The following is a 144179-nucleotide window of genomic DNA, read 5'->3' on the forward strand; positions in this document are numbered from 1 at the left end:
AAAAACTAATCCATTCATGAACTCATACTAAACAGAGTATTAGAATATAGGGTAAAGAGGGTCTAGTTAAAGAAAGAAGGTCACTGTCAGTGTTTCTCTGAAGGGTATGTCTTGCCTGTGATCCCTCTCCCAATTTTTCTCTTTCTCTATTGACTTTGATAATAGCTTAAAAATTAAGAAACATCAATTTTGCAATTTATTAACATTTTTACGTTTCAGTTAAATTCTTATCATTATTTATAGTAGTGAATTCTCATGAAAATGCTTCCCCAAATTAAAATTTGTCATACCAGTTTTAGGGATCTTAATGACTTTGACTGTTTATAGCATAGCACTATTCTTTCCAGTGTTATCTAAATCTCTGCATAAAGACATTTAGGTAAGCAGACTCACTGGCTGGCTTAGCAACAGTAATATTAATATAGAAGAACATCAATTATATTGTGAACTATTTTAACCTATGTTTAAGTTAGTTTCTAAAAAAATCCTTAGCAGTAAATTGGTTTAAAAAAGTGACATTGAAATTGCACAAAGGAAAATTATAATTTTGGTCCATCACTGGCTGTTGAATTTATTCCATCAAAGTAAAATTTATTTTAAACTGATAAAACCACATAAAATTGTATATATCAATGAGTTGCCATGTGAAGCTTTAATATATGCACACATATATTCACACACATACACATATCTACACATACATATATATATATATGTAGTACAATAAATCAAGTTGAGTATAGCTACCTCATCAAACATTTATTATTTTTTCATGGTGAAAACTTTCACAATCATTTCTTCTACTTTTAAAAATGTTCAGTACAAAAACATGTTCAGTACATAATCATTGTCTGCACTGTGCACATCAGAATCTCCAGCTAATTATAACTTAGCACTTAGGGACTAATCTCTTTCTATCCCTCCCTTTCCTTAGTGTAGACTCTGCAGTCCTCTGACTTTCTATGAAATTACATTCCACATAAGAATAAGATCATGTTGCACTTGATTTTGCTACCTGACTTATACCACTTAACACAATACATTCTAGCTCTATCCAGGTTGTCACAAGACAGAATTTTGCCACTTATGATGACTGCACCATATTTCATGGTGAATATGTAACACATTCGTTGGATTATAGATAACTGGGATGTTTCTATTTCTCAGCTATTGTGAATAGTGTCTCAATACACTGGAAGTACTTAAGTCTCTTTGCCATATTGATTTCTAGTCTGTTTTTTTTTTAAATAAAGTCATCTAGATTGTCATGGTAACACATATTCTCTGGAATTAAATTTGTCCTTCAATTGCTTGCTCAATAGAGCCAATAAAAATTGCCATTATAACTTATATACTCTAGAATTAAATTTGCTTCTAAATTGATTATTCAATAGAACCTTCCATTTACCAGTAAGAAGAGTAAAGGTATCAAGAGAAATGGAAAATGGACATTTCCAGAATAGTGTCCTAATCTATTACAATGGTGAGTCTCAAAATGATGGAAATAATAATCACAATAAACAAGCAAGCCTTAACTTATCAGTTCAGACTACTTGGCATAGAAGATGTATCCTGATGGACTATATAAAGTAGAACAGTGTACTTGAAGAGTAGAATAGAGTTAATAAGTAACGTAAGGTATAAACGGGTAAAAAAAAAAGGTGTTGAATTCTCACCAGAACATTGAAAGAAAGTGATTACAGGAGAATTGAGAAAGAAAATATCTTTTTCTCTGCCCCTTCATTAGGAAGTTACTAAACACACTGCTAAGGGGAGACAGGGATGTTAAACTGTCAAATTTAATGAGTTTGTTTCTCTCCTACCACTGGGAAATATTGTTTTCCCTAGTGGTAGTTCTTTGTTTACAAAATCTTAGTTTCTGTGAAACTGATGGTGTCACCAAACAGGTGAGTGATTAATTACCATGACCAAAAGAGATCTGCAGACTTCCTATCTCTCTGCAAATTTTCACTTTAAAAGTTTCTACCTAGAAAATACTCAATGAAAGCAGCCTTTTTGAAATTCCTTGTTTTATTCAAATGATAAAATAGGACAGTCTTTGAAGCAGTCTTTCTTTGATTAAGGTAATGTGGAAAAGCTCAGGTGCAGGGCCACAGGGGGGCTTGGAGTGCAGGAAATAAAGAGATGTCCTTACTTAAAGGAGAATACCACTGGCAGCTCCAGCTGATTGCCCTTAGTCTGAAATTAAGAGCCAAACTTGCCAGTTCTTCTCTTTGTTAAAAACAAAACCAAAGCAAAGCAGCAATCAGGAAAGCAACACCTTTTGCAATAGCCTTAAAGAAAATAAAGTACCTAGGAATTAAGTAAAAATGTAAAGGATAAAAATTCTAAAATGCAGAAAAAGGAAATTAAAGCAGGACTGAGGAAATGGAAAAACCTCCCATGCTCCTGGATTGGAATAATTAACATCATGAAAATGGCAATCTTGCCAAGGGCTATCCACAAATTCAATGCAATACCCAACAATATCCCAATGTCATTCTTTAAAGAAATAGAAGAAGCAATCCAAAATTTCTTATGGAATAATAAAAGACCCCATATAGCAAAAACAATTCTTAGCAGAAAGAACACCACAGGAGGAAATTCGATACCAAACTTTAGACTCTATTACAGAGCTATAGTGACCAAAACAGCTTGGTACTGGCACAAGAACAGGCCTGAGGACCAATGGAATAGAACTGAAGACCCAGAAATCAACCCACAGACCTATGATGTCCAAAAAATAGAATGGAAAAAGCCTCTTCAACAAGTGGTGCTAGCAGAACTGGTTAAGCACCTGCAGAAAACTAAAGTTGGAACCTTCTATGTCACCCTACACCAGGATCAAAGACCTGGAGGTAAAAGCAGATACCCTGAAAACTTTACAAGAAGGAATAGGAGATACACTAGGTCTCCAGAGATGGAAAATTACTTAATAAGGACTCAGAAGCACAACATATCAAAGAAAGTTTGGACAAATGGGACTTCATTAAACTGCAGAGTTTCTGTATTGCAAAGGACATAACTAGCTAACTAAATACAAAGTCCATAAAGTTGGAGAAGATCTACACTAAGCATACAACAGACAAATGCCTCCTATCTAAAATATATCAACAGCTAAAAAAGTTGAATCCCTCCAAAACTAATTTTCAAAGGAACAGCCATCCCATTAAAAGATGGGCCAAAGACTTAAAGAGAGTCTTCTCTGAAGAATGGCCTATAGACACATGAAGAAATGCTTGACATCTCTAATCATAAAAGAAATGCAAATCAAAACAACTCTGAGCTTTCACCTCACTTCTGTTAGAATGCCCATGATCAAGAAATCTAATAACAACAGATGTTGGCAGGGATGTGGCCAGGAGGAATGGCTACTACATTGTTGGTGGGAGTGTAAACTCCCAAACACTATGGAAAGCAGTATGGCAGTTCCCCAAAAGACTAAACATAGAGCTCCCCTATGACCCAGCAATTCCACTACTAGGCATTTACCCAATTGTCCAGAAACAAGGACATTCTAAATCCATTAGCACAATGATGTTCATTGCAGCACTATTTACCATAGCAAAGATATGGAACCAATCCAGATGCCCCTGAGTAGATGACTGGATCAACAAGATGTGGTATTTATACACAATTGAATTCTATGCTGCCATCAGAAAGAACAACATTGCCCCTTTTGTAAGGAAATGGAAAGACTTGGAAAAAATATTTAGTGAAGCAAGCCAGACCCAAAGGAGCATATGCTTCATTGTTTCCCTCATTTGTAATAATTAGTACAAACCCTGGACTCTCTAGCAGAGGAAAACAATAGCTACCCTAGATACATAAGGCCATGTAGGATGAGGCTAAATGAAAGGATCTCCAGGATATGGAAACAAGAGGTTTATCTTGTGTGATTGTTATTGTTAATGTACGATGTTATTTCTCATCTCTGCTATTGCCCTTTGATTAATCTCATATTGTTACAGTATCTCACCTTGTTATCTGTTATATAGTATATATGTTTGTTTATTTGCAATAGGAAAGTGACAGAGGACAAACAAGATGAGAGGAGGGGGTGGGGGGAAGGGAAATGGGGACAAAAACATGAGAAGGGTATCAATGTGTGAGAAGTAAAGCACCTACTATCTGGCGAATATAACTGTAACCACTCTATATGTTGCAAAAAAAATTGATTTTTGGAATCAACTTTTCCTAAAAGTTTAGAAGATAATAACACAGCCCTCAAAATCCTCCATGCACACCTGGCTTACACAGACAAGAGATTTCTAGCATCCATTCTAGAGACATTTTTTGTTTTCCCATTTTAAATGTACTTGGCAAAATGCATTCCTTATTTTACAGTTAGTTCATTATTAATTATTACTAATTGTGCAGCTTGGGCCTGTCCTGTCCCAGGTACTATTAAACATGCAAATAATAGGTGAGATATCATTATGAGATTGTAAGTAACTTGAGGGAAAGTAAACCCATCTGTATCGAGCTAAAAGCATAAATCAGTAATGTTTATAGTATCCACTTCATTGTAGATTTAAATAATATTTTTCTCTGTTGGCTTTGTGCCACGGTGACAAAGGAAATCAGCAGATTTATTTTGATATGTGGTTTTAGAGGTCGAAGTCTTGGGTCATGAGGATGTGTTTTTCTCAATCAAATGCTATGGAAATTAATTGCGTTGGGAACTAGGAGCATAGCCTAGTGCAGCATGCACAAAGCCCTGAGTTTGATTCCTTGGTACCACATACACAGAAAAAGCCAGAAGTGGCACTATGCCACAAGTGGCAGAGCTCTAGCCTTAAGCAAAATGTGTCCAAGGACAGTGCCAGGCCCTGAGTTCAAGTCCCAGACTGGCAAAAAAAAAATAAAGAAGGAAGGAAAGGGAAGAGAAGGGGAGGGAAGGGAAGAAAGGATAAAAGGGAAGGAAGGAAGGAAGGAAGGAAAGAAGGAAGGAAGGAAGGAAGGAAGGAAGGAAGGAAGGAAGGAAGGAAGGAAGACAGAAAAAAGTTGTGGTGGAAGGCATAGTGAAGGAAGACTGATTAACCCATGTGAGCTGTTAGGGATGGAGGCATGGCTTCATTTCAAGATCACAGGCACTGAGCAGAAGTGCCAGGTACCCACTTTGAGTTCCAGTCTTGGGTCAAGAAAGAAAGAAAAGAAAGAAAGAAAGAAAGAGAGAGAGAGAAAGAAAGAAAGAGAGAAAGGGAGGAGGGAGGGAGGGAGAGAAAGAAAACAAAGAAAAGAAAAGTGAAGGCAAGATTATAGCTCAAAATACTGGCCTTCTGAATTGTCAACTGCCTTCTAAACGGCTAACTTTGTGAGACATGGACCCAAAAAACTCATTTCCTGAATATGTTTATGAAACATTTATGAGAAATTGGCATTTCTATACATGAATGTAATGTACTGTTGTATAGGAATTTGTTCACAATGGAGAAATCTTTATTAATATTAATATACAATCTACTACAGGCAGACACATAGCCACAGAAAAGTTGCAGTTCTGAATACTCTTAACACTGCTAGAAGACTGATCCATGAGAGTAGTAACAAAGAAAGAGAGGAAAAACAATACCAATAAACCAGATCAACTCCAATGGAGAGCCATCGTGGAATGCTATAGTGTGGCCTGAGCAAAATCAGCAGACATAAGTCATGGTATAAAAATGGCACCTGAACTAGTTTGGGTCTAAATAGAGTCCTGGTCAGGGGACAGGGTCACAGGGAGCTGAGAGTGGTATGACTTCATAGCACAGGATTGACAGGTCCCTGCCCCTACATCAAGGAATTCAGGCACACCTATCAACTGGAGGAGGGACTTCTTCATACAAAGGACAAGACAATGTTAAACCCAATTCCCTATCATCCACCTCAGTACCTTGACCATACTTATCCTCTTCGTAGTATTTTTTGGTCTGTCCTTCTCTTTACTTTTTCCTACCGTATTCCCAATAATCTTTCACTTCTTTCCCCTTACCTTCCCTTTCCTTCCTTCCCCTTCGTTTCTCTCTCTCTCCTTTTCTCCTCCTTTTCTCTAATTTGTTTATATGCAAATATTATTATTCAGGATTGCATACATAAGCTACCACTCTGACTCAAATTTTCAGTTTGTCATATATTTCAATTAGGTAGGATTCAATCATGGAATAAATGAGAGAATTTAAAGTTTTATTCAGACTCATGTGGTTATATGATACTTATTGCTTTTTACTTCAAAATTTTCCCCAACTCATACATTTTTAACATATTTTTATTGTAATTAATAGAAGGGTTACATTATATTCACCAGATAGAAGGTGCATTGATTCACATACATTGATACCCTTTCTCACATCTTGGTCCCCATTTCCCTCTCCCTATCCCCACCCCTCATCTTGTTTTCCCCCGTTCCCTATCCAATTTCAGATAACCAAATACAAATATATCCAATAGATCAGACAACAAAGTGAGATACTGTAACAATATGAGATAAAAAAGGGACAGCAAAAGAGAGGAGAGATAACATAGTACATTAAGGACAATAATCACTCATTATATGGCTTTTGTTTCTATATCCTAGAGGTCCTTTCATTTAGCGTCATACTGTATGGCCTTAGGTATCTAGGATTTGCTTGATTGCAAATCTCTGCTAGGAGAGCCCAAGGTTTCTACTGATTATGACAAATAAGGGAAACTATTGAGCCTAGCTTACTTCACTAAATATGATTTTTTCTAAGTCTTTCCATTTCCTAACAAATGGGGCTATGTCATTCTTTCTGACAGCAGCATAGAATTCCATTGTGTACAAATACCACATCTTTATTCCAACCTCTCACTTTCAAAAAGTCTTTGTTTTTTTGGGTAAGATGTGTCTCTTGAAGACAGCAGAACGATGGATCTTGCTTTTTTATCCAACTAGATAGTCTATGTCGTAATTGGAGAGTTAAGTCCATTGATATCGAGAAATATTTATTAGTTCCTGCCATTTTTACAAGTTTATTAGGGCCTGTGACTTCACAGTTCTTGTGGTACTTAGATGGTATGAGTTTTAGGTACCATTTCTTTCTCTGTATTACATTTGTATTGGTTTTCTATGTGGAGAACATCTTTGAGAATTTTCTGTAGTGTTGGTTTTGTTGCTACATAATGTTGAAGCTTTTTCCTGGAATAGAACGTTTTTATTTTTTCTCAGTTATGAATGAGAGCATAGCTGGGTATAGTATTCTTGGTTGGTAGTTATTTGACTTCAGGGCATGACATATATCCTTCCAATCTCTTCTTGCTTGCATGGTCTCTGCTGAGATATCTGGGGTTATTCAGATTGGTTTGCCTTTATAGGTGATTGTTCTCTTCTCCCTGGCTGCTTTTAGGATCCTATCTTTGCCCTCTACTGATCCAGTTCAGATTATAATGTGGCGGTGGGATGTCCTTTTCTGGTCAGGTCTGTTTGGGGTTCTAAAAGCTTCTTCTATCTGGAGGGGCCTGCCCTTCTAGATATTTGGGACGTTCTCTTAGATGAATCCCTGAAGTATATTTCCAATACCATTGACCTCTTTCTCAAGACCCTCCTCAATGCCAAGTAGCCTTAACTTAGGCTTCCTAATTGTATCATGGACCTCTTGTAGCGTTTTCTCATATTTCCTAGATTTGAATTGACTCATTTTCTGTTCTTTCTCTATAACAACTAAATTATCTTCAACCCTGGAAATTCTCTCTTTTGCATTGTCTAACCTGCTAACAAAGTTATCTACTTTATTCTTCATCTCCCTTGCTTCTAATTGCTCATTTTTGATGCCTTACATCTCTTGTTTTAGATCATGTATGGATTTCTTTTTTCTTTTTTTTTTTTTGCCAGTCATGAGGCTTGAGTGCTCAGGGTCTGAGCACTGTCCTTGGACTTTCTCAAGACTACAGCTCTACCACTTGAGCCTCAGCACCAGTCCTGGCTTTTTTTTTTTTTTGCTATGTATGTGGTACCAAGGAATCAAACCTGGGTCTTCGTGCATGCTAGACAAGCACTCTACCACTAGGCCAAACTCCCAGCCCATGTATGGTTTTCTTTAACTCCTTTATTTCTATTTGAGTACTTATCTCAGCAGCTGTATTCTCTTTGGACATTTGTTGGAGTTTGGTCACCTTTTTGTTTGTGAATTCTATGAATTCATTCATTTTTCCTTGAAAAACCTTTATTATGGCCTCCTTTATGGCTTCCCCTTTTCCACATATCACCTTGTTTGTGGTTTCCTCTTGTTTAGCTATGGCTTCCTCCCTTATTTCTTTCTTTATGTTTTCACATTTTTCATTAATTATGTTTATCAATTGCATTTGTATAGCACTTGGAAGACTCTCCTCTAGATTTGCCACTGACTGATCCATTGCCAGTTGATGTTGGGTGGGAGATGCTATTCCTTGATTTGACATTTTTCTTGAGTTTTTTGTTCTGCCCATTTGGAAATAGGAGCAAGATTAATACTAAATAAGATCATAATTTTTCAGATATAACCAACCTAGACCTTTTTAGTTGGATGACAATAGATGTTCTCACTTTTAGATTGGTAATATCACTCTCTCTTTCTTTTTGTGCACTTACATACAAATCCAATACAACTACAGATGACCAATTTATGACCAAAACAATAAGCCCCTCAATCCAATCTCTATTGTATTTAAGTCCCTCTGGACCTAGAGTATAATTGAACACCTAGATGCACAGTATTGCTCAACAACCATCAAATGTAGATCCATGCATTATAAGAGTTGAAGGATGAACAGAGGACTAGAGATAGAAAAATAATATGGAAGACAACAAGGGAGGTAGGAAAAGAATAATGCAGGAATGTAAGATTATTATAGTAGCGAAGAAAAGGTGTCGTGTAAGGATAACTGACCTAAGGTGATGGACAGGTAGAATATTTGACTAGAAAGTTTAGATGAACTTAGATAAAACTTTTGAAAATAAGAATAGTAATAAGAAGAATATATAGAGAAAAGAGGGAGGTAGATATAGGAGTTTTCAATGATACAAATTTTAAAAAGAAAAAAGAAAACAACAACAAAAAATAAAAGAAAACAGAACACACACAAACATACACACACAAAGAAAAGGTGGGGGGGGAGATTCCTCACTATTGTGAGTTCTTACCCAAGAGATACTAGGGTTGAGAACCAGGAGTTTAAAAAGAAGGTGACTCTATCAATATAGATATGATTTTTATTCATACTGCACCCAGAGCTGTCACTGTGTTTCTAGGAACGACCACAGTGACAGAAGGAATGCGGGAAAAGAGAGGAGAAAAAAGAATTTTTTAAAAAAGGAATGAATCATAACATTAGAAAAAAGGTGTAGATAAAATGGGAAAGAGAAAATAAGAACACCTAAAAATGCAAATGAAAAGGGGTAGAAGAACAAAAAAAAGGGTATTCTTCAGGTTTTTTTTGGGGGGGGGGGAGGCAGGATAGGAAACTTGTGTCTCCACTAAATTTGGGATCCAAACACTTCACAAAGTCGTTTTCTCTTGTGATTTTGCTTTGTGGTTTTTCGGATCAGATTGCTTGATTGGTAAAAACAAAGCTGAAAGATCCCACGGGCGACTTTGTTTATCAGGTCTGTGGCCGGCACAGGGAAAGGACTTCAGCAGCGCTGGGGCCAGATTTCTGGCTAAGGGATCTCTGGGAAATCCTTTGGCAGTTAGAAAGATGGCACTGTCAGCAACACCTCTCAGGCTCCAATTGCTTTGGCCGGGTCTTTGCCAGCAGTGAAGATGGATCTGCTCTCAGCTGGAGGGGGAGGGCCTCCATCCCAATGCCGTTCTGGGAGCAGAAGTGGAAACTTCTCCTTAGAGATACTCACAAATTGCTGGATTCTCCAGTTCCGTGAAGCTGGCAGGTCCGTGCACGGCCGGGTGTAGGCTCTGGGCTCGGGCAGGGTCTGTGTGGCTCTGTCTGCAGCCGGTGTGTCTAAGCCGCCATGAAGTGCTGACTGCTCCAAGGCTGGCAGGGCTCCATGCTGTCTTCTCATGCCGGTATTCTGCCTTTTTCCTCTCTGAGATCTCTGTGGCGCTAAAGCTTACTTATGATCAATTTTTAGTAAAGAACTATCCCCTACGCTGCCAGAACTTGAATCTTGGTGGGAGCTCAGAACGACTCACACTGAACCGCTGCCATCTTACACCAATCTCCAACTCATACATTTTTATTTCAGATTAAGTATTATAATAATCATTCCAAAACCAGCAAAGAAAGAAGGAGGGAAGGAAGGAAGGGAGGGAGGGAGAGAGGGAGGGAGGGAGGAAGGAAGGGAGGAAGGAAGGTAAAAAGAAGGAAGGAAGGTAAAAAGAAAGAAGGAAGGAAGAAGGAAGGAAGGAAGGAAAGAAGGAAGGAAGGAAGAAAAACAGTTGCTGGGCACTGATGGCCCATGACTGCAATCAAAGCTCTTCAAAAGGCTTATATTTGAGATGATTTATGCTTGAAACTAACCCAGGCAGAAATGTCTACAGGACACTTATCTCCAAAAATAACCAGTAACCAAGGATGAAAGCACGCTGAAGTAGTTAACAATGCTCAAGTAAGTGAAGCTTACTAGGAATCTTTAAGTTCAGGGTCCAGTGTAAAGAGAGAAAGAAAGAAAGAAAGAAAGAAAGAAAGAAAGAAAGAAAGAAAGAAAGAAAGAAAGAAAGAAAGAAAGAAAGGAGGGAGGGAGGGAGGGAGGGAGGGAGGGAGGGAGGGAGGAAGGAAGGAAGGAAGGAAGGAAGGAAGGAAGGAAGGAAGGAAAGAAAGAAAGAAAGAAAGAAAGGAAGAAAGTTAGTTGAAGCAAATAAAAGCTGTGAATTATTTTCTGTCCTTGCTAAGTAAACTGTTTTGGTCCTTACACAGGTAGATAATGTGAAATAGGAGGAAATTGTTTAGATCAAGAAAATATCCTTCTCAGACCTACTTCCTTACTCAACAATTTGGATTGCTGCAGTGGGCACAGCAGCTGCTCAGTCCTGGGAATCGCCTATTCCTAGACAATCCGCTGAATTTCACTGAGTTTTTACATTTTTGCTTTTAAATACAGCATTATTTTTTTCTGCATACTTCAGGGGCACTGTGGGAAATTGATTAGAAAGTCTATTGTGGAATTCTAATCATTTGTGGAATTCTAATCATTTCTCTCAAGGAAAAAGACCACCAGATAACAGTTTAAATGCAAGATGATTGCCTGGTTCAATATTTAATTCCCATTTCAAAAGTGTTGTTTATAAAGTTGAGATGACTTGCAATGAAATGCTGGATTTTGAAAATTCACAGCTTCTTAGAGATTATCAAGGCTGACCAGACTCCCGTGCCCTTATTATCCATATTTTCTTTGTATCAGTTTTGAGTTTATTTCTCTCTTTCACCCCAGCAAAGAGGATCTGCACATCACTAATGTATTCAAATCCTGCATGTGTATAGGCAAATAACTGCTTTACATTCAGTGCCACTCAGCCCCAAGGCCCACGTTTTGAGATTTAGAATACATGTGAAGAAACCTGATTTCCTTAGGAAAGACATCCATAATTAATTTCCCTGTTTCTACCTCCTTCCCTTCTTCTTGCCTCTTCTTCCTGCATAATGAAATCATCATTAAATCTTTCTTTGTGATAAATATTAACAATGTCAGCCAATATTTCTTCTTTCTATCTGAGTACACAAGAGAATGCTACCTCTTTATTCCCTTAAAATTAGGCATGTTCACATAATCTAGTTGGGGGGGAATCTTTGTTTCAACTAAAATTTGTGGATTGATTGCTACCAAAATAAGCAAATCGTCAGGTGCTTTTGGATCACATTTACAATTTTAGCTGCTGATGAGGCTGAAGTCTTAGGATCAAGGGTTCAAAGCTTTGGCATGAAAGTCCTAATGACTTTTATCTCAAATTAATCAAGAAAAAACAAAAAGTAGAGCTAGTGCCTAATATAGCTCTGTGCTCAAGAGAGAAAGAAAAAAAAAAACCAATTCGAGTCCCAGTATTGGAAAACACACACACACACACACACACACACACACACACACAAACAAGTTGACTGATTCCTATGTAAGTTTTCACATATGAGACTTCATGTCACTAGTTAGCCATGATTACTTTGAATGAGCACAATGTAGAAACTTTAAAAACAAAGATCAGAAATATATTTTGACTTGATATCTGCAGCACATTCAAAGTGCCCAGAATTAAGCATTCCTGGACTGCAGAAGCGGCCATGCAATTATCAGGAACTGGCCCCTGCATGCCTATATCCTTGTTTCTGATGCAGAAGAGCATCTTAACAGCGTGTAGTTTCCATGTTATATTACCTTTTGAGGAAAATTTTTAAAATCCCATCCATAATTTTTCAAATTCAAGGGAAAATAGAGAAAGAAAACCCTTCTCTTTTCATGAGATTTTCCTCAATCTGCTCCTGCACCTCATAGGCCTTGAGTTCAATCATATGGCCCTCTCCAAATATAAGAACTATAAAATATACTCATTTAGTGGAGTGGCAATGTGACCAGTTAATGTTCTGTGCAATGTTGTTAATAAAGGAATAATCAATATTGAAATGATAACTGGTAGTCTCAGTGACAACTGTTTGACTTTAATATTTATCTACCATTTGCATCATCAAATTTTATTAATCCTACTTTCAAATAGCTCTCAAATTAGATACTTCCTTTATGTCTCAGTGACATTTACACTAATAGCCTTTACAAAGAATATGGCAACCACTTGAAAATGGTTTTTGCTCCAACCTTTCTTTCCTTAGAGGATTGCAACATCTCAACGTTTATTGAAAGTCACTGATCTACATGATGATTTTTTTTCTGTAAAATCATTTCTTGTTGCAAATTCTTCAATGATTCCCTACTGATCAAATAAAAGGGTTTATGTTTCTCAATATATAATTCAAGACCTTCTATTGTAAATTTCATTGCAATGCATCTTTACCTACCATTTCATATTTCACATTGGCATATCCCTCCACTGTGGCATGATTCACCTTTTCCTGGGGTGTGGAGTGTCCTGTCTCACATCTTCTAATCACTTTACTTTCTCTTTATCAGGCATCAATTGAGCTATCATTCTCTCTAGGAAGATTTTACTCATCTTCCAGGACATTTAAATTTTTCTTCTCCTATCAAAACTGTTTATATTTTCCAGTATTTATTAATATTCAGCTATATTTATATATCCATTGAACTGTTTTCTTAATTTTGGGCATTTCAAGTCTCATTAATAGACACAATGGACTTTCAATAAAATGTTGCTGAATGAATATACACATACATGTATGTATATATAATATATATGAATTTTTGTGTCCATGAATGAATATTAAGTATGGATATATAATACCTCAGTTATTTCATTGTGGCATTAACTACAGTTAAGACAATCCTGACTCTAAATAAGAATCCCATATTTATCTTAGACTTGTCATCTTATATCCTGATCTCCTTGATGTCCTGAGTGTCCTAATCAGTGTAAATGAAGCCATGTTATTCCATTAACTGCTTTATTGCAAAGACAAAGAAATCAGCCAGCTAATCAGTTAGAGTATCACCTAATAAAATATATTTCCCTAAAGGAGTCATGTAACTATTGATTTTTTTGTAACTATTGATTTTTAATTGTCTAAATCAACCAGTTATTTACTTAGGAAACTAGGCCACTTAGTCTCCTATCTCTTAAAACTGTGCATATGGTAATATAGTTTTACATAGATTTGCTTGATTATTACCCAATGTATTATATATGCACAGATGTATATTTTTTCTAAAAGGTGCTTATTTAGCTATTATTAGGAACAAATTCATGGATTAATGATGTCTCTCTCAATTAACTTTTCTTATTTTACTGAAAACCAAAGAGATTTTAAGTCATAATCATGCCTGAGAATAGAAAAAATCTTATAATGTCTCCTTTCATTGGGTAACTACTAGGAACTATTCACACTTTAGTGTCTAAGGTGGGATTTACTTTGCCTCAGTTCACTCCAGGAGAATTTGCTTGGTGCTTTTGACCTGCTAAGGGAATACACATGGCCAATAATTTAAAGGGGAAATAGTAAAAGAATACTAGATAGATGGGATCAAAGTCTAATTAAACTGTATCTCTGTTCTGCCAACACTCTGGACATTTTAGCATATGTACCAGAATATTCTTTTTTTATTACTTAAGCCAATTTGAGTTGGTTTCAAGAGTAATACATTACTGAAATTAGAGGTTTGGGGTCAGAAAGGCCAGTTCCATTTCTATAATTTAGTATCACCACTCTTATCCAAGCAGTTGAAGTGGGATCTTGATGGTGTTGAAAATATAATCTAAATGCTAATCATTAAAGAGTAAATCCACTAATGGGTAAAACATTGCTTTAAGTTTTGGCTCCTGAAAATATGCTCAATTTTTGTATACTCTAAAAAGGAAATAGTGATCAGAATTATAATACCTTGAATATAAGCTCCCTAAAGAAGGAGCTATTTCCTTGACTACTTGGATGTTATTGATCTACTTTCTTCAGCTTAAAAGTCCAAGTAAATTATGCTTGTCAAATATTTACTTTTTACTCCTTGGCTATTATTTTCATGTTGATAATGCAAATCTGTTTTTTCCAAACACAATGCAGTATGGGTTGATTTCCTAGAAGTGATTTGTTAAAATGTGAAGAACTGACATTTTTTTTAAAAAGGTTAACTCCATTATTTACTCTTACGAGAACATTGCCTTTTTAATATAATAAGAATGATGCTTCAAAGAAAATGGCTTTAAAATAAAAGGTCAACATACTAAAACATGTAATTTAATTACTCTATGTCACAGAGCACAAAACCTTCCATTTTCTATACATTATCTCTGGATGTGAATTATTCTGGAACTCTGAAAAATAATACAAAGTTGATTTGTCACCCAAAAAAATGGCAAAGGTAGATATGATTAAGCAGGCAAAAGATCTACTCATAGATTTTAGCCTTTGTCAAAAGCAATCTGATTTTTAATGTATCTTTTAAAAATCTGAATTTATAGAGGGGTTACAGTTATATTCACCAGATAGAAGGTACATTATTTCTCACAAATTGATACTCCTTTTCATTTTTTTGTCCCTATTTCCCTCTCCCACTCTCTCCCCTCTTTTTCCCCTCCTATTTCAAATAAACATATATATATATAATATACTATGTAACAAAGCCAGATACTGTAACAATGTGAGATTAACCAAAGGGCAACATGAGAGAAGAGAAAAAAACATAGTACATTAAGAACAACAGTCACTCATAACTAAGCTCTTATTTCCATGTCCTGGAGGTCCATTAATTTGGCCTCATCCTGTATGGTCTTATGTATCTAGGGTTTGAGATATTGTAATCCTCTGCTAAGAGAGTCCAAGGTTTGTACCAATTATTACAAATGTGGGAAACCATTGAGCCCATGTTCCTTTGGGTCTGGCTTGCTTCACTTAATATGATTTTTTCCAAGCCTTTCCATTTTCTTACAAATGGAGCGATGTCATTCTTTCTGACAGCAGTATAGAATTCCAATGTGTATAAATGCTACATCTTGTTGATCCAGTCATCTACTGATGGGCATATGGATTGGTTCCATATCTTTGCTATGGTAAATAGTGCTGCAATGAACATCATTATGCTAGTGGCTTTAGTATGTCCTTGTTTCTGGACGATTGGGTAAATGCCAAGGAGTAGAATTGCTGGGTCATAGGGGAGATCTATGCTTAGTTGTCTGAGGAATCGCCATACTAAAAGCAATCTGATTTTGCACTTAAATATTTAGTTGTTTTTTGTAAAGTGCTTGAGAAAACATATTTGCATGCATTAATTTTGGCTGGCTCTGGATCCCTCCTTGTCATTACTCATTTATTCACTATGAATGACATGCACATTTTGATTATAAGCTACTGTATGAGTTTGTTAGGGCTACTATAAAAATATGACAAGCTAGTAGGGCTAACTAATAGAAATTTATTTTTTTATGATTCTAGGAAAAGGTGCCAGATGATTGCGTTTCAAATTCTTGGTTTCTTCTTGGTTTTGCTCTCTTGCTGCCTCGCCACCTAGTCTTCTTTCTGTGTACCCCCAGTGTCTGCTCTTATCTAAGAGTGAAACATAATTCCACTCATGGCACTTACTTCTATTTTGGATGTAAAAGGGATTCATTAAAGGTATATATTTATATAAAAGTATATATTCATATGTACATACAAGTATATATATATTTATATTTAATTTAGGGATCATATATATGTATATATACATACATATATATATATATACTGCCTTGTTACAGTATCCTATCTTAATTATTGCACTAAGGATCAAGGTTACCACGTGTTCTTCCTTTGAAGAATTTTGTTGAATAAATATATAATCTAATCAAAGGAGATAATATTTGATAAATTAATGTTTATGCTGCACATGTTTCTCAAATTTCACTCCCACCTGACCTGAACTTATTTGTTTCTGTTCATTAATTTCTTGCTGTATCTACTACTGTCCAGGACCAAATCCTTAACTTCTTTGTCCTCTTCACTTCCTGCCAGTTTTCATCTCTTGCAGATTATACCTCCTGCCGTGCATTCTTTTTCCTTAATATAAACAAGTTTACTTCCTCTATTGTGTTACATATATTATTGTAATATATGTAGTGTAACACATATTACTATGATACCTGTAATTATAATATGTATTAATGCTCTCGAATGCTGAATCAGCTTTCAAATAGACACATTACTTCGTCCATCTACTATTTTATTTTTTTCTTGATCTGTTTTTCCTTTTGTTTGAACTTATAATTATTAACATCCTGGAGACTTAGCTAAAGGTCATTTCATCATTGGTTAAAGCTCTCATTGAATGCATTCTCAGTACTCCTTATGTTTCTGATCTAAAAGTATTAGATAATATAAAGCTAATACAAACACAAAGATAATTCAGCAAAGTAACTGATTTCAAAGTTAAAATACTAATTTTAAGAATAAGTAGGCTAATTTTGAATAAAAATTTTTATAAATTATAATAGGCAAGTCCCTCTATAATAAAAATTCTAATAAATTACTAAGGGTATTTTAATAAATTTTATTTATAGTTGGTATTTTGTTAAATACCAACTATAAAAGTTAGCTCAAAAGCTAATGAAAATACAAATGAATTTAATCTGCTAAGGAAGGCTATATTTGTATGTAAATTTGTATAGTTTTACTTATCAGTAAGTAATTCTAAAAAATTTAAATTTTGTGTAATAATGTTATTTATCTTCTCTTTTGTTGCCCTCTGGTTAATCTCATGTTACTGTATCTGACTTTGTCATCTGGTATATTGTATATACAGTTATTTGGTTTTTTTGAAATAGGAAAGGGAAGGGGGGACCAAGATGATTGGGAGGGGAGGGGAGAAAGAAATGGGGACAAAAACATGTGAAGTGGCATCAATGTGTGAGAAGTAATGCACCTACTATCTGGCAAATGTAGCTGTGATCTCTCTATACATTACCCCAACAATAAAAAATAAAAAATTACAGGGAATGGGTTTTATGACATTAGAATTGGCAGTGACTTCTTAGATATACTTGAAAAGTACAGGCAACAAATGAGAAAGACACATAAATTAAATTCATCCCAATATAAAACTCTTGTATAATACAAGATACTATCAACTGACCGAAAACTTGGAGTCAACATTTCAAAACATTCATATGATAAAGAATTACTAACCAAAAGATAGAAATCATGCCTATTCATTCAATAACAAGAAAACAACCATGTTTTAAGTTAAACGACTTGCATAGACATTCTGCAAAAGAGATACACATAAATAGATGATTAACACATTAAAAGCATTATTTACAAAACCTAAAAGGAGTAATGTTCACTGAAGGATAAATACCTGAACAAAATGTGGTACATTCATAACATGGAATATTATTTAACTTGAAAGGAAGAAATTCTGACACATGATACCTTATGGACAACTCTTGTAAGCACAGTGCTAAGTAGCATAAACTAGTCACAACATGTAAAATAATGTATCATCCCACTTATATGGACTTCTAGATTAGTCAAATTCATAAAGCCAGAAAAAAGACTCATCACTGTGGAGAAAATCCTGTGTTTCTGAATGAATTTACAGTTTATTTGAGGTGAATAAAAATAGTTATGGCTAATGATATGATTGCCCAACAGTGGGAGTACACTTAATTCCCTGGATTGCAAATATAAAATAGTTAAAGTGGTAGTTCTTTGAAAAATTCTCCACAAATTAGTATATGGGTTCAGTAAAGTGTGATTCAAAATTATGTGTAGGATGCGTGGTCAAATGCAAGTAAATGATGGGGGCCCCATAGATAGATGGGACTGAAAACAGCTGTCTGTGCACCACAGCTTGATTAGGTATTTTTTTAAAAAAAAGCTCAGCTTTCTCATTTACAATTCTTAACACTGTATATAAATTACAGTAGGAGCTATAGGTTCTTAATTATTAAATAGATTTCTCATAAGTATTTTTTCTTTCCTTGCTCTAATGTAAGGGTATAATTATATGACTGGTTCTCTTTCTTTCTTTCTTTCTTTCTTTCTTTCTTTCTTCTGTCTTATCTTTCAGGAAATAAAGATTATCTAACAACACACCTACCCACCATAGTAAAATGGGTAAAGTCAACAGCCTAAACTCAGAACAGAAAATGAAAATTCACTGTAATCATATGAAAACACAATATATTATATTCATAAACTTTGCTAATGGCAACTGCTTAAAGATAATTTTTTAAAAAAGGAAAATTTTACCAACATCAGTATACAATCAAATAGCCTGAAATAAGGTGTTCATTTATCCACACTTCTCTGGGTGATTGCAGTAAAAATGTTAGCAAACAGATAACAGCAGAAAAAAAGGTGACAAAGAATGATTCTCATAAATATCTGCAAGATAGAAAAGGAACAAGGCTTTACCACTGACATAAAAGATAAAACAGTTTCAGCATCAATATCACCACAGAGACTGCCAATAAAAGGCACGTGAATGTGTCAAGCCCTTGTACATGTACCGCTCAGGACTGAGGTGCAAGTTCTGAAGCAGATGAAGAATGCGATGAAAAGCAGAAGTTTCAATGGAAGTGAGCATGAGCTGGAAGTTACACCTAGGTTGCCTCTGCTTCTCTGTCAACCACTTGCTTATTCCAACCTGTGGAAAGAAGACTAGGAGGAGGTTGGTTTGTTTTTCCATGTTAAAGAATCTCTTCCTTTGAGAAGTGCCTTTTCAGGTCATTTTCCTATTATTTAATTGGATTGTTTCTGTTGCTAGGTTTCTGAGTTTCTTATCCTTTGGTAAATGAGTAGTTGAGAGATATTTTCCCCATTCTGTAGATTGTTTCTTTGCTTTACTTATTATTTCCTTATTTTGAATTTTTTCTGAAGTGCGCACAAGGTTGTACCAGGGGATTACAATGCTACATGTGCATGGAAGTGTCTAATGCCTTTGATCATCACTCTTTCCATCACTGGGTTTCCTGTGGTCTACTGCTTTTTCCCCCAGGCTCATTTCACATTTCCCCAATCCCTTATCTCACATGTACATTGAAAGTTCTGACTGTATTTGTCTCCTGTTCTTCTTTTCATCCAGGTATTCATTTCCTAATAGACCTCTCCTACCTTTCAATCTCATTTCAGCTTCCTTCCCAATATTCGTTTTTATTAAACTATCAATTGTTTAAAAGTTTATTCTATAGTTTCACTACTTCAAACCCTGTCAACTAAGTCACATATGTAAGCATCTGCCTCTGTGTATATTTAAATGTGTGCATCTAAGGTACACTTATGAGGGGAAGCAGGTATTTTTGTTGCTACTTACTGCACACTTTAAAAATCCACTCATCCATTGTAGGTCACCGGGGTTATTTGAATAACTTTCCAAACTGTGCTGCAATGAATATACTGTGTCCTGACTGCATCCAGTCTTTCAGATGATAATCAAAAGTGGTATCCCTGGGGTCAGAGGATAGATAACTCTATCTTTAGATTTTATGGATTACTTTGGTATTGTTTTGTTTTGTGCAGGTCCGGGAGCTTGAACTCAGGGCTTAAATGCTGTTTATGTGGGGTTTTTTTTGTTTTGTTTTTTACTCATGACAATGACCTGTTTTTTTTTGTTTCTTGTTTTTGTGTATGTGTGTGTGTTTTTTGTTGGTTGGTTGGTTGGTAGGTAATTGGATACAGTCTAATGGATTTTCCTGCCTGGGTTAGCTTTAAACCATGATTCTCAGAGTTTAGTCTTCTAACTACCTGGGATTACAGGCATGTGCCACTGGCACTTGACTCTTTAGTAGTATTGGAGGAATCTTCATTCTGATTCAGCAGTGGATGTACTAGTTTACGTTCTTAACAATAGTGTATTAGAAACTATTCTTTGTTAGCATTATGTGTTATAGTTTGTAGTCTCTTCTTTTTTTGCCAGTCCTGAGGCTTGAACTCAAGACCTGGGCACTGTCCTGGAGCTTCTTTTGCTCAAAGATAGCACTCTATTACTTGAGCCACAGCACCACTTGCAGTTTCTTCTGTTTATGTAGTAATGAGGAATAGAACCCATGGCTTCATCTATGGCAGGCAATTATTCTATAACTAAGCCACTTTCCCAGTAATATTGTTTGGATTCTTGAAGACTGCTATTCTTATTGGAGTAAGATACAATATCAATGTCATTTTTATTTGCATTTCCTCCATGGCTGGAGATGTTGAGCTTTCCTTCATGTATTTATTTGCCATATATCTTTCTAATTCTGGGAAATATATGATTAGTAACTTGGTTCCCTTTACTAACTGGGTTATTCCTTAGGGTTTTAGTGTTTGAGTTTCTTGTAAATTCTGGTTATTAGCCCCTTGTCAGACATTCAGACATTTTGCCTTCAGTGATTTTTCTTCTCCCATTCGGTAGGATTTTAGCTTAGAAACTATATGCTTTGAAGTGCAGAAGTATTTAAACTTGATATAATTTTATTTATCAATTCTCTCTTCCATTTGCAGAGCTCTGCCTCCTGTGTGGTGATGTAAGCACTTACTACCACACACCCTCCCACACCCTTTTTATTGGCTATGATGTGACACAAGCAAGAGGACCCTAAGCAAACTACATACCAATTCCCTACCCTTGCATCTCTGAAAATGTTAAGTCAAGTAAATATCTTTTTCAAATGTAATTAGTCTACCTCAGATATTATTTTTATAACAATAAAAATCTGGGTAATGCAGGACATATTTCATATTAATTAAGAAACTAATATAAAAAGTTTCCTAATATTACTAAGTTTTAAGAAATATGAATTGAAACAATTATTCCATAACCACCACTTCCACACAAGTTAAAAACTGTTGACCACTATATAAACTAATTAAAAGCCCTTATTCACTGAAAACAAGGATAAAGTTTTGTACAATCTCAATGGCTCTTGGCCACATTCATTAAAGTTGCAGAAGTATACAAATTTTGATCCTTCAGTGTTAGTTCTAGACAAATTAAGGTGCACAATGAAACATGTGTCATGTTAGCATTTAGCATTTGTAAAAATCTTCTTAAATGACAGAAAAATTATTGGTATGTCTTCCAACAAGAAAATACCGAAATCAATAGTATATGTGGCTTACTACTGTAATCCTAGCCACTCAGGAGGCTGAAATCTGAGGATCAAGGTTCAAAGCAAGCCAGGGCACAAAAGGACCTGAGACCCTTATCTCTAATTAATCACTAGCAAATGGAAATGGGGCTTGGCTCAAGGGTAGGGCGGTAGCCTTGAGCTGAAGGGCTCAGGGACAGTGTCCAGGCCGAGTTCAGGGCCCATGACCCACAAAAATAGAGTATATATCATATAATATATAATTTGAAATGAATAAATTAATCTGCAGGCATTAAAACTTAAATTTCCAAAGCAGATAAGTGAAATTAGAAAATTACTAAAAGTATATGTGTGTACACTATCACATTTAGAAAAAAATAGGAAAAAATAAAATATTAATCTTCCTATTGTCTACATTAGTATACCTACATTTTTTGAAATGTAAGGACATGCCTTAGCATGACTTATACTAGCCACAGGCTGGTAATAACCTTTAAGGAACAAAGGATGAAAACAGAAGAAGTAATCTTCATTTATATAATTCTTAATATCTTTGATGATATGTTCAGAGATGAATATTCATTGTCTGATAGATAACATATCTATTCCTAATCTCTTGGTAGGTTATACATTAACCTCAGATTTTTGGATTTAACACAGGAGTATAAAATGTAAAAAATATATTGCTCTGGCTAAGATTTGTTCCAATTAAAAATCATCATAAACAACAGTAAGATATGTGAAATGTTTACTACCTCTATATACATCAATTTAGCAAATATTTTTATCAGTAAGTAATGTAACACATGCACAGTGCACATCAATAACTATTAAGCAGAATAAAGATGATTGGAATGTCCATATATAGCTTGACTGAATTTTTATCTCTATAGTTCCACACTTCAAAACACCTGTCTCAAGGATAGAAAAGCTACCTGAACAGTGTGTGGTCCCAAATTGTTTCTGGTGTTCTTGTTTTAAAATTTCAAACCCAATATTTAATACTCAGACATGTATAATCTCTTGTAAATGTTTTAGTTTTACTAATTTGGGAAAATTAAAAAAATAATGTAATTCTTCGTTAACAAAAAATTATCATTTTAATCAGTACAAATTCATAATGCAGTGTAATAAAGAGCAATCAATATGAAATGAACACTTTGATAATCAAATTGGCCCCGTTACTTACTGAGATACTGTGCTTAAATTCAAACTTTTTTTCAAAAAAATATTATCCCAGTTTTGAGTCAGATGATGTAACCATGAGCTAAGCAATGCTCATTGAAAGCTATTTCCTATTACTTCATCCATCAAATGTCAACACAACACAAATATTTCTGCACAGAAAAGTTTTTGTTATCTGCAGTGATCTGGAAAGTTTCATGTCTTTACTTCCCTATATCTTCCATGTATGCAACACAAGAAATGAGAGAGAACCCCATAAACATATTCCCAGCCAGTCTCTTTTTATCTAGAAAACTTATTCATCATTAATTTAAAATCATTATATGAGAGGTAAACTAGACTGAGCTTTAACTACTGCATGATTTCACTTGCTTTTAGCTAGTATACTGAGCAGTTTGTCATTTCTGCAGCACTAGATAATAAAACTCAAGTAAATTTCCCAGAGATGAACAATTCTTTTTCCTGCTAGGCAAGACACATTGAGAGATAAAGGAAAGTTATTAGCTCCAGCCTTTCTACCCTAATGTATTGCTGCAATGACACAAAAATGACCATTCAATCTTATCAAAAGACATTTTCAGGGATACGAGAGGACCTAACAAGGGAAGACATAATTTCTGACCTGTGAAAATATTGAAATATTAATCATCACTGATCTCAGCTCTTCTCTGAGCATCTATGTACTTGTTTACTATTCTTGGTCATCAAATCAACTTTTTCTTTTGAGCAACTTATAGATAATTGGAGTTTAAAACTAATTCATGAGGCTGGGAGTTTGGCTTAGTGGTAGAGTGATTGCCTAGCATGCATGAAGAGTGGGGTTCAACTCCTCGGTACCACATACATAGAAAAAAGCCAGAAGTGGTGCTGTGGCTTAAGTGGTAGAGTTATAGCCTTGAGTAAGCCCAAGGATGGTGCTCAGGCCCTGAGTTCAAGGCTCAGGACTGTCAAAAACATCAAAAACAAAAACTAATTCAGTCTGATCATTGAACTCCATAGCTCTGAAAATATTATTTTGTTTAATTATTTTAATTTAAATTTTATTATGAAGGTGATGTACAGATGGGTTGCAGGTATATAAGTGTGGCAATGAGTGCATTTCTTTTTGAACAGTGTTACCCTCCCTTAGATTCTCCCATTCTCTCCACCCAAAAGCCTCTCCAACAAGCTATTCCATTTCCTTGTGACAAGTCATTCCATTTCCTTATGAATGGGGCAATGTAAATTCTTTCTGATGGAAGCATAGAATTCCATTGTGTATATATACCATATTTTCTTTACCCATTCTTCTTCTGAGGGGCGTCTGCATTGGTTCCAAATCTTAGCTATGGTAAAGATTGCTAGAATGAACATGGCTGTGTTAGTAGTTTTAGTGTGGCCTTGTTTGTGGTCATTTGGGTAAATGCCAAGAAGCAGGACTGCTGGGAGCTCTATGTTTAGTCTTTTGAAGAACTTCCATAACTGCTTTCCAGACTGGCTCAACAAGTTTACATTCCCATCAACCGTGTAGTAGGCATTCCCCTTTGGCCACATCCCACCAGCATCTGCTATTATTTGTTTTATTGATAATGCCCATTCTAACTGAGGTGAAGTAAAATTGCAGTGCTTTAATTTGCATTATTATTATTATTATTATTGTTATTATTATTACTATTTTGCCAGTCCTGGGCTTGAACTAAGGGCCTGAGCACTATCATTGGACCTTTTCAAGGCTAGAGTTCTATCACTTGAGCCTCAGCACCACTTCCGTTTTTTTCCATGTATATGGCCCTGAGGAATTTGCATGCTAGGCAAGCACTCTACCTCTAGGCCAAACTCCCAGCCCATAATTTGCATTTCTTTTATGTACAGAGATGTTGAACATGTCTTTTTATGTGTCTAGTGGCTATTCTCTCTTTAAGTCTTTAGCCCACTTATTTATAGGCCTACTTTTTTTTGAGGATTTGTTTTTGGGGGGTTAATTTTTTGAGCTATAAGTATATTTTAGAGGTGAGGCCCATGTCTGATGCATAGCTAGCAAAAATCTTCCAATACATAGGCTTTCTAATTCATCTTTTGACTTTGACTTGTAAGTTAGCTTCATTTAATTCTTATAACACACATGTAAAAACTAAAATATGAAATAGTTAATATCCCTTCAGACTGCCAAGAGATGGCAAAAGTAGATTTCAAGGATAATATCTTAACTCCTAACATTCATTATTTTATTGCTTTATTTTCTGTGACAGAAGGAAAGCCATGGTATGTAAAAATATAATAATGTCATTTTAACTTTATTAAATGATACTTATTAATCACTAACGTTTTGTGAATTTCTATGAGTCATGTGGTCTTGAAACACCTCTAGATGTATATTTCCTCATTTGATCCATATGAAAAGCTTGTAGGCACTACAGTGACCTTTGTTACATGTATAGAAAACATCAGTTGCAGAAGCTGGAAAAGTACACAATGCAACAGTATTATTAAAAAATCCTTAGGATTTATATGCTGTTTCATTAAGAAACTCACACTCCTTGCTATAGTTCATGAAACTGAAATCACATATGTCATCACAAAACTAGCTCATGGTTTTTTGTATGTATGTAAGTTTTAGACTTGGACTCAGGCTCTGTGTGCTGTTCCTTAGTTTTTTGCTCAAGGCTGGTGCTCTATTACATGAGCCACAGTCCCATTTCCCATGTTTTTTTGTTTTTTGTTTTCTTGGGTGGTTAATTGAAGAATCTCATGTGCTTTCCACCCAACTTGACTTTGAACCTCTATCCTTAGATCATAGTATCCTAAGTAGCTATGATGGCACACATGAGCTACTGGCCTCCAGTTTATAATTTTAATCTATTCTTTTAACATTGCATATTTATCTATTAGTTCTTTATTACTTTATACAACACTATGCCATGTACAGAGTTCAGGGTTTCTTAGAGGGTAAATTCCAAAATTTCTGATTGGTTGAAAAAAGATTGGTGTTTTGTAAATGTTCACAGAAGTTACCTGCTTAATGTAATATATTTTTATTAAAAAATACTCAGCTCAGCCGGGAACACTGGCTCATGCTTGTAATCCTAGCTACACAGGAGGCTGAGATCCGAGGATCAAGGTTGAAAGCAAGGCCGGGCACAAAAGGGCCTGAGAGCCTTATCTCCAATTAACCTCTAGAAAATTGGAAGTGGGGCTTGGCTCAAGGGTAGGACAGTAGCCTTGAGCTGATGAGCTCAGGGACAATGCCCAGGCCCAGAGGTAGGAAATAGCATTGAGCTGAAGAGCTCATGGTCAGCGCCCAGGCAGAGTTCAAGCACTGTGACCCACAAAAAAATAATCAGCTCAAAAAACCCAACCCCCAAATCTCTATGTTGGAAAAATTTGTGTTCTATTTTTGAACAAGAATTCATGATTATAGTGTTCTGTGACAGCCGTATACAAAGATCAGTTATGGCGTTCACCTAACAGATGATGAAAAGAATGATTTGATTCTTATTACTAACAGAGTATTTTTGAATGGCATTTAACTGCATAAAATATGCTCTCTTTATATGCAGGAGAGCATGGTGAGCATACAAAAGCAGACAGATGGACAGACAGACACACAGACAGATAGGCAGGCAGTGACAAACTGACAGACATAAAGATAGGTAATTTCATAAAATTTTTGAAAGGCAGACAACATATAAAAATACATGGCTACAGATACATGTATATTTGTCTATACAGATGTATATATACATATATAGATAGATGTATGCTATCTATCTAGTTTATTTGATTTTTGTTCTCATCGAGGGACAATATTGCTATATGGCTCCTCCTGGCCTGAAATTCATTAGGAATTTGCAGTCCTCTTGTCTCTTCCCCCAAGGTGTGGGATTGCAGACAAGTGTTATAACATCCAAGTTATTTATACTTTTTTGTTCTAGACTTCTGATTCAATACCTTTGAAAGTACAAGTTTTGCAATACTGCCTTTTCTCTGATTAACTGACAAGTCTAGCTAAATTATTAGGCTCTTTTCATGTTCCCCATGGAAAAAAATCAATAAAGTTTCTTTTACTCTATTGAACAATATAACATTTGGTTCTGTGCTGATAGGATGGAGCTGTCACTTCGTTCTTCTCTAGAGAATGGTTTTGATTTGACACTCTAGACTGGGAATTGAGAAATCCAATATATTTGGACATTTCAGTTCAGAAAGTACCTCACTTTGCTGCTGTTGCAGCAACAGAATCACTGGCCTTTATCATAAACACTAACGCAGGCATCTCTGCATGATGACAGGTTAGCCAAAAATGTTATTTCTCATTCGTGGACAAAGCAATTGTTAACATATAACTCTTTGGCACCTTGAAATGTCAAGTTTAATCCTTGATGGGGATGATATAGAGGAGGAAAATAAGCTTTTACTACTAAGTATAAACTAAGCTGGTAATATAAGCTAAGCTGGTAACTATTAGTGACTAACTGGGCTTGCTTAAGGGCATAGAATGGGAGTGGACCAAAACACACTGTGTTGGCCTGATTTGTCTGTAAAGTTTAAACAAATTCAGTTAATTGCCAGTCTGCTCAAATACTTTCTATACTTTATTAGCTTCTAGCGTGCGTGTGCCAGGGTTTGAACTCAGTGTCTGGGTGCTGCACCTTAGCTCCTTTGCTCAAGGCTGGCATTCTATCACTTGAACTTCAGCTCCAATTCCACTGTATTCTCATCTTAATATGGAGTTATCTTTTTCTCTACAAATACAAAATTATTTGCTCTAGTTTTTTTCATAACACAGAAGAATGTTTCACCATGAATTAAAATGGCAACTTTAAACAACAATGTGAATAAATCAGTATAATATAGTCAAAACAATGGAAGATGGTCTAGAATTAAAGACAATTTATCAGTTTATTTTAAAGGATATAAGGAGAAATTGTGCCCTACATCTTTCAAAGCTTACCACTTGTGTTGTATTTTATTTAGTCTCATTCACTTTGGAAAAATTGTTATACTCTTTGAAACCAAAAGATACAAACACATGTATTATTTTATTCACAAATGCTTGTTGCATTTGAAAATAAATTAAGTGAAATCAATTTTGAAAAGATACAGTCTAACTAAGAGCTCACATTGGGAGAAATGACACTCCATGTAAGTCTATAACAAGACAAATATGGATGTAGTCAATATTTATGGATACAGACTGCATACCATCTCTTCTTGAGTTGATCCACAGACTCAATGCAATTTCAGTCAAAATCACAACTGATTTTGTGGAAATTTCATTTGTTAGCTTCATATTGGGGTCATAAAATGTCTGAGTATCTTAATTTGTAAAGAGGAAAGGCTGATCATTCTGGAGTTGGTAGTTAAAAATTTGGTGATCCTGTTTGTGGTGGTGGTGTTGGGATCATGAGTTAGGAAATAGAAGAAAGAGTGAAAGTGAAGGGGCTAGAGTTCGACACTTTTCTTTAAAGATACATTTCAAATGACTAGGCCCCACTTCTTCATATAAATCCACCTCCTAATATTGCTGCTCTGGGACCAAGCCCATAAAACATGGACATTTGGGCATTTGTTCTACGCGTGCAATTATCAACAAACTAAATAAGGTTTATATGAGAGGCAAAGGACCCCAAAGTCCCTAAACAATACTGAAGAAGAACAACGAAGTTTAGAGTAGTGAAAATCCCTGACTTTACAAGTTACTATAAAGCTCTAATAAGTCATGTGGCAATTGTGGAAGAAATGAGAAATACATTAATGGAACACAATGGAGGGACCAGAGATAGACACACATAAATAAAGTCAATTTGACAAAACAGAAAAGGCAATGAGCACCACAAAGAGAAGAAACTGGTTTCAACAAATAAAGAGCAAAAAATAAAATAAAATAAAGAATCCAGACTCAGAGTTCTCATGCTTTACTAGATTTGATGAAAGTGATTACCAGCTTCAATGTAAAATATAAAATTATAAAGTTTGTAGAAGGTGCACAGCAGAAAACCTAGATAACCCGGGAGCTGTCATGATGCAACATCAAAGATACTGTCCATCAGAGAAGGAAGTGATAAATGTAATTCTTGGTTACTAAGATTTTCTGCTTTGTATAAGACACTATCAAGACAATAAGAACATAAGCAACAGGCTGGAAGAAAATAATTGCAAAAGATACATTTAATAAAAGATTTATGCAAAATATTTAAAGAATTCTTAAGCCCCAACACTAAGAAAATAACCCAATTTAAAATGACTCAAGGATAATAGACAACTCACCAAAGAAGATAGCAGATGTTAAATAAGCATATGTTAAGATGTTTCACATTAAATATCATCTATGAGGTGGCACTTCATGCCTATTATAATAGCCAAATGAAAACTCTTACCAAAACCAAATACTTCGAAAAACATAAGTCCCAGAAACCTTCCACTTTGGCCAGTGGAGGTTTTATATTTGCCTTGAATGACAGAAATAAGTGTATCCGTATCTTCATTCTATGGTTTAGATATCATGCTCCTGACTTATCTTAAACAATTTGAAAATGGTTTTCTAAACATATACAAGTTAGTTAAATTTTTTCCTGTTACTTTTCAGTAGACAACAACAAATCAACCACAAACTTGCAAGTAAATTTTATCCTGAAGTAGATCTAGTTTTTTCTTTAATATTAGGGAAATAATTTTTTCATTGTGCTTCAGAATGCAACTCTAACTTTTAAAAATGTGATATATTAGCCCTGATTCTTTTTCATTTGAGTGAGCACCTAAATTACTACCACCAACCTTGTTCTGTACCCACATTAAGGCTGGTAGCCTTTATACTTGACATGGCACCTTGTTCCAACTAACCAGATAACTGAAGAACTATGTATTAAAAACTGATGATGAATAAGTAAGATCAAATGAGTATTTATGATATTCATGACATAAAAGTACTTGTTATTATATAATTATATATTGTGCCTGGGCCCACTGCTTACACTTAGGAAGTAGAGGCAGGGAGGTCATGCATTCCAGGTAACCTGGACTACAATGTGAAAACTTGTTTCACAAACAAAACCAAGATATCACAGTAAGTAAAATAAACTTTACTCATTATTGACAAGCTACAATTATAACAGAAAAGGTGGACCACAACAAAGATTGCAAATGTAACCATTCACTTGTGATTATGAGCTAACAACTATAAAAGAAGGGGAAAAAAACAGCTGTGCTTAGAAAAAGCACAGACACCATTAACAGGGAAGTCTAGCAGTCTAATATAAAAGTACAGGCTGACACCACAATGCTCATTTAAAAAAAAACTGTGGATTTAAAGATCCTGAAAGATTTTATTTAAGGCAAATGTTTTGTCTCAAATCTCCTCTCTTTCCAAAGAAGGTATGATGAGTTTGGAGCTCCTTACTTAACTAGATTCTATATTAGTCGCCCTGTTAAAGAGCTATAGCTTTTCTGATTTGAACCAGGGAAATCAACAGAAGGAAGAGAACATTGTTCAGTTAATTTTCTTGATATGACAATGTTTTATCTACAAGGGCCAATTGAGGCAGCTTAGCAGTCATTACACTGAGGCAATTTCAGAAATGATTTTGACCTTGGCAGTATACCAAAGCAAAGAGCTACTAGTGGTTTTCCAGAAATGCCACTTGATTCTAAACATTATTCTTGGGACTTTGCCTCCATCTTAAAGAGGTGTCATTTAGGATTAATCTTCCTCTTCCAGGTTAGCAAGAAAAATGAAAGACCAGTTTCAAACACTGTCTTGAATATTTTCTTAGCTGAAGCTAAGGTGGTGCAAATTTTTCTAGTTGATTTTCTAGTCTGTTTTAAAATCTGTAGAAAATTTGTCTTAATAATACTAAACAAATAGGATAGAAAAAGAACAGATTTGAGTCATTTGCCCTTGGACAGCTCCTGGGCTAATTATGTGATCAAGTGCATAGTTTATCTGTCCTAATAAATCAGAAGAATATTTATTCATGTTTTCAAGAAGAGAATGAATACTTCATAGAGCTCAGTCTTTAAAACAAATTTAATGAAGTCTTTTCGTTTGAAGAGACAATACTTTTTAGCACAGAAGAGCTGCTGTTAGAGAGTAGATTAACTTTGAATGCTGACCCACAGAGCACCACATTTTTCTTGACAGTATATTAGGTGCAGTATAAGGCCTGGGAGTATGAGATGCACTTATCATACTTATTCTACCATTTGTAATGAGACCTGAATATTTACTCTTTGGAGACAATGTTTTTTCGTTCTCTAAAAAGAAACTAGACTTAATGGAGCAATGTAAAATACAAGTTTCCAAGAACACATCTTGTTACATCAGATCCCTGGGTTTAGGAGGGAAGTTCATGGATCCCTAATCTTTGCAATCCTGACCCATACTTGATAGAGAAAGCTGTGGTGTGTACAAGACAGAGCAATTGTTAAATTCCAGGGATTTTAGTTGCAATAGTTGGTTCTGAAATTAAAAGTACTTACATGTGTATTGTGTTAAAATAAGCAAGCCACATATACATATATATGAATTTCATTATATGAAACTTAATCCATTCCTTAAAAATACAAAATCACACAGGAGAACAAGAACTGGAAATACTCAATAGATTTCTGAAAAATGACTTTCATTTCCTATCCATAATTTTCTGTATCAGACTTTGGCTACACATATTTATCCCACAGAATTAATGTGTGTCACATTGTTAAACACAAAACTTTTCAAGAACAAAGCCTGTCGTTTTCTAAAAAGAAAGAGGGAAAGGCTTATGAATACAAATTAATTTCCAGGCACAATTGCTCCTAAACTGAAATGAATTTACAAGTATGCCTTAGAATTCATCATTTGAAGGCACCTAGGGTGGCTTACTTATGAATCCACTTCCCTAGCCATGTCCCTCTCTGACCTAGAGGCTTCAGCTTTGCACAATGGCATAGAGAAGAGCTGCTGAAAGATATGGTCTTAAAAAATGTCAATCCATGCAGTGCAATATGTTTTACTAAGGGTAATGGGAAACGTGCAGATGCAGTGGTGAATTTGTTTTTCTTTCCCCAGGAGAAATTCAAGCACTATCTTAATACGGGAATTTATACTGAAATTAAAATAGCAGGTAGGCTGGGACTAGGAGCCAGCATTCATTCCAAGCAGAAATGCCCAGCCTAACTACTTAGAGAGGGTAACCAAAACATCTCAGGGTGGCCAGGGTCTAAAGAATCACATGGTCAAGAGCAAGCACTGGCACAGAAAAAGCTAATTAACAGCCAAGTGAGGGGAATTTCCAGGGCGCTATGAAAAGAAAACTTTAAAAACAGCAATAATGATGATGCATCCACATAACTCATTTATATAATTTCATATAGATAATAATATGCAAGTCATAATGACTTTAAAATTAAAAACCATAATGACTACCAAGTATAAAAGCCTGAATGTCATGGATTATCTTTTTTCAATTTAGATTTTTTTATTGTAATTAACAGAAGGAGTACATTATATTCATCAGATAGAAGGGGCATTACTTCACATACATTGATACCCTTTCTCATGACATGGTCCCCATTTCCCTCCCCCCACCCCCCACTCATCTTGATTTCCTCCCTTCCCTATCCAATTTCAAATAACAAATTAAGCACATATAAAATATATCAGATGACAAGGTGAAATATTGTAACAATATGAGATAACCAAGGGATAGCAAAAGAGATGAGAGATAACATATTACATTAAGGACAGCAGTCATCATTATATGGCTTTGTTTCCTTCTCCTGGAGGTCCTTATATTTAGTGTCATACTATTTGGCCTTATGTCTCTAGATTTTGGTCTATTGTAAATCTCTGTTCGGAGAGCCCAAGGTTCCTACTGATTATGACAAATGAGGGAAACTATTGGGCCTATGATCCTTTGAGTCTGGCTTATTTCATTTAATACGATTTTTTCTAAGTCTTTCCATTTCCTTACAAATGAGGCAATGTCATTCTTTCTGACAGCAGCATAGAATTCTATTGTGTATAAATACACTCATCAACTGAGGGACATCTGGGTTGGTTCCATATCTTTGCTATGGTAAATAGTGCTGCAATGAACATCGTTGTGCTAGTGGATTTAGTACGTCTTTGTTTCTGGACGATTGGGTAAATGCCAAGTAGTGGAATTGCTGGGTCAAAGGGGAGTTCTATGTTTAGTCTTTTGAGGAACTGCCATATTGCTTTCCATAGTGGTTGAATTGAGTTTGCATTCCCACCAACAGTGTAGTAGTGATCCCTCCTGGCCACATCCCCACCAGCATCTATTGTTATTAGTTTTCTTGATCCTGGTCATTCTAACTGGAGTGAGGTGGAATCTTAGAGTTGTTTTGATTTGCATTTCTTTTATGACCAGAGATGTTGAACATTTCTTCATGTGTCTATAGGCCATTTTTATTTCTTCTTCAGAGAAGACTCTTAAGTCTTTGGCCCATCTTTTAATGGGATGGTTGTTTCTTTGGAGATTAGTTTTGAAGTGATTCAATTTTTTAAGCTGTTGATACATCTTAGATATGAGGCCTTTGTCTGTTGTTTGGTTGGTGAAGATCTTCTCCCACTCTGTAAGCTTCCTAATTCATTTACTAGCTATGTCCTTTGCCATACAGAAGCTCTGCAGTTTAATGCAGTCCCACTTATCCAGCCTTTCTCTGATTTGTTGTGATTCTTGGTCCTTCTTAAGAAAGTTTCGACCTGTGCCAAGGGGGCCTAGTGTATCTCCTATTCCTTCTTGTAAAGTTTTCAGTGTATTGGTTTTTACCTTGAGGTCTTTGATCCATTTGGAGTTAATTCTAGTGCAGAGTGACAAAGAAGGATCCAACTTTAGTTTTCTGCAGGTGCTTAACCAGTTCTGCCAGCACCACTTGTGTTTCTTCCATTCTATTTTTTTTTTGGCTCCCTTATCAAAGATTAGGTGGCCATAGGTCTGTGGTTTATTATCTGGGTCCTCAGTTCTGTTCCATTGGTCTTCAGGCCTGTTCTTGTGCCAGTACCAAGCTGTTTTGGTCACTAAACCTCTGTAATAGAGTCTAAAGTTTGGAATTGAAATTCCTCCTGCACTGTTCTTTCTGCTAAAGAAGTGTTTTTGCTATATGGGGTCTTTTATTATTCCATATGAAATTTTGGATTGCCTCTTCTATTTCTTTAAAGAATGCCATTGTGATACTGATGGGTATTGATTTGAATTTGTAGATAGCCCTTGGCAAGATTGACATTTTCACGTTGATTCTTCCAATCCAGGAACATGGGAGGTTTTTCCATTTCCTCAGTTCTACTTAAATTTCCTTTTTCAGGGTTTTAAAGTTTTCATCAAAAAGGTCCTTTACATTCTTAGTTAAGGTAATTCCTTTGAGGCTATTGCAAAAGGAGTTCCTTTCCAGATTGTTCCTTCATTCCTCTCACTGTTGGCATAGAGGAAAGCAGTTGATTTTTAAGGGTTAATTTTATACCCTGCTACCTTGCCAAAATTTTGAATCAGCTCAAGGACTTTGGGCTTGGAGTCTATAGGATCCTTATGTACAGAATCATGTCATCTGCAAAGAGGGAAAGTTTTACTTCATCTTTTCCTGTTTGTATTCCCTTTATGCTTGCTTCTTGCCTTATTGCTCTGGCTAGGAATTCTAATACTATGTTAAAGAGGAGTGGAGAGAGTGGGCATCCTTGTCTCGTTCCTGATTTTAGAGGGAATGTCTTTAGTTTTTCATCATTAAGTACAATGCTAGCTGTGGGTTTGTTATACATAGCCTTTATTATACTGTGGAATGTTCCATGGATTCCTAGTTTCTCTAGAGCTGTTAGCATAAAGGAGTGTTGGATCTCCTCAAATGCCTTTTCTGAATTTATTGAGACAATATTGGTGGTGATGAGGACCCCTTAATGAATGCTTATTGGAGTGTCATTTTGTTGCAGAGGAAACTGAATGGAGAGAACATAAAGACAGAATTTAGTCTATCCACCCCAATGCTTACAGTAGAGACCTTGGTTATAGTGAGCACTCCATTCACCGTGACTGAAGAACACTCAAGGAAAATGTCACAGCCAGTACTATAGAAAGAATAGTCTCTAAGAACAAATTGCATGGAAGAAATTTAAAATGAACGAGTTAGGAGCTAGAGGTGGGGAACCCAGACACTAATGGCTCATGCCTGTAGTAATCTCAGCTACTCAAAACGCTAAGTTCTAGAAGATCAAAGTTCTGCAAGAAAAGTTAACTAAACTCTATCCTCAGAATAATCAGCAAAGAATAAGGCTAGAGGTGAAGCTCAGATAAATCAGCACCAGCCTAGCAAACATGAGGCCTTGTTCAAACCCAAGCACTTACCTTCAAAATAAGAACTAAAAATATATATATATAAGGGAAGTAATAGTTTTTAGTCAGTAAGTCAATTGTCCTCATAATTGGGGAAGTCAATGTGGTAACTCAGTGTTCCATGAATGAAATCCCAGAGTGAGGTTACATGAAGAGTGAATTCTTTCCTACCATAGAATCTCTCCTTTGCTTTTTGAGAGGACAAGTGACACTTCTTGGAGACAGCTAGAGTAAAGCAGCTCCTACAAATGCTGCAGGCATTCACTAGCAGCAGAATCAAAACAATCTACATCGGATAGCACTGAGTGTTATTGCTTAGATGCCCCCAACATCTTAAGGATACTTAAACGACATCTGAAATAAAATAACAACTCTAATATCCTGACATCATTAGTGTCTACTGTCTGATACTTTCTGCTGTTCTGTTTTTGTTGTTGTTGTGCCTTTGTTTTTGTCTGTTGTCATTCTGTGTTTGGCTTGCTCACATCTCCCTTTCAGATTTTTTTGTCAGTCGTGGGACTTGAACTCTGGGCTGAGGCATTGTCCCCGAGTTCTTCAGCTCAAGCCCATTCCCCTACCTCTTGAGCCACTTCCTCAGATTTTAAGTTCTAAAACTGCAGTCATCATTTCCCCTAGATTTACTGAGGTATATTCAACAAAAATGTATATGCATGTATACATATATATATCCTATCCATTCTCTTACACAATTACCATGTGTGTGTGTGTGTGTGTGTGTGTGTGTGTGTGAAGAAAACAAGATGAACTCTCTTAGCAAATGTTATTATTAACCATGTCATCATGTTGTCATTTTAATCAGGGTAAATGAGAATGAATATGGTTGCAGTATTTATATGCACGCATAATAATAGAACAATGAAGCCTGCTAAAATTATTTCAAAAGGTGAACATATTCTGTGCATCAGTGGAAATGTCACAAAGAATTACCTTTCAGTACAACTAAATCTTAAAATGAGAGGCGTGTGTAGGACTTCAATGGTATGGGCAATGATTTAATATAGTATTAAGTGAAAAAGTTGGAATTTCTTTTTGCCAATCCTGGGGCTTGAACTCAGGGCCTAGGCAATATTCTTGGGCTTTCTCAAGGTTAGTGCTCTACCACTTGAGCCACAGCACCACTTCCTGCCTTTTCTGGGTATGTGATACCAAGTAATCAAACAGAGGACTTTGTGCATGCTAGGCAAGCACTTTACCACTAGGCCATACTCCCATCCCAAAGATGAAATAATTTTTAACTCAAGCCTGTATTGCTTTCATTTGATAATCCCAGGTGCTTTGGTACTTAGATGGAAGATGTTTGGTGTTAGGGTTACACTGAGGGACAGGTACAATTTATCTTACTTAGAAATCTTACTTAAATAAATGGATGTAGTTTTGAATAGATTTAAAGGTTTGGTAAGAAGGGCCAAATGTAGAGATTCTGGGAGAAAAAGCTGGCTTCGTCAAGAAGTGAATAGGAAAGCTCCCCAGCACAAATGTAATGCTGTTGTTTTTAAGAATGGAATGTTTTTGCAACAATAGAGTTACTATCTAAAATACTCAATATTTTCTCCTATTTTAGGTGGTGGGGTTATGCATAATTTTTTTTCTTTTTTTTTAAAGACAGCGTTTCACTATATAGTCCCGGCTAACCTTGGTCTTGCAGTCTTCTTGTCTATCTTTCCCCATTGCTGGGATTACAAAGATTCACCATCATTCTTAGCCTTTCTATGTATTAGCATGTTTTGTAAGTTATAACAAATCCATACAATTCTTTGCATGCAGAACAAAACTATTTTTGGAGATTTATAGTAGCTAATTTATTATTTGAGATTCACCCAATGTCTGTGATAAGTTGGCCAGTATGTACAATAGGTGTTTATATCTGGTATATTTATATACATTTATTTGTTTATTTGAAATGGGAAAGGGAAGGGGATTAAACAAGATGATTGGGAGGGGGTGGGGAATAGGGAAATGGGGAGAAAAAACATGAGAAGGGATATCGATGTGTAAGAAGTAATGCACCTTCTGTCTGGCAAATATAACACTAATCCTTCTATACATTAAAATAAAATTAAAAATGAAAGCAATAGCCATTAAATCTTATCACCTATTCCTATTAGTTAATAATATTTTTGTTGTTTTTTTAATAGCAGCTCTCTGATTTTATTTCACTTTGGTAGATAGATGTTAATGTCGAAATGCATTAGCCCACAAAATAATGGGTCTATTTGGATACCTTATAAACATGCATATTCACTGTTCTTTTACATACAGAAGTGATGTGTTACCAGAAGCCAGCTATATAGTCTAACAAATCCTAAAGTCAATCATCAATTATATGTTCAACAAATACCATAAGGGTAAATGCTGTGAATTTCAGAAGGAAACTCATTCAAGAATGACCAAAGAGTAGTTGTTCAGTGTGCACATTTTACTTCCCTTTACTATTTGGTTCTCTTTTTATTTAGGGTTTCCATTTTTTATGTCTCTCTTGTAGTACATATGATTTAAAAAATTGCACAGCTGTTAAGATACAAGGCATGCCATCTTTTCCATGAAGTGGTTGTGTGCAAGATCATGGAAGCAGAGTGAACTAGAATATTGGTGAAATTTTTTTTAATTCCAAAGACATATTAAAACCTTGAGCAAAAGCCAGGGTCAGCATGATGATGCAAGATCTATAGAGTTGTCAATTTAGAAGCAAATTAAACAGGTAATGGAGAAAAGAGAAGAAAATTAGAAACTTAAATTGATCTCCCAGTATTTCTTCACTGCCAGCAATGAATCTGACTCCTCCCCCATATCATTATAATGTGTTTACTTGATAAAGTTAAATGGCTCCTTTAAAGACAATTTAATTCCATTTAATTAAAGAAACCTATTTTTTAATAGCTAGCACTTTGATACATGGGGAGCTCTCAGCTCCCAACATATTGAAAAGCGTTGTTCATTAGGAAATGCTTTAAAAAAATCATTTAGTACAGACAGTATCTTCTGCTTAGCAATTGCAAATCTATAATTCAGACTCAACATAATTGCAATACTATTCACATATTCAAAGCCAACAATAAATATCCTAACAAGTTCAGCTTCTTCCTATAAGATGGCTGGGTACATACACCCAATCAACATTTTTTAAATTATTTTTTCTTCATTTTTATTAAGAATGTTGGTACTAAAAAGAACTTAATATTATCTAGAGATTAACCAATCCATTGCTTCTGTCCCTGAAATAGCTTTAGAATTCAACATTAATTTTGTGGATGAAAGCAAAACTCTAAACTCCAAAATGTGAATTAAATATAAAGATCTATTCTCTTCACTGAGACAGGTTAAAGGGTAAGGAAAATGGCTTGATCTCATTACCTTGCTGCTTCTGGGATTGGTGCTTATCACAGAAGGTGTGGGATTTTAACAGAGAGCTGTGCATCTGGAGACCCTGGACAGAGGGCAGAGTGAGGGAAGTGTTTCCAGCTCCAGGTGGTCATTTCCAGGTAATTAATGCCTTGGGGGAAAATTCAGCTCTGTCACTGTATATATAATAGCCCAGTAAAAGGGCCAAGGAAGTGGCCCTTTTCAAAACAAATCTTTTTCTCACCCTCTTTCCTGTCAGTCATACCTCACCATACACGAGAGTTTTGCCTAACAGAGGAGCCAATTACAAGGCAAATATTCAATATAGGAGTTTTTTTCTAAGTCAGGCTGACAAAAACCAGGCTTTCTTTATTGACAGAATTCAAATTATTCTTACTATTGCTCTTATTTTTTTTGACAGTGCTAGTGCTTAAACACAAAGTTGCATGCATGATACACACTGTTCTTCATTTGAGCTACATTTCTACTCTGAGAATTTCCAGTGGTATTCATCATTTACCACTGTCTGGATTTCCTCAGGAATGGCTTCTACATTTTAAGTGTTTTATTTGTGCCACATACAAAATTTAGCATATACTATGCTTTTGTTTGGTAATTAAAACACTATAACAGCTTCAATAGTTTCATATGTATCAGAGACTCTTGTTTCCAAACAAGAAAGCTGTGATACTTATTACCTCAACCTGATCATGTCAGCTACTAAGTAGTCTTAGAAAATAAGAGTTAAGCATTTTAGATAATTTAGGCCTTTGTGAGGGGCTGTTAAACAGGTCTGGCATAATGAGCCATGATATGACAAAATGATGGGCCTTATATATGCCATAGGACAAACATTTCTCACTGCCAATTCTCCAGGTCCAATATGAGGGTATAAAATAAATCTTAACCTATTTAGTAGGAGTAATTAAGTATCATTTTTATTATAGTATTATGTAGCTAGAGATCAACAGAAGGCAACAAAAAACCTCAGAAACTTCAAAACTATGTACAAACTAAACAATATACTTTTCAAAATCAATGGATAAAAAATTAAAAATAAATAAAGTAAATGTAAATGGAATCATAACCTTTCACAAGGAAGAACAGTTCTAGGAAGAAAATTTATAGTGACAATTTCTTATATTAAGCAATGTACATTTAACTTTAAATAAATTAAAATAATTTATAAAAGTATCTTTCTGAGTGGAGGATGTAGCTCAGTGGTAGTGCTTATCTACCATATGATGGGCTCAATCCCCAGAGCCTTGATAAGCAAAGAAAAACATATTTTAACATTATTTTTTATATTTTGGGGTATTACTAAGAAAGTATGATTCTACATTGCCACTTGTTTAGGCTTTAATCTCCAATTCAACAATTTTAGTTGTGTACTAATGAATTTGTTAATCTCACATTTTTAATTTAACTTCCCACTTTAAAATTCAGTAGAATAGGGTTAGCAATAGTATACATCTCAGAACTGTTTGAATAGTAATTATGACACATTTGAAATAATTCTGTTTGGTAAATATTTTGTTGCACTACATGTTTTCCTGTATTATGTTTTAAGATAATTATAGTTATTTCATTAGGTTAGGTTCTTTAAAGAACAATTATTGAATCAAAAGTGTAATCATTTCTGAGGCCATTGACTGATTTTAACAACCATTTCCCAACTAGTTGAATCCATTTATATCACAGAACTCTTTTAGCAACACAGGAATTTTTACTTATTTTCCAAAATTAAGAATAGAAAGGATTGGGTAAAAATTGATTAAAGTTTATTGTCCTCCTGAAAGCTCAAGAAGAGAATTGTTCATAATCATGTGTATGTGAGTAGGTGTGTGTGTGTGTGTGTGTGTGTGTGTGTGTGTGTGTGTGTGTGTGTGTGTGTGTGTGTATGCAGGGTGTGAGGGGGGCAGAACTTGGGACTTGAACACAGTGCCTAGACACTGTCCCTTTGCTTTGTTTCTGAAGGGTAGCACTCTATCACTTGAGTTACAGCTTTTCTCCCCATTCTCCCCATTTTTTTGGTTGTTGATGAAAGTGTCACAGACTTTCCTGCCCTGAGTTGGCTTCAGAATGTGATCCTCATATCTCAGCCTTTTGAGTTGCTAGGATTATAAGCATGAACCACTGTTTCTTGGTGCTGACAATTTTTTAATATCCTCTATTTGAGAGATTCTAGATCTGTGGACTTAAAATAGTTTCCCCACTTTTATCCTTCTGATTAATCTGTTTAGGAAAAAATATTATTTATTCCACTTATTTTAAAAAGGAGGAGTAATTTATTGTTTTCAATCCCTCCTTAAAATAAAACTTAAGAAAAAAAGGCAATTTGACTTACAGAATGACCATAGTGATAGAGTAGCTACTTCCAAATCTCAAGAAATTCTTTATCTATTTGCAAATTAAAATACCTCACCTGAACCTACCTTGTGTTAATTACAAATTCTTATTCCAAGGCACATCTTTCATATACTTACCACACACAGGGCAAGCTCAATCATTCAGAGGTTAGCCCTCAAGCCTAGGAGACAATGACAAATGAATGCCATATGTAAAGAAAAAGTGGAAATCAGACAGAGGCTTCAGAAAAATACGTAACCAAAATATTTCACATAGGCATCTTTATAACATGTCAAGTTAATCATGTATAATTCACAGTAGAATAGGAAAAAAGAATTTATATGTGAAAGGAAAGTAAGCTCTGAAAAGCTACTAAAAGTTTGGGATTCTAAGTTTTTTATTGCAGCTCAAATATCAGTGGCCTGCAAGAAATAACAAAAATATGTGTACATGGATGTTACACATGAATGGGTATAACTAAAATGTCGTATGCAAATTATAGATACTAGTTTCTATATATACAGATTGTGCTAGACTAGAACTAATAAAAGTTTCCAATTTTAATTAGTCCTCATCAATGTCAGGAATAACAGAACAGCTTCTGTTGAACTAACTTTCCTGATTTCATTACAGTAAATCCTGGTGGGATACATGTGAACTTTTATTGGGAGAATGCCCTCTGATAAAGAATTTATTAATAGAGGAATAATGTGTTCATTGTCTTTGACACAATTATATGGCAACAAATATCACCGCTTCCAGATGTTGATTACAGACTTATAGATGTTTCTATTTGTAACCAACTCTCTAACCCTAGAGAAACTAAGATTACACAGGCATCCTTAGGGTCTGTTTCTCATTTCTTCTTTCATTAATGTCTCAACTGAATCAAATCTCTTGCCATTTTTCCTGAAGCACTTTGTCACACTTCATGTACATATATTGTAGGCTGTAATATTAGTTGTGATCCTCCCTCTGACCAACCCCTGTCTCCTAAGATTATATCTAGTTTTTTTTAAGAGAAATAACATCGTACATTAAGAACAACAATCACACCAGATAAAGCTCTTGTTTCCATATCCTAGAGATTCTTTCATTCGGTCTCATTCTATATGACCTTATGTACCTAGGTTTTGAGCTATTGTAATCCTCTGCTAGGAGAGTTCTAGATGTGCACTAATTATTAGAGATGAGGGAAACCATTGAGCCTATGTTCCTTTGAGTCTGGCTTACTTCACTTAATATGATTTTTTCTAAGTCTTTCCATTTCCTTACAAATGGGGCGATGTCATTCTTTCTGATGGCAGCATGGAATTCCATTGTGTACAAAAACCACATCTTCTTGATCCAGTCGTTTACTGAGGGGCATCTGGATTGGTTCCATATTTTTGCTATGGTGAATAGTGCTGCAATGAACATCGTTGTGCTACTGGATTTAGTATGTCCTTGTTTCTGAATGACTGGGTAAATGCCTAGTAGTGAAATTGTTGGGTCATAGGGAGCTTCATGTTTAGCCTTTTGAGGAATTCTCATACTGCTTTCCATAGTAGTTGAACAAGTTTGCACTCCCACTAATAATGTAGCATTGATCCCTCCTGGCCACATCTGCACTAGCATCTGCTGTTATTAGATTTCTTGATCATTGCCATTCTAACTGGAGTGAGGAGGAGTGTTTTGATTTGCATTTCTTTTATGACCTGAGATGTCAAGCATTTCTTCATGTGTCAATAGGCCATTCTTATTTCCTCTTCAGAGAAGTGTCTCTTTAAGTCTTTGGCCCGTCTTTTAATGGGATGGTTGTTTCTTTGAAGATTTATTTTGGAGATATTCAATTTTTTAGCTGTAGATATATGTTAGATATGAGGCCTTAAGTAGCTCTGATTTTTAAATGACAATTTCCCAGTAAGACTTCTACAAATCTTTCCTTATTATAAAAACAAAGCCATCTTGAAATCCTCCCTGAGCCTAAGATTTTTGCTTTTAGAGGCACTGAGGAGATTTGCATAGTAGAGCAAAGCAATGAATATTCATCTATGTAATACTGTAACTATGATTTTTAAAATATAACTTTCTTAACTGCATTTTTAATTTTATTTCTACAATTATTTAACCATGAGTAACTTTCTCAAGTTTGACTTTATTTTTCTAGCAACCAGTGAAGATATTTGGCAATTTTTGTGACATGAAAAATAGTCTAATCTGCCAACACTTTTGACATATAATGCCAGAAGCCATGAATTAAAAAACTGGTATTTTTTAATCCATAAATTCACACACACACACAAACACACACACTTCAGACTCAGGCTCACCAATCTTGACCCAGCAGCTATTAATCAATGGTATAAGAAAAAGGCATTTGGAAGGAGAAAGCCCAACTATTTCAGTTTATTCTGTACATACCAGATAACCTGTTGCATCCTGTCCTGAAGTTTTCCCAGTTTACATCACCCAACACCTGAGGATATTCAATATGGAAATTGAAAGAAGTTACTATTTGTTGCAGAAACTTTTATGTTTCCATGCTGAAAATGGAATCCAAGACCTTGAGATTGTTAGGCAATCCCTCTACCACTGAGCTATGCCAACAACCTCAGATAAACTTAGATTAATTGGAAGAAGATGTTGTTAGAAAAGTTATTCCTTTCTCTTTTTTATTGGAAAAAAGAGGGGAATGGGCTATGATATAATAAAAGTTCTGTAGATAATATACAAGAAACAACACTGAATGGGTACCAAGACATGTGAAAGGGTATCAATGTATGTGAATTAATGCACCTTCTATCTGGCAAATATCATGTAACCCTTTTACTAATTACAATAAAAAAATAATAAAAAAATAAAAAAAAATAAAAGCAAAAAAAAAAGAAACAACACTGGCTAGCTTTTATGGGGTGAAACTAACAGAGGAGGTGATCTATATTTTCTTTTTCATTTCTGCTTGTTCCATTTGAAGACAAGTAACGAAGGGTTTTATGATTTTTCTACTAAAGGTTAGTTAATAATTGTATTGTATTTGAAAATTACTGACTGAGTAGGGACAAGGTAAACCAAAAGAAGTCTGAAGAGTTTAAGCTGTCAAAACCACTGCTACTTCTGATGGACATTTCCGGCAACACTTGCGGGGTTGTCTTTTCACTGAAATTGCATATGAAATCAGAGAGCCACAGAAAGCAAAGGATGCATAAAACCGGTACAATCTGGATATTGTTTTTCTGAGATAAAGTCTGACAAATCCTTCCTTTCAAATTAAATGCCAATATCGGTTTAAAAGGTATACTGTTTCTTCAGAATAAAATTCCTGTAACAGCCCTAGGATTTAGCCACTGAGAAGGATCAAACTGGCATTAATGTCCAGGAACATGCAGTTCTGACATCCAGTTCTCACCCAGAACAACAATGATCTGCAGCAACAAATATCAGTAACATGAGCTATATTAGGGTGGAGTGAATCAGTACAAACAAATGAGCAGCAACTTAAGCAACATTTGACTCAAATTGCTTAGGTGGGAGATTGGAAACATTTTAGTTAAATACATCAAAAAATATAATTGAACCTTTTGTTAGAATGAGAAATAGATAAGGCAGCAAGAACTGAATTGGTTATTTAATGTTTGCATCTTTCCACTGGTGAGATTAGGTTAGACTGTAAGGTAGTGTGAGGTAGGAGAGAAATGGTAATTAACATCATGTATTTCTTTTTTTTATCTCACCAATTTAAAGTTAGAATTCCCAATAGCCTCCAAATGTGTCATAGGCAGGGATTCCCACAACTTCATGCTAGGAACATATAAAGCAGAAGTTTCTTAGCTACAAAATGAGCACATAAATCAGTTTTTATCATCATATCATTTTAAAAACAAAGGAAATGATGTTTCTTAGCATGTAGTCTAAACTAACTGGTGGCAATGCCAGGCAATGCCCTGCTCTGCTTGATGACATTTATATCCCTATGACCACACCAGATTTCAGGAACTGAAATTTGAGTTCATGGACTGATTGGGTAACTGGCAGGCTATCTACCAGGGTGGATGGATGAACAAATAAATGGGTACCTGACTGAACAGAAGTAGATTAATAACTGACTTACTGAATAATTGAGAGGATGAGTGCGTAAATGCAAGAATTATTAAGTTGATAAATTAATAGGTGAATTAATAATTGATCCATATAAAATGTCTATAATTTTATAGAAAAGTGCTATTTTTCCCCTGTTATATTACAATGATCTTAAATTTTCTCTGCACATTAAAATCTTTTGTAGATATTTAAAATATACCCTTTACCTTAGCCAGGAAATCTGACATCACTGAAAACTAGTGTGTTTCAGAGTATTTTTTTTAAACCATTAATAATTCTCCTAGTGGGAAGAACAATAGCTAGCCTACTCTATCAAGCACAAAATACTTGTTTCAACCATTCAATGTTTACATTTTGTCTTCACTTGAAATTCCCCAAGTTTTCATCTGTAAGTACTAATTCCCAATTTCTTCCCACAATGCTTCACTTCTGCAACTTTGACTAATGAATGGAGCCATGAAATTGAATGTACTATTTTTGACTAGTTAGGCTTTAGCTATCTTTACTTCAAAAGTATAATGTGAGTATTTTTCAGATCAGAGAGTCAAAAGTAAGAAGTAGGTGTAGAATAGGTCAAAATATGTTAGTTTAATAATCATTCTCCCAGAACTCAAATAAATCATGCTTGTAAGGTGAACAGATAATTGCTAATTATTTTATTTAAATTTACTTTAGTAAAGGTAAATATGATTGGCATTATAAAGTGTTCATATGCAAAGCATATGTACTAAAGTTTGTAGATAAAACCCACTTGAATATAAATAATTATATGACTGAATGCCAATAAATTATGTGAGATTAAAATACTACACCTCCCATTTTATATAGTCTGTCATGAAATACTTTTCAGATGTCCTTACAACTATAATCTCACTAATTTTATATCTTACATAATATTTTCTCATTAGTTAAGATTCATGTGCTTGTATAAGAAATTCCATTAAAACCAACCTCAAAAAATAAAAAATAAAAAGGTCTGGTCAAAAGGGACCAGGCAGTATTTTATCTGGAAAGAAGGGAGAAAACAAGAATGTACAGCTTTATTCTTCTAGAACTCTAAGTCCCACTTTCTCCATATGGTGTCTGATAACCAAAGGATTCTTTCATTATGTTTGCAAATGAGCCACTAGAGTTTATGGGACTTGTAAAGCTACTCACACTCAAAGAATATAGTGTTTTCTTCCTTCCTACCTTCTTTCCTTCCTTCCTTCCTTCCTTCCTTCCTTCCTTCCTTCCTTCCTTCCTTTCCTTTCCTTTCCTTTCTTTCATTTTCTCTCCTTTCTCTCCCTCCCCTCTCATTTCTTTCTTTCTTTCTTTCTTTCTTTCTTTCTTTCTTTCTTTCTTTCTTTCTTTTTCTTTCTTTCTTTCTTTCTTTCTTTTCTTTTCTTTCTTCTTTTCTCTTCTTTCAGATCCTTCTTGGGTTTGAATTTAGGGCCTTGAGTTTTCATGGGGGCACTCTAAAAGTCAAGCCATTCTTGATCCAAATGTGATGTCTTGGAGAGTGTGTATTGTGATGAGACCTCTGTATGAAGAGAGACTTACTCAGTGCTTGACTTCCTAACACACAGTTCACCTGTGCCTTCCTGAATCAATTGGGGTTTTAGAAGTGAATAGGATAATTTAATTTGTGTAGATCTGTTTTGCATGGTTACCTCAAATCTGCAAAAAGATCACAAAGATGCAGAATGGTGACACGTGACTTTCCAGATTTAAAAAAAAAGTGATGCTTTCAATTACAATGCATCTGTGCATATAGAATGAAAAGTGGATGAAAATGTCTTTCATTTCTATGTGTCATGTCTAATGATTCTGTGCCTACCCTAGATTATTCTCTAGTCTATTACTTTAGAACCTTTAAAATTATGTTTATTGTTATTGTAGAGGTGATGTACAGAGGAGTTAGTTACATAAGTCAGATAATGAGTGTATTTCTTTCTGAAGCATATCAACCTTTCTCTCATTTCCCCCGAGTTTTTTCCTCCAGCCCACCCACAAGCTGTACAGTTCATTTTCCACACAGTGTCTAGTTAGTACCACTGCTGTATTTGCTCACTCCTTGTCCCACCTCCCCACTTTCCCTCCCAGAGACAAACTAACAAACAAGACAAAAGGAAAAGACGACAAAAACTACAACAACAAAAATCTCTTGATTCCATTTTTTGGATTTTATTTTGTAAAATATTATTTTATATGCTCATATGCACATAGCTATTGATCTTTCATGATCTGTTCCTAAGAATAATTTCCTTTGGTCTCACTGTCTGATATTCAGAGACCTATACTATTTATCATATCCCAGTGGCATGTGTATTATCCTCCAGTGTATTTACTTGTAGATTTATAGGTACATCTAGTTACCACAAATGAGAGAAATAATATCAACTTTTATTTTAGCTATGTTTAACATGACAGAGCCAATAATTCATATCAGAATCACTTTTTACCAGTCCTGGGGCTTGAACTCAGGGCCTAAGAACTGTCTTTGGGCTTTCTCAAGGCTATGGCTCTACTGCTTTAGCCACAGCAATATTTCCAGCTTTTATCTATGTATGTGGTACTGAGCAATCAAACCTGGGTCTTTGTGCATGCTCAGCAAGCACCTTACCACTAGGCCAAACTCCTGGTCCTCATATCAGGATCTTTATTTCATCACTTCACTGATCATAAAATTGCCAACCAAGCATTAAGAAGTTCATCTCTACAGAAGATCTGGTGAAAAATAAAAAACCATCTGGCAGGTGTTTGGGGTCATATATTGTATGTCATGTTAGGTAAGGTACAAGGAGAGTAGGAAATATAGATTTTCTCTTGCCAAAACCAATGCTTGAGGAAGTCTAGGTTTTGTTTTATTTTATTTTTTTTATTATTTAGAGAATACTTTATTAGTTTCTGTAATCAAACCCACGTAGATAAGACCTTACATAATTAATACAGTGTAGGTTTTGTTTTAATAAGAGATGCTTGATCAATAATTAAATTAAAGAGTATTGAAAATTATCTCAAAATATCAGTATTCATTTGAAAAATAGGATAATCCTATGGAAATGGCTTCAATATTAATATATATATTCCCCAAATAATTACAGTTTGATTAATGATTCTCCTTGCACTTAGAGTTAGCAAGTGAGCAGTCATGGCCTCTGCAGTTTTTGGGGACCAATGATAATTATGTGCTGAATAACCATGTATTTTTAGAACACAAAGTACATTAAGTAAACACTGACTCCCATCCCTACATAATTAGAGCATGAGAATTCAAGCAGCAACAGGCTAATGTGGAATTCCTAAGAATTCTATTTCCTGCCTCACATAATTCTCTTTTACCACGAGTTTTGAATTGTTTCATGTGTATTAATGGTGAAATTTTAATGTGAAACAAAAAGAAGTACTTATAGAGGGAAAAATTAGTTTACACTCATTTATATTTAGTCTATAATTTTCCTTTTCATATAATATGTTCCTCTGGCTTTGTTTTCTAGATAACACTGAGCCTCAGAACTTTGGGATACTGTAGTCTTTGTCAGAGGTTTATTCTTTTTTTAGAGAGAGAATTTAGGTACATATGGTCATATAGGATAAGACTAAATGAAAGGATCTCTAGAATATGGAAACAAGAGCTTTATCTTGTGTGATTGTTGTTCTTAATGTACTGTTATATCTTTCTCTTTTTTTGCTCTTTGGTTAATCTCATATTGTTACAGTATCTGACTTTGTGCCCAGATATATTGTATCTACTCTTATTTGTTTATTTGAAATAGGAAAGAGAAGGGGGGAAACAAAGATGGTTGGGAGGAGTGGGGAAGGAAATGGGGATTAAAGCACTAGAAGAGGTATCAATGTGTGAGAAGTAATGCACCTCTTACCTGGTGAATGTAACTATAATCCCTCCATACATTACCCCTATAATAAAAATAAATAAATAAATAATGAAACCTTAAGAAAAAGAAAGTTTGTTAGATTACTACTGAGTCTTTTTATTATTTTAGGGCACTTTATATTTCCTATTTCTTATTGAGTACGTTTTATAGTTTCTGTGATTCCAGGAATTCATTCATTCCATGTAGGTTATGTAATATGTTAATGAACTATTGCTGGAAATATTCCTATTCTTGAGTTTCTATTTCTTGAGGATGGCAGCAATGTTTTTGATTCCACTCTGAGTCATCTCTCTTTCTACCTTTTGACAGACTAAAGGCTTGTCAGTTGTCTCAATCATTTGAAAGAAGCCTGTTCAGTTTTGTTGATGCTATTATTTCTTTACTCTGTTTCATTTATTTCTATTCTGTTATTATTTACTGTCTTACATTAAGCTTTGTGTTTATCTTCTGTTTTTCTAGTTTCTTAAGCTCAAGGTCCAATTAATGACTTGTGCATTTTTAATGCAGGCATTTACTTATAAACTTTCCTCTAAGTAGTGCATTTGTTTCCTTATTTTAGGTTTTGGTGTCTCTTGTTTTCTTCAGGCAGAGTCTTGAATATTTTGCCTTGGACACAACCCTGTCTAAACCTCCTACATAGCAAGAATTATAGATCTTCATCAACATATCTGACTATTGAAATGAAGTCTTGCTAACATTTTGGATCAAGTATCCTTGGGCTGCAGTCTGCCAATTCATATCTCAGAAAGCTGAAATATGCTTTCAATAGGGACAATTTTAAAGCAGGGTGATGATAAATACAAAAGGAAACTGTGGACAAATATAGTCATACTACTCCATGGACATATGTGAAATAGGAAAGTGTGGTATGACTGGTGTAGAAAAGAGCAATGTGAGGGGAAAGAGGATGATGGTAAAGGTGATTCTGACACAAATGGACATCTTAAATTGTAACAACCCACTTGTAGAATTCAAAAAGAGAATAATTAAATAGTTCAAGTTTAAGATAGTGTCAATCTTATTTGAAGACAATGTAAATTTTCAGTTACTTCATTCCCTTGTTTGGAAACCCTAGTGGCTTAATTCTTGCAATGTGGATTGCTTGATTTTAGACACACAAAATTCAATTGTCATGAGCAAAGCCTCATACATATTGAATAATTTAAACTAATTTAAAATTCCTTTTAGCATTTCATTTTTTTTTCATGTACCACCTCCTGCCTATTTGGAATTCATCCAAATCTTAGCTTCCTTTTTGTGTTATCTTCCATTCTAGTCTACTCTTGAGTCTTTCTTATTGTTTCAAGAGCAACAATATATACATTAACAAAAAATAGCCTCCACCCCACCATCATTTTTCTGTTGATTCTGGTGGTTGAATAGTTCTGTACACTGAAGCATGCAAATTTAGCCTCTAAAAACAACAACAACAACAAAAATTCAAGCTCTTTCTTCACCAAAGCTAACTAACTAAATGACTTTATTGTTAATTGTGTACAATAAAAAGCTCAAGAAAACTTGTAAAGAGCTTACTTAGAGAAAAATTGGACATAGGAAATTCAAATGAAAACAAGAGGTGGTTTTGATGAGGAGGACATGTGATATCCTTACCAAATTAAGAAATTTTGTTTTATTTAATAGTAAAGAAAGAGATAAAGTAACTATGCAAACCAGAGATGGTACCAACATCTCAGTGTAGGAAGATAAATGAAGATAAAATGGAAAAAATCAGATTAAATTCTATCAAAACTGTTTGGGAAGGTAGAAGAGTATCTAATAAGTTTCCAAAAGAGTTTTCTTAAATATTCATTTGCATTTATTTGCTTTTTAGTTTTACTGCCTAAAATTATTAAGTTGTCTTCAGTACTCAGTAGAGTTGGGACAATGAGACATTTCTATAACGCAGAAAATAAAAACAACCCAATGTTTTTATCAGCAATATTTTTACAGATTATTTTTGTCTTGTTTTTCAAGTGGGATATTGAATAACTACTTCTGTCTCTCACCCACACAAATTCTAATATAACTGATATTTTCTTGTTCGTATCTTTAAATCTGTTTCTGTGCAGAAACATCTTATATAAAACAGGCACTACAGAAATAAAAATGAATAAAAGAGTTCCTTTATATGTCTAATTAGAGAGCAGGATTAAAGGGGATTATCACTAGAAATAGTTCTTTTGGACATAGACTCATCCTAGTTTATTGTACATTGAAAGCACTAAGCTTATTTTAATGTAACATGTTTAAAATATGAATATTAAAGAAAGCTTCACAAATTTAAGTAACAATTTTAAATTTTAGTGTGTTATTTCTTACTGTCAATGCATATATTTTCCAAAAATTCTAATAATGATAAATTCTAGGTTTTTCTGTCCTTCACCTGAAAAAATGCAAAAATATTTATTCAGTGGTTTTAGAGTATGGACACAAGGCCATGTACTGTTGCTGAGCTTGTTTGCTCAGTTAATACTTTACTACTTGGGTCATGCTTCTACATTGGCTTTGTGTTCATTAATTAGAGGTGGAATCCTTGAGGACTTTTTGGCTTACGCTTGCTTAGAACTTCGGTACTCCATTGTAGTTTCCTGAGTATCTAGGATTACAGACAAGAGCCACCAGTGCCTGGATATATCTTGTCACTTTTGTTGTGGTAAAATATATCAGACCTACAATTTACTATCTTAATCATTTTAAAATGTATAATTCATAACATTTTAAATGTCCATTTTAAACATTTTATTATTCTCAATGTAGTAGAAGTGGTGCCATTTACTTTACTATTGTTACATATTTAGGACTTTTCAATTGTTTTCAAAACTATGTCAGATGATGATAAACATTAATTTATTAACTTGAAGGATTAAGAAGTTTTGTGCATTGTTTACCACAAATGAATCATTAGATGACATTGACTGTGCCACAGCAATATTTGAGATTGCTTGTTTCAGAGTTAACTTTCAACACCACTCTAATGAGCCTTTGTAATAATACAAGTATCTGTTCCCAGTTCATGAAATTTATTAAGCAGCACTCTATATTGTACATTGCAAGGTATACAATGACATAAAGCATGCAGAATCCCTCTATGAGCTTTCATAAGTGAAAGCAATGAGATTTAAACACCCATTGATAAGAAACATCTACATGGAAACAAAATAACTATATATAACTATATTTTTTGTGCCTGTTCCACTACTGGGCCTCCCATTCTTGCTTGGCTTTTTAACTCAGGGCTGTGCTTTACCATTTGTGCCTTTCATTTACAGTTTGTTGGGGGTTTTTTTGTTTGTTTTTTTGCTGGTTACTGGAGATAAGAGACTCTTGTGGGCTTTCCAACCTAGGCTGTCTTCAAACTGTGATCTTTAGGTCTCAGCCTCTTGAATAGCCTGGATTACAGGTATCTTTTTTTTTTCTCTGCTAGGCCTGGGCACTATCATTGGGCTTTCTCAAGGCTAGAGCTGTATCACTTGAGCCACAGCACCACTTTTGGCTTTTTCTGTGTATGTGGTTCCTGAGAATTGAACTTAGGGCTTCATGCATGCTGGACAAGCACTCTACCACTAGGCCATACTCCTAACCTACAGTATCATTTCGAAGACTAACAACATAATAATCACAGGTATGAAGATGGCTAATCCTGTTTAGAATGGCTATCTTGAATACAGTTGGAAATTTAAGACTTGTTTAGAATGAGGTAAACAAACAGAGCCAACCAAGTTTGAATTCAGTTTAAAGGATAGTAACATCACCACACAGGTGATTCTCCTGGAATTCCAGCCCCCAGGGAGGCTGAGGCAGGAAGAATGACAACATCCAGTCATGCTGAGCTGTAGAGCCATACTTTCTATTAAAACAAAGAAAACAGGCAAAACAACAAAAGATAAACCAATAGCAAAGACACAAAAAGTTAGAAATGTTTACATCAAAGGAAAATATAGCCATCAATGTACTCATAGATGGTACAAGTGTTCAGAAAATTAACAAAATTTAATGCCTATTGTCTCATGACTCAGTTAAGTTCTAAATTTACAAACATATATGTAGATATATAAACATCAAATATGTCACTACATAAGATTAATGCACCAAAGAAACCTAAGTTTATTTAGCCTCTTTTAATACATGGCATCTCATGAGGTCAATGATACTATTTCAACAAAGATATTTTAAAAATTATATTTTTATTTTCTTTAAGTACTTGTACAAAGGGGTTGTCATTCAACAAATCTGTCTATAATTATAATTTATTCAGATCACTATCATCCTTTATATAATCTTCTCCCTCCTTCCCAACCCAATCTCTTCCCTCAATTTTCTTAGTTTCATAGGTTTTGCATTGAATATTAAGACCCGTACTCCTTCTAAGCATCCAAGTTTTAGGAATCTCACATAATGTTTCTTCTGCATAGCCTTCAAAATCTACATGCTGTGCTATTTGGGGAAAGTTTCTTAGTCTCTTAAGACCTCATAATTTTTTATTTGTAAAAGAAAAGCATTAATCTCTGAATTCCAAATACATTATTTTGCTAATAAAGATCAAATGAGATTATATTCTAGAAACTAATTTTTGTAAAGTATTACTAACTAGAAAGAGAATTTTTTATATCCCTGGTTGTAAACAATTGCCGGATCTTAAAATCTGGAGGAGTTTGGGTTGTTCCATTGGATTCTGCTCCAGATCTTTTGATCTAATCCAGCTGGATCTGGTCTAAGAATATTTTTGAATCTCCCCGGTTATCCTATTAAGTAGTGTGTTGATCATCGTTTATCCAACAGAGCCTTCTTTACTTCCCTCTAAGTCTTATGTTAGTCTCTTTTTTTTTTTTGACAGTCATGGGACTTGTATTCAGGGCCCGTGCACTCTACCTAAGCTTTTATGCACTCTACAACTTTGAGCCACAGAGCCACTTTCTATTTTTATTTTTTGCGACCTTATTACTAATTATGAAATTCTACTAAAGGAATTTCAGCCACCATTGAGGATTTGAAGAGAATCTTTATGGGAATTCCTATATGCCTTAACATATTTGAAGGCCAACATTGGTATAGTCAGACAGCTCATCATCAAAAAATGAAATTCAAAAGCTATTCAGGCAGGCATGTGGTGTAAAGGACTATTGTGGGCTATTTTAAGCCTCAGCATCATAAAATGCAGCAGATTCTGTGACCAGGGAGTGTTTATGACCCACAAGCTTTTAGAATATTCTAGTGACTCATTTTGTTCCAGTAATCCCTCCCTCTCATCTGAAAACAAAGCCAGATTGTTCCCTGCCACCTTGGTATATAAAAATAAAACACTCTCACCATTAAATATCCCTGGCTAAATGTTTATTAATAAAGTAATGAAGTTGAGTTCAGAGATAAGTGAGTGCTCTTGTTTTACACATAAGAAGTTCTAAGGCATTACAAAACTATATAATAGCACAATAGCACAATACAGATTTTGAAGACCACATAGAAGGAACAGAATATGACATTCCTAAAAGTTGAATCCTTGGGAGATATATGGTTAGTTTTTTATATTCTTCATACAGGGTTAGTGCTTTACAATGCATTTTAAAAATAATTCTATTAAAGTAAAATTTCAACTATTGCATTACTTCTTTCCAGGACTGTAAATAAAATTACAAAATTAATTTAAAAGTTGTTTTGGGCCTTCACACATTCTCAACTCACAACTACTTTTTGCCGCCCAGTGTATTCTCTTTACTTTTTTTTTGTTTAGATTTTATTAGCACTGATTTTTACAAATAAGTATCCAAGAAGGGAATCTCTATATGCAATCACTGGCACATAGATTTTAGAATGAATTTAAATTAAGCTGAGGGTTTGTATATCATAGATATATATATATCAATTTATATAATAAAACATTATGTCTATAGAGTATATATCCCATCATAGTTTTTTATGTCTATGTAGTTCTATGTCTCCAAGACCATGTCCATAATCTTGGATACCCAAATATTGAGTCCTTGCTCTTGTACTGTTTGGATCTAATATCCACATATCAAGGATACCATGCACTTTTTGTCTTAAGGGTTTGACTTATCTCACTCAGTGCTCTAGTTTCATCCACTTTCCAGCAAATGCCATTATTTTATCTTGTCTAATGGCTATGTAGAATTCCATTATATATATACATATACATATGTATATATACATCTATATGATATATATATATCACATTTTTTGTATCCATTCATCTGCAGTGGGGCATCCGGATTGTTTCCATCATTTGGCTATTGTGAATAGTGCAGAGATAAACATAGCTGAGTAGGTGTCCTTATCATACCCTGGGTTATGATGCTCAGGGCAGATGCCCAGGAGTGGTATGGCAGGATCATAAGGAAGGTCTATTTTCAGTTTTGTTTTTTTTTTTAGGAAACCTCCAAACTGCTCTCCTGAGTGGCTGAACTAGTTTACAATCACACCAGCAGTGCAGTAGGGTTCGTTTTCCTCCACAACCCCACCAGCATTTGTCATTGTCTGAGTTCAGAATCTTGGCCATTCTAATTGGGGTAAGGTGGTATCTTAGGGTTGTTTTTATTTGCATTTCCATTATGACTCTGGATGATGAGCATTTTATTGTATATTTTTTTGTCATTTTGACCTCTTCTTTTGATGTCTCTCTTTAGTTCCCTTGAGCATTTAGTGATTGGTATGTTGGTTTGGGGGGGAATTAGTTTCTTGAGTTTCCCTTCACTTTTTAAATTAAAGGTTTCATCTGGACTGTGTCTCTCCTCCTTGGAAGAATAAAAGATGGAGAAATTTTGATGGAAATCACAAAACTATTAGTGAGATGAGATGGATGTACACAGTGAAACCCTGACCTATCTGTGTTGGTTGACATGAGCAAAATATTCTTTCTAGTTTCAGAGGTTTCAGTCCATCCTAACAAGGATAGGAGGGCAGAATACAGCAGTTCCCATCATGGTCCAGGAAACAAAGAAATGGCAAAAGAGCCTGAGCATATAGAATAGCAAAGACACACCTTCAGTTATGTACTTCCTCCTACCAGGACCGACTTCCTATGCTTCAGCATCTCATTACTGCCCTAAAGCCCATTAGCTCCAAATAAAGCTCCCAATAGGCTATAGGGATATTTTCTTCTAAATTTTCTTGCTGAGAAATAGTCTTGCCCTAGCTGAGAAATGGGTGAATCACAAAGAAACAAAGTCAAGACTCGAATATAACATTTCCTTCCTTACAGCTTTGCCTTCATTGTATGATGTGAAAATTACATGAAATTACTTAGCAGCTAGATTTGCAACTGTTGTAACAAGTCAAAATAATTTCCCTTATGCTTCATTGCCATTGTATTATATAACCTGTGAGATTATCTGTGGAGAATTCTACAATTAAGACTAATGGACTTCTTAGAATTCTCTTAATAGGATCTCAATTCCAGTATTACTTTTTTAAGGAAGGAAGGAATACTTAGGTGAACACTTCTGTTTCTGACATTTGTTCTAGCACTTTGGTCTAGATTTCATCTGTGATGCTCAATAATTTTGACTCTTCTTCCATCCCAATCAATTAATTTCACATGCAGGCATATAGCATTAGCAATGAAGCATCATCCAATTTTTACTAAACCCTGAAAATTCCCCTCATATGAAATTCACATAAGTAGTTTGAGGACTGATTTTTACATCACTTTCCTTTGGTCCCTTACTCATAGATACTTATTAATATCTACAGCATCTGATTATAGGTAATAGTCTATCCTACTATTCAATTACAATATGATAAAATTTTATCCAATGTCACTAACATTAATTTTAGAAACTCTCCTTAAAGTATTTTGGGGAGACTGTCATAAGATTCTGGAACAGAAACTTAGTGTCCATTGGTATTTATTTTTATTGTATTACCTCTTATTACACTATCCAACCAATGTTTTCTCCTTTGTACAGTAATGGGAATTTTTTTCAATACCAACACCTAAGGAAATAAAACCCTCCCTGTGTGTAAGACACTTAGACAATCCAAGAACAGCTGTTACAGTATTGCCTCACTTTGAGACCTAGCAGTAACAACTCTGGCTGTGATTAGCAGGAGAGAAGCCGAGGCAAATCTGCCAATCTTAAAAACAGAATGAGAACAAAATAAGTACACTGATCACATAGTGGGTACCAATAAAAAAGATGGCCAAAATGCTACAAAGAAACTCATCCACAAGATGGAAAAGTTAACCAATCTGGTATAAAATTAAAGGAGTTGAGATGAATATGTTAAGATGCCAAAAGGAAATTGTGTTGGATATCTTTCTCTTGTCTTCCAAATCCATTCCCTGCACTCTCCTACTAATGTCTCTGCAGATGGGTATAAAGGAATTACTGTTACATTCACCAGGTACATTACTTCTCACACATGGCTACCCCTTCTCATGTTTTTGTCCCTATCTATCTCCCCCACCCCCTCCCAATCATCTTGTTTCCCCCTTCCCTTTCCAATATCAAATAAACAAATAAACATATACTAATTCCCCTGCTTTAAAGAGCTAATTTATATTGATTGAGTATTCAGGCTCTCTTGAACTGTGGTTTCCCATTAGAATTAACTGAGGAGGAGGTATAGAAAATATTTGGATGGAAAGAGGGTGCCACTGGCTAACATTTGTATTTTCCACCCCTCCAATATATGACTGGATCCCCTGAAGCAGGTCAATGGCTACTGTAGAGTTGTGTCCAGGCCAACATTGGTTACAAGTTCTCATTCTTGCTAGCTCTTTCATATTGTAATATATCTCATTAGTTTTCCTATTAACTCCACCCATTTCTTTTATTTCTTCTCAGTTACCAGACTCATCTAAGTTGTTTCATAATAACATGCTAATTCAGAATTCTTCAAAGGAAGACAAAAAAGATGGCTATTCTCTGGAACAAAATCACAAACAATCCCTTAACAAAATCATTTTTCTGTTACTCATAACATTTTCATAATTTTCTTTCACCAGTATTCTTTTTCCAATAAAAATACATATTAATTGCACTTTATACAAAGCACTTCAGTCATATTCACATCAATTACATTGATTCTCTTCACTGTTTCTCACCCCCTGAGTTGGCATATTTGTTTTTGTCATTTTATTTTATTGTTATTACACAGGTGAGGTACAGAGGGATTGCACAGTATAAGTCAGGTGATGAGTCCACTTCCTTTTATGCAGGGTCTTCTGTTCTCTCTTTCCCATTCCCTCCATCCTATCGCTAACCACGTTATGTAATTTACTTTCAGCAATGCTTTACTTTTTTCTCTTTTTCCCTTGAGTTATGTGCCCTCCCCCAAACTCCAAAAGATATACACATTAATACTATATGTGTATATATATGGTAAAGAAAATAGAACCATCAAAAACTAAAATAAAAAGTCTTTGTTTGCATATCTTAGAGTTTGTTTCAGTATGTATAGTATTTTATATAATTATGAAGAGGAGCGTAGGCATTGCACTTTTGTGATTCTCTCTTGTGAGAAAATCTTTTGGTCTCACTGTATGTGAATATCTAGAATCCCATGTAATTTGTCGTTTCCCAGGCAATTTACATATAACTTCTGCATATCAGAGAGAACGTTCCCTGTTTGTCTCTCTGAGCTTGGCTTACTTCCCTTTACATGATTTATGCTAGTCCCATCCATTTCCCTGCAAATGCCCTTATTTTATTCTATCTAAAGGCTTTGTAAAGTTCCATTGTGAATAGGTACCATATTTTTTTTTGATTCTCTCATCTATTGTGGGACATCTGTCATGTGTACTTATATTGCCTATTGTGAGTAGTGTGGCAATGAACATAAATGTGAAAGTATCCTTATCATATCCTAGCACATGATGTTAATGGTAAATAGATACCCAGGAGTGATATGACTGAGTTGTAGGAAAGGTATGTGTTTAGCTTTCTGAAGAATCTCCAGACTTCTGTCCAGAGTGGTTATACAATATTGGCCAATCTTTGGGGGGTGAGATGGAATCCCAGAGTTATTTTGATTTTCATTCCATTATGGCGAAGGATGCTGAGCATTTCCTCATGTGTTTTTCTATTTTTATTTTTTTTTGCCATTCTTAACTCTTGTCTGTTCTTATCTCCCTTGCCCATTTAGTGATTGGTTTATGTTTTGGAGGGGTTAAAGGGAACAATTACAAACTCATTCTATGAAGCCAATATCACACTCATCCTCAAACCAAGGAAGGATGAAACAACAAAAAAAGAGAACTATGGACCAATTTATATGGTGAAAACAGATGCAAAGCTCTTCAATAAAATACTAGCCATTTGTGTCATTTTTAAAGGAGTAGGTTATGAATATAAGAGAAACCATACATATTTATCTTTCTTATATTGTTTAACATGATAATCTCAACTCCTATCCATTTTCCTGAAAATGACATAATTTCCTTCTTTTTATGGCTATGGAATAAATACTTCATTGTTTATACATATATTTCTTTCATCATTTCATCAGTAGATGGGTATCTAGACAGATTTCACAGCTACTGTGAACAATGCTGATATAAACAGGCTTGCACAAGTATCTCTCTTTTAACTTGATTTGCATACTTCCAGATAACATGGTCAACAGTGGCATTTGTTCTCCTTGCTTGATAATTATCTATTCAATTCATTTGCCCATATGTTAGTTGGATTGTTTGTACATTTGGTGTTTGGTTGGGGGAGCTGGTTACTAATTCTGGTTCTGAATCCTGATCCTTTTGAATGGCTAGCAAACACTTTCTCCCATCTGTGGATTGTGTCTGGATTGTGGCTGTTTCCTTTGTTTCACAGAAGCTTTTTAATTTAATGCAATCTCATTTGTCAATTCTTGCTCTTTTTTTCTGAGTATTTGAAGTCTTTTTCAGAAAGTTCTCATCTAAGACTCCTATAGGAGTTTCACACTTTCAGGTCTTCTTTGATATGTTTTCTAATTAAAGTTTATGCAGGATGGAAGATAGAGATCTAATTTCAGTTGCCATTGTGTAGATACCCAGTATTCCCAGTATTCATTTAAGAGACTCTTTTATCTTCAGTGTATACTTATGTATCCTTCATGTGAAAGAGTCTACACAGTGTAACATATCCTAAAGTGTGACAAGCTAAGAGAAAAACAACACAAGCTGTTTAGGGTGCATTTTAGATTGTATTATTTGACTTTAAATAACATATTTACTGGTATGGGTGGGAAATACATTTGTCTTTAAAGAGGTCTATGTTTGTGCTCTAAAATCAATTCACTTGAGAGAGTAGAAACTGAGAATTAGTAGAGATGATCATTGGATTATAGGAAAAATATCTACCTTAACCAAAAATAGAAATTCTATATAAACATACCATAACATTTTGAGGAATAGTACTGCTTTTGGTTGTACAATTGTAATAGCAAAAATAGGGAATCAGCCAATGATTGGATATAGAATATGTGAGATTGGCTAGACAGACAGGTGCATTTAGGCAAATGTAAAACTAGATATATATATAATGGAGTACTAGCCATAGAAAAGAATTACATTTTTTCATTTACAGGATAATGGATGGCAATATAGGTTACTATGTTAAGCAAGATAAGCCACACTCAAAAAAAAATAAACACCCACGTTTTATTCATATGCAGATGCTAAACTCAAATAATAATATATCATCATAAAATGGTGTTGGGGAAAACATCACAAGTGGGAGGAGAAGCAAAGAAGATGGTTTCAGGAGGTGCACATAACACAAGTACATTACATATCCATGAAAATAAAATAATAAATCCCAACAAAAACTGCTTAAATAGGAAACAGAGGAAAGATGGATAGAAAGAGTAATGTATATCAGGCAAATCTTATCAAAGTGCATTATATGTATGTTTTACATATAGTGAAGTTCCTCTTGGGCAATTAATTTATGACTTTTTAATGTTGAATTTTTTACCCTATAACTGACATGGGTACTTCTCAGGTGGAAGCTGTGTGAGCCCCCAGCAGAATGATCTTAAGAAGATTCAAAGGGTTTCTAACTGTCCTGAACTGTCTCACTATCCCACCTACTAACATATTTGAAAGAGTTTCCATCAATTATTCCTCGGGATTGGCTCAGCATTGTCTCTGTCCTTTTCCTTTCAGACACATTTGTCTACACATAAAAAACCACACATCTACTCAGGAGCTGAGATCTGAGGATCAAGGTTCAAAGCCAGCCCAGGCACAAAAGGACCTGAGACTCTTATCTCCAATTGGAAGTGGTAGGGTGGTAGCCTTGAGCTGAAGAGCTCAGGGACAACACCCAGGCTGAGTTCAAGCCCCATAACCCACACACACACAAAAGAACCACACAGTAAATCATGAATAACCTCAAGTGCAGTTGCTAGGGGATCCTTTCTTGTGAGCCACAGTCAGGAACCAGGGTGCCTAGGAGAATGAAGCCTTGTGTCTGTGAGACACTGAGCCAGCAAACAGAGAAGAGCCTGGCTGTAAGGAGACACAGTGCTTTCCAGTTCTTTATGAACTTCACAATTCTTCATATTTCTGAAGCCCAACTTTCTCAATAAAGCCCTAAAAATACAACAGAAAAAGACAAAATGAATGAAATAAAGAAAAAAGTCCTCTCTGATCTGAAGCCTTCTGTTAAAAGCATCTGACTAACTCAGGGGTGAGCTGTGCTAAACTAAATTAGCAAATCATTTCTGGCTTACTTATTCCTTACTTGCAAAGCAACAACTTGCAATTCTGTTCCTTTATAGACTGAGTCACAGCAACACAGGCGATCACCTCTGGCATTTAAAGGAACTCTAAAGGCATTTTCAAGTTCTAAATATTTAATAATGGACTATTCATCCTGTTGACAGATATTTGGGACAGGAGGCCTGTACAGAGGGTGATCAGATGGTCTGCAAGTATTGAAGCTTGCTTTTATCTGGACATTGGTGATTACCCAGATGCAAAGTTCCACTTATATTTATATAATCTCAACCCTCTTTGTGTTTGTGACTTAAGATCACCTGAGATTACTTAATTAAAATTACCTTACGATTACCTGAGTATCAAGGAAATAAAAAATACTCCGATATAAGAAGCACTGCAGAGATATGCCAAGAATAACAATGATGACAGCAGAAGTAGCAATAGCAAAGTCTCAACATACCTTGAATTCTCTTAGGCAACCTACTTTGTGTGTATTTCCAACAGTCTCTCAAAGGTCTGTTCTGAGACATCCTGGTTCAGCTACACCAAGACTTCCTTTATGCCCAGGTGTATGTTTTATTCTGGAATCATGACTTTTTTTCCTCTGTTGAATCGGTTCAATCACCAAATTTAAAAGATTTTTTTCTATCTCAAGCCTCTTTTCAGCTGACACACTGAGATATTCTCATTCAGAAGCCTGCTCTTACTGTCTTCAAAAGGACTATTTCACTGTGTCTCGATGTCAAAGCACATTTACTATTGTTCATCTCAGGAAGAACACTACAATGATTTAGTTCTTCAGTGGCACCCAGAATGACTCCTAATTATTTGCCTTCTTTCTTAATTTAGCATCACATGCAAGACTAAAATCTTGCTTTCCTATTCATCAATTAGTTTATACCTACACATTATAATCAAGTTGTTGTTCACTCACATTTATTAATTCAAGGACAAATCCATTGTGCAATACATGTAAATTTTAACTTATTTCTTATTCCACATTGTCAATTCCAAGAAAAATTATTTTCTTTGTGTACTGTGTATACCTTGCAATTTCATGCCTCTTCTTACTTCTTCATACATTTTCAGGTAATTTTTCATGTTTCCATATCTTAAATTATCTTTATTGCTTCACAGTTGCAAGCTGAAAAAAAACTTCCTTTGGGTTGACATTTAAAGGCTTATTATTCTGTCTTTGATATATGAGCTTAATGCTCATTAACACTAAAATGAACCAGCTGCAAAAAAGGGGGAGGAAACTGTCTTCAAAGATCCTAAAATAAATAATGTAACACAGTCCCTTCCTTCTCTCTTCACTAAATTGATAATAACCAATTCCACATTCCTTCAAAGTAAGCTTTTAAAAGTTTAATACTGCCTGCCTTCACTTTTCAAAGGTGTGCTAATGCTTTCCTGGAATCTGATTGCTTTGTTAGGAATTCTTTTTCTACAAAGTAGATTTAATATAATCTCTTCCATCTCATTTTTCTACATTTATCGTTTAACATTACATTTAAAAGACTGTTAAATGTAAAGCATTTAACCCTTTGGGAAACATCAAGATTACTTGATTCTCCAATAATTTGAAGAAATCTAATAATAGGTAAAATACAGGTATGTGTGTGTATATATACATATATGGAGATATATATATATATATTTATATAACATTTCTGTGTATACATGGCGTATGAAGTAAAACAACATGAATGTTTTTTTTACAGTTCTGGGACTTGAACTCAGGGTCTGGGCACTGTCCCTGAGCTTCTTTGCTCAAGACTAGCACTCTACCACTTAAGCCACAGGACTACTTCTGGCTTTTTCTGTTTATGTGGCACTAAGGAATCAGATCCAGGGCTTCATGCATACAAGGCAAACATTCTACCACTAAGCCACATTCCCAGCCCCAACATAAACATTTAAATCAATAGTCCTTCTTAATGAAAAAAATTTCCAGGGGCCGGGAGTTTGGCCTAATGGTTAAAGTGCTTGCCTAGCATGCATGAAGACCCGGGTTCGATTCCTCAGTACCACATACATAGTAAAAAGCCGGAAGTGGTGCTGAGGCTCAAGTGGTAGAACTCTAGCCTTGAGAAAGTCCAAGGACAGTGCTCAGGCCCTGAGCTCAAGCCCAGGACTGGCAAAAAAAAGAAAAAGAAAAAAGAAAAAAATTTCCAGGGGCGGGGAAATTGCCCTGGTGGTAGAGTACCTGCCTAGGATGCACAAAGACGCGGGTTTGATTCCTTGGTATCACATACATAGAAAAAAGTTGACAGTGGCACTGTGGCTCGAGTGGTAGAGCTCTAGCCTTGAGAAAACCCAAGGACAGTGCTCAGGCCCTGAGTTAAGGCCCTGGCACTGGCAAAAAATATTTCAGAATCTGTATCTATCTTTATCAATATTATTTCATTGTACATTTATTTCTCTTCTATGAAAATGTTTTAGGCTAATATCAAAATTAGCGTCAACCAAACATTCTGCCACATGAGTCTAACAACAATTTTATTAAATGTTTACAAGGTGAATTATCATATGTAAACCATGTTTAGAGATGATTTAAGATTACAGTTTCCTCTCTCATCATAAATTTCCAATGGCTAAAATTATTTACCAACATGGAATTTCCTGATATGAGTGACTTGGAAATCATTGAATGCAGAGTAAACTCTCAACAAGATGTGTGCCAATTATCTACCGGAAGTCTCCTATGTATCTTTTATTCATAGTCCCAGTATTGGATACAGAACTTCTCTGGGGGTGGGAAGTGTGGTCTCCTGTGTAGGTGGTAATTTCTGTTACATCCCATGATTCCCTTTCTCCAAATTTCCACTTCCTCATATTCTCTCTCCTGGAGTTTCAGTTCTTAATGAAGCTCAGCTTTATCTAAGGGTTCAGTTTTGTATGGCAGACTGAATATAGAGATAACAAGTTGAGAGCTAGAGTTCTCCTATCTGATGGGCCTCACTCCTGGGCAGCATGAATACTGGGGCAGCACTTTCCCCATTCCTGCTGATCACACAGAGTCCAAGACTGAGTGATCTTCCAATGTGCACCTCCACATATACTATGAAAAAGAAATAAGAAATAAGCAGATTCGATTCAGAAAACCCCAAAGTCAAGTGCCTGAAGTTTCAATTGATTCTCTCTCCACTTTTCTCTCCTGCCATGTCATCAGTATTTAATGTAGAGGTTTAGGCTCCAGGCTTTTATTCTTTTTATTCCATTTTGTTTTTTAATATCAAGGTAATGTATACAGGGGTTACAGTTACATTCTCCAGATAGTAGGTGCATTGTTTCTCATACACTGATAACCCTTCTTATGTTTTGTCCTGTTTCCCTCCCCCAACCCCCTCCCAATCATCCCCACTTGCCTTTCCTATTACAAATAAATAAACATATATATAATATAACAGATAAGAAAGTCAGATATAGTATCAATATAAGATTAACCAAAGGGCAACAAAGGAGAAGAGAAATAACATGGTACATTAAGAACAACAATCACATAAGATAAAGCTTTTGTTTCCACATAACCTTCCATTTAGTCTCATTCTATAAGACCTTATGTATCTAGGTTTGGAGCTATTGCAATCCACTGCCAGGAAAGTCCTAGATGTGTACCAATTGTTACAAATGTGAGAAACCATTGACCCTATGTTCCTTTGAGTCTGTCTTACTTCACTTAATAAGATTTTTTTCAAGTCATTCTATTTCCTTACAAATAGGGGGATGTCGTTCTTTCTGATGGCAGCATAGAATTCCATTGTGTATAAGTATCATATCTTCTCGATCCAATCATCTACTGGATTGTTTCAATATCTTTGCTATGGTAAACAGTGCTGCAATGAATATCGTTGTGCTAGTGGGTTTAGTGTGTCCTTGTTTCTGGACGACTGGGTAAATGTCAAGGAGTGGAATTGCTGGGTCATAGGGGAGCTCTATGTTTAGTCTTTGGAGGAATCGCCATACTGCTTTTTCATAGTGGTTGAACAAGTTTACACTCCCACCAAAAATGCAGTAGTGTACTGCACTGCTTGTTGGATTGTAAACTAGTTCAGCCACTATGGAAAGAATTTTGGAGGTTTCTTAAAGAACTGAAAATTGACCTTCCTTACGATCCTGCCATACTACTCCTGGGCATCTGTCCTGGACATCATAACCCAAGATATGATAAGGACACCTGCTCAGCTATGCTCATCTCTGCACTATTCACAATAGCCAGGCAATGGAAACAATCCAGATGCCCTACTACAGACGAATGGATACAGAAAATGTGATATATATATGTATATATATATATATACACACACACACACACACACACACACACACACACACTGGAATTCTACATAGCCAACAGACAAGATAAAATTAAGGCATTCGCAGGGAAGTAGATGAATCTTGAGCAATAATGTTGAGAGAGATAAGGCAAGACCAAAGGATCAAAAGGTGCATGGTATCCTTAATATTTGGCTATTAGATCCAAACAGTACAACAGCAATAGCTCAATGTTTGGGTACCCAATGTTATATACATGGTCTTGGAGATATAAACATAACAACATAGACATAAAAAATTATGAGTCTATAGACATAATGTTTTATTACATAGATTAATATGTATCTCTCACATACAAACCCTCAGCTTAAATTTAATCATGTTCTAAAATTTAAGTGCCAGTGATTGTATATAGAGATTCCTTTCTTGAATATTTGTCATTTGAAATATGATGTAAAAATCAATGTTAATATATTCTTTAATTTAAAAAAATGCAGTAGTGATCCCTCCTGGCCACATCCCTGCCAGCATCTGTTGTTATTATATTTCTTGATCATGGTCATTCTAACTGGAGTAAGGTGGAATCTCAGAGTTGTTTTGATTTGCATGTCTTTTTATCGCCAGAGATGTCAGAGCATTTCTTCATGTCTGTAGGCCATTCTTATTTCCTCTTCAGAGAAGTCTGTCTTTTAGTCTTTGGCCTGTCTTGTAATGGGATGGTTGTTTCTTTAAAGATTTGTTCTGGAGAGATTCAATTTTTTTCCAGCCCTGAGATTTGGCCTGAGCACTGTCCTTGGGCTTTCTCAAGGCTAGAGCTCTACAAATGGAGCCTCAGCACCACTTCTGCCTTTTTTCAATGTATGTGGTACCAAGAAATCAAACCCGGGTCGATGCTAGGCAAGTACTCTATCACTAGGCCAAACTCCCAGCCCAGGATTCAATTTTTTTGAAGGTAGATATATTTTAGTTATGAGGTCCTTGTCTGTTCTATGGTTAGTGAAGATCTTCTCACACTCTGTGGCTTTCTATTTAACTTGCTAGCTATGTCCTTTGCCAAACAGATGCTCTGCGATTTAATGTAGTCCCATTTTTCCAAACTTTCTTTGATTTTTTGTGTTTCTGGGTCTTTATTAAGAAAGTTTGACCTGTGCCAAGGAGATCTAGTGTATCTCCTATTCCTTCTTGTAAAGTTTTCAGGGTATCTTAAAACCTCTAGGTCTTTGATCCATTTGGAGATAATCCTCGTAAAGATGACATAGAAGGTTTTCTGCAGGTGCTTAACCAGTTCTACCAGCACCACTTATTGATGAAGATTTCTTTCTTCCATTCTATCTTTTGGCTCCCTTATCAAAGATTACAGAGCTTAGCCTAGTGGTAGACTGCTTGTCTTGCATGCACGAACATCCGGGTTCAATTCCTCAATACCCCACACATAGAAAAGCCAGAATTGTTGCTGGGGCTCAAGTGGTAAAGCTTTAGCCTTGAGAAAGCCCAAGGACAGTGATCAACCCCTGAGTTCAAGCCCCAGGACTGGCAAAAAAACAACAACAAAAAAAACTGAGTCCCTTATTCCTGATAAGCTGGTAACTCTCTGGGCATCTTCCTAGATTGCAGATACTGATTCTGTAGATTTATAAATCTGAGAGTTGTTCATGCTCCTAGATCACTTTTTATAAGCAAGTAACTTCAGAGGCTTAGGAAATCTCCTTGAGTGAGAGCCAGGGATGTGGTGACTTTGACCAAAAAAATGTACTCTCTACCTGACTTATGTATCTGTAACCCTTTATAATATCAATTTTAAAAGTTTAAGGAAGCTAGGTATGGTGGCTCAAGCCTGTAATCTTTGCTGCTTAGGAAGCTGAGATCTGAGTATCTTGGTTCAAAGCCAGCCCAGGGAACTAAAGACCCTGAGACTCTTATCTCCAATTAATCACTAAAAAACTGGAAGTGGGGCTGTGGCCACGGGTCTGGCAGTAGCCTTCTTTTCTTTTCTTTTTCTTTTTGGCTTGTTTGCTCAGTTTGCACTGTATCACTTCAGAGACTCCTTCAACCTGACTTTTTGCTGGTTATTGGGGGAAATCTCATGGACTTCTCTGTCCAATATGCTTTCAAACTAAGTGCCCCAATCTCACCCTCCTGGGTAGTTAGGATTAGAGGTCTGAGCTAAGAGCATCCCATTCTTCAAGCCCTGCCATTCTTCTCGACAGACCAACTCGAGGTATGCTGGATTTGGCTTTGGAGTGGAAAACACTCCAAGGTTCCAACCTTGGCTTTTCCTGTTACTCTGTGATCTGAAAAAAAACGTTCAACAATTCTTAGGCATGGTTCCTAGACCGAAATAAATTTGTAAAAGCTTCTGCATTGATGTACCAGTTTCACAGTGAAATACCAAGAAGATTACCTGTGTTCTCTGGTGGTACAAGTAAAACAAGCTCTCAGATGGATAGCCATCTGCACTGGCTGCCTGAGTCATTTAATACGGGACTCTATCATCACCTTCTCCCTGATGCTCTGCCAGGCCCATTTTCCACCCTTTGAAATATTCAGAAAGGATCACAGTAGTGCTCTGAGGGAGTCCTGGAACATGTTCACCAGGAAAGCCTCAGATGCTGGGAACCACAGCTCAGTACACTCTGGAGAGTCTGTCAAAGCAGCAGCTTCTTCTTGTGTCTGCCTCAGCCGCCAACCCTTCATGTCAGGAACAATTCCAGATGTAAACATGAATCCATAAAATATCAGTTTCCTAAGAGATCACCTCTCTCTTCACACTCCAATAAAGATCTTTAACTCACGTGTGTTTGTTTTTTCTCTCATAATTTAAAGATTTGGTTTAGAGACTTGTGTGATACAGAGATAAAACTTTGTTTTTCTTCTCTAATCAGAAAAGGAACCACTGATCTTTGGTGTTTGTATCCGAGCTGTCTCTGATGCTAAAGGGATGCTGATGTTTTTGATATATTGAAAACAATGCAACTGTCAAGTGATGTGTTGGCTCTTCTATTTCTCCCATTTCATTGACCATCTATTCAATCTCTCAGCACTCTATCAGTCAACAGAAAATACCCTCTCATCTTTCCAGCCCAGCTCGCTTTCATTTGACATCTGTTGTTTACTCAAGATACAGGAAGTTCCCACTGGGAAAGGATTGTAACTCAAAGACACGAGAGTGAACAACTTCTTGGAAATAGCTATTTGAGGCAGTCTAAAATCCAAAATAATGATTTTCAAACTAAAAATAAGTGAAATCAAATATGTAAATATGTGGGTGTGCCCAAATGAGGACGCACAATTTTTTTAATCCTTCCAACTCAAAACAAAACAAAGCTTTCACTCAAGTCAAGTGAGTTGCTGGGTCTCTCTGCACACAAGAGAAAAGGTGGGAGGAGCCTGAATGCTTCAAAGGCCTTCAGGAAAGCACATCTTTCCGCCCACATGCATGCCCTCACCTACTTGCAATCAGATTTTAATTCTTCACTGAACTGATTACTAAAAAGTTAACACTAATAATTCTTTACTTGAAGTAAATGAAGGTAATCTTGTCAATGACTTGACCTCCATGTGTGTGACTCTCCCCACTTTTGTAACTAGGGTAGGTGTGCAAGTTGGTTATTGGTATGAAGATAACACAAATTCAGTGGCTTAGGACAACAAAATAGACTGTTTATGTTCTAGAAGTCTATGTTCTAGAAGTATGAAGTAGGCTTCACTGGGCTAATAGTACCGTGTTGTCGGAACTGTGTGCCTTTTGAAAAGTTCTAGGAAAGGAACAGTGCTTTGCTCTACTTGGCTCATGGCCCTTTCCTACATTCTCCAAGACAGACAGACAAGCTGCTTTCACCATCACATATTTTCTGACCCCTCTACTTCCCTTTTCTTCCTTTTAGGGACCTTGAAATCACATTGAGCACATCCAGATAGCACAGGATGGGATCAAGAGAGTGATAAAAACAAAGTTTGCAAAAAAAATGACAACTATGTTTTTACCAATTCATAGATGCTTTATATTAATAGACATCTGCTCTGACATGGAAAATATGATGGTATTGATAGTGACTGTCTTTAGGGGTCAGTTGAGAAACTTTTCCATTATTCTATGTAACTTCTGTTGGTTCTAATCCAAGACTCACCACTCTTGCTGTGAAAGTACGTAGTCCTGGCTATATTTGCCTACCTGGCATGATCACAGTGGAGTCTAACATGTTTCTCTTTGCTTGCAATTGGTACTTCTTCATTACCTACTCCAATCAAAACCTCCAAATATCAATATACATGTGACCATGCTTCCTAGCTTCTACTGTGCCAATGTCAGATGTCTTCTGCCATCTCACAGTCTGTGTTGTAGGCATTGTGAACTTCCCTATGTTCTCCTACAGTATGCCCAAGCACTTCCCCTACTGTAACTCCATGGGACAGAGACTGTTAGAACCACAGTGTAAAGGTGACTTCCAAGCAAGTAACAGTTCTTAGTAAATGTGTTTAATAATGATACTATTTAAAATAAAACACATATCAGATATCCTATCATCTTTTTTTCTGACTAGAATGTGGAAGGTTGGTCTGTCGATGTCAGCAGCCCCTTGATAAGTACTTCTTCCAAGAGAAAGCCACTGAGATGAGAACTCAACAATCATTGAACCAGGAGAAAACCATTGTGATGAGAACCCAATGGTTACTGGTTCAGGAGAAGGTCTCTATGATGAGAACCTCAAAATTATTGGTTTAACAGAGAGCCTCTGTGATGAGAGACTAGTAGTCATTGGTCAACATTATTTGGTCCACAGTGATGTTCTTCAGAAAACCATATGGCAATGCAGATATATTACTAGCTAAACATGAACTACAACTGCAACCATGTGAGATGTACAGAATAGAAGCCATAGCTAGAAGCACACATAGAAATTTAAAGATAATTTTGAAACATTGATAGTATGAGTGTAAGATTTGAAAAACATCTTTTAATTTGCTGTATATGTCTCTTTTCAGGGAGAACGCTGCTAATATTTGCAGTGAAAGATGTAGGCAATATATTGTACACATATATTGCATACTTTTCAATCTACTCAAACAATAAATTATTCTAGAAGTCTTCAGACAATTTTATGCAAATTTAATGTTTTACAATTTGCCCATTAGTCCACAAAAGGACAAATTTTTGTTTTGTTTTTTAAAGATGAAGAGTGGGGCCGGGGTTTGGCCTAGTGGTAGAGTGTTTGTCTAGCAGGCACGAAGACCAGGGATCAATTCCTCTGTAGCACATGCATAGGAAAAAGCTGGAAGTGGTGTTGTGCTCAGGTGGTAGAGCTCTAGCCTTGATAAAGCTCAAGGATAGTGCTCAGACCCTGAGTTCAAGTCCCAGGACTGGTAAAAAAAATGAAGAGTGTGGCAGCAAATACTTAATTACTACTCTATGCACATATAATTTCACCCTATTTTCTGTCAGAAGTCCCAGAATTGGAAGAAAGATAAGGTATTAGAATCCATCTCAATAACAGAAGCTACCTTCCATTTTGGCTCATCCCAAAATATAGTTGGTGGGCTAGGAACAGGAGTTGGCACTGACCAGATAAGAAAAGGCTTACTTGGTTATGCATAGCACTCCTTCACTTGAGCCACTCCTCCAGTCCATTTGCATTACTTGTTTTTGAGATGATGTCTTGCATTACACCAACGTGGGGCTGGATTGTGAATCTCCTGTGCAGGATGTCAGGCATGTGCCAACATGACAGCTGTTGGTTCAGAAAGGAGTCTCCCAAACATTTTTTTAAATTTTATTTTATGGTCTTGGTAATGTATAGAGGGGTTACAGTTACATTCATCAGTTGGTAGGTGCATTACTTCTCTTATATTGATACCCCTTCTCGTGATTTGGTCCCCATTTCCCTCCCCTCACACCCTCCCAATCATCTTGTTTTCCCCCATTCCTTTCCCTTTTTCAAACAAACAAATAAACATATATACAATATACCAAGTAATAAAGTCAGATACAGAAATAATATGAGATTAACCAAAGGGCAAACAAAAGAGAAGAGAAATAACATAGTACATTAAGAACAGCAATCACACAATATAAAGCTCTTGCTTCCATATCCTAGACATCCTTTCATTTAGTCTCATCCTATATGACCTTATGTATCTAGGTTTTCAGTTATTGTGATCCTCTGCTATGAGAGTCCTAGATGTGTACTAATTATTACAAATGAGGAAAACCATTGAGCCTATGTTCCTTTGGGTCTGGCTTACTTCACTTAATTTTATTTTTCCAGGTCTTTCCATTTCCTTATAAAGGTCTCACAAACATTTTTGTTTTGGCATATATATATATAGGGGCATATATATATATATGGGAATGTAAATCAATATCCAAGAATATGCAGACCCATGTTTCTTGCAGCTCTGTTCCAACAGCTGAACTATAGAATAAGTTATGGTGCCCAGCAATTCATAAATGGATAAAGAAAATTTGGCATATAGGTACATGGGCGATTGCTCAGTCAAAAGGAAAAACAAAATTCATTCTTTTGCAGTAAAAGAAAAAATATACCTGTTTATCACCTTTATAATAATAATAAAAAGCAAATAAAATTTATAGAGGCAAGTGACCAGTCAGATATACAATTATCAATATAAAAATGCAAGAAATATAAACATTTAAGGTTGCATGAATCATCCAAAGGAACACAGAATTCTGTCAACAGACCCTAAAAGAGGATTGTGCTATCAGATTTACCCTCACTATGACAAATACCTGTGAGAAATAAGTTAAAGAGAAAGGCTTTATCTTGGTTAAGGTTTTAGTTTGACCTAGTCAGTGGACTCCATTGTGATGATGTGGAGCATCACAGCAGGGAGTATGGTGGAGTAGAGCTACTCACTTCATTGTGGAGAGAGACATATATGGGATGGGTAAGAAAATATAAAGGCCACAAGGAGAAGTCCCCACAAGGAACATGACCTACCTATCCTGATAGGCCCACCTCAGCATCTGAAACAGCAATGCCAACTAGGGACCACATCTTCAACCTATGAGTCTGTATGGAACATTTCATATTCAAACCGTGACAAGGATGTTCATGAAATGCTAGAAAAAGAATTCAGAATTATTTTTAATTAGAAAATTCTATGGCACGCACACACACACACACACACACACACACACACACACACAAACTATAGCTAGATCATTTGGTGAAATGGTGGGGTGTGATATGAATCAGAAATTCTGCAAAGAGTTTGGATATCAAGAGTCAAACTGAAATTACAGAAATAAAGGACTCAATAAGCCAAAGAAAACTATAATTGAGAGCCACAACTGTAAAGATAAGATCAATTAAGTAAAATAATTTCTGAACTTGAAGATTGATCTGTTGCTGAGATTTATCCCTCTCAGCAATACAATAACAAGAACAATAAAAATACATACAAAAGAAGAAAGGTGTACACTTATTATTCATGCCTATAATCCCAACTATACATAAAGCTGAGATTTCCGAGGGTCAAGTTTCAAAGCCAAATGTAACAGAAAAGTCTATGATAATCTTTTTTGAAAATAACCAACCAAAGACCAGGATAAAGGCATGGATCAAGTGGGAGCAGCCAAGAAAACAGGCAGAAAGAAAATTAGAGTTTAGGCCCCAGAAGCATCAGGGACAGAAGGAAGGAAGGAAGGAAGGAAGGAAGGAAGGAAGGAAGGAAGGAAGGAAGGAAGGAAGGAAGGAAAGAAGGGAAAGGAATCTGAAAAGTCCCTTAATTAAGTAATGTATTCAAGTATATGAAATCCATATAACCAGAAAAGATCTTCACTTCAGCATATTATTGCCTTATTCTTCATACCACAAAGAGAGAATTCTAAAATTATCAACAGAAAGGCACAAGTCATATTTAAAGAATATTCCATCACACTAATGGATTTATCAGTGAAACCTTATAGGCACATAGAAGACATGCATTTTGAAAGCCATGAAATAAAATAAAAGCTGCAGGCTAAGAACACCATACTCAGCAGAAAGTGAGACAGAGAGAATTTCTAAGACAAGTGAAAACAGGAAATGCATCAACAGCAGACCAGCCTCACAAAACATGCCTAAGAGAGCTGTACATCTAGAGATATAACAAAAGGTTACCACCAACATGGAAAGACATGGAAGTTCAAAACCCACTAAAAGAAAAGGAAAATCACCAGGCATGATTGTGCACACTTTTAATCCAAGCATTCAGGAGCTAATGGAAGGAAGATCAGAAGTTCCATTCCGTGTGTGTGTGTGTGTGTGTGTGTGTGTGTGTGTGTGTGTGTGCCCTTAGGTTAAATTTAGGCCACTGTATGGCTGCATGACTTCACAACTAAATTGCTAAAAATTATTTTAGCCAGGCACAGGAGGTTTACATCTGAGTCTTAGCTACCCAGGAGAGTAGCTTAGTCCTCAGATTTCATCTAAGGCAAGCCTAGGCAGGAAAAAAAATCTATGTGACTCTTATCTCCAATTAACCACCAAAAATCCAGACATGAAGTTGCTGTTCAAGTGATGAAGCGATGATCTTGAGCAAAAAAATCTCAAGGATAGAACCTAGACCCTGAGTTTAGTTCCCAGGATTGACACACAAAAAATATCTTAAAATACTATTATAAGTCAATGACTAAGTAGCAATGGTTATGACATAGATATTCCATAAAATATTATTCTTCAATACACTCTTCGTGAAGAATTTCTTTCTTTATTGCCAGTCCTGGAGCTTGAATTCAGGGCCTGGGCACTGTCCTTGAGCTTTCTTAAGGCTAGGTGCTCTACTACTTGAGCTACAGTATCACTTGCATCTTTTTCTGTGTATGTGGCACAGAAGAATTAAACTCAGGGCTTTGTGCATGCTAGGCAGGCACTCTCCCACTAGGCCACACTTCTGGCCCTTTATGCAGAATTTCTAAATATGTTAGTAAACTTAGTTTTGATGCATTCATATACTATTTAATAATTACCCTAATTAATTTTTAAAATAATAACAATACAATTTTAAAGTTATGACAGGGAATAATAAACTGTAAAATTATTATATGTCTTTCTTTAAAATAAGAATACCACTTCTTTACTCTGATTCTTGTTAGAAACTTAGAATACTAATTTATACAGATAGATTCCTTTAGCACAAACTTGATCTCATGTAGCAATGGAGCTGAGAAAAACAGATTTTATTTTTGCTAAAAAATTTTTCTTCAATCTAATAACAACAGATGCCGGCAGGGATGTGGCCAGGAGGGATCACTACTACACTGTTGGTGGGAGTGCAAACTCGTTCAACCACTATGGAAAGCAGTGTGCCAGTTCCTCAAAAGACTAAACATAGAGCTCCCCTATGATGCAGCAATTCCACTACTTGGCATTTACCCAATCATCCAGAAACAAGGGCATACTAAATCCACTAGCACAAGGATGTTCATTGCAGCACTATTTACCATAGCAAAGATATGGAACCAACCCAGATGTCCCTCAGTTGATGAATGGATCAACAAGATGTGGTATTTATGCACAATGGAATTCTATGCTGCTGTCAGAAAGAATGACATTGCCCCATTTGTAAGGAAATGGAAAGACTTAGAAAAAAATCATATTAGGTGAAGTAAGCCAGACTCAAAGGAACATAGGCTCAATGGTCATAATCAGTAGAAACCTTGGGCTCTCCTAGCAGAGATTTGCAATAGAGCAAAACCTAGATACATAAGGCCATACAGTATGATACTAAATGAAAGGACCTCCAGGATATAAAAACAAAAGCCATATAATGAGTGATTATTGTCCTTAATGTACTATGTTATCTCTCATCTCTTTTGCTGTCCTTTGGTTATCTCATATGATTACAGTATTTCACTTTGTTATCGGATATATTGGATAAATGCATATTTGGTTGTTTGAAATTGGATAGAGAAGGGGGGAAATCAAGATGAGGGGGGGTGGGGGGAAGGGAAATGGGGACCAACACATGAGAAAGGGTATCAATGTATATGAAATAATGCACCTTCTATCTGGTGAATATAATGTAACCCTTCTATTAATTACAATAAAAAATATATGGAAAAAAAAGAAAAAAAATTTCTGTGAGGGCTGGGAGTGTGGCCTAGTGGTAGAATGCCAGCCTAGCATGCAGGAAGCCCTGGGTTCGATTTCTTGGTACCACATAAACAGAAAAAGCTGAAAGTGGTGTGGTAGTTCAAGTACTAGAGAGCTAGCCTGGAACAAAGAAGCTCAGTGACAGTGCCCAGGCTCTGAGTTCAAGGCCCAGGACTGGAAAAAAAAATTTCTCTGAGACTACAGATTTCTGATCACCCTTGCTCTGTGTTTTCATGTTTATCTTTCTCCAATCAAATCTTCCAAATTTCTTTTCTGAAAGTAAGGACCAATGAGAGATCAGAAGTTTGGTTATGCTATCAATTTAAATTTTTGTAGAGCCATAAAGACTTTCTAGTGTAATCTATCACAGGAATTTGGTTAGGGGAAGGGTCCAGTCACAAGAACAACCACTTCTCAGCTGTGTTAAGAAAACCACTCTTGCCTCTGTGGTGCCCAGTGAGGATGCTCAAGACAATACCAAGAGTGACAAGAGCTGTTACTTGTCTCTGTAATGCACATTGCTATAGCCCTGCTGCTTTTGTAAGATGTCATGGAAGTTTAACCTAACAAGTATCACCATTCTTGTCATCACCATTTGGCTTTGTAACAATAGTGAGGACTTTCTCTTTTTTCATTTTAGAGTTAGTAGCAGAGTATCTTCCTTTTGATCCTGTTTTTCATAGCTGACCGGGAGCTTCTGCCAATTCCTCAGACCAGCACTGTGTTGGTTATAGTGGAGCCACCTCTCATACTCTTTAGACCTGAGATAACCTAGCTAGCACAGCTGTTTTGGCCCCAGGTTTCTTCTGAATGCATGGCTTCACAGCTTTTTAATCAGCCATCTTGAAAGAGGAAAAAAAGAAAGAAGGGGTAGTTCTTAACAAATAAATCGATTTTTAAATATGATATAGAGAGCAATAATAAGAAAATAATGGTGAATTAAAATGAATACATTAAAGTATAAAGGACTTCTTTTCATAGGATAAATAAGGACATAAGTGTATGAGAAATATGGAGTGAAAAGATTTTATATATATACAACTAATAAATGACTGAATGTAATATATAAATAACTCCAAGTTAATAATCAAAAGACAAAGAATCCAATTTAAAACAAAAGACCCACACAAGAAGGGTGATTATTCAATTTGCCAGTAAACATAAGAAAAGATGCTTAATTTAATGAATCATCAGAAAATACAAATTAATTGCACCATGTATCTACTGGAGATTTGAGACTATTTTAATAAAACAAAACTATTTAGAATATATATATGTATATACACACACATATGCAAAAATTTCTTTATGAAAAGGTATTTACATCTAGTTGGAAAGGGCAGAAAATTCCACATTTGGTTTGAGGAAAGTTTGCTATCTATTTATAGTAAGGTAATCACATTAATGGTCTATGATCAGTAATAGAGTTGTTAAAAGAAAATTTATTATTTATGTTGATCTCAAGGGGAAAGTTGCTTAAATCAAAAAATCAAGAATTATACATGAATCAAATTTAATAAATGTAAGTAAAGATTAAAGTTAATATAAAGATAGATGACAGAACAGCAATCAGTATATGAGACAAAACAATATTATCCATAATGTATAAAAATCATTAATAATCCATAAGAAAAATATGATTTCATTCAAAAGTAAACAAATATTAGGAGTAATAATCAAGCAGGAAATGAAATGCAAATGGAAGCATAAAATATAAAAAGATGTTTAAGCTCACTACTAGTTCAAACGCAAGTTCCACCAACAATAAAAAATAAATCATTTTGGCAAAACTTTAAAAGTAAATGAAAGCCTATATTGATGACACAGAAATCAATACTCTTGATGAGAATGTACTTGATAACTTGGTAATTTAATTATACTGATTGCAATTGGCAGAATCAATCAACGTTTTAAAGTTTTTCTATACTCTGGTCTCTAGCTGTACTTTCTGGGAAATATCCTAAACAAATATTGGCACATGAGTATAAAAGTATATTATTTAAAATAACAAAAGGCAAGAACAAATAGTTTTCTATGTCATCATTCCTATAATTAAAAACCTCAAACTCACATATATGTGCCTTTAGTAAAAATATCTGAGTACTTACACACCAAACTATTGACAGTGATTATTAATAGGGAATGGGGAAGCAAAAACTCATAGAGAAGGTTGGTGTTAAATTCTTTGACTTATGTATGAAATGTTCTTTAAATTCTTTGAGTTATGTATGAAGTATTCACATACTACATCTGTATTTTTTCTTCAAATATTTTTATTGTAATTAACAGAAGAATTAAATTATATTCACCAGATAGAGGGTGCATTACTTCACATACATTGATACCCTTTCTCATGTTTTGGTCCCTATTTCCCTTCCCCAGCATCCGCCCCTCATCTTGTTTTCCTCCCTTCCCTATCTGACTTCAAATAACCAAATACGCATATATACAATATATTAGATAACCAGCTGAAATACTGTGAACAATATGAGGGCAAAGGATTTCCCAAAGTACTATGTCTGTATTTTAAGAAGAAAGAACTCCTGTACTCTTGGCTACTTGGAAGGCTGAGGCATGTGGATCACTTGTGCCTAGTTTATGTGGCCATTTTCAGCCACATCAAGAGATCTGATTTGAAACGCACAAAACACAAAGGACTTAGTTGCAGTTGAAAACTTGCCAAATGAAAGATGACAGAAACAGATGAATACTAATTACAAAGCCTCCCTGACCACACTGTAACATCTGCAGTGTTTGGGAAGATGAGAGTTCTGGTAACATTTCTGAGGCATTTTTCATCATGTTTATCCTAGTTCCTCTTGTACACAGAAGAGTACCAACATCTGGATGTAAATAGAAGATGGAGAAAAGCTGCAAGTTGAGATGTATTTAACATTAAGAGTGCAAAAGAAAGAATAGAAAGGACAGAGCTGAGAATCTCTCCACACCTAGTGAACAAGGTGCCTTTGACAAGTGCAGAGTTTGTAAAATAAAAGCATTTGGATTTACCCAAGATGCATTTGTGTTCTTATCTCCAGGTTCTAAAGAATCAAGTAAATGAAGCCATTTGCAACTGATGTCCAGTACTGAGGCCCTGGACTTCTCCCACCAGACAGCCTCTCCTGCATTCTCTACAGAGCTCTCCCACTATGGTTCACTTCTTTCTGCTTCAAGCAAAGCACAGTTACCTGAAGAATATCATGGCATGATCAAGATGCATTGTATTCATAACCTGCTTTGCTAAATGACTATTCCTTTGTAAAACTATTTAAAGATAATAAAAATATAATTTTTAAAACAGCAGGGACAGGAAGGTAGAAATACATTTCTAGATCACTGTCATATGTCCATATTCTGTTCCATCCCCCCCTTATAAAACAAACACAAACACCCACTGAGCCAACTCTCCAATAACCCAGACAATGATTGAAAGTTATAACTCATTTTAAGAGCATTTATGACAATTACCAGAGAAACCTCAGCTGAACATCCCTGCAGAATATCCCTGGATTGATTGCTGTTCTCAACAATAAAAAAAAAGAAATTGAACTTAAGAGAATGAGAGTGAAGAGAGACACACAAAGAGACACACAAAGAGAATGTTTGTGACATTCATTTCAGGAACTAATTAGAAATACAGAATATAAAACTTGGTTTCAAATATCACACAAAATTAAGTGATGATAAGATATATAAAAATCACATGTATTCACTGTTATATAACCAATAGACAGGACATTTGATTGTCTCCAGTGGAGAAAACTAAGCAAAAAAATTCAACCTCCTGTGATAGACAATGAAAATCAGCAGTAGTTTAATGTAATCTTTTTTGAGAACTTCACAAAGCCATTTTGATTCAAAAATTTATTTTGAAAAACACATAACTATCTTCCCAATTACCATGACTCTTCAGACACTTGGGTTTGAAAAAGCTTTCTTTCTTTTTTCTTTATTTTTTTAAATTTGTAGACCAAAGTGGCATTGAATTCACAATCCCCTGGTCCAACATCTTGAGAGCTAGAATTATAGGCATGTAATACCACACACAGCAAAATACTTTAAAATGTCATAATTAATTATAATAAATATGGCTAACAACAGATTATTAATGCACTGTGGAAAGAGTACAACCACTGGAAATACAGAGTACCAGCACTATCTTAGAAATAGGGTAATTAAAGCTGTGTGATTATTTTAGATAGGACCAAGAATGACATAGAGTACCATATTTTTGCCTAGTGCCCTTCTATGACTTGCAATTACCTCACATAAAATGTATAATAATTTGCACATCAATTCTATGTGAGATTCTGTAGTGGTAATAACATTTGATGTCAAAGTGAAGAAAACATTGTCTATGTGGTAGTCAAACTATTTCTAACTGTAGTTCCATCACCCACAGGTGTAGGGTCTTAGATAAGAAATTGCCATTCTAATCAGTATCTAGGACTTAGGTCTACCTAGACTAAACCTGATGCTGAGAACTTAAGTCTAATGCCTGGCATTAGGCGGCAGCCTGTAGTGCAGCAGTTCTGTCTTGCTCTCCATGGAGCCAACATGTCTGATATAAGGCCAGTAAACAGAAAGTAAATCACACATTATAATATTACTTTAGAAACCCAATAGGAAAATGCTACACATTTCTTATATAAGGTTCCTATATATTATCTGCATGCAGAGTTAAAAACCAGTTATCAAAAGCAAATTCTATACCAGAGATATTAGGTTCTTAGAAATCATCTTGTTGATAGATAAGATTTTTTTTTCAAATTTGTATTTTTTGCCAGTCCTGGGGCTTGAACTCAGGGCCCAAGCACTGTCTTTGGGCTTTCTCAAGGCTAGTGCTCTACCACTTGAGCCACAGCACCACTTCCAGCTTTCTTCTATGTATGTGGTACTGAGGAATTGAACCCGGGTCTTTGTACTTCCTAGGCAAGCACTCTAACACTAGGCCAAACTCCTGGCCCCTAGATAAGAATTTTTTACCTAGAGACCTACTCTATTCATAACTAAGCCTTTTTAAAAATTAGCCAATCTCAGGGCCAGGAGTTTGGCCTAGTGTTAGAGTGCTTGTCTGGCATGCACAAATACCCAGGTTCGATTCCTCAGTGCCATATACATAGAAAAACCAAAAATGGTGCTGTGGCTCCAGTGGCAGAGTGCTAGCCTTGAAGGAAAAGCCCAAGGACAGTGCTCAAGCCCTGAGTTCAAACTCCAAGACTGGCAAACAAACAAACAAACAAGAAAATAATCTCTTCAATCCTAGTACATTTCTGATCCCTAAGATCAGCTGAGTGGAAGAATGTGGTTACCTGAGTATTCTTTTTTTTCAATAATTTTTATTGTGATTAATAGAAGGGATACATTATATTCACCAGATAGAAGGTGCATAACTTCACAAACATTGATACCCTTTCTCATAACATGGTCCCCATTTCCCTCCCCCCCACTCCCGCTTATCTTGATTTCCCCCCATCCCTATCCAATTTCAAATAACCAATTAAGCACATATAAAATATATCAGAAAACAAGGTGAAAAATTGTAACAATATGAGATAACCGAGGGATGGCAAAAGAGATGAGAGATAACATAGTACATTAAGGACCACAGTCACTCACAAGCAGGTCATAAAAGATATGCCAGAATTATTGTGATGCCTTAAATTATAAACTTTATTCTCATGGGACTAGCCAAAGAGAAACCAGCTATATGTTAGCAAATTTAGCTTTCCCAACTTTGGCCCAACTGAATACTACTGAAAAAGAAAAAAAAATATAAGATGGCAAGAAGAAGGGCTGTTGTGGCATCATCAAGAATATACTGTTTTGGAATGATTGTTGTCCTTAATGTACTATGTTGTCTCTCATCTCCTTTGCTGTCCCTTGGTTATCTCATATTGTTATAGTATCTCACTTTGTTATCTGATATATTGAATTTATTTGTATTTGGATATTTGAAATTTGATAGGGAAGGGGGGAAAACCAAGACGGGTGGGGGGTGTGGGGGGGAGGGAAACGGGTACCAAGACATGTGAAAGGGTATCAATGTATGTGAATTAATGCACCTTCTATCTGACAAATATCATGTAACCCTTTTACTAATTACAATAAAAAAAGAATATACTGTTTTGTTTTGTGTTTTTTTTTTAAAAAAAGAATATACTGTTAACACACTCAAGTTGTAAACACTCTCAAGTTGTGGGAAGCATGAACAATTGATTTAAGGAAGAAAAAAATCCCAGGTGCTTCAGTTAGAATGGCAGGTTAATGCTATTGTGACATCCTTCTTGGGCACTGACAAGGGTCAGTGTGCATTTTCACATTTCTTTATCCAACAGTTGAATAATGCCACTCAGCACTACAGACAGTAACAGGCAGAGAGAATCCCATGTATTTTTCGCCTTCAAGGATGTGTGGAACAACTGCTATATTTAATATAGCATGACCACTAAACTTAATATTTCCTTTCAGATGGAAACCTTGCAAGAATGGGGAGTCATGGCTACATAATTCATTTGATACATGATTGGACAGACATATAGATTGTGTCTGTTCATTTGGTGCTGAAAGCCTTCCTCCTTGTGTTGGTAATTCTGTATGGCTCATAAGGATATTATAAATATCCAATGGGCCTTGTTGTAAAGATTTCATCAGTATAAGAAATATAAATTTTCATTTTTTCCATGTTAAGAATATGCTATATGTTGTGCAGTCTAGGAAAATAATAGCCAGGAAAATTATTCATTTGAATGCCATAATAAGCTTACCTATGAACCACCTCCTTACAGTTCCTTCATGAGAGAATATTTTCAATAAGAAAGAAGAATAGGGCTAGTAGCTGATCCTTTGTTGAATCTCAGTTTATTTCCCAAGACAACTTAGAGGAACTCTATTTGGGTAGCTGAAGGACATCTACCTTGAAATTTATGTGTACATTTAAGTTAAAATCCCAATTGTCTATGCAAATATCTAATTAACTTTCTCTACCTTCCATTACTAAATTGTATGCCTTTCCAGAATAAAAGATATGGCTGTAGTGCAGAATCCACAAGAACATGATTTTGGTCCTGTCCAGATGAGAGCTCTATTGCACACTGAAATTGCCATCGCATCACAGTGCCATTTATGAACCTTTCCCTGCAAACAAGGAAGAAGCAAACTTTCAACACCCTACAGCTAATTTGCCTCTATTTTTTTTCGATAAACAAACCCTGAGCTCAAATTTCAAATTTCTCATTTAAAAACTTCAGACAATTGTCTTGAGGTGGGAGAGGAAACCTAATGCGTCTGCTGGCACTATTCCAGCCTCTGTGTCATCAGCCTGCATTCTTAGGAGCATCTCCATTAGCTAGAGGTGAAAAGGCTAAAGTGAAGTTTTAACTGAAGAGAAGGGATCAGAGAGGAAGAAAAGCACACAACACGCAAAATAGTCATGGCACATTAATCAATATGGCCAGTAATCCATTAGTTAGGACAATCAAATAAAGCACCAGATTGCACACATCAACTAACATGTTGAATTGAATCCCCCTTGATATAATTTCTTAACAATAAAAGAAAGAAAAAGAAATCTGTCATTGCTCAAGTGTTATTTTTGACCATGAGTGATGTTTATAAATCTTGTCAGCCTGAGGTACATCTATCTTTTTAGATACACATGAACATAAATCTTACAGTAGTAGGAAATATGTCAAAAGTAAAAGAATCATGTAAAAGAAAAAAAGCATTGTAAATGTTCATGCTCATATATGAAATAATTTTGAGAATTATCTTTTTGCAACTATACATTACTGAGAATTTCACAAGACAAGCTTCAGACCATATTAAATTATCTGGGGGTGGCCCCTGGCTTTTAAAATCTTCTTGTCTGATTTCTTTTTGTCTTATCTAATGTATAGTCGCAAAAAAATAATTCTCAAAATTCAGTTCCTAGAAAACTGAAAGTTTATGTTCATTCCAAGTCTAGTGTCAAAAGGAGGAATAGAAGAAGTAAGCAAAGAGAATGTGTCCAGTACATGTTGGGAAGAAAAGAAGAAGTAAGAAGGATGTAGAATCTATTCAAAATAATTTTCAGATTGTGTATGTATGTGTTTAAATCATGAGTTGTAGTCATTCTAGGTGCAGATTATGACTTTACTGCCATCCTGGGTATCTTGGTGCCTTCTGTCAGGGATTGTGAGCAACAAAGAAATTAAAGCTATAAACAACACAATGAATTATCTGCGAACTCCACAGCACAGCATAAGTGAGAGCATGGCTTTCTGCCATTATGAGTCAGTATGAGGAGAGTCTGGGTTAGGGCAGCAAGGATACATACATCTTTTGTTGTAAGAGAAGCTGCTTGAGAGTGGTGTGCAATGCAAGAAAGCATTCACTATTATTGTTATGAAAGGCTGAAAATGCTGTGTTAAAATTTGTTTAGATTTCTGAACATGTCAGGTAGCTCAAGGCAAAGAAAGAAACATACACTCAGTACCTCCTGGGAGCCCACTTACAAGGAATTTTTTTAAAGAAGTAATTCTTCCTTAAATTTTATTAGAGTATTTGCTTATCCTCGCCCCTTAATGATAATAATCTTAAGCACTTCAGAATAAATGAGCAGGCATGACAATTTGTTGCCTGAACCAATCTTTCACCAGGAAAGCCAATCTTTCCTTTTAGGGGATACCTTCCTGCTCAGGGCATAATCAAAGGCTATGGGAAAAACAGGAACCACATATAAATATATCTGTTCAATTATTTAAAATTTTTAGCACATTTCTTGAAGTAAGAGTCCATGGCCTTCAAACACTCTTAGACTACAGAAGTAACGTTACTGTTCTCCCAATAACCAAGATAACTGAGGGTATGGTAATGGAATTCCATAACAGGATGAGATTAGCCAGTGCTGTTTCCTCTCTTTCCTTTCTCAGGATGGCTCCTCTTCTGCTGTCCCTTAAACTGCTAGTGAATTCCTCTTTTAAAAGTCAGAGATTCCTGTAGAGGAGAAGTCTAACGACATTTGAAAGAGTTTAAGAAGTTCTTTAGAAGAAGATAAAAACTGGGAGGTACTAATTTTTTTGACTGATCCTCACCAAATGCATGTTTTGCAGCCTATCAAACCATCAGAAGAAAGAAATGTATTTACCAGTCCAGAGATACTATTCATGAATGTAATAAAAGAGCAACTAAAATGAGTGATTAAAATAAGTGCATCCTGTGTGGACCCATTCAACAACAATCATTTACAGGAAATCCAATTGGTTTCTAGTGAAAAATGGCAGATGATTGTCACAGATAAGTGGTCTGTAATTTACTTGCACTTTACGAAAGTCTGCTGATTAAATACTGTATAAAGAATTTACCCAGAAGGTTAATAAATGTGGGCTCAAGAATAAGATCTTTGGGCATGATAGCAGTAGCCCAGCTGAGAAAGGAGGGTAAGCTTAGTGAGTGACCAGTCAAAATGTCACAAGCTTCAGCATCAAAACCAGTTTGCTTATTTGCTTGCAAGATTAAAGAGCTGAAGAAGAAAGGTGAGAGAGTGATGACATTTCTGATATAAAGCTAGAGAACTCTCAGATTGAAGATCTTATTCACAGAGAGATGAAACAGCATGAAAGGCATGTTTTCTAGTGCACACCCTCCCACAACTGAAAACAACATCCAGTAAGGAAGTGTGAAGACATATTGAAATGTAAGACATTTAGGACGAACTCACCAGAGAAATCTATAGGGTGAATTTTAAAAATAAAATGTATCAATAAACACTAGTTAACTAGGTATATAATACATATCATATATGTGTATATATGATGTATTACATATCATTGTCGTTATGGTTATCTATTTTTATGTTTTAACACAATACATCAGTTGATAAATACAATGTATCTTGATTATTGTCACCCCTTTCATCATTCTCCCCATCTATCCCAATCTCCCCATCTCAATTGTTCTAGTTCCATTTTCACATATATTGAATATTATTACTGTACTTACCAACACTTTCTTTTTTCTATCAGCTTTCCTTTGTCTCTGCCTTCTCTTTGACCTTACTCTATAAGTTTTTTTGCCAGTCCTTGGGCTTGAATGCAGGACCTAAGCACTGTTCTTGGGCTTTCTCAAGGCTAGAGCTCTACCAGTTGAGTCACAGCACCACTTCTGGCTTTTTCTATGTATCAAATGCAGGTCTCCATGCATGGTAGGCAAGCACTTTACCACTAGGCCAAACTCCCAGCCCCTTACTCCATAACTTTTTGACTACTGTTTTTTGAAAACAAAGTTTGTCAAAGCAGTTTTCTGCCTCAAACATCTGAATCTGGATACAAGCTTATCATCTATAAGATTTCTCCACATCCTGACAGGGACTTTGGCTTAGTAGTCGAGTGCTTGCCTAGAATGCATGAAGACCCAGTTCAATTTCTCGGTTCTACATACATAGAAAAGCTGGACACCCAGTTCAATTTCTCAGTTCTACATACATAGAAAAGCTGGACGTGGTACTGTGGTTCAAGTGGTAAAGTGCTAGAAAAAGTGCCTAGGAAAGTGGTAAAGTGCCTTGAGGAAAGCCCAAGGACAATGCTCAGGTCCTGAGTTCAAGGCCTAGAACTAGCAAAAAAAATTATCTATCCTTAATTATATCTCACCCATAAAGTCCTAGTGTACTTCAAAGAAGCTGTTCTACTTTTCTATCTAAGCATAATGACTTGGAGATAGAATAAAGTAAACATAGATTTATGTTGAATTTGAAAGACAGCTACAATTGGAGCAAGGATAATCCTGAATTTTTCACATCTTGTTATTGTCTTGATTCATTAAAATGTCCAACCAAATTGTACACAGTCATTTAAAAGTTAAGAACAGATCACCTAAACTGCCTTTGATAAATCAGAGTAATAGGCCTTCACATTTCAAAAGGACACGCAAAACACTTTTACTCAATTCCTTTATTTACAAATCACAGAATAAGGCATTCGATTGACATTTACTTAGGGTAAGCAAGGATTTTAATAACCAGAGTATATAATTCTAACTTTTCCAATCCTACACAGCTATCTATCATATCTATCTCTGCTAATTTGTAATTTCTTTTTGCTTTAAATCCTTCAACAACTCTAATATTGAATCTTAATCTGAGTATTCTGTATTACATTTACTGACTGAGTAACTTGTAAATTATATAAATCCATTTCCAACTCACCTCATTCCTAAATGTTTTATGTAGAAATAATTGATTTATTTGCCAAATCCTGGGGCTTGAACTCAGGGCCTGGGCACTGCCCTTGGACTGTTTTTTTCTTTCTTTCTTTTTTTCTTTCTTTCTTGCTCAAGGCTATACCTCTGCAACTTGAGCCACAGCACCATTTCCAGCTTTTTCTGAATATGTGGTATTGAGGAATCGAATCAAGGGCTTCGTGCATGCTAAGCAAGCATTCTACCTCTAGGCTAAAGCTTCAAGCCCAGAAATAATTTTTTTTCTGTTGTTATTGTGGTTGTATTTTATTGTTAGGATAATGTATAGAGGGTTACAGTTATATTTTTCAGGTGGTGGGTACATTATTTCTTTAACCTTGATACCCGTACTCATGTTTTTGTCCCCTTAGTATGGATATCTTAGCTATGGTAAATATTGCTACAGTGAACATCACTGTGCTAGTAGCTTTAGTATGGCCTTGCTTCTGGACACTTGGGGAAATGCCCAGGAATGGGATTGCTGGGTCATAGGGGAGCTCTATGTTTAGTCTTTTGAGGAACTGCCATACTTCTTGCCAGAGTGGTTGAATGAGTTTACACTCCCACCAGCGGTGTAGTAGTGATCCCTGCTGGCCACATCCCCACCAGCATCTGTTGTTATTAGATTTCTTGATAATGGCCATTCTAACTCTAACTGGAGTGAGGTAGAATGTCAAAGTTGTTTTTTGTTTGTTTGTTTGTTTGCCTGTCCTGGGCTTGAGCTAAGGGTCTGAGCACTCCCCTTGGATTTTCTCAAGGCTAGAGCTCTACCACTTGAGCCTCAGCACCAATTCTGGCTTTTCTCTATATATGTGGTACTGAGGAATCGAACACGGTTCTTCGTGCATGCTGGGCAAGAACTCTATCAGTAGGCCAAACTCCTGGCCCTCAAAGTTGTTTTTATTTGCATTTGCATTTGATTTGATTTGATTTGATTCGCATTTGTTTTATTGCCAGAGATGTCAAGCATTTCCTCATGTGTCTATAGGCCATTTTATATCCTCTTCAGACAAGGCTCCCTTTAAGTCTTTGGCCCACCTTTTAATGTTCCCGAGTAATTTTCTCAATATCACAAGTCTACTTATACGTAAGTAAAAGGCATCCTTCATTTTTAATACAATGGTTTGGTTTTTTGTTTGCTTTTTTTTTTTTGCCAGTCCTGGGCTTGAGCTCAGGGCCTGAGCACTGTCCTTGGACTTTCTCAAGGCTAGAGATCTACCACTTGAGCCTCAGCACCATTTCCAGCTTTTTTTCTATATGTGGTACCAAGGAATCGAACCCGGGTCTTCGTGCATGCTGGGCAAGCACTTTAACCACTAGGCCAAACTCCTGGCCCCAAAATGGTTTTTTTTTTTAATTCTCTAGCATTAAAGACATTCTTTCTTCTTGTATGACTGAATTTCCATTACAAGTTATCTAGCTTTTGTTACAATTCTTAGCATATTAATTATAGTTACTTGAAGCACCCCCTACAACTTACATCTGCACCACATCAGGGGCTGTTAGTGATGTTTTTTTTGTCTTTCAAATTGATTTCCTTGTCTTTTGGCAAGACTTGTAATTTTTTGTTGAAAGATAGACATGTGGTAGAGGGATAGAGAAAATACAAACTGAAGTAAATATATATGTATATTCACTGTGAGAATTCTATCGGTCTAACTACAGTTTATCCTACATTTAAAGTTTTCCAGAGTTTCAAATTCCTGTGTCCTTTCTTTGATTTCCTCTGGAATCTACCCTAGGGAAGGTACTCTGCCTCAGCAGAAGTCTGCACCTTGTAGCTTTTAGTGTAATCTACTATTTTTATACACTGGTATATTACTGTGATGGAAAGGTATAGGGAGAGGTAAGCGTTTTATGACCCGATTATCTTTCAGTCTTTCAATGGACTCGCATCTCCGGCCTGTGGCCCTCTCATGCATTTCGGTAATGCTGTAGTAATTTTCTCCTAGCTCCTTATTGCAGTACAAATAGTCTACCTCCTTGAATACTTGTCTCCCTTGTGTGAGAGAAGTGATCTAGACATGGATAAACTGGAAGGAACATCATCCTCTTCATCCTCTACTTCAATTAACATTCTAGATAGTAGCAGACCCCTCAAAATAGAGAACATTCTGGACCATGTGTCACAATGATTATCAAGAGCTATCAGATGGTTTTTCTCAAATCCTTATCACAAATTGCTAGAGATAAAGCTTATGCCCTTCTAAGGGTTCCCTGCGAAAGAATATGCTCCAACAGGTTCATGTATTTCCCAAAGTAGCTTAGAGCATTATGAAATGTACCTGAAGTTATACTTGAAGAATTTAGCTTATTACTGGTGCATAATGTTTAATGAATGTTTAATGAATGAATGTTTAATGAAATGAAAGAACTGTAGATTTACAACATATTTAATAAACACATATGCAGACACATGCACACACACACACACACACACACACACACACTCACACCATGTTCAGCCTGGTCTTAAGTAAGCCAACTAGCAGAAGGAAAACTAAGTATAAACAAATAATTTAGATTATAATGTTTACTGTACTGACAAGTACTTGATGTTCTGTAAGTAATAAAAATATTTTAAGAACTTATGATGTTATAGTACTTACATGTTATCTAGAATTAGTTGAAAGCTTTAATATTTAATTTAGGGATCTATAATCATGCCTATAATTCTAGCTACTCAGGAATCTGAGATCTGAGAATTGTGGTTCAAGGTCAGCCTTGGCAGGAAAGGCAGTGAGACTCTAATAAACTACTCACAAAAGCTTGAGGCAGCTGTGACTCAAGTGGTAGAGTGCCAGCCTTAAACAAAATAATTTCAGGGACAAGACTCAGGCCCTGAGTTCAAGCCCCAGGACCAGCACACACACACACACACACACACACACACACACACACACACACTCATACACACACACACACACTCATACACACACACACATACACACACACACACACAATTATTTTAAGGCCTAACTTGGTATTTTGATCTTCAAAAGCTAATGGAACCAGTATTACTATTATTATTGTCATTATTATTATGATTATCATTATTATCTTAGAGACCAGAAGAACCAAGAACCACTGAGAACACACTTCCCTTTCCAAGTTTTCACAACAAACTTCTGTTGAAATAGACATGTGAATTGGAAATTTGTAAATTTTAGGGTGGTTGCTTGTCAATTGTACTAAATTAATTATTTTTACTCCTGTTTATCAAGTAGATGAGACACTTTTTCTCTGTCTAGCAACCACCAAGATTAGAAAAATCAGGTGCAAATACCCTATAACCATGCTTGAAAGAGAGTTATCTGGCAGTCTATATCAGCTAAAACATGTCAGTTGAAAAATAGTTATATATGGCAAGTAGCCATTCTAGTATACTTTTCCAGTTATACATAAAGTAGATACAAGATTGTACACTGTAAAATGAGTGGGTGACTTGATCTTCAGGAGTCAAAATGTCAACACAGTTTGGAGAGTACAAAATGGCAAGATTGGTACTCACTTACCTCAGAACTTCGATTATCCATGGTGTAGAAATGGAAGCTCTAACATCCTTGAGATAACTACACATCTAGGAAATAATGGCTTAAACCATTAGTTAGTTTCTCTGTATTGATGGGTCATGACAACATAGACACAGTGAAGAAATATCCTACAGATCTACCTTAAGTACGAAAAATGGTCTTGACTTTAAATGGAAGGTTTTCATTTCCTACCAATATCTAAAATGCAATCATTTGACAGGAAGTTCATGGGTCTGGTCAAAACTGTCTTTGCAACTAAATTTTGTAAGTTTCCATCTGTGCTTAGCAATAACCACGCTACCATTTAATGCACTCTAAAAATCCTTTAGCCTCTTATAAGTTTTTTATCTAAAGGTGATATATAGAGGGGTTACAGTTACATAAGTCAGGTAACAAATTCATTTCTTTTTTAATGAGAATTTTTATTGTAATTAATAGAAGGGTTACATTATATTCACCACATAGAAGGTGCATTGCTTCACAAACATTGATACCCCTTCTCATGTTTTTGTCCCCATTTCCCTCCCCTCAACCCCTCCCCTCATCTTGTTTTCCTTCTTCCCCATTTGTACAATGTACCAGATAACAAGGTAAGATACTGTAACAATATGAAATTAACCAAGGGACAATAAAAGAGATGAGGAATAACATAGTATATTAAGAACAGCAGTCACACATCATATGGCTCTTATTTCCATATCCTGAAGATCCTTTCATTTAGCCTCATCCTATCTAGCTATGTATCTAGGTTTTGCCTTTCATCAGAAAGAACGACATAGTCCCATTTGTAAGTAAATGGAAAAATTGGAAAAAATCATATTAAATGAAGTAAACCAGACCCAAAGGAACATAGGCTCAAGGGTTCCCCTCATTTGTCATAATTAGTATAATTTCTTTTTGAACAGGATCAACTTTGCCCTCATTTTCTCCCAGTTTTTTCCTCCTTACCCCTCTCCCCCACAAAGGATGTAGTTCATTTCCAACATAGTGTCTAGAGAGAATCACTATTGCACTTGCTCACCCTGTGTTTCACCACTTCTCTGCTCCTTCTTTCCCTCTCCAAGACAGATAAACTTATATACAAGATAAAAGGTACAGAAATCCAAAATAGCAATAAAGGAGGAAAAAAAGCAAAATAACATAAAACCTCTTGTTTCCCTTTCTTGACATTCTTATTTAATTTTTCATTGTATTTGTACACTTGATATATCCAGGTACAATCAGAACATTTTTTGAACCATTTCCCCCTCTGTCCTCTCTCTCAATCCTATAATATATTAAGTTAATTTTCTACATAGTGTCTGGTGAGTATCACTATTAAATTTAGTCATCCTTTTTATACCTTTTATGTGCTCTCCTTTACCCTCCCAAATGCAAAGTAAGAAAAGAGAATGAAAAGAGTAATAGAAGCAACTAAAGAGTGTCTCTTGTTCCCTTTTCTTGGAGTTCATTTCATAGAATAATCTTTTGTATGCTCATCTGTCTGTAGCTATTGAACCTTTACCCACTACTTCTATGCTTAGCTTCCTTTGGCCTCTGTATGTCCCATACAATTTATCACGTTCTGAGTTTATTTATTTTTGTCATTCAGTGTGTTTGGGATTTATAGGCACATTCTACGTATCACACATGAGAGAAAGCATAAAGCCTATGTTTCCCTTTCTTGGTGTTCATTTCAATAAACATCATATGATCATGACTATTGAGACTTTATGATTCTATCATGTGAATATCTTCCTTTGGTCTCACTGTGTGAATGTCTAGACTACTGTATTATTTATCATGTCCAAGTGTAACGTTTTGTCTTTTACCCTCTTTACTTGTAGATTTGTAGGCACTTTCTACTGACAGCAAATGATGGGAAACCATGAACCCTATGTTTCTTTGGGTCTGACTTACTTTGCTTACTATATTTTTCAAGTCTTCCATTTTCTTACAAATGACACAATATCTTTCTTCATAATGGAAGCATAGAACATAGAATTCCATTGTGTGTGTGTGTGTGTGTGTGTGTGTGTGTGTGTGTGTGTGTGTGCATCACATTTTCTTGATCTATTCATCTACTAAGGGGCAAACGGGTTGATTTTGTATCTTGGCTATGGCAAACAATGCTTTGTGCTGGAAGCTTTAATGTGGCCTGGTTTGTGGTCAGTTGGGTAAATGTTTAGGAATGGGATTGCTGGGTTCTATGCCTAGGAATGGGATTGCTGGGTCATAGGGAAGGTCTGTGGTTAGTCTTTTGAGAAACCTCTGAATGGTTGAACAAATTTACATTCCCACCAACAGTGTAGTAGCATTCCTTTTTGGCCACATCCCTGCCAGCATCTGTTATTTTAATTTTTGTAACAATCGCCATTTCAATTGGGGTGAGATCAAATCTTAATGTTGTTTTGATTAGCATTTCTTTTATGGTGGTCAGAGATATTGAACATTTCTTCATGTGTCTAATGGCCATTTTTACTTCTGAGAAGTTGCTCTTTAAGTCTTTTGTCCATTTGTTAATTGGATTGTTGTCATAAGAAGAGACTAAATGAGAAATGATATATCTGAACTAGATGCATTGACATACATAGTTTTAATTATCCCCTTATTTGAGTATCACAGAAAGCAGTTTTGCAATGAAGTCTGGGTGAATGTGGTGCTCTTGTTTCATGTATATATCTAAAAGACATTGGGACTTACAGCGTCTACTTATAATGTTACTGTTTAAAAGTGTCATTCTCTTCACCTTACAATAAAAAAAAAACCAAGTACACTTGTTTTTGCCTTTGAACTGATCAGAGAGCCCAAAGCACAGGACAGTGAAGATCTAAGGAAATAAATGTAGGTACTGTTCATTTTCTTTAAAATGGGAGATGCTGCCAGAGGAAAGTTGGAATAATTTAGATAGAAGAGTTGCTAAGTTGGTAAAGATCAACATGGGCTGGAGAGTAGAAAGAATTCACAACCCCTTACAAGCTCTTCTCCAACGATTTTACTACCTGCACCCAAACAAACAACAAAGTCCACCTGATCCAATTCAGAGGGCTCCCCATAGGGTTCAGACATCAAAGAGGGGAACATGAGCCACTAAATGAAGAGAAGCGAACTCTTCACACATATTTTATCTCTGTTTCCATAAGGAACAGAAGACCTAGAGCAGAAGAAAGGACAAGCAGTGCTGCCCTAATAACACTGGAGGGAAAAATAACCATTCACTACAGGAAAGGAAATAAGATTTGATTTTCCTTCCCCGGAGACTGAGGCCAAAATAGATTTTAGCTTCAAAATAGTTCCTGGTAGAGGATTATGGCATGAACAAAACCTGAATTTCAGAGACCCTGGGGCACAGGGTTACAGAAGAACAAGATTGCTCAAGACTAAAAACTCCATCAAAACAGACAAGGACCTCTCCCTTTGCAAAACACTAGTGGAGGGGAAGGGGAAGAGACTATGGTAGGGACAATGTTGTTTAACAAAGAATAGAGGAGCATCAAGAAGGTGGAGAGAGAAGACATCTTTGTCTCCACTGATACGTTTAAGGCTTTACACATACACACACACACACACACACACACACATACACACACACACACACACACACACACACACACACACACACACACTTAGACATGAAAAAACAAGAGGTGTAACATACCCTAGGATGTGAAAAACTTTCATCAGGCTCAGTTAACTGTGATTGATGCTGAAAATATATCCAGTTAAAGTTGAAATTACTATTATTTAGGTTTTAAAAGGTACAGAATAAGAAGGATAAATTCACCAGTGATCTGGAAATCATAAGAAATAATTATAGCCAGGCATGGTGGCTCACACCTGTAATCCTAGCTACTCAGGAGGCTGAGGTCTGAGTTCCAAGGCTCAAAGCCAGCCCGGCATAAAAGGACCTGAGACTCTTATCTCCAATTGACCTCTAATGGAGCTTGGCTCAAGGGTAGAGCAATAGCCTTGAACTGAAGAGCTCAGTGACAGCTCCAAGGCCGAGTTCAAGCCCCATGACCCACAAAAAAAAAAAAAAAAAGTAAACATGGAGGAAATGAAAGTCACAGTAAGAGGAATGAGAAAAGCCTGATAACCACAATTGTTACTCAAACCAGTTAAGTAAGGGATCGGTGGCCTTAATGTATGATAGAAATTTTTCAAACTAATGTGAGACTAGAATTGTCTAAAGCATGACATGCATGTATGAAAGTGTAAGTGAAATTATCAATATGTAAAATTAATATGTGAAAGACAGTCTTAAAAATGAACAAATCTTACACCAATAAAAGATAAAACATATTCTCTACACAGCTCTTGTTTAAACTCGGAATTTACACACCATAAACCTTTCTATTAAAACATTCATTACCAAATAACTTCCCTGGGGAATTCTCCTCAATACAATGGAATAAATACTACCTATCCTTCGTAACGGCTTCCCCCAAGATTGAATATTTTTCACCTTATTTTATGAAATGATCATTAATCTGATACTAAACTCAGAGATGTTACAACAAAAGAAATTTATACACCAATATCTCTTTTAAATACACATACACAGAGTTCTAGTATATTGAATCCAACAATGTATAAAATGGATAATGATACAACAATACAAAGTAAAAACAATGAAAGTGATACAAGAGTTTAATATTTGAATAAGAATCAATATAATTCACCACCTTAACCAATGAAAAGGGAAAGCTGTGTGACAATCTTAGTAAATAAACTGAAAAGATCAGCACCCATTCATAATAAAACCCCCAGGAAACCAAAACAGAAAGAAAGTCTGATCAAAGAAAATCCACAGCCTTCTAAACACGGTAGTGAATTCTGCAATACTAACATTCAAGAAACAAGAGCAGGAATATATTTAATCCAAAGCCAATCTAGGCCATATATAGAGTCTATCTTTTAAAACAATTCTTCCTAATACCAAGAGTAATGCAAACATTGTCTCTCTAATTTCTTAAACTCTATACTAGAAATTTTAACCAATGAAATAAAGTAGGAAGAAAAATCTAAGACATGCACAGGATGGGAGGCAAAAAACTATAATGTTATCCACAGAATTTTTTCTCTTGAATCCTTAGCAGACTAGCTTTGTTGTGATGACATTTACCCTCACCTCTTCTGAAATATCTTACTGACCTCATAGTGTTCCTTCTTAGTGGGATGGTTTCTTTATGTTCTATTTATTCAAAATATTAATTTGCATTGTCAATAGTAAATTGTCAGGATTTATTATCAAACATTTATAGACATAAATATTGAAAAATCTTCCATAGGCTCCTTAGTCAATTCTTTCAAATTCCTACATTCATACTCCCTACACAAAACAGACACGTTATTTCTTTAGTCATCCAAGGGAGATAATTTACATGTGAGAGAGTGGCAATTTCCATATATCCTCATGGAAAACTGCATTGTAAAATGCCAAGTTATTTACACATTGTCAATTTTATTGCAGTTTTATAGAAGAACCCTGGAGCCTATAAATTTCAATAACTTGTTCAATGTCTTATAAAATTATAGGTGAGAGGGTTTGAAATGAGTCTTGTTTGCCTAACTGCAAAATCAACATTGTTGCTTTATAAAACACTAATAATTTACCTGAATGACCTTGCTGAAGACATGCTCTGGATGCAGGAAGGCCCAGGGTTGCAGCAAAAATTAATTAGTCCAAAGTCTCATTTGGTTTTTGAATTGTCTGCCGTATATCTGAGTTTCTGTGTTTTCTCTTTCCATTAGAAAAAAATGCAGCCTTTTTAGCATTTATAACCCCATGGACCTTTTAAGGTGTATTATCAGCTTTGATTTTAATTTATAGTTAAGTAAACACAAATTAAAACTTCTTTGAAGTTTGTTTCTCTAACAGTAAAATTGACCCTTTGTGATCTAAAATTATACAGATTTGGACAGAGTCTTTTATTTACATCACATTTATGATACCAAAACAGATCCATCAACCCCCACATTTCTTTGGGCTGAACATTTGAAGTCAACATTCTCATTCTAACTGTCGGCCACAACTGATTTATTTTTCATTATTAACATTCTGTCTTTTCCACAGTGTCAAATTAAAGGATCTGAGGAGTAAATCTATTTTGGGATCTCCTTTTGAGCGTGTGTGTGTGTGTGTGTGTGTGTGTGTGTGTGTGAGTGTGTTTGGGTGTGTGTATATGAATATATGTGATTACGAATTGATGGGCATGTGTATGTACACATGTGGTACTGGGAATTAATCCTGGTCCCTCATACATGTTTAGGCAAGACAAATGTGACACCACTGCTGCACATTCTGTCCCTTTATTGGGTGTCCTTTAATTAGCAAGAATTTGCTGAAGTCCAATCATACTGTTGCTCAAATAGATCCCTCCTCTTTTTCTATTGTAGCCACATCTCCCGGTTTGTTTATCTATTGACAGGTCGTTTCAGTTTTTTCATGATTATGTGTAAACCTGTAGAGGTTGTTGTGAGAACACAAATCATTATTTACCAGAAGAAATTTTTAGGAGTAGAATTCCTGGGTCACTGAGTAGTGGCTCTAATCATTTTTTATTTCTATCAGCAAGAGAGGCTTCTTTTGCCCTGAATGCTTACCAGCATATGGTAATGTCTGCTCATCCTTCTTTTGAATTTTAACTATTCTAATCAATATGAAATTGTATTTCATTGTGGTTTAATTTGCCTTTTTTCCACTTGAACATCTTTCCATGTGCTTATTTGCCATCTATATATCTGCCCAAGTAGTTGGGCCATTTCTTATCAAGTTGGCTATTTCCTTATTGTTGTTTGTTAAAATTTCTTTTTAGATTATGGATATAATACTTTTGTAAGTTTGTAAATAGTTTTATTAGTCCAACAGTATATTTTTTTATTTTCATAGTAGCATTTGTAACAGAAAATTTTTAAGTTTTTTTAGATAAGATCTCCACATGTTGTAGTTTAGGCTACTTTTGTAAGATTATTTAGTGTGCACCATTGTTCCTGGCTGTTTTGAATTTTGAGGATATTAAATTTCTCAATGATTTTAATGAGTTATATTTTTATATAACATTTGAAACTTTTTGCCTGATTTAAGATTCCAGTAATTTGCCTTTCATTTTTTATATGCCTTATATTTTAAAATTTTACATTTCATAAAACTAATTCCTTTTAATTTGGAGTGTAACAGAAATTAAATTTATTTTATTTATCTTGACATATGAATAACTATATAAGAATATTTGCTGATATCTTTACCCATGAAATTATCATTTTATCTTGATATGCTATTTATAGTCATGGATATATTTTTGACTATTTCCTTTCAGTGATCCATTTGTGTGTCTTTGCTTGTATATAGATTGTGTTCCTAGACTTTGGAAAGACTTGATATCAAATACTATTTTCTCTTCTATATTTTTCATTTTTACTTAAGTTTTCTTTTCTATTCATTGTAGGACTTGGAATTTACATAAGAATTTGCTAGTTCGTTTTGGCAAGAAAATTGCTGGAAGTATTGAAACTGTGGAACAGTGTAGGATTTTCTTGAGCCTTCATAGTTTTAAGACTTTTAGTACATGAATATGAGATGTCTTTCTATTAGTTTATGTTTAGATCTTCTTTCAATATGCCTTGTCATATTTTTGTTCATTCACAAAAGTTAGTACCATCTCTTTAGTGGATTGTGTTGAATGTCTAGTAGTCTAAGTGACTTTCAAAACTATCTACAACTCAGATGGGTTCCCATGGCTCATGTTTGTACTCAGGTGGATGAAATCTGAGGGCTATAGTTCAAAGCCAGCCAAGGCAAGAAAGTCTGTGACACTCTTATCTCCAATAAACTACCCAGAGAAAGCTGAAAGTAGTGCTGTGGCTCAAATGGTAGAGTGCTAAATTTCTGTGAATGAAGGTCAGGGACCGCACCCAGGCCCAGAGTTCAAGCCCCACAACAGGCAACACACACGCACACACACACACAAACACACACACACACACACACATACACACCAACTTACAACTCAAATTTCCCCGGTAGAACATCCTTGTTGACCATACATTTTATCCTGTTTTATATTTTTTGACTCATTTTTCTCATGTTACACATAGGACTTTTTTTTACTAAATGTTTTTTACAAATAAAATCTACCAATAAACTCTAAGTATATTGTTACAGAATCAAAGCACGTTATTCTTCATATTGAAATACTAGGGTTACCAGTTACCATTTTTAGTGTATGTTTGATGCCCCATTTATTCATATGTAAATGAACTGTGTGATCATAGCTATTGCATAAAGCTATTGCAGTCTGGTGGCCTATTATGTTAGCCAGTTCATGGACAAAATCCAGCACTTTATTTCAAACCCCAGTTCATGATACACACACACACACACACACACACACACACACACACACACACACAATCATATCCATTTAAATACTTCATGAACATAAAAGAAAAGAACTAAATTAAACCCATAGCAACTGTTTTTTAATGTGCAAAAAACATTTGTTCATGTCTAAAATCAGTGTTACATCATAATGATTCAAGTATCTTTCCTTCAAAGACAAGTTGAGTTATGGTCAGTACAAAATTTTGCCTCTATTTTATTAAGTTCTATTTTATTAATGAATATTAGTTTACATTTCTATTTCAATACTTTCATTATATTTCAATAAGTAGTTACAGATCACCTATTTTTTATTTTATCTTCCAAGAAATCCTGAGGGATGTTATATCCTTTCTATAGATGCAAGAACTGAGGCTTGGAGAAGTAAAGAAATTTGACCAAAATTGAACTTGTGTTAATTCAGATAGGACTAGAAATTCCGTCTATATCATTCTTCAGGTAAGTGCTTTCCAAAGTATTTCTGGAAAACAAGCTCAAGGCATATTGTTTGTAGTATAATGAGTGACAGTTCTTTACTTCTCCTATTTCTGCACATCCTTCCACTATCTTTCTAATGATTTTTGTATGACATTCTTAGATGATGGGGATACTGACAAGGTGGAAGGAAACTGGTTTCTGGACCAGGATAAAAATCATATCCTCATGTAGAACAAAGTAGTTGGGCAGATTTTGCTAACCATTTATAATATTGGGGGTTACCTTGGTGGAAACTCTATGTGAGTGTGTGTGTGTGTGTGTGTGTGTGTGTGTGTGTGTGTGTGTGTGTGTTGTGTGTTCCATCTGGACCACTCCTCAAAATACCCATGGGACTTGGTGGGAGGGAGAGAAACTGAGACAATGCTATCATAAAATTCTTGCTTCCTGCTGTGCTGAGTAATAAAGTCCCAGGAGTCTTGTTTATGACAGGCTAATTTGTTAGCTTGCAAGTTGAACAAAAATCACAGACCCTTGACAGTTCTTAAGAACAACCAGTATATTATATTCATACTGGTTGATTTCAAAACAATATATACCTAATTTCATAGAATTCAAATACTTTACATTTTTACAAATCCATGCATGCACTTCAGTATGAATTGCAATGAAAATAATTTTCTCACACTGAAAATACACTTTCAGTTACATAATAGTAGAACTTGATATCACCTATTGAATAGTAATACAAATGCCTTAGCTCTTCTATGACATCAAAGAATTCTTTCTATTTAAACCAAATCCATTTTCTATTCTGAGCAGTCAGCCTTACATAGTGGACTTACTATGTAAATACATTATGGTTATCAGATTAGTAATAATAAAAAAGTCACTCTCTAAAGTCAATGAGATTGGATTTCAGATTCTATTTTGTTTAATTGTGCAAAGATGGAATATAATCTTTCAATCTAAACAATAGGACTTTTCCTAACATCATTTAAAATCTATTACTTGCCTAGTTATAATTGTGATTTTGGTTGAGTCACAAGCAATCTGCCTGTTTTTAAGTAATTTAAACTGCAAATACCAGTGAAACTGAATCACCATCTATTTCTTTCTCTTAGAGATTGTCTTTCCCAATTATAGACCACTGATCATTAAACTATTTTGACTTAATTAATGAGCCTAATGATGCATTATGCGCAGGGGAAGCATACACTGTCCTTCAGAAGGCAATGTAAAATAATTAAAAAATTAGACAATGTGAGCAAATTAAGCCAGACTTTGAGTAGTGGTAATAAAATCAGGATACTAGCATTATATTTTAGAACAATTTACATTTTCTTTCCTCCGATAGGTTTTGTAAAGCTAGCATATTTATAAAACATGTAATTTGAAGAAGAGTGATAAAGGCATATATATTGAAAGAAAATAGAGAGATGTATTACACATCGCCTAGTTTTAAAATATTTATCAGTCAGATCACAGTTGAGCATGCCAGCTCCTAGGAAAAACTGGAATTGACAGAACACCCATTAGGACAAATATCAATTGCCAATATTTATCAGCATCAGCTAAGGATCCAAATATGATAAAATAGAATGTCATTATATACCATCATTGTAGAAGTATAACTCCAATGCTGATATTTTAATCTTAGTTATAATTATGCAGTTTAGTTCTTTGCATATGTAAATTTTCCTATTCTGCTTATGAAACTCTACTTTATTTAGCTATGTACAAACAAAAACCTTCAAAAAATCATTACATTCCCAGTTAGGTCAGTGTAATCCTGATACCAATATCAGAGAAAGACTTCATACCATAAAATAGATTACATGCACATCTCATAAATAAAAGTAATTACCCAAGCAAATTTAACAATATAAAAAATGGACAATCTAAGATTTTTCTATAATTCAATAACTAACTAATGTAATTAAGAATAATCATTGCAAAAACAAAACTATGTCATCACTACAAATGAAAAAAAAGACAGCAGCTGACCAAATCCAACAAATGCTCATGAGAAATTTTTTATCAGATTAATATCAGAGTTTTCCTCTACTTGAATTCATGAGGTAGCTACAGTTATTATTATTTTTAGAGTACTTTCTGTTACTCTCCTACTTACCACTGAACTAGGAGTTCTAGCCAGAGGTATGAAAAATGAATTTAAAAATAGGCATGTAAAGTTAAAAGAAAGAAAACTGTCTCTTTACAAATATGAATTATCAACTTAGAAAATCACAACAAAGCTATCTGAAATAAGTGAACTTAGGAGAGTAGAATGTTAAAAAAAGACACTGCACAAAATCCAGCAACTAATTAGAAACTGATTTTTTTAATTTTTATTTTTTGTGAAAGTGATGTGCAGAAGGCTTACAGTTACATAAATAAGGTAATGAGTACATTTCTTTTTCAACAGTTACCTCCTCCCTCACTGTCTCCCACTTTCCCTCAAAATTAAATTTTTAAAATAATTTTCAGCAGCATTAAAAGACATGAAATAGGGGCCGGGAGTTTGGCCTAGTGGTAGAGTGCTTGCCTAGCATGCATGAAGAACAGGGTTCGATTCCTCGGTACCACATACATAGCAAAAAGCCGGAAGTGGTGCTGAGGCTCAAGTGGTAGAGTGCTAGCCTTGAGAAAGTCAAAAGGACAGTGCTCAAGCCCTGAGCCCAAGACCAGGACTGGCAAAAAAAAAAGACATGAAATAATAGGGTTAAACTAAAATTATGCAAATTTTGTACCCTTATCATTACAGTCCAACACTAAGATATTTAAAGTATATATATCAAAGGCATAGAGAAATATTGTACTCAAAAATCATAAAATTTATATCAATAAGGTGTCAATTTTCCCCAAAGTGATTCAGACACTCAGTTTAACCACCATCAAAATTCCAGGGTGATTTTTTTTCTCTAAGTACTTAAAAGCTGATTTTAAAATATATTACATTATTAAAAAGACAAAGAAAAGACTAAATGCTTTTGAAAAGTAAGAATAAGGTCAGAAGGCTCTTATCTGACATCAAGGTTTATTTTAAAGCTACAACAACTGAGAGAGCATGGTATAAAGAGAAACTCATAATCCATGGAATGCATTAAAGTTCCAAAGGACACACATATACTCATTAAAGTTTTTACAAAGGTCCTTGAACTCTAGAAATTCAATGTTATTGTACATACAAATACAAGATAAGTGAACACCTAACCTTACCTTAAACCATTCCAAACAAATAAAAATGAAGTGGAAACAAATCACAGAACAAAATGTAACATCAAAAGATATGGCAGAAAAAAATTAGCTTGCAATTCAAGTCACACAAAGAAAACAAAATCATGGACATTTCATAAAGTCAATGAAATTGGAAAGACCAGGATTTGGCACTGTGATTCAGATCCATATTCCAATCTAGTTTGGAGGCAGAAAACAAAAGATTGCAACTTGAGTCCATCCTGCAAAAAAAATTTACTGAGATCCCATCTCCACAATTAAACCAGATGTGGATGAAAATACCAGTAATTTCAGCTACTGGAGAAGGACTAGGTAAGATGATAACAAGACCCTTTGTCAAAGAGCAAGACGATCTGAAAAGAAACTAGAACAAATGGGCTGATAATAGGGTTCGAGTGCTAGAGTGCGTGCCCAGCAAGTACAAAGCCCTGAGTTCAAAGAACTCATAATTGCACACACAAAAATGGTTTGTGTATTGTCCAGATGCACAATATTTTTAAAACCACTTTTGGGTGGAGATGGAAGCATGAATATGGGGAGAAAGAACAATGTGTAAAGAAAGAATGGAAAAATAAATGCTGGGAGTATAGCTATTTAATGATTTAGACATAACTGGAATTTAATTGACAGCTTTAAATTTTTTATTCATTTGCAGAAGAAATTGAGGAATAGCTCAAGTAGCAGAGCACTAGCCTAGCAAGTATAAGGCCCTGAGTTAAAAAATAAAACAAAACAAAACAAAAACCTCAGCATAATCAAAAAATTAGATGAGATACAAAAATTTATATAAAGTATTTTAGCAAGTTTTCACAGCCCATCATGTTTATCAAACCTCAGTATAAACAACACTTGAGCTTTTTTTTTTTTTACCATTTGTCTTCAGATAAACTTTCCTTGTCTTTTCTTTGTTTTATCCGATGAGCTCTCAGTAATATTCATCTTCATTTTTTCAAAATCAAGGCTTTCTTCAGGATGTCCTTTCAAGATTATTACTTTTACCACCAGAAACTTGCTTCCCAGTTCTTTACCAGTCTTGTTTGTACCTAGAACAACACAGATTTACTTGATCTATCCTAGGTTTATCTACTTGAAAAGTGAACTCTAGTGTCCAAACATCACACAGATCCTGAAATTGCTGTGCACATCATTTCAGCTATTGTTTTTTATAAGGGATGTGTGCTCTGTATTTGGCCTCTCTTGCTGAGAGGGCCCTGACTGTGTTTCTTAGTAACTTTTCTTAAGCAATGGACCTCTCAGGAATATTTACAATGTTTTCCCCTCAAGAAGCATTACGGACCCACTGAGGGCTACAAGAATGGATGGAAATTACCTTAAATTTGATTAAATAGTAGAAAAAATATTTTTATTTTTCAATTAAGGAATATTGATAAGTGAATAATTTCATCTGACACACATGTCAGCACACTTTGTCTCATAGGTAATAGTGGCCAGTAATTCAGAGACTCTTCAGCATGCTCATTTTCCTTTTATTCCTCCCATCAGGCAATGTTACAATCCACAAATGATCCATCTGCCAGCTTTCCCAAACTGCACCTAAACCAAAGCACAAATACTAGACAGAGCAAAAAAGTATGCACAGAAGAATATAGGCATAACTGAGGTACAAACTTTATCCTAATGAATACCTGGGATAAAGAACATAGAATTTAGATAAGTGGGTAGAAAAATAGGCAGATAATAGATAGATAGGTAGATAGATAGATAGATAGATAGATAGATAGATAGATAGATAGAGATACATACATACATACATACATACATACATACATACATACATACATACATAGATGGATACATAGAGAGGGTAATAGGATAATAGGTAGGTAGGTAGATATGATAAGTAATGAATAAGTAAAGAATAGATAGATATGATAAATGATATAGATAAAATTATCTCCATAACCATTTTTTTGTGGGTCATGGGGCTTGAACTAGGCCTGGGCGCTGTCCCTGAGCTCTTCAGCTCAAGGCTCCTGCCCTACCCATGGACCTGGGTGTTGTCCCTGAACTCCTCAAATCAAGGCTACTGACCTACTCTTCAGCCAAGCCCCACCTCCTGCTTCCCATTTCTGAGGTTAATTGAAGATAAGAGTCTCAAGTTCTTTTGTGCCTGGGCTGGCTTTGAACCTTGATCTTTAGATCTCAGCCTCCATAGTAGCTAGTATTACAGGCATAAGCCACTGCACCTGGCTCCATAACTATTCTTAAAGGTTCTAGATAACTTTTGAAAATATCAGTTCTGAACAGGATTTCTAAATTAAGTGATTTCAATGAATGGAACTAAAACAACCTTCAACTCAAAGGGGAAACAATTCTGGATTTTTTTAAATGAGACTTATAAAGATGTATATGAATCAGGCCCACATTTGCAGATATATAAGACTTACTGTAATGAGCTAGAATGGAAAGGACCTACTGGGCTAGATTAGATCACTGGGATAGATTAGATTGGATTGACCAGGTTTCTTAAGTTAAATTCATCCTATTCTGTTAAATGGGATGAGTTTAACTGAAATGAAGAAATATTATTTCTGAGAAATAAGAAAAGAGATGTAAAGTTACCAGAACAGCAGCTTGTGTTAGAATGGTTATAGGATTGGAAAGAATTGTCTTCCTTTTTTGTGATTTACTGTGTGATTTTATGTCATGATACATAAAAATAATGAAGAAATGTTTGGTAGACATGCAGGTGACAAATTCCTGAAAGAGGTTTTTTAACATATGGACACACAAAGGCAACTTTTGGGGGCTGGTGAAGAAAGAAAGAAGGAAAGAGAGAGAGAGAGAGAGAGAGAGAGAGAGAGAGAGAGAGAGAGAGAGAGAGAGAGAGAGAGAGAGAGAGAGAGAGAGAGAGAGGGAGAGAGGGAGGGAGGGAGGGAGGGAGGGAGGGAGGGAGGGAAGGAAGGAAGGAAGGAAGGAAGGAAGGAAGGAAGGAAGGAAGGAAGGAAGGAAGGAAGGAAGGAAGGAAGGAGAAAGACGAAATAAAGTCTGTTTGACTCGTCTTCTCTGTAGGGCATCAAAAGTTGAACATCAGCCATTTGGAATTTCTTCTTCAGTCAGCATTCAGAAGCCCATTTTCTCTTGTCTCTTCTATTGCGTCACTCAATACCTGGTCCCCATTTCCTCTTCATCTCAAGGCTCAATGTTCATTCCTCCCAGACCCTACCTCAGGTATGTACTTCTGTCCATCTTTCCCATGATTGGCTACCATACATCCAAGACAAAAGCCTACTCAATTCACCAGACAGAAGGTGCATTACTTCACATACATGGATACCCCTTCTCATGTCTTGGTCCCCATATCCCTCCTCCCACCCCCACCCATCATTTTGTTTTCCCCCCTTCCCTATCCGATTTCAAATAACCAATTCAATGAGTCATAAAATATATTAGATGTTGTCTTCAGTATTTTATAACAAAAGACCTTTGACTAGTGGATTTATAAATAAAGGAAATTTATTTGCTACAGTTCTAGAGGCTGGAAGTCAAAGGTCAGACAGGTGTGAGTAGGTCAGGCTGCTATCCACCTTCAGAAATAGTACAGTGTGTTGTTGCTGTGGACTCAAATGATTGAGAGATGAATAGGAAAACTTCTGAATTCCTCTTCTAGAAGGGCACAGGTGCCTTAAGGGGTTCTACACTCATGAGTCAATCATCTTCTCAAGACCTCACCTAGCACCATCTGAATGATGATGAAGTGTTAATTAATGAATTTCAGAAAGACACAAATATTCAGACCATAGCACATATGAAAGTGATAAGAACACAAAATAAGTAAGTTTTGTGTTCAACTGGAGCCATGTTCTGTCATTTGAGCTGTGGTACACTGGTCTTGCAAGATTTGTATTTCCCGCTTTATACCTCAGAATAAAGATCATTTTCTGCAAAAAATAATAAATAAAAGCTCTTTTAGGACAAATTTGAAAAGGAAAAGAATAAAATGACAAAATTTAGCAAGGATAACATTAAACTCCTTCAGGCATTAGATAAGAAGGTCTGAACAAGAAATTAAAAGCAGAATGTTAGTCTTCAACAATTTAATTCCCCATTTGAGGTCCAAGTCAGACCAAATTTTTATACAAAATCTGTTTTATACCAAAAGAACTGAAGTTCTCCAATGTATCAGTATTAAAGTAGTTTTATTGTCAATTTGGTTGGTATATGTTTTAGACCAAAATCATTCTTCAGTGTCAACAATAGTAAAATGAATCAGCTCTGGTGTTTTCCCCCTTTACTGTCCTACACACAATACTATTCAACAGAGACTTTTTTGGTAGTATAATGAGCTCCCCAAAGTACTATAGCTTATAACTTCTAGGTAGTGAACAAATTCATATTTAATAGTTCACAAAGGGTATAGAGGTATCCTAATAGAATTAAAAATGTGTGTACTTGTAGTTAAGGCATAATGGAGGATCAAAGTGATCCTAAAAATAAATACTTTAGTTTTTCAGAGAGACTACTCATTTTGGAGGAAAAGAGCCTTAGGCATAGTGAGTTGGACTGAATCATGTCTTCAGGGACTTACAGTTTACAGTGTAGTATGGTGACTGTTAATGAACTTGACCCAAGTGAGCCACCCTAGGGAGTATGTCTAGGAAAACAAAACTCAGTAAGTAAAACTAAAAAGTTACTTGGGTAAATCTGTAATACCTAGGAGCCCAAACTTCCTTTATGTAGAGCACTGGAGAGAACCAGTTTTCAGCACTTTCAAAACACAGGTAAAGAGAGGAAGCAAGATTTTTAAAAATCAACAAAAATTTCTGGCAAAGATGGGAAAGGAGAAAAGGGACCTGTATAAACTATTGGGTTGAATGTAAACTAATGCATCCTCTGAGGAAATCAGCATGCAGGGAGATTTCTCAAAAATCTAAAAATAGAACTACCATATGATCCAGCAATACTATTCTTGGGCATTTCTCCAAAGAAATGTATATAATGTTATAATAGATGCACCTGCACACTCACATTCATTGTAACACTACTCACAATAGCGAGGTGATGAAAACCAATCAGATGCACTACAACTGATGAATAAAGAAAATAGACATATATGTATATATATATATTGTACATATACACAATGTAGTAGTATTTAGCCATAAAGAAGAATAAAATTATGCTAGTTGAAGGAATAATGGATGGAGCAAGAGATCAACATATTAAGCAAAGTAAGCCAGGTTTGGGACAAAGATTGCATATTTACTTCTCATATGTAAATACTAGCCCTAAATGATAAACATATACATACACATTTGCAGATATATGAGATATATAGATATATATAGATATCTATCTATGATCATATATACTAGGATCTCAGATATATATTATGTATAGCACCATAGAAAGATAAGGTGTTTGTGATTCTAGGGAATATTGAAAGTAGGAGAAGGAATACATATCATCTGTGAATGAAGATGGTAAAAAAATAATTCACTGAAAGCTGAGTAATAGAGGTGATTAGAGATGAGGAAAGTGAGAGTAAGCAGGAGCGTCACTCTACTTAAATAGGATGGTACAACTCTTCAACAATTAACCTGTTTGTTAATGACTTGTTTGTTAAACATGTCATTTGAAATATGATGTAAAAATCAATGTTAATAAATTCTTTAATAAAAAAAGAGTTCAAAAACATGAATGACAGGAATGTAAAACATGTTGTTTTTGGGGGGTGTGGGTACTAGTCAGGGAAGGAGGGTGAACTGAAAGGGTAAAGGATAGTGAATGTAGTAGAAATACTTTGTGTGCATGTAAAATGCAATAACACAGCTTTTTGAGACTGGTTTGGGAAAGAGGAAAGAGAAAGAAGAGAAAATGATGGGGAAAGGGAGTTCGATCAAGGTATACTGCATGTGTATTCATGTACCCTTGTACAATGAATTGATACTAATAAAGATAAACATGGAAAACAAACCAAAAAGAATTAAGCAACCAAAGGAGCTATCAAGCATTACTCCATCGTGAAGGAACAATAGGGCCAACTGAACTGCAAGAAATAGCAAACATGTCTTAGACAAAGTAGGAGAGTAGGTTCTTCTAAGTAATGAGGATAAAAAGGAAATCTAAAGCGGAAGAGTATATAGCCACAATGATACATACTGGTGTTTAGGACTGTCAAAACAAGAAGATCCCTATTAATTCATATGAAGCTATCAAATAAGTGAAGGACTGGTGTGTAAATTGCAAGTATGCCACAAATTTTGGACCCCTTCACCCCTCAAGGGATACAGGATTTGGGGCAGACAAAACTCACCCTTTACTCAAGCAGTTCTAGCCCTAGCTGTTCCAGGAAAAGGTACAGCTTGGACTCAATGAGCATTATGGCAAGTTTAGAGACCCAGACAATGAACCAGACTAACTGCATGTATGTTCCAGGACCAAGAAAGGCTGAAACATGGCATACACAGGTAAGTATGAATGGACTAAGGTTAGAAGAAACAAGGCAGGGTAGATACCTGATAAGGGCAATTTCAGGCAAAATTGAAAATCTCTATTTGCAAATGTTGGATGATTCTCTTTGTGAATGATAGGAGTGATATTCAAGCAAGGAGGAGTAGAGACATAACTCCAATATCATCAGTACTTTGAATCTCTTGATACAAAAAAATGTTACTATATTCATAATCTACCTACATCATCCCAGGAATTTTTCACATTTCATTTCCTAGAAAACAGTTTTATTTAAATAATTTCTCTAATTTCTCTAATCTTGTGCATTTGAATAGTTAGGAAAAAAGTTTTGCTGTATATTGAAACAGTCTGGTGATGGTGGAGTGTGTCATTCCTTTGTTCAATACATGGCTTATCTCCTATATATTAAATGGTCCTCTATCTGTTGGGAAATATAGGAGTGCACAAAATGAAAAAAAGAAAGATCTTGTTTTCTTAGGGGCCAGCCTACATTGGAGGAGATAAACAAGCAAGATATGCATGTTTTACATAACAACAATTTCTAATGGGATAAACAAATCTGGGAAAGTGATGCTAGAGTTGTTATTTTAAACCAAGGGTCAACAGGGTGGTCTTACCAAAACAAAAAGTGGTAAATGAGTTCGTATCTAAAGAAACAGTTAGTGTTAGGATCTTAAATGTTGAAGACTTGGTCCCCAGTGCAGTCATGTTCAGAGGTGGGACATGGGAGGGGTGATTGGTTGGATCATAAGTACTCTGACATCATAAATGGATTAATCCACTTATGGATTCCTAGCTACATGGTTTGGAGGAAGGGACATTTTTGAAATTAAAGCAAGTTTTCTCTTTCTCCATTTCCTGGCTGCCATGAGGTGGCAACTTTGGCTCTGCCTCATGCTTCCTGCTATGGTGTTCTGCTACCTACAGGCCTAAAAGCAATCAGGACAGCCCAATATGAACTGAAACCTCTGAAAGACTGTGCCAGAATAAACCTATTCTCCTTCAAGTTGTTTCTCTGGTATTTTGTCACAGCTATGAAAATCTGCGACAGAAATATAATCAGGAATGCCAAAACCATCTAACATAAAGCTTAATGATTAAAAATTATTTTTTGTGGACCAGAAGTGTTGCCTAGTGGTAGAGTGCTTGCCTAGCATTCATGAAGCCCTGGGTTTGATTCCTTGGTACTACATACATAGAAAAAGCCAAAAGTGGTGCTGTGGCTCAAGGGTAGTGCACAAGCCTTGAGAAAGCTCAGGGACATAGGCCATTATTTATTATTTTTGTAAGCCATTTCTGCTTTTTTTCTAACTTAGAGACCTTATTTTCACTTGGTTTTCTTATTTACATCTGGTACTTTACTCCTTGAGCTACACTTCCAGCATGACTTTCACTGGAAAATTGATATGAAATCTTGGCTTCAAATTGTGACCTTCCAGGTCTCCAGCTCCACCTGACTAACTATGACTATAGAGGGGAGCCACTAGAGATCCAGCATTGTAGACCTTCATAGAAAAGCTGAAAGGAAGAATTTTGTCCTAGGACCATCGAGAGAGAACAGGACTAAGAAACCAGCTGCAGGAGAGATACAAGGCTGATCTGTCATCAACAACAGAGTAATTGCTCTCTTGCTTCTACTTCCAAAAGTACAAATTCAGTCAAGAAAAGAGAGAGGACAGTTGGCTGCCTGCTCTTTCAGACTATACTTTAAGCTCGTACTTCAACCTCATTCCTTTTCCCTGGACATATTATTAAATACAAAACCAACCCTACCTTCTGTCTGCTCCAGTTACTTCACTATGTCTTCCTATGCCCTGAATGAACTTCTTCATTCAACCTCCTACTCTTGTCTCATCCAAACATTGTTTAAATCAGAACTGATAACAGGGATCAATATACCTCTGAGTTTTGTTTGGCTTTACCTGAAAATCTGAGTCTTCCCTGAGGACAAGCCTCTGTAGTAGGAGCCAAGACATTATTCCATATCTAAAATGCATAGAAGCAAAGGGAAAAGAATCTTACCCAGCTCATTTTCTAGCACTGTATTCAAAGTTACTCCTTTACCTATCTGTAGACTTCCATTGCATATACACCATCTGACTCTACACAATGTCTAGTGCTTTTCCATTTATAAAGCAACGTGATGCCAGACTTATAGTCCTCCTCCCTACAGTGCTGTCATAAACCCAAGTGTTCCAATGTTCATATGGATAACGAAGCCGATACAATAGAATTTCTCTCTTTGGACCACATCATCTCTAATGACCCTCAGTTCCACTCCATTGGCTTCATTATTTAACATGGTCCCCCAGACTGTCCAAATGTGAATTAGCAAAAAATAAAATTGACAATTTAGCTGTCCCCTCACTTATCCCATCTCATATCCTTGTGTAATACTCTTGAATAATTATATTTATTTTTGTTAGTCATGGGGCTTGAAAACTAGGCCTGGATGCTGTCCCTGAGTTCCTCAGCTCAAGGTTACCACCCTATCCCATGGCCTGGGCATTGTCCCTGAGCTCCATTTTGAAAATACTAAGAAAACTGTCTACAAAAGTCAAATATTTACCCCATTTAAAGTTGAAGTCCAAGGAATCCTTTTCAGATAATTGTATGCCTCAAGTCCTGAAACACATCTGCAATTACCAAAAGTGTATTTACATGATTCTGAAGACATCACCTGCCTTCTTTATCCCATCTCAGAATGTGATTACATACATTTAGAAAGAGTAGGAAGTGCATATTTATTGCTAAATAAAATTCAGCTGTTGCACATAATATATATATATTGCATTCATAAACTGCTTTGTTAAATGGCAACTTCTTTGTACAACTACTTAAATATAATTTAAAAAAACAAGAAGAGGCCAGGCGCAGAGGATTACACCTGTAATCCTAGCTACTCAGGGGCTGAGATCTGAGGATCAAGGTTCAAAGCCAATCCAGGCACAAAAGGACCTGAGACTCATCTCCAATTAACCTCTAGAAAACAGGAAATGGGCCTTAGCTCAAGGGTAGGGCTGTAGCCTGAGCCTAAGAGCTCAGGGACAGCACCCAGGCTAAGTTCAAGTCCAATGACCCACAAAAAAAGAAAAAAAAATTTAAATGCTAATGCTAATGACAAGCCTTTATTGTGAGCACCCCTTTTCATGGTCATTTTCCCTTTGAATATACTCAAGTGAGTGGCTGGAGTGATCATTACTTTCTGGTAACTGTTAGATCTTTCCTAGGCCCTGGGTACCTTGAGCAAAAGATTGTTAGCCAACTAGCCACACTGCCCTCTGGCCAGCACTGGCTGCTTTGATAGATCCATAGATAAGGTGAGGAAGCTACTCAGCTAGCAGAACTGTTTGCTGCCAGAGCACAACTCCTATTCCTGAAGGGACTGTACCAGCCAGGAGTATTTTAGCAGTGTATGTCTGATTTAGTTTTTGCCATGCATCTTCTGTGAATTCTAGATGGGAGACACTGCACCTAGTGTATACACCTAGTGTATATAGAGAAAAGGAGAGCACTTTGTCTGGTGACCCAACAGAAGGCCAGTCTTTGGTTTGTGTGAAGGGACTCTCATGACTGGTGACATGAGGATCTAGGCTGTGGTTAGTGCAGACATAGTAAAGAGACAGGACAGTGGTAGAATAGGTCAGCACAGTGATAGAACAGGCAGCAGAGGCAGCAGAGGAAGTCGCTCCCCCAGCAGCAGGTGCTGGAGCAGGAACAGGAACCACACAGATGACAGTGGCCAGGATTATAAAGGAATGGAAACAATGAAGGGTGGAAGAAGTAGAGAGAACAGACAGCTGAAGTTGAAGAAAAATAGAAAGTAAAATCCATGGAAGAAAAACTGTGGGCTCTATTTGTGAAAAACAAAAACAAAACTCCTGAAAGCGTCAATACTCATTAGTACTGTGGAAGACTGAGGATCACAACATGCGGGCGGGGCTCAAAAACAGCACCACTGTTGTCAAGGACTAGAAATCTTGATGTCCAAAGACTGTAACACTTGTGAATATAGAGCAGAGGCTCCCACACCCTGGGCCTGACCAAGAGCTATAACATTAGAGAATGCTGCCCAATGCTGTTCATTGCCACTGCCAGCCAAGGTTTACAAAATCTACTAAGGGACAGGAAGAACTTCTCACTTACCCATAAGTCCTATCTGGGTAAAGAAATTGAATCCTAGCCGGGCACGGTAGCTCATGCCTATAATCCTAGATACTCAGGAGGCTGCAAGCTGAGGATCTGGGTTCAAAGTCAGCCAGGCACTAGAAAGTCTGTAAGAATCTTATCTCTAAGTAATCACCAGAAAACTAGAAGTGTCACTGTGGCTCAAGGGGTAGGGCAGTAGCCTTGAGCTGAAGAGCTCAGGGACAACACCCAAGCCATGGTATAGGGTAGTAGCCTTGAAGTGAAGAGCTCAGGAACAGCATCCTGGCCCAGAGTTCAAGTCCCATGACTTGGAAAAAAGAAAAGAAATAGAATCCTATCCAGCTGACTGGTAACAGTTTGAAAAAGAGGGAAACACGGTCCAACTTGGGCTATTGGCAAAGATAAGCAATTTACACAGAACTGAAAGGACATTAATGTATTATAAAATCAGGAAGACAGGAGTATAAAAGAACAAAAAAAAAAGACCAGCAAGAAGGAAGTGTACCAGAAAACCCATTGACCCCCAGCTAAGATAACCCTGGAATGATGAAGTAAGCTAGTAGAAAAAAATAGAAAAAAGAAAAACTTCAGAATTATGCATATTGGCCAAAGGTATGTACAATGTTTGCAGTGGTAAAAAGACCATACAAACTTCTAAATTTATAAAATTGTTGCTTTCAGATGAGGAATATTTTATAATAGCAACTTGTTTCTTTTATGGTTATTCTCTGTAAAGTGTATTAAAAAATCAGTTAAAGAAGTGAGTGTTTGTATTGTCCTGGAAAAATCCACAACTAAGAATTCACTTCTAAATGTTGGCCATGCTGTTTCCTAGCTTCAGCAAGCACAGTTGGCACGAGGATAGTCCTGTGAGATCCTCTTAACCAACTACCATGCCCACTCTCCAAAGTGCACATGTTTCTGATAATTGTACATTTCATAAAACTTGTGTTCCCTTTGGGTTTATTTTTGGACTATAGATCCAGAGTTGTTGAGGCATTTAACACCTTTCTCAATCCATGTTGCCTAGAACTGTCCAGTTGTTTTTTACCTGGTACAATAAACGGTAAGCTATGCTGCAAATATCAGAGCCCTGGGAGGGATCAGGCTGAGGCTGAGATTTTTGTGCCCCCATTTTTCCTGTGTTCTCTTGGGAAACTGCGGGGATCATAACCAAATTCTCAATGCAAAGCCAAGAGTCTTGAACATTCTAAGTAAGTCGTCTATCATTGAGGCACATTCCAAGCCCAAGATGTTTGTATTTGGTTAATCAAATTATTTCTTTTCATTTTATTAATCAAATTAATTTAATGAGTTACTTTTACCGTGTTTAAACAACTCATCAAATGAGAAAAATATTACTGAAGATTTAAGATTATAACAAAGAGCTAATGTTTCCACAAATCACCACACTAAATGATTCCTAAAATAAGTACATCTTGAATAAGAGCTAAATGTATGAAGTATTTTAATACCTTTTGTAGCCTTAAAACTGCTTTGCAAGTTAAAGATAAAAATAAGGGCCAAAAGTTTGGCCTAGTGGTAGAATGCAGGAAGTCCTAGGTTTAATTCCTTGGTACCACATACACAAAAAAATCCAGAAGTGGTGCTGTGACTTAAGTGATAGAACACTGGCGTTGAGAAAGCTCAAGGACAGTACACAATCTCTGTGTTCAAGTCCCAGGACTGGCTAAAAATAAATAAATAAAATAAAACTGAGATAAGATAAAAGATGTAAAATGTTTTATAAATATTAACAAGTGTATGTTTATTACAAGTTTGTACAGATAAAGGCTTCACAATATTATCTGATTGTATTTCAAAGTGCATTTGTGTTGTAGCGGTTTTCAGAATACATTTCCCCATTGATCTGTTACTGGTTTCTAACTTAACTGAAGAAACTATAATTACTTGCTTAAATCATAGGCATGGAAACTATAAAAACAGATTGCTCCTTGATAAAGCAAGCAAACAAAACCCCATAGCAATGATAGCAATTCCACTTTCTGGTGTGCTAAGGCCACAACTTGTTCCTATGAGCTCCTATCCTTCTAGGATAAAGCAAGCTGAAGCACTCATCGAGTTCCTTCATCCACCTTCAACAACATCATCTTGCACTCTAGCCTTAGACATACCCTTTCCAGCTAAGACTCTTGTGTTTTAATTGAACTTCCATTATTCCAGCAGTAGCTCATCAATCCACCAATGCATATGGAAAAAGGAATTCACTGACACCCTAATTTTGCATTGTCTTTTCAGGGAGTGGTAGGTACCATTCACAACTTTTTAATCATGAAATGAGAAGCCTATATGTAGACTAGCTGTATCCAAAATTCTAATAGGTAGTAGGGAACATTTCCCTAGTAATTTTATAGTGTTCACTATCTTTCAATACAAGCTGCATTAATTGTATAAAAATATGATTATTTTGTTCAGTATTTTGAACGAATATACTTTCAGCATGCGGTTTTATGTATCACAGATTATAAGGATACTGAATATTAATTCAGGGATAGAAGAAATGCATAGATTATACGGTCCTCAATCTCAGAATTTCCCAACTTGCTGGGAATTTCTCATCTTCTTAATGCTCACAGGTAAACATTTTAATATGCATCTTAGTGCATCCTCCTGGAATATTTATTTGTTCTAGGTTTAAATGCAGGGCCAATATTTTCTTTCAACTTTCAAAGTACCTAGCAGATAGTGAGAACAGTAAGAGCCAGAAAAGTTTTTTAGAAGAACATGAAAGGTGTGGATCATTTCACCAAAACAAAGTGCAATGTTCTGAGGATATAATTTCATCTGAAATTGTTTTTTTATTTGCCAGTCCTGGCTTGTATTTAGAGCCTGAGCATTGTCCTTGGCATTCTTAAGACTAGAGCTCTAACACTTGAGCCACAGTATCATTTCCAGCTTTTTTTTTTCTATGTATGTGGTATCCAGGAATCAAACCCAGGTCTTGTGCATGCTAGGCAAGCACTCTACCACTAGGCCAGCTCCCAGCCCAATCTGAGCCTTATTTTAAAAGCTGAATTTAATATGAAACAATAAAGTGCAGATCCAAAACAAAAACAGAGATGAGTCCAATGTATGGAACTCAAGAAATTTTATTCCTGTAATTGGTACAGATGTCAGGGTTTATAAGACTCCTTAAGATGTACTTTGTATTAATTCAAATTATTGAAATTTTAATATCTTCCTCTAAGAAAATATGCCAACTTCTATGTTCATACATTCTTGTCACCTCTGCATATCCTTTCTCAACTGAATTTCTCTTCTCTACTCTGAACCACATAGTGCTTACTTGATTTCAATATTAGCATGAATCTAGATGTGGAAAACAACCATTTTTTCTTCATTTCTATTCAATTATTATTTATGAAATATAATTACCATGAACTCCAGGAGAGGGAAATGAGCTTTATCCTTGTGGATATTGTTTTTAATGTAGTATATGAAGATATTTCTTTATTTCTTTTCCTTTTTATTTTTCTCTTTTTCTTTCCTTATGGTTTATCCTCTCTTGTTGTGGCATCTGACTTTGGTACCTGGTATATTGTATACACATTTATTTGTTTATTTGAATTAGGGAAGGGGAGGGAAAAATCAAGACGATGAGGCAAGGACAAAGGAGGAATCAGAGAAAATGTTGGAGAAAATATTAGAAATGAACTTTACAACTTGGGAGGGTGGGAGAGGGAAAGTGGGATAAAACATAGGCAACAATGTTCAAGAAGTAATGTACTCACTACCTAATGAATGTTACTGTGACCCCTCTATACATCACTCTGATAATAAATAAATAAAGTTAATATACATATATAATTACTTGTGAGAAAAATATTTTTGAAGGAAGGTAAGGCTCAGAGGAAACATTATCGTCTTACATCACTTAAATAACCCTGTTAGATAGGCAGCACTGTTTTCTCCACATTTATTAAATATGAAATATTGCATATTCATATAAATATTCTACCACTGAAAATGTACAAATTAAAAGCATTAGTTTATACTCAATATCTCAATCATTTCTTTTTTCACTTCCCCCTAAAGCATTATATTACTCTGGTACACACTATTTATCACCAACTCCAAAGCTATTCTTCACCTCTGTGAAAACTCCATTCTGGCTCAGGGCAGCAATCTTATCAACCCTAGGGTGAAATCATCCAACCACTCCTGTCCATCTCTTTTCATCAGACACTCTTTCAAGGCATTCCTTCCGGACAATGATGACTGTGCAACATAGCTCAAAATGACAGTCACGGATTCAGGAAGTAGGCAAAAAGTAGGGGACATTAGCACTTGGGGAAGTTCACATATCCCATTCCTAAAACATTTACACACACACACACACACATACACACACGGCACACCAATTTTGGTCACATGTCCCCATCTTCTCCAAAGTTCACAGTGTTCATGATCTTTTTCTTGCACTCTCTTGTACACATACTCTGGATCCAACTCTGGCTCTAACTCTGGCCCATATTTGCACATCATTTGCTTTCTTGCACATACTCTCCCACTTGCTCTGTTATGTACTAAACTCCTGCTCTCAAATTTTAAAAAAAATGATATGATTTTCTCACATACAGGCACAGAAGGCATCCCTGGCTTCCTAGGTTCATGCAAATATTTTGTGAGATGAGTTGAAATGGAAGTAAAAGAAATGGTGAGGGAAACACTGTCTCTGAAGCTATGCATGGGGCTAAAATCACACACAGTTGTGTCACCCTGCAGTACAGTCTTGCCAAACACAGAAGAATTCTGGAAAAGCCTATGTCATGTCATGAACATCATACAATTACGAAGCTGAAAGAGGTGAAGATGATCAGCCTTCTCTTTCCATAAATGAAAGGCCTGACACACAGTAGAGTTAAGTGAATTCTCTTGATTTAAGGGGCTAGTGCAATGACCTACTGTGGAAGATAGTTTTAGGAAACTGGTTAGTGTGATTATTAAAGCTTAGTGAACAATGCAGTGGCCAGTGGAATCAGCCAGTCTGTATCCCAGTCCTGACACCCATTATCCACATCCCAGAGGAAAATCACATCTCTAAACCTGTTTGTTTGCCCCTACATTGAATCAGAAGAGTGTTTACACGTTTGCAAAGAAAAAAGTTGAAAATCCATAGAATTTCCTTAGTCTTTCTCTATATTTACCAGGGCTCAAATATTTACAATATCACCTGACAAAATTCCATCTACAGTCAAGATGTTGCTTTCAGTTATATTACTCTCAATTTAATACAATAAGGAAACTAAGAAGAACATGCTTTCTCTCTCTAAAATTTCCATTCCCAGATACTGTGGAAACTAATGAAGCTTATTTTACCAGGGAAACAGAAATCACTCTTTTGAGTGCAGGGAGTGAGAGCAGCAAGAATTGGTTCAGGTTAAAGCGTTACGTATATCAATCTATAGCGAAAGATTCCTAAATCTTCTAAGCATGATCACATGACTGTACCTTCCCCAAGACAGATGCAGTAATGATTCAGATGGCCTCACTGATCCATATAACAAGACACTAAACATCACATTGAACCTGAAGACTCTACAGAAGGAAATCAATATTGAGGATAAGAACCAAACAAAATAAAATTATTGACTGGGAAATAAAAATAAAGGATATTGTAGCTTAACAATTGTAAATCATTAAAGAAAAGTTTTAGTAATACAATCTCTAAATTTTGAATTAACTAGCCACATGTTTTAGGTAGGATATGTTTTACAGTGCAATAAGTATCTTGTCATTTTCATCTATTCAATGTGAGAATCATCCAAGCATACCTTTGAAGATTACAATTTATGTTATAGATGAGGTAAAAGGGCTTTTCTTAAATGCTTTATGATTTTCCCACTGGAACTCAGTGGTACCTATGTGTTCGCAATATTTGTGAGGTACAAATAACCAAGTTGCCCTTGCCCTCAGCACACAATTGCCTGAGGTCAGGACTGGGACTCAGTCTCAAGTGCTATGTAGAACGATGGAAGGCTCTGTCAGTCATGACACGTACTCTATGTATGTCTTTAATAGTACTCAGGGATTTCCCTATCAAAGTCCTTCATGTGAACATTTTTATTCTCCTCCTCAGCTTCCAGCATGTATTTTCTGTTGTTTATATAATTCTCTGTAAATTGGAGGACGCACCTGTGTTGATACAAATACAACTTGGAGAGGGGAGGGAGAATGCTGATGAAGACCACATGAAGAGAAAACACTTGTCAGCATCTCATAAAAGGTGGGTGATGAGAGAGGGGGGCCACCCTGTGGAATTCCAGTGTTAATAGTTCCCTGACTGCTTTGAGTAGTATGAGAGGGACTAGCCAATAAAATCTAGAGCTTCAACTACTTATACTTACACCTACATGGCAAAGGATAGTGTAACAATGACTAGAATCACAGCAGCCTTACCAAGACAAAAGCAAGTTAGTGCCTGGTGTCCACCTGGTGGACTGTTCAGTACTGTGTGAAATTACATTCAGTGGCTTCCACTCACCATGTACATTAGGAAATAATCTCATTTCATATGTATTGAAATACATGAGATGGAGGCTCACAAAAAAAGAATTTATAGATAGAAAACAAAAGAGGGAAATTAGCTATGCTCCCTACATGCCATATAACATAGTGATGGGGCGAACACATGCTCTCAAGGAAGTCTTTGCATAAAAGCTTTCCACTAGCTAGCTCTTAACATAAATCAGTCTAAAGACATAATCAATATGATCTCAACCTGTAATTGTTACTTGCCAAAAGGGGAAGGAAGGACTTAGGATGCAGATCAATTTACTTCTTTGCTTTCCTTTCTCTGTAGGCTCTTTTGGACACATTGTCAAAACAGATAAGCATCCATTTTTATCTGCCTTCATCTTACATGTCGTGAATGCTTAACACAGCTCAAAATGACAACAGACACACTAAGTTACTGGACCTCAGAAGAGAATCCCTGTGCCACTGCTGTAGGATCAGACACAGAAAATGCTGCAGAGAGAAAGATTATTCTCACCTTACAAAGATGCAGATGGTGACAGGCAGATGGCGGGACCAGAAGGAACTGTGTGATTCTGTCTAATCAACAGAATCAGGAAAACACAAGAATTTCTTTTGCTGATGAAAATAGAACTATTCTCTCTCTGAAAGTGATTTAAGGTAGACCGCAATAAAAACTTGCAGGTGAACTCCTGTGCATTGCTCCATGATTAAAATAAATACAGGCCTATTAAAAGCAATAAAGAATATCCCACCTCCACCAGTCTATGAATTTGCTTTTGCTTTTTTGTGTGTGTGAAAATGCATATATTCATTCCTGCCTCAATAACAAATTATCTGGGATAGAGAAATTTATTTAGAGCAGACATTAATTTTTCACATTTCTGGAAGGTGAGAAACATAAGATGAAGGCACTGGTAGGATTGGCCAGAAAGAGCTGCTGACTACTTCCAAGATGGTGCCTTGGCACTGCATTACCAAGAGCAGAAGAACACTGGGCCTCAAAAGGGAGAAATTTTTGCTATTCTCCATAGCCAAACTACACTCTACAATGGAGGAACAGATCAAGAAAATCTATTATATATAAAATAAAAAGAAAATATAATATATACAATGGAATTATACACACTATTTTCAGGGAACTGGATGAACTTGGAAAAAATAGGTTGAATGAAGTAAGTCAAATTCAGAGAGATAGGGCTGGGAATCTGACTTAGTGGTAGAGTGCTTGCCTAGCATGCACAAAGCCCTGAGTTTTATTCCTTAGTACCACATAAACAGAAAAAGTCAGAAGTGGTACTGTGGCTCAAGTAGTAGAGTGCTAGCTTTGAGCAAAAGAAGCTCAGGCCCTGAGTTCAAGTCCCAGGACTGGCAAAAAAAAGGTATTTTTTTTAATTCAGAGAGACAAAAGGCACCTGTTTTCTCTCCTATGTAGTAATTAGAACTAAGTTACACATTTATTAAAACCATATACAGGATCATATGCATAAGCACATAAACATAGTGACCAGAAAGAATTGCAATGTTATATAGCTCCTTCAAACAACTAACTTACAGTTTAACTAAATAAATGCCAAAATGGTGAAACGTGTTGTCAGGGGAGAGTAAGTCATAAGGGGAAGATAGGTAAATGAATGGAGGAAGGAAAGGTGAGCAAATGCAGGGAGAATGAAGGAAGCAGTAACATTGGTTAAGGTGAATTTTAGTCATAAACTGACATGCTGAGTTGAAACTTCCTTTCAAAACCTATTTCTGGATAATAAAAAAAAATGTATAGTAAAAAGGACTAAATTTCTTCCATCAAAACTTTCTATAAGGTTCTATTTAATTCCACTTACAAGATCAAAGCCATCATAAATTAATTACTTCCACAAAGCCCCATCACCTCATACTGTGACAGCAGGCAAAGGATTTTAACAAGAAATTTGGGAGGGCACAAACTCAAACCATAGCAGAATGTTTCCAGACACACAACCCTAACTTGAGGATTCATCCTTCTATTTCCTAACCCAAACTCAAATTGAACTATATTGCCTATTCATCCCTCCCTGATTTAATGGGAAGAAATGCACACATGGAAATGTAGACCAATCAGATAGCCCTGCCTAGCCCATGAATTTTTCAAATTCTCAAAATGAAATTGCCTTAACCTTCAATTTAATGATTTTATTTTATTTTATTCAACTAACAAGCATTTCTTGAGCTCTTGCTAGTGTTTCTGGCAATGAGAAGATTCAGCAGACCCTATGACAAATAAGAGTTTGACTCCCACTCCGAAGACCACACTATCGTAATACTCATACATCTAAAATGATTCCTCTAAGGTACCACTCTGCTCCTACAGCACTGCCCAGCCCTTACCTAGAAGTCTCTCCATAGCACATAGCACTAAGTAGCTCATTTCTGATCATTATAAGTGAACTACTTAGCATACTTTCTCCCATCTTGCCTTCTTTTCTTTACATATTTTTATTGTAATTAATAGAAGGGTTACATTATATTCACTAGATAGAAGGTGTATTACTACACTTACATTGATACCCTTTCTCATGTCTGGGTCCCCATTTCCTTCCCCCCACCCCTGAACCTCATCTTGCTTTCCTCCCTTCCCTATCCAACTTCAAATAACCAAATACCAATATATACAGTATATCAGATAACCAAATGAAATACTGTAACAATATCAGATAACAAAGGGACAGCAGAAGAGATGAGAGATAACACAGTACATTAAGGACAGCAGTCACTTATTATGTGGCTTTTGTTTCTATATCCTGAAGGTCCTTTCATTTAGCGTCATTCTAATTGGCCTTATGTATCTAGGTTTTGTTGTATTGTAAATCTCTGCTAGGAGAGCCCAAGGTTTCTACTGATGACAAATGAGGGAAACCATTGAGCCTATGTTCATTTGACTCTGGCTTACTTCACTTAATATGATTTTTTTCTAAGTCTTTCAATTTCCTAACAAGTGGGGCAATGTTGTTCTTTCTGACAGCAGCATAGAATTCCATTGTATATAAATACCACATCTTGGGGGCCGGGAGTTTGGCCTAGAGGTTAAAGTGCTTGCCTAGCATGCATGAAGACCCGGGTTCGATTCCTTGGCACCACATACATAGAAAAAAAAAGCCGGAAGTGGTGCTGAGGCTCAAGTGGTAGAGCTCTAGCCTTGAGAAAGTCCAAGGACAGTGCTCAGGCCCTGAGCTCAAGCCCAGGACTGGCAAAAAAAAAAAACAAATACCACATCTTGTTGATCCATTCATCAACTGATGGGCATCTGGGCAGAGCTTCTGTATGGCAAAGGACATAGCTAGCAAATTAACTAGAAAGCCTACAGAATGGGAGAAGTCTTCACTAACCATACAACAGACAAAGGCCTCATATCTAAAACAGTTCAACAGCTCAAAATATTGAATCACTCCAAAACTAATCTCCAAGGAAACAACCAGTCCATTAAAAGATGGGCCAAAGACTTAAAGAGAGTCTTCTCTGAAGAAGAAATAAGAATGGACTATAGATACATGAAGAATGCTCGACACCTCTGGCCATAAAAGAAATGCAAATCAAAACAACTCTAAGATCCCACCTCACTCCAGTTAGAATGGCCATGATCAAGAAATCTAATAACAGATGCTGGAGGGGATGTGGCCAGGAGGGATCACTACTACACTACTGGTGGGAATGCAAACTTTTTCAGCCACTACAGCAAGCAGTATCGCAGTTCCTCAAAAGACTAAACATAGAGCTCCCCTATGACCCAGCAATTCTACTACTTGGCATTTACCTACTCATCCAGAAACAAGGACATACTAAATCCACTAGCACAACAATGTTCATTGCAGCACTATTTACCATCCTGCCTTCTTAATCACCTCTCTTTACTACCATTCTTACACGTCTTTCCTACTTCAACCAGTAAATGTGAAATAAGTTCTGGCTATGACCTTGCTTTTCTCAAGGACAGTTTTTTTTTAATCGAAAATCTGGCATGGTTGTAGTTTGGGTTTGTATTCAACATCTCCTTCCTACTTCAATTTATTCTTAGGACATTTATACAGTAATGAGGGATTTATTGCCTCAAGGGTTGGAGACTTAAGTCAAGTTGTAGGACACCTTGCCTTGCCACCCCAATTCCTTGAGTTGTTTCCAATATCACCAAAAAATAATATGTTCCAAAGTCAAAGAATTGTCTGTTCATTAACTCTAACACCATTTTTCTGTTGTTTCTGTCAGCTAGCAGTAGCCCTATGGCATGTGATACCTAGGCAAACATTTGTTTTGAGGCACTCTGTCAATAAAGTGATTGTATTGAATATATTATAAAATTCATGGGTCCTTGTGAGACCTGAATATTTATTGACAAGTGTTTAGAAAATAACTAGGTAAATATTCATGTATAATAAGTATACAAGAAGATGTTATGACATTCAAATGAATGATATTTTCTCCAGATCCAAGAATCATACTTGAGAATGAATCATTAGGAATGACAATTGTTTGAGGAGAGAGGTTTACTCAATTTGTACATATATCAAAACATCCCATGGTATACTGTAATCATGTACTGCTTTATATATTAGATAAAACAGTCTCGAGACAATTAAAACACAATGCCCTAAAGCTTACAGAATTCAGTTGAAAACCTTTCCTGGGTAAGTCAGCCTTACATGGCTACAGCTGTAATCCCAGCTACTTAGAAGGTAGAACTCAAAAGTATAAGTAACCGAGACCCCGTGGCATCCAATAAGCTTCCCATGGTGGTGTGAACCTGAGCTCTCAAAGATGGGTAAAATCATTCTTATCATCGGAAAATGTCCTAATATAATCATAACTTGATTATATAGCTTGATATTCAAGATGCTCTCATTCCAATGTAACCAAATATATGAGAAGTGATCAACCACCTCTCTGACATCTAATTTAGAGCATATTTATTTATATACAAGATATAAAAGATCCAGTGTGTCTTCTAATGCTCTGGCCTTTGAAAGATTTTTTTAAAGCACCACCATGACTTTCATATCCAAGTAAACTACCAAGTTCATTTTATACTTGAGATTTTATAGACATAACTTGTAATGTTCCCAATATTCTTAGTATATAATGTAAAGTTCTCATTCTCTGGAGGAGTCAGTTGAAGCTCCATGAAGATTACATAAACTGTCTTAACATACAAATAATAAGTGATGGAGTCAATATTAAAACCAAAGGTTGCCTGCCAGAGTCTAAGAAATATGAAGAAAATATATGATTGGTTTAATCTCCTAGGGATACGATTTTCTTTTTCTTTTCATTTCTTCAGCTGGCCTTACTCTTCCTCAATCCTCCTAAGGTGTTATCCAGACCTAGCAGTCTAGAGGAAGAAAAAGTCTCAATTATAAAAGTCACCTTTGCACAGCATTTTAACCGGTATATATTAATCATACAAAGAGGTTCTATTATGGTATTTTTGTATGTATATATAATGTGTTTTAGCAAATTCTTCTCTTTTTCTAAAGCCCTCTTTCTCCTCTTTTAAAATGATATTAAAGGGTTTTATTATTCTTCATTTATTATGCATATAAAGTATTTTGATCACATACATCCTCACCCCCACCCCCATCATCCTCTCTTTTCATCCTCCCTTAATATTTAGCTCTTATAAAACCATATTTCCAGCAAGGTGAAATAACTTTAACTGTAATCTTAGATACTTGGGAGAGAGCAGGAGGACTATGAGTTCAATAACAGCCACTCAAGGTTAGTGTGACACTATTATGAGGCATGGCACACATGGTAGAAACTTTGCCTAACATGCACAAGGCACTGGGTTCAGTTCCCAGTACCACAAAAATAATAAACAAACAAGTGAATAAATGTAATTCCTCAACTTCTGGTCACTGATGACTGTTCTCACCTGCACCAGAAATCTCAACTCATGACCTGCTCTCCTGCCATGTCATCATAGCTTCTTCTTGGATCTTACTGTTGCTCTTAGGGCTCACTAAATTTCAAGTGGTCTACCAGTAAGCCCTTGGATGAGAGGTCATGTTGTCATAACTTCCATGTTCTCTGAGATACTTCCCACCAAAATGCCATACTAAACTTTCTGTTTCCCTTTGTCAGGAAACTATCCATTCTCACTATATGAAAAACAGAAGAAACTTAGAGGAGCTGTTCCAATGCTCTGCCTCTGCCTACAGCCATTTTACACTGGTGCTATCTTACCAGCATGAGATAATTTTCTGTATATTTCAATGGTAGCTCAAATATCAAATAAACATGGAGGCAAAAAAGGTGCAGATTTCCATTTCCTGTTTGCTCTGTTTAGGACCTTCAATAAGCCTCACCTCTGCCTCACTTCCTGCATGAAACCTCTCATGGCATACTTTCTTCCCTGGGAAGACTAGTTCTCAATGGCATTAAGCTCATCCTTTCTATATTATTGAAATAATCTTATAATTTAGATGGTCACTTCTTCTTGATAAGTTAGCAGATAATTATCAATTAAAATCCCTTCAGCTGTAATTGACAGAAAATACTCCATTTGCCTTACAGATAATGCTTTAAAGAAAGCATATGATTTTTACCAAGACAGGGCCTTTCTGAATTTACCAATTCAGAGATCAATTATGTGCTAAGTGTTTCTTTACATTTTCCAGCCCTGCTATCCTCAGCCAGTTAACAGCATATGACAGCAGCAACTATTGCAGATGTCACTTACAGGTGCAATAACCAAACAACAGAAGATCAGTATTCTTTTCTCTGTTGAGTCTTCTGTAACCATTTGGTTTGGGGATTGTATTGTTGTTTGCTTGGTTTTGCTTTGTAAACCTTCATTTTGTGAGATGTAATATGCACCAAAAATACATAAGAGTGTCTGTTGTCTCACATTCTTGTCATTTCTCAAGTTGTCCCTTATTCTAGTAAGTACCTCAGTGTGGTTTACTTTTGCATTTCTGAATAATTATTTAATATCAATTAGATTAAAACAGAGCTACAGAAGTAATTAATTTTTGTGTACCATTTTACTAGATCATGTGCCTTTAAACTAAGTCACACTAACAATCAAGTATCAAGGAATACATCAGTTCACTCCCAAAACAACATTCCAATGTTCTAATGGCTGTGTATGTGTGTGTATGTGTGTGTGCACACGTGCGCCAGTACTGGGCCAAAAGTCAGCTGTGTTGTTCAAATCTAGCATTCTATCATTTGAGCTACAGCTCCATTTTTGCCCTTTTTTTCTTTTCAGTTGGAAGTAATAAGCAGTCTCACAGAATTTGCTACCCAGGCTAGCTTCAAACCAGGGCCCTCAGATCTCAGCCTCCTGAGTAGCTAGAATTACAGGTGTGAGCCATTGGTGCCATCCCAATGGTTTTCATAGCAAGGCAAAACTGGATTCAAAGCATTTACAATATCTCACTTCTCAGAAGCCCATCATGTCCTCAGGCTTCAACATACCTCTGACAAGGGGAAGGAGACCAACACCCATGATTCAGAGCAGCCATGATTCAGCCCTGATCTGGAAATGGAATATAAGTTCTGAAAGACACATGGCCCAAGGCCCACCCATGGAAGGAAAAGGAAAGTTATTGATTACTGAGTGAGAAAACAAAAGTGTAATCTAAAAATTCATATAAAAACTGATTCTATCTCTTGATATATTCTAGTCTTAATAAACATTTTCTCTAACTAAAGCCTTATTTTGTTCATCAAAAGCTAAATGACGGCTATATTAAACAAATGGATTAATCAGACTAGTCAGAAGATCATATGCATGGAAATACAAAAAAGAAACACATTTCAAAAACAATTTATCCTCTGAATTAAAATTAGTCTGCCACCAGAATGTTATTAGTTATAGTCTGAATTTCAAATGCAGAGATATTTGTTAGATAATGTTGACTTCATTTGTTTCAATTGGCTAATGGCCAATATGTATTTGAAAGTCAGTAAGTCTACTTTAGTCATCTAATGTATCATTTGGCTACAAACAGTATTATTTGGCCTGCAATGATTTTTTCCTATGTGACACATTGGTTCTTATCCAGATGTTTAAATCAAGTATAAATTTTGCTATGTATTGTCAAAACTTGCCTATTCCAGATTATAGCTGTAGCGTATTTATGTAGCAAGTATTTTCATGCTTACTATAAGACAGTCAATGAAAGATGTGAATCTCTCAAGTTCAAGATTGAATGTTCCACATTACCCTGGTAATAGTGTATTTTGTTATCAGTAATGAAATCTTTTAAATCTGATAGACAATAAAAAAATTTAAATTTCAACAACATAGTCTTTCATTTAAGGAAAATTACTTTTGAATATATTCACATATTCCTGGGAGGTGGCAGAAAATCAGATAGGGGGAATGAGGATAAAAATGATCAAAAATACTTTGTGCAAATATGTGAAAATGGAACAAAGGAACTTGCTGAGACTCATTTGGGACAAGACAATGAAGAGCAGGAAGATGGACAGAAAAAGGCTACTCTGTTCAAGGTAGTACATTGTGTGTATAAATGGACATATTACAATTAAACCTCCTTGTACAACAAAAGGATGCAAGTAAATTTTAAATTTTAATGTAAAAATAGGACTAATAATAAACTCCATTGTGATGTATTTTAATGAGTGTTAATGGATAAAATAAACTTAGTCAAGGAAAAAACATTCACTTTTTACCTTAATAAAGTTTAATACATACACGTACACACACATGCACACATACACTGTTTATCTGTTTTCTCCATTTCAAAATAATGGGATAGAATCTAGGATGGAACCTAGGATAATCAAATCTTTCTACAAAATATTGGCTCTGTGTCATTTTTAAACATATTTCTAATAAATAGAAATATGTCTTCTATATATTTTTCTTCCAAATTAAGGAAGAAAGGAGGAAGGAAGGAAGGATATCTTCTGATATAGTAAGATATCAATCAAAAAATTTCATGTGTAGAAAAATATAGGATGGAAATGTTAAGAATAATTACTTTACATACTCTCTGTAAAACTAAAAAACAGTATCCTATTTTTAGTTTTAAAAATTAAAATAAAGTATCCTAACTTAGCCTTATTACAATGATGTGCTCTCCAAATAAATCCTCAAGATTTAAGATTTCAACCACAATTTTCCTTAAATCCCCAAAGTAAACTAAGTAAGACTTTATAAATGTGATTATCGTTGCAATTGCCCATACTAGCTAATTAAATTGACTTTACTTAAACACTAAAGTCGGTTGGTTGGAAATAAATGTGCTCTTCAAGCCTTAATTTTGGATACGGTATTTACATAAGTTCTTTTCTAGACATGAAACAGTGTTACTCACAAGCTGATGAGGTAAAAGACCAACTTTTCTCTTTCAAATTCCATTGTCCATATCAGCAGACAGCTGAATCATAAATACTGTGCATTTGACCCCTTGAGAAAGTAAAGACTCTTCCCTGAAAAGAAAAAGGAAACAATGCATTCACAGATTTGAACTTGGTCTCAAGCTGCCAGTATTATATCTTCTGAGTAGTTTAGACATAACCAGGCTTTAGTGCAGGGACAGTCACCCTGGTGGTTCTTTCTAAATCTCTCGTGAGATCACGACTGCATACCTGAGAGAAGGGTCCTGGATCAAGAGATAATCACTAGACCTACAGTCCTCCTACCTATCCCTATCATCATGCAAGACACTGGAGTCTAGCAACTCCACCTTTCAATAGATACCTGTTCTCCTGAATCCTACAGGTATGTCCTTTCCAGAAGCCAGCCATACTGCCAGTTCCATCATCTTATTTCAGACAAGCCTTTCCTTCCTATACTGTATTTACCAAATACCAACTGGAATCATACCGGTCCTAATCTCATCTGGATCCAACCTGGCTTTGAAATCACTTCATGCTATATATTAGAACATTTGCCTATTCCTAAACCCAAGCAGTTTTCTTCAATTTCCAGTTGTGTCCAATTTCCCATTAACCTAGAAGGAAATTTGATTATGCAATGCATGTAGACAGGGTTGCTAATGACACATGGGGATGGGACATATCAGAACACTTTGTTGATAGCCTTCTATATAAGTCACAACATGAGCTGGTGCAAAGGAAGCAAGTGGCTACCCAAAAGCAAAAACAACATGATTTCTTCTCCTTTCTGAGCATACGCCATTTTTTACAATGTGGTTTCAACTTTGTTGCTAGAGAGCAAACAGCTGGTGAGGGAACTATAACAAGAAAAGAGATTTAAGGAAAGCTGTGATTTTTCAATTCTTCTAACAAATGTGTGATATAGTTCATCTGGAATCACAGGAAAAGGACTGAAAAATGAATGAAAAGCAACTTCGCATGTATGTGTTCTCCCCTTCAGTGACATGGTCAGGAACCTTTCTGGTGTAAAGTTCATGTGACAATGGTGAATGTAGCTTAGACTTATTATGTTGGTGCTTTACACATATAGTTAATCTTCATAGCAATCAGAGGACAAAATGGATATGAGACACATAAGGGAACCAAGTTACTGACAAGTTAAGAAACTTACATAAGAGCACATAGCCAATCAAATGGCAGAGTAATCAATGCAGAATACTGACTGTGTGTGGCTTTCAGTTGCTAAAAGAGTAGACCTTAAACACAGTGTTTTTCACCTTGCATATATAATTTTTTCAATTATGCTTCAACAAGGAAAAGAATTAAAAATTGTAGTTTAAAATAAATGACAGAGTAAGAATTGGAAGCACAAGTCATTATGGTGAGAGTGATTTTAAGTCAGTAGACTTGACCCTTGACCCATTACTCTGGACTCCACACTCACGTTACCCTTTGAAATTTTCCTTCTTAAAAGGTGAGAAGAGGCACCTGGTTTGGTTCCATATCTTTGCTATGATAAATAGTACTTCAATGAACAAGCATGTCCTTGTTTCTGGACCATGGGTAAATGCCAATTAGTGGAATTACTGGGTCATAGGTTAGTTCTATGTTTAGTCTTTTGAGGAATCACCACACTGCTTTCCATAGTGGTTGAATGAGTTTACACTCCCTCCAACAGAGTAGTAATCATCCCTTCTGGCCACATGCCCCTCAGTAGATGATTGGATTATGAAGATGTGATATTAATACACAATGGAATTCTATGCTGGCATCAGAAAGAATTTCCCCATATGTGAGAAAATGGAAAGACTTGGAAAAAAATCATATTAAGTGAAGTAAGCCAGACCCAAAGGAACATAGGCTCAATGGTTTCTCTCATTTGTAATAATTAGTATACATCTAGGATTCTTCTAGCAGAGGATTACAACAGCTCAAACCTTAGATGCATAAGGCCATATAGGATGAGGCCAAATTAATGGACCTCCAGGACATGGAAACAAGAGCTGAATTATGAATGACTGTAGTTTTTAATGAACTGTGTTTTTTTCTTCTCTTGTGTTGACCTTTGGTTAATCTCATATTGTTACAATACCTGACTTTGTTACCTGGTATATATATATATATATATATATATATATATATATATATATATATATATATATGTGTGTGTGTGTGTGTGTGTGTGTGTGTGTGTTTATTTGTTAATTTGAAATAAGAAAGGATAAAATAAATGAGGGGAGGGGAGTTAGAATGGCCAGGATCAAGAAATCAAATAACAACAGATGCTGGAGGGGATATGGACAGAAGGGATCATTACTGCACTGTTGGTGGGAGTGAAAACTCATTCAACCACTATGGAAAGCAGTATGGCGGTTCCTCAAAAGATAAACATAGAGCTCCCCTATGATCCAGAAATTACACTCCTTGGCACTTACCCACTCATCCAGAAACAAGGACATACTAAATCCACTAGCACAACAATGTTTACTGCAGCACTATTTACCATAGCAAAGATATGGAACCAACACAGATGCCCTTCAGGTGATGAGTGGATCAACAAGATGTGGTATTTATACACAATGGAATTCTTTGCTGCTGTCAGAAAGAACAACAGCAGGAAATGGAAAGACTTAGAAAAAATCATATTAAGTGAAACAAGCCAGACTCAAAGGAACATAGGCTCAGTGGTTTCCCTCATTTGTCATAATCAGTAGAAACCTTGGGCTCTCCTAGCAGAGATTTACAATGGAACCAAACCTAGATACATAAGGCCATATAGAATGTCACTAAATGAAAGAACCTCCAGGATATATAAACAAAAGCCATATAATGAGTGATTGTTGTCCTTAATGTACTATGCTATTTCTCATCTCTTTTGCTGTCCCTTGACTATCTCATATTGTTACAATATTTCACCTTGTTATCTGATATATTGTATATATGCTTGATTGGTTATTTTAAATTGGATAGGGAAGGGGGAAAAAACCACATGAGCGGGGTGGGGGGGAGGGAATGGGGACCAAGACATGAGAAAGAGTATCAATGTAAGTGAAGTAATGCACCTTCTATCTAGTGAATATAATGTAACCCTTCAATTAATTACAATAAAAAATATATGAAAAATGAGGGGAGCTGTTAGGGAGAGGAAATTGGGGATAAAAACATGAGAAGGGATATCAATGTGTGAGAAATAATGCACCTTCTGACCAATATAACTGTAACCCCTTTATACATTAAAATAAAATAAAAATAAAAAATTCAAAAGGTGAGAAGAAACCACCAATTCATCCCACAGAAAGAGCTTTTTTTTCATATTTTCATTTTCTCTTTCTCTTCCTTTGGCTCTTACCTGAACTGAAAATAACTAAGAGATTTGAAATCACCCAGCTTCACACAGTAGAATACCATTGTGCCAGCCCGTATTTCACCAAAACATGTGGAAACAGAATGACACATAACAGTCATCAGAGGAAAACAATACAATAAGGAAATCCACATAAAGAGATTCTGCCACTTGGAAGACAAAATTTATACTATTCTACCTGACCCTGTGCTTCACAATTATTCCTTTTTAAGAGGAAAGCCCAGATTGGCTGTTGGTAACCTAAAATCTCAGTTTACAAAGACAAAAGCGTTGTTTTATTTTTCCCTCCCACTATTAGTCTAACATTGATCAGATACACTCTGGTGAAAAGAGGAAAGCAAAGGTGGTCAATTCTAATCTTGTTCCTGTTTTTCCTGTCTGCATTCCAAGGGTCAAAGTAAGTCTCAGAGTCACTCCTTAGTGCAAAGGGCAAGAAGTCCATTCCTTCTCCTGGATGGGTATTGTTCATTTATAATGCCCATGCAAGCACGATTTGCTTTCAGAGAAGAGAAGTGAATGTTTTGAACAAAAGCACAATATGCTCAAAAATGTGTGCTTTGCCTAGTAGTATATTAGTTTCTGTGGTGCATGACAAATTACTAAAAATTTAGCAATTTAAAAGTACATAAATTTATTCTATGCTACATTTGGGGAGCCAAGGGTCTGGGCACAGCTTTTCTGGAATCTCTCCTTTAGGGTCTCCTTGGTTGTCACAAAGTTGCCAGCTAAAGCTTCCATCTCCAGGAGCCCTTGGGTTCTACCTAAGCTCACTTGGCTGATGGCACAATTCTGCTCTTTGCAGCTGGAGGACTGAGGCCCTCAGGTTTCCAAGCACCCTCAGTTCTTTAATTTCTCCCCCAATGAACTTCTCTTTATAGGCAGTCCACAATGTGGCACCTATTTATCAAGCACGTCTCAAGAGCTAGTCTGCTAGAAAGGCAGCTTTATATAATACTGCATTATCGTAAGAGCAACATCACACCATCTGTGCCACCGGCTATTATTAGAATCAAAGCAACAATTCCATTTAAACAGAAGAAAGGAAATTATGCAAGACTATGATGGTTAGAGGATAGGAGGTGACAGAAAGTCTGACTTCCACAGGTGGTAGACTCAAAATGGGTGAGAATTTTCAGACTTCCCTTCAAGATTAGAATGTCACTAATATATGCTTCACAAATGTTTTGCAGTACAGACCCAACACGTACATTAAATCCCCTGCCCAGGTGGTAAGATTACTCTATGGAAATGCTGGGAATATGGCATTGATTTTCTTTTAATCAATCACATTACCCCTATCCTGAGGCTCCTATTCCTCATTTACAGTGAAATCAATTAAGGAAAGAATACATTTGGTTGGGCTGGAGGAGCAACTCCTAGCCCAACACTTACCTAGTATATGTCATGATACCCTTGTACCCTAGATTAGATTCCTATCTCTGTATTTCCTCAGAACAACAACAAAGAAAAATACTTGGTCACAAGTTTGACCAAAAATATCTTTTGTTCTTTACTTTTGTTTATTTTGGTTTCCTTGAATAGGGTGGTATTTTTTCTAACATGTCCTAATCCTAATCATATCATAAGGCCTATTTCATCTGTTCCTTATGAACTATCAGCATATCCACATTAGTCACAGACATTGTGTGCCACCAAAATAGCTAATAAACAGAACCAATGAAAAACAGCTCACATTTCTTTCAAACTAAGAGAGAATGCCAGGCTCCGGGTTTCCACAATTAGTGTATATTATGTGTTTATGAGCCAAGCCACTCAAATGAAAAGCACTGCCAAAGAACAGACTGAATGAAAATGTTTGCTTACTAAGAAGGTACTTCTAAATGTTCATTATGACCAATTTGGGTTTTTTTCATAAGACTAAAATAATTCTGCAAAAGACTTTAAAATATGAGCTGGTGAAAATAAACCTGGCTGTTTGTAGCAGTTTATGGTCTATGTATTATGAGGAATATTTTGACTTAAGCAGTAAACACAGTTTTGAAGGGGAAAAACAAACATTGTGCAGAGCTAAGTCTATGTCCTGGACAAGTACCTGTGAGAAAGAGGCAAAAGGTTCCTCCAACTCTGTAATATGAAAGTACTCTTGTCTTTTAACATCCATTTATACTGAAATAATACTCTACCTATACTCAGCAGCTGAATGTCATTGGCAACCCAATGACAGTATGATTTCTGGCCCCAAAAGTTATCAATGGCACTGGAAGGCAACATGATAATCCAAAAGAAAACAGAAAATGAATTAAACTGGCTTTAGAAGCAGGTTAGAAGTTACTCAGCATGATTGATGACTAAGAACCTGCTAACTCAAACACAAAGACAAAAAAACCACAAAGAGATAGTATTTTATCTAATATACTGTCACAGATTAAAGAATTTGGAAGTATTAAGAAGTGCAGAAAGTGGGACAATAAATTGGCAGTGTTAAGATATGCATTTAAAATATTAAAATAGAGGGCTGGGTGATATTTGTTCATACATCTAATTCTAGCTATTCAGAATGGTGAGAGCCAGTAGGTCAAAGTTCAAAACCATTCTAGTCAGAAAAGATTACTAAATTTCATTTCCAGAATAACTAGAAAAAAGCAGGGCTGGAAGTATGACTCAAGTGGTAGAGCATCAGCCAACAAATGCCAGGTCTTGAGTTTAAACCCAGTACAACAAATAAGTGAATAAATAAATAGTGTCATAAAAATGATTGTAAAAATGTAGTGTGCAATATTAGTCAATTCTAAGGGTTTGCTGTAAAAGCAAGTGCCTAAAGTTGCTAATTCAATACTGTACATTTTTGAATGGGTTGAAAATAAATTTCATATTAAACTTCCTATTGTATAAGTTAGTAACATAAACAACTCAAGAAAGAACATAAGGGAGTTTGGGGAAGATTTAGAACTATTTAGTACCTGTGGTGAGGGTATTATGGATATATAGATTTATCCAAATTCATCAAAATATATACATTAGTATGTATCAGCTACTAAAACTAGACAAATTCAAATAAAGAAGTGGTAGAACTTCTCCCTAAATTTATAGTTATGTATTAGTATAAGGACATTTTCTCAAGTAATCTCTCTGAAACATTATTTGGTCAATATTCCTACTGTATACACTATGTATAATATAAAACAAAAAAGGCATAAAACAGATATGTGCACATGTGATGTTCTTACTCATAGAATTATTAGAGTATATCTTTGCATATACATTTTTTGTTTTTTGTTTTTCTGAGAGAATAAACAGGAATCTTTTATTTTTTTTTTATTTTTTTGGTCAGTTGTGGGGCTTGTACTTGAGACCTGGTTACTGTCCCTAAGCTTTTTTCATTCAAGGCTAGAACTCTACCACTTTAAGTCATAGAGCCACTTTTGGTTTTCTGGTAGTTATTTGGATATAAGAATCTCAAGGACTTTCCTGGTTTTGAAAAATGATCCTCTGATCTCAATCTCCTGGGTAACTATGAGTATAGTCATGAGCCACCAGCACCCAAGAACAAGAATCTTTTAGTGTGGTTATGTCAAGAAAAGGGGATTGAGTATGGATGTATTTTACTTGTTATCTTATAGCTGCTCGTACCATTTTGGCATTTTTACTATTCTGTAGTGTCATTAGGAAATAAATAAGGTAGAAATGACTTCATCAGAATGAATCAGATATATTGAAAGTCACACTTTAATTATAACTCTGAAATTAACTCAAAGTCATACTTTAATTATAACTATGAAATTATATTTTGGCTTCTTGGCCTGACCACACTTTAAGTGTCCTCAAGAGACAAAAGTCAATGATGTACATTGCCACTTGGAATACTAACTCCTTCCTGACATTATGCTGTCTGTTCCCTGGCAACATCTTCCAGGCAACAGTGACCTCAATAAAATCAATCTATTGGATTCAGGATCAATCTCCGGGTATAAACATTGAGATCTGGAGGAATCCTAACTCATGGATGGTATTAAAAAAAGGCATTGGTTAAGGACAGAGTCAAAATGGGATTAGAGAAATTTCTTTGAGATGTTTTCTTTATGCTCAAAGAAGAAGGCACTCCCAGGTGAACTTGAATTTTCAGAATGCAAACACAAGAAGGGACCAAAACTCTACCCAACTTGTTAAACCCACCTCAGTTTTCATATTGTATTTACTTTCTTGAATCTGATTCAGACTACCCCCTGGTGGTTGTCTAGAAGAGGCCCATTCTAAACCACTGGACCTTGATTAGACAAATCAAAGTTGATTGATTATGAAGATAAATTCCCCACATAAGAAACATATTTATATAGCAGATCATAAGTGGATAAGGTCACTGTTGATATAGGTGAATTTGCTGCTATCTTTGGTAGATGTTTCCTGAAGTCTCAGACTTATGTGGGTCAACCTGCTTCATGAAGCATTGTGCTGCTTTTTCATCTAGAATCCTCATCTAACTACTGATCTAGCCATCCTGATCAGCACAAGCATTGCCTCTGCTTTAGAGACCCTTCATTTAATCTCTTATAGTCGCTCATAATCCAGTTCTCCTTAAAGCAAGCATGCCTCCTCTGAAAGAATCAAGAACTCTGAGTGGAAGTCTAAACAATCTAATGATTGACTTAAACTTGGCTCTCTCCTCACTGCAATGTCCAAGGACAACACTTACTGTCCCAAGGGGATCTATGTCACCTACAGTCAGCTGAATAATTTAAGCATTTTCTCTTATTCCCTCAAAATCATCCTGGAACAGACAGCATATCTGTTCTGAGCATGTGCTTCTGTCTCTTCCTTGCTCCTGAGTCACAGAATACGCTTGTGTTGTCACCTTGTCCTTGTATCAGTTTATTGGATGATGGTTAAATCCTCTTGCCAACACAGGTGGCTAGCCAGTGCACCAGGATACAAACCAGAAACAAAAGTTAGCCTTTATTGAGAAACCAAAACATATTATATAGTATTTACAATTACTATACACACCACTTTCATAAGTCGTTGAGTTTATGTGACCTCCATCCCCTGAATTACAAACTCCTTGCAAATCTGACCATGCGTATTCTGTCCATTACTCTATCTGTACTTCTGACAAGATGACTTGCCCAGAGCAGGTACTCAATAAATAACTCTGAATAAATGAATGAAAAGATAAAGTCAACACAGTTTCTCCTATCCATAAATCTCTATTCTAACCCCAGTTCTATATCTACCCTCCTCAACTGTATTTCATTTGCAAGCCAGGTTGGTACATTCCACATTCCAAGGCTGTTTCTTCATGCAAATGTGGTAAGGATCAGAAAGTGTGTACATATAGAGTAAGATTACACTATATTGCTTTGATTTAACTTGGCTTTGACATAGAATCTTTAGTAAAACATCCAGTTTTTCAAATGCTGCACTGCCCTGTTGAAGCAAGCTCAAATGGAACTCAAGATCATATAACAACAAGGCATTTTCATAAATATCTCATGCTCTGAGACATTGAGCTTCCCTTAAGACAGCTCTGTTAAGTTATAGGTCATGGAAGCAGCGAAGCACTGTATGACTTCATTTTAATTCCCATCACCCCATTAGGTATAAATTAGACAACAAATTTGCATCTGTTTCTTGGAGTGAATTCACTCATTTTTGAACAGTAGAATATTTCTGACACAGAGGATATTTAAAATATATCAATATACAAAACATGAATATTTATGAGTGGCCATTTCTCAATGATTCATTATTTTTATATTTATTATTGGTCATAATAAGTATTTTTGTCATAATTTTACATATTACTTTAAACTAAAGAAAATTAACTTCAATTTCAGTAGTTGATTATTTATACTACTTTATGATATCACATCATGGGATTTTAGCGAGAAAATAACAAAATCTATAAGAAAAATCTTTTTTGGCAGTCCTGGGTCTTGAACGCAGAGCCTGAGCACCATCCTTGGGCTTTCTCAAGGCCAGAGTTCTATCACTTGAGCCGCAGCACCACTTCTAGCTTTTCTATGTATATGATACCAAGGAATCAAACCTGAGTTTTTGTGCATGTTAGCCAAGCACTCTACCACTAGGCTAAACTTTTTGTAACAAGCCAATATCTTGTTTTTACAATACTCAATCAATTACAAAAAAATCCTATTAAGATCAATTTGAGAGATCAATTTTAAGTTGAATCATTTCATTAAGAAGGCATCAGTCAAATGTGACATTAATCCATTGAACTAAGAAAATTTAATCTGTACATTAATTTTTGCATCATTATTGAAAAGGCATGAACGAGGGGGTTAGTTACATAAGTAAGGTATTGAGGATATATGTTTTTGTTTGTCCCTGAGTTCTTCAGCTTAAGGCTACCATCATACCCATTGACCCACAGCCCCACTTCTAGTTTTCTAGTGGTTAATTGGAGATAAGGGTCTCATGGTCATTAGTGCCCAGGCTGGCTTTAAGCCACCATCCTCAGGTCTCAGCCTCCTGAGTAGCTAAGGTTACAGGCATGAGCCACTGTGCCCAATGAATACATTTGTTTTTAAACACTTTAAGTCCATACCTCATTTTCACCTGCCTCCCCCCAAGCTGTAAAATTCATATCTAAAATGAGCAAAGTATCAATGATGCCATAGGCTCATCCTTTGTCCTGCTGTTTCTGTGATTCACTTTCCCTTCTACAGACTGAATAATCTTATTTACAAGACACAACGTACAGTAAACTAAGAGAAAGAAAAAAACCCTACATACAGAGCATAATAAGAGCCCCATGCTTCCATGCCTTGGAGTTCATGTTGATATACTTCATTTCATATGGTCCTATACACTAAGTACTTGCGTTATTGAGGTTCCCTATGAAGAATACCATAGACATATTCTAGGTCTTGCAAAGAAACCATGCAACGGGCTTTTCTTTGGGTCTGGATTATTTCACTTGGTATATTTTTTCAGATCTGTACATTAATTTAGAAAAGAGATAAAACTTGTTAGTTAAGCTACTGAATTGTCTTTAAAATAAACTCCCATTTCAACCACAACATAAACAGAAATGTAACAGGCATTTTATGTTTTACTAATCTTTCTCAGAATCTCTTTAATAATTTCTGTGAATTGTCTCTTTTTGTAGAACATTATGACCAAGTTAAGTATAGGTCCCATCCCATTGGAGATTTACCTATAATTACTACTCTGAATTTGTAGATTCATGTAGAAATAGATGTATTCACTATATTGGGACATCTAACCAGAACCTTCCTGCTTCTCAGTGTTTCCTGTAGATGTCAAGGAGAGGTTTTTATTCTTTTGAAAATATGTGCCATGAACCTTCTTGGTTAAGTTTGCTGTCAGGCATTTTAAACTTTTGGATACATATATAGAAAGATAAGAAACAAGAAAAAAAATACTTGAACTTTACAGTTCCTGAATAGTAGAACTGGATATGTGAGTCACAATGGAGGAGTAGTCTTTTCAATTTTTGATCAACACAAAAGTCTAACACAATATAACCTGAAGGAAGCAATTAGAAGATACAGACTTGTTCTAGTTAGAAATAACCTGAAGTAACCTCACAGAATGCATGTCACACTGCAATCGCTTCCAGAGCCCAGGCAAGAGAACAGAAGGAAAGCTTATTCCAGCAATTGCTGCCAAAAATGTTTAAGGAATATGCCAAGACAACGATTTTGAAATTTCAGTTTTATCACCTCTCCAAATCCTGTGTTAAACACCTGTGGCATTCTGAGTTTATGACTGTAAATGATAAACTAGAATTATACTCTCAAAACTGATTACAAAAGGCAAAGAGATGACTTGTTAAAAATAATGGTTTGGGATTGGGAATTGGATTGTGTTAATGCTTTAAAACCTATGTGCAGAGCTTTAATAGAAACAAAGTCATCTGTAAAATGTTTCTTCGCCATTTACCTCTGTCTCCAGCTTTTTCTCCTTTAACTTTAAAAGTTGCATCATAGCTGCCATCAGAAAGAACGACATCACCCTATTTGTGAGGAAATGAAACGGCTTGGGAAAAAAATCATATTAAGTGAAGGAACCCAGACCCAAATAGGCTCAATGATTTCCCTGATTTGTAATAGCTCAAAAACTAGATATATGAGGCCACATAGGATGAGGCTAAATGAAAGAAAGGATCTCCAGGACATGGAAACAAGAACTTTATATTGTGTGATTGTTCTTCTTAATGTACTATGTTATTTCTCATCTCTTTTGTTGTCTTTTGGTTATTCTCATATTGTTACATTATCTTAACTTGTAATCTGGTATATTGTATATACATTTATTTGTTTATTTGAAATAAGAAAGGGAAGGAAGGAAAACAAGATGAGGGGTGGAGGTGGGGGGAGGAAAATAGAGACAAAAGCATGAGAAGGAATATCAATGTGTGTGAAGTAATGCTCCTTCTATCTGGTGAATATAACTGTAACCCTTCTATTAATTATAATAAAATAAAATATATGAAGAAAAAAGTTGCATCAAATACAGTACCTGTAGCATTTCTTAAGAAGCCTCATCTTGTTCAATTCTTAGGAGATAAAGCAGGAACTTCACAAAGCTCCAAGAATAGTTTATCCTATTTAAGAAACACCAGATGGAATAGTTAATGCCATGTCTTGCCTCGTCTGTACTGTCAATGCAATGCAACTTCTACGTTCTATCAAACCAGAAAAAAATCTCCACTTACATGCAAATGGAGAGGAAACCTTCACATGCTTATTCTCTAGGCTTATCATTCAATGAACCCCTAGCCCAGGATTACATTCCAAGCCTTGATCCTATTAGGAATGACAACTATTGAATATATTTTCTTTAATTCTTGAGTTAATTTGCATTCATAAGGTGGAGAGTTTTCTGTGATTCCTCCATATAATCACACAATACGCTTTGAACAAATTGACTCCCATCACCATATTCTCTTCTCTCCTTGTCCCCTCCCATTTCAAATAGTTATTGGTAGATTTCACACATATATGAATAGAATACATATGTACATATATGTGGAGAAATATGGATATCTTTCTACCCTCTTTACCCCTCAATATTCTCTCCTTTGCTTCTACCCTATCTAGTAATTTCTCCCATTCATGTTGAATTACCAATACTGTTTTCATCAACGTCAACATTCCTCATCTTTTTAACTTCACAATTAAGTAAAAACATGTGATGCTTGCTTTTTTATTGCAGGGTTCATTGGTTCTTCCTCAGGTTCTTGTTGCCCAGGACCCAAAGAAACATAGGTTGTATTTGTAGTAATTAGAATATGCCTATAATGCTACATGTAAGCATAACGGTTACTAAAAGACTATAAATAACACTTGAGCATGATACCTTAACAGGACTCTCAACCTTCACACAGTGAGACCTAAAGAGGACATCCTTAGAAGAAGCTCAGTATCTATGTGGATATGATGATATAACATGATGCTTATTGAAATGAACTCCAAGAAACAGAAACAAGAGTTTTCTTATTTTACTTTCTGGTTTTTTTTTCTTTTCTTTTTTTCTGTTTTCCCCCTTTTGCTGATGTTTTTTATTTCGGTACCTTTCTTGTATGTAATTTTATCTCATTTAGGGAAGAGCAGGGAAAGCACAGAACAGGTAGAACAAAGGCTGAACTAATTCAGCATTAATACTCACTACACACTTTGTTGAAAACCAACTACACAACTTGTGGGGAAGAGAGCTTGGGAGGGAAAAAAAATTGTGAGAAAATACGGAAAAGGTAACAATGTTCAAAAAGAAATGTACTAATTACTTGCTGTATGTAACTGCAATATCTCTGTACATCTCCTTTACAATTAAAATTAAAAAGAATAAATCTATCCCTTAAGTTTTATTATCTACAATATCATCTCAAATAATTGCTAAAGAATAAAACTTTTCAAATATGAAAAAATTAATTAAAAAATAGGTACTTGAACTCAGTACCTGATGCTTTCACTCCTCAGCTAATATTCTCCCAACTGAGCCACCAACCTCCTACATATTCTGAGTTTAGATTCTCGTACTCAACATAACATCCAGATCCATGCATTCTTCTTCAAATAACCTTAATTGACTTTTTCCTCATGGCTGAATAATATTTCACATTATATATATGTGTGTATCATATTTTCTTTATGCATTCATAGGAGGTTGAGCACCTCATTTGATTCCACAGTTTGGCTATTGTGAACAGATATGCAGTATACATAGGTATGCAGGTATATTTCTGGCAAACTGATTTGCTTTTTCTTTGTATATATGCCTATGAGTGGTAAGCATCAACCCAGGGTATGACCTTTTAGTTTAAATTTTTAACTTCCCTGATTTAACTGATTTCTATAGTGGTTGCAATAGTTCCCACCACCAATGTATGAAGGCATTTTTATCCCACACAAAATTTATTATTTGTTGTCTCTTATTGTCATTTGGAATAGGGTGTCAGAATTTTATTATAATTGTGATTTGTACTGTAATCATGGCTGGGATACTGACCATTTCTTCATATAGTTGTTAGTCATTTATATTTTTTTCCAAGAACTGCTTGTTTGTTGTTGTTGTTTGCCTATTTCACTACTTAATTTTTAAGCTTTTGAATACTCGGGATACATAAGCCTTTATCTCTGGAATGCCTGGCAAATATTTTCTCCCATTTCATAAGTGGCCTATTGTTTCTGCTAATTTTTTTCTTTTGATGTGCAGAGCATTTTTAACTTGATGCAGTCCTATTCATCCATTCTTGCTCATTTGCTGTGCTATTGGAGCTCTAGTCAGATAATAATTATTCATGCCTTTATCGTTCTGAGTTTTTTTCATGTTTTCTTAGAGTAGTTGGAAAGTTCCAAATATTTATTTTGTAAGATCTTTTGTTTAATAAGATCATCTTATAGTTGATTTTTCTGTAATTTAGGAGATAAGGTTCTAGTTTTAGTCTCCATGTAGGTAACCAGTTTTCCCAGAATGATTTGTTGAAGACTATATTTATTCTAATATTTGCTTTTGGTTCTAATGTTAATGGAAAAGAAGACCTGGAAATAAATGAAATTGATGAGTTTTTGAGAAAGGATTTAGTTGTTAGGTTTCTATTGAGATTTCAAAGCAATGTAAGTTATCAAAATAAGTCTAAAAGAAGGGAAAAAAATAAAAGAAGTCACATACCAAATCTGTTTTATAATGTCGCTACTACTGAGTTTTCTGATGGCAAGAATTACTAAGAAGAAATAAAAACTCAAATGCTTTCATTGCCCATAAAAAAACACCAATCCTTCCTTCTCTTGAATATGTATTCAAATTCCAATATTGTTTGAAGAAGATGCAATCAAAATTGACTTACACTAGAGATAAGTGGACTGAAGATGAGTATTATAAAATACAAGAACAGAGGCTGCAAACTTCAGCATGAACTTGCCTTGTCTTTTGTCCTACCTTTTCTCTAAACCCTTAGGAAAGTATTTTAGAAACAAATCCAGCATTTTACCATTTTTCAAAACAGTACCCCTTCCCCGCTACTATCACATTGAGCTCCATCATCACTGCTTGACTGTTTGAAGTATTCTCTTAAGTCTTCACTCTCAGCGGAAGATGGCGGCGGTTCAGGGTGAGACATACTGAGCTCCTGCCAAGATTCATGTACTGGCAGTGCAGGTGACAGTCCTCTAACAGAAATTGATCCTAAGTAAGCTTTAGGACCACAGAGAACTCAGGCAGAGAGGAAAAGAAGGGGAAAAAAAAGGAAGAATACCAGTGCAAAAAGAGAGCATGGAGCTCCGCCATGGAGTGGCCGGGAGACAAAGGCTCTTCTGAATCAGAGCAGAGAAAGCACTCCACAGCAGCTCAGACCCGCCAGCTGCAGACAGAGCCACACAGAGCCTGCGCGAGCCCA

The sequence above is a fragment of the Megascapheus bottae genome, chromosome 12 (assembly GCF_031878675.1).
Source record: "Megascapheus bottae isolate mThoBot1 chromosome 12, mThoBot2.hap1, whole genome shotgun sequence".
NCBI classification, from domain to species: Eukaryota; Metazoa; Chordata; class Mammalia; order Rodentia; family Geomyidae; genus Megascapheus; species Megascapheus bottae.